Source organism: Gordionus sp. m RMFG-2023, chromosome 4 (assembly GCF_954871325.1).
Source record: "Gordionus sp. m RMFG-2023 chromosome 4, tfGorSpeb1-WG-v2, whole genome shotgun sequence".
In the NCBI taxonomy this organism is placed as follows: Eukaryota; Metazoa; Nematomorpha; class Gordioida; order Chordodea; family Parachordodidae; genus Gordionus; species Gordionus sp. m RMFG-2023.
The window spans coordinates 7,015,371-7,134,083 of record NC_088778.1 but is presented as its reverse complement, the minus strand read 5'-3'; the positions used below and the strand labels follow the sequence as shown (position 1 = coordinate 7,134,083).

Below are 118,713 nucleotides of genomic sequence, written 5' to 3'. Positions count from 1 at the left end.
CTATAAGATAGAACATATAATTTATAATGAATGTTCCTATTATTTCATATTTTAATATGATTTATTTGTCAGATTTATCCAATCATATAAATTTGACTTATATCTTTTAGTTTTTATAATTGTCTATAAAAAATTTGCGCATGAAGCAAGAACCCTATTAATTAGCAATCAATCTCATTGTATATTGAACAAATTTTAGAGCTATGGAGCAGAGTGAAACAGTCACAAGCATATGTTTTACTAACTATGCAGTTCAGTTAAACTCTAATAAAAACCAAAGAATCTTAAATTGTTGCTAGGCAAAAAAGACAATTAAATTTTTAAAAAATACATTAATATTCGAAATCAAGATTATATTTAAATATTAGTTGATAATTAAGTAAAAATTTTATTATTGCATTTTTTAAATACCGTTTTATAAGTAAAATATGAAATACATTTCGCTATATTTTTCCGCAATTTAAAAAATTCTCATAATATAAAGTCTTCCGAAGTTTTATAATTATAAAATTTAATTTCATAAATGTCTAAAATAACAGAGTTTAATATAAAAATTTGAGTGATATAACAATTTTAAAATATGACTAGTCTGTTCCAAAAATCTTTGCAAGCAGCGTTTACATCACAGAAAATTGTGCAAATTTCTCAAATATATCCTTGTTTTTATGTCCTCACATTTTACTATAGCAACCCCATGATATTAATAAACAAATCTTAAAATGAGACCATATATAATCTCCCAACCAATTTTTAATTAAAACTCACTTATCAAGTCTAGAAAGCCAAAAATGTAGATAGAGGAAGAAAATAAGGAAATTTTTACCAGTTTCCAAATAGTGACCGACGTGACACAATTTATATAAAGAAGAATAATTTGATATACACTTTGATACAACCTTTAATTTAATAAACATTTTTTTTTGAGACATATATCAAATTTATGAAATCTTAAATTCTTTTGTTTTCTTCAGTGGCCATATTTTTAAAATAAATTTAGACATGGCAATCAATTTAATTTTGAAGAAAACTTCTAGCTGCAATGTATATTTTTTTTAATCAAAAGTTGTTTTCTAAATTCAAACAAAGGAGTCTCTAAAATGGTTGATAAATAAAATTCGTGCGGTATTTTTAAATATTAAAAGCACAAAATAAATCACTTACGAATAATGGACGATATTTTATAATCAGATATTGCGAAATATACTATTTATTATATGCAATTCAGGCTTCATTTAATTTACGGATAAAAAAATATAATATTTTTATAAATAAAAATATTGGTTGTTTATAACATATCCTGTTTCTATAATTTTGTAATCTGAAATAAAATATGACATAAGGCAAGTTTGTATCGACATAGATATAATTGTGCACACATACATTCGTAGAGGAGTGAATGAATGCATAATTAAAACATCAAAAGAAGGGAAGGTTCTTTAAAATGTATAAAATTTAAATGACCATTTCCTGTTTTAATGAGGTGGGGGGAGGGGGGGGGCGAATTTATTTTTATAACGATTTATGGATCTCACTCTCCGCTAAATCAATGGTATTGCATTTTGTACAGTTATCAATTAACTTAGTCTGATTGTAATCGTCATGAGTACCATGAGGGTTGAGGCAAGCTAAATATTCCAATCTCGTCAATGATTTGAAAGACTTTAGGGATCCGACGCGATTTTCGATACGCCTGTATTCTTGGAAAAGAGGATTTTTGAAACTAAACTTGTTATCTCTCCAATCAAATGGTCTGAAACGCTGGAAACCTTTGAGTAAATGATAGGTATTGCGACCAGTCATATCTACATCATTTTCGTTATTGCAATTATGATAAACCTTGTAAGGTAGAGTGTCATCTTCAGTATAGGAAGAAGAACAGGAAGGATTAGTAAGCACTAGATTATCAAAGTTTCCTTCCCTACTTTCGATTGCATCTGAAAAAATTAGAAATCCGCTAAGATCATTATTATTCGGAATGATTTGATAGTTATGAGAAATTTTAGCGATGTTATTTGTATCAAATTTCGGGGTCTCATTACTCCTGGCAGAAATGGGCGAGAACAATGAATCTATGGAGATCGACTTCGAATGCTCAAAGCTTAGGGAAATTTCAAAATATAAGTGTAATTATTAAATTAAATATGATAAAAATAAAATTATAGTTGGGTGTGTTAACAAAAATGTATTTGATTTAAATCAATTCGAGTTCAATTATATTTTAAATAAATCAAATCTAATACATTTTTAAAGTTTATTCCAACAATTTTTTTTGTTTATTTCAATTATGTAATTAAAAGAAAATCAAGTTGATAAAATCGATTTTTTTGAAATTAGAAAAATATTAAATACACCCAGAGGTATTTTTAATTGTACTAGAACCTCCAACAACGCGAGGGCCGTTAATAATTGCACAATATTATGATCTACCATTATTAATCTAATTGTTTTTCAAAGAAAAACAATAACTTGAATTTAAATACAACTTTAAAAAAATTCCATTATGTAAATTTAATTTATAATTAAATATTTTTTAAAATATTATCCCTATGATTTTAGACCTTTTTTTTAAATGAAGGTTAGGACAGCGACAAAATTAATTTCAGAATTATTTCCAAGCATCTAGTATAAATTTGATTATCTTCACTTATCATTATAATTTCTTAAATATTTGATTATTAATATTTATATCTCTCCCCGGATATAAACAAGTATCAAAATACTGTTGATTTGAGATTGGAGTTTACTGAATCAAACAAAAGCATTTATTTATCTTTAATCAGATTATTGAATGGTTAAAACCAATATTTTCCCCAAGAATTCAAAAGTCTCTTACAAAGTCCAAGTTATTATTAATTGTTTTAATAATTTATAAAAAAATAATAAACCTTGAAGTTGATGGCGATGTATTTATATAGCCTTCATGGTCTATATTAGAGAATGAGGGAGAGAAGGAAGGGACAGATGTATCCTCGGGGATCAAAATATTTGCAATATTCTTATTAAAGTTTCCATATTTTTTATCCTGGAATTTATAATTATCCGCGAGATCGTAAAATTCCTTTCCCATATCCTGGTTGTAATAGACAAGGTGATTGTTATTGTTATTTAAATTTTGAGCATCTATAAATAGATATTGAAGAAATATAATTTAAAAAAAAGGAAAATTATTAAATTTCTTTCTCTGAATCCTTCCAAAATAAACTTGAATGCACCTTTAAAGTTAGAACATGGCATGAAACAACAAATATATTTATCCGAGATCGGCAAAGGTACCATTTGACGGCACGCCTGGTCTTTTCCAACTTGGAATTTCTTTTTCGGCCAGGCCCGGATTTTATATTTTCAGCTCGGCCCGGATTTTTCAAATTAAATTATATTTATTTTTAAGTTTTGATTTAAAATTTTTGGTTTTAAAAGCCCGGCCTGGATATATTGTAAAAATAGTTTTTAAGCCCGACCCAATTATTTAAAAAATATTTTTTAGGCCCAGTCCGGGAATATCCAAAAAAAATTAAAATACGGGCCTATCCCGTGTACCCAGGCCAGGCCTGTTGATCTCTGATGTCTATATAAACAAATATATTTAAATGTAAACAAAATAATTTAATATGTATGATTTTGTTTTACAATAATTTCCCTCCTTCACGATAGGATCATTTTGTTGCGGTTCTAAAACATTTACCGAGGGTTCGACACGTTCTAATCCAATCATTCGGCCACCTTGTTGTGAGGGTACGGTGATTCGTCGCCTAGGAGTCTGAATCAGCTGTTCATTTTGCTGTTGAGATCTGAGAACGCTAACAAGTGTTAATTTCCGAGCTGGTTTAAGGAATTCCTTAAAACCTTTTCTGTATAAGGAATATATAAGCGCAAAAGGAAAAATATTATAAAACATATCCTTAATTAGACTGTCAGTAATCAAAAAGTTAATAATATGCGAAAACAGGTCCTGTTTTTGAACTTAAGTTTAGAAATTTCAAGTAAATTATATATCTTTTTTCTAAATCTAAAATACGAAAACCAATTAAAGAATTTCTTTCTTTGTATGTGAAAAAGAAAAAGGATAGTAAATGTTTTAAAGAATCGAACACAGAGTAATAAATATTACCTATTCTTATTAATCTCGTTTTTTTGAGTTTTAGCGGGGACGTTCTCACTTGCCCTACCTAGTGAATCATCATATTCCGGACCGCTTATAATTTTTGCCTCCGAGTCTAACTCCTCTTCTTTATTGAAGTAATCCTTATCCTTGGTACTTGGAGCGTTATTATTATTTCCATTGGCGATTTTCTCAGGAAATATGTCAGCTTTCTTAGATAATGCTGCATTTACATCTTTGCTATAGCTATGTGCTTGGGAATATTTGGAGGGGGCAATTGCTATATGTTTTACCTGGGGATGGCTATAAAAATAAAGAATGATTGGTTATAATACATAGTTATATTTTGATGGGTTCATATTTTTAGTTTGCTCTTTAGGCTTAGTTTAGTTATCGTTTTCTTGTTTATAGTTATCATAACCTTTATATTTTAGGCCAAGGTTAATTAATGTGTAACATGATATCGAATTGTTACCATTATAGTGATCTTATTTTCTTTTAAATAACAAACACTTTAAGAAATAAAATATTGATTGCTATTTATTTATCATATAAACAAATCCGAATTTATTCAAGTGGGGTGGGGGGGGGGGGGGTGTATACATAATATAGGTTTACGATTAAAAGGCAACTAAAAATGTTTATCCTAAAAAATTTATAAATTTTTATGTCTTCAATTTGGTCGTCAATACCGCAAAAAATACTACTGTATACTACAGTAAAAAGGTTAAAAAAAATGACTAGGTTTTCCATCTTTATTATATCTAGGGATTAAAAGAGATTAGATTTTAAAAAAGATATTAAGGTTCAAATAAAACTATATAAATAATAATATAATTAACAGATTTCTCATGCATTGATTATAAACGATCTAGCCAGATCAGAGTTGTTAACGCTCCTTTTTAAAAGTAGCTAGCTCCCTCCCGCTACTACATTTTTAAAAGGAGCTAGCTCCCGCTCCAAGTAATGGAGTGCCGCTCCGTAACCGCTCCTTTGATTTTCATTTTTTTAGAGGGTATATGAAATAAAATCTCTTTTTTTTTATCAAAAAGCTTTATTTATATTAAATTATCTATCAAAATATTTATAACCTTTTATTAGCTTTTAAAAGTAATAAATTTTAAATTAGAATCTATCAAACATTCACGCCTCTCCCCTAAGACGTGTTTTGAAATACTAAATAGGCACTCCACAGGAGCACTGAGGGAAGCAGGGTATTGTATTTTATAAAGATATTTTTTAATTCAGGGAATTTATCAAAAATAGTAATTTTGGTATCATTATTTATATTTGTCCAATATATTATATTCCTGATGATCAATTTCATCGAATCCAAAAAAATCTTCCAAATTAATTTGTATTTAAAAGAAAGATTTTTTATTTTAGATGCTTTTTAGATTGAAGCTGCTCACTTTTGAAAATTAAATAGGTTTATTTAAACACAAAAGACATTTTGCCCGTAATTTCTTTGATCATTTGGATCAACATCTTTTAGAAGTTTAAACTATTGTTTGTATGATGGATATGGAATTTCAATTTCTTCATCTATGATATCTAAATCCATAATATCGAAAACTATTTTTTATTATATATCTATAAAACGAATATTAATATAACTTACAAGATTTTCCAAAAAAATTTTAATATAAAAAGGAAAACTTGATGTTTAATATTTAAAATGATTAGATGAAAAATCAATATAAAACTCGGCTAAACCTTTAATAATGGATAAATTTAAATTAAATTATTTTATTGAATGTTAATTAATAAATATTATTAATATTTAAAAAATAATTTAAATTATACATTAAATTTAAAGGAGCGGTGGAGGTGCGCTCCTCCACTCCAGCCCTAAAAGGAGCTACCCGCTTACCAATTTTAAAAAGGGGGGAGGGCACTCCAGGTGTTTTTGAAAAAATGTAGCGCTCCTTAACAACTCTGAGCCAGATAAATAAATTTTATGTATGTAAATAAAACATTATGTAAATAAATATTAATTTAAATTAGCTAACTTATGCAAAGCTTCTCTTCTGTAATAATGATGCAGTAAAACGCCTAAAATAAAGCATTCCATAACTAGAAGAAGATGGTTGAGTTCTGTATATATATATATATAAATACAAGGAATTTAAATGAAAAAAAAGTGATATTAAGATGAGTTTATGAGATTCACTTAACTTGCGGAATCAATTGATTACTATATTTTTAGATGGGGCCCTAACCGATATGTATAAAGGTTCATGGCTCGGTTACAGTTTTAAAAAAAATGAATGGTTCATTCGATTTTTGAAATTTCACGAAATTCGAAAAATATTATTCTCATATAAATGTTTAATGAATATTTATTTTATTGGTTTAAAAGCAGGAAAAAAAATGGGTAATTATAAACTTCTTATCAATTTACTAAACAACGACATATTTTAATAAACCATTTTTTAACTTATTTTAACCTTACTATATCACTCTAATTGATCTAATCCTATCCTCGTTCAAGAGGTTGGTTTTAGAAAGAACTGTTTCGTCAAGCATCGAACCAGGGTTAATGGAGTTTGATTCGCTTTTCTCCAAATGAACTTAATGGGAGGATTTTTGACACTCATTTTGACTTCTTAATCCAGATTTATAACCTTCTAAGAAAAAGGTCAAAAATTAAAATATACACTAAATTATAAACCTCCGCTCACTTTAAATCTATTCGCTCTCCGTTTATTCATTTGTTTTTTTATTTCTTCCATTTATAAACCCATATAAAAAAAAATGTTAAAAAACCTGATCCTCTACTCCGGCTATTGAAAGGTGCCACACATTTTATAACATTTTTGGTGGCGAGAAGGTCTAACAAGGACCCCTGAATGTTACTAAATATTAGAACTAGCTGGATACTTATAAATTTGGCCCCGATGTGGTCGTGCTTGAGATGTTGTTTTGAGACGCGATAAACCATAACCAAGCCGTACATTCCTGTCAACGTGCTAATGGTAGTCATGAATGACAGATATGGATAAGCGTCAGCCTGTGAAATCTTTACTTATACATGGAAATAATATTTTTTTAGCGTGGGGATGGAAGAAAATTGAAATAAGTCATCAAAAAAGATCTTTATACCGTAGCATTTAAAGTTATAGAAATGTAAGGTTCTATCTTCTCCTTTTTATTATACGGTTCGGTTACTAATGTAATTTTATAGAAATAGTAAAAAAAAACATTAGCTATGATATTCTATAGAGATGAATGTGTGCTCCGTTCACTACATAAAATTTAATATTTGGAAAAAGAACAAGTTTAATTTTTTTTTTATTATTTAATTTTTTGGAAATAGACTTATTGTTTTATAAATAATTTTTAAGACCTCATTTATAGTAAACGCGTTTTGTTCAAGCGTTGCGTTATTTAACGTTATCAAAATAGCAGCCGATTCTTCATATCGTTAATAATTTTTGAAATATACCTTTGTAGCATATGTTTTTCAAATTTTATCATAGCGCTATCGTTATAACGCTCCATATTTATAGATTATATATACATATTTATTGGCTTGATTTTATTTATAAAGCAGCATTAAATACCTCACGGCTTGAACAAAACGCGTCTCCCATAAATAAGGCCAAAGGGATAAACTAATTTATTTATTTTGACAGGCTAAGAAAAAATGTAATGTTTTTTTAGCGGGTTAAGGAGGTGCTATTCAAAATAAAGGATCAAGCGGCCATTGGCATAAGTCATAAAAAATACAAAACAGAACAACATAAAAAATAAAAAGTTATACTTATATTCTTTAATTAATTAATATTTATAAAATATAAACGAAAGCTGTATAATACCTGGCCTGGTGTATAATAACTACCGTCTGTCCACAAAACTGCAGATATAAATATTAAGACAGGTCGAACCAAGGCTGTTTGGAACACGGCAGCTTTGAGACGATAGAAATTTTTTCTGTCCCACGAATGGATAAAAAGGGAAAGAAAAGTACAAAATATATATTTTTTTTATTGTCTCTTTACTAATAATTTTATTATTTTTTTACAAATATGTATTCTTTTGAAAATTTCAGATAGAGCAATTATCGAAAATTTTTAGATTAAAAGGGTCATTCTATAATCAGGAATCTGAAATTGAAACTATTTATTCCTGTCTTTAAAAAACCTTTAAGATTTTCGCAAGATAACATCGCGTATCTTTGATTAAACTCAGATAGTTTTTAATTTCTTTCTAAAAAATATACATATCATTTTTTTTTAAACTTAACAAAAGGCACTCTTGGAAGGCACGGGCAACAACAAGCCAGGGGAGGACTACTGAGCTGCAAAGTAGAGTCGGATAATATTTCAAGCATATTGGATTTCCCGCCAAAATATTCGACTATGAGCTGAAAAAATTGGAAAAGCGCGATGGACAAATAACTAGGTGAAAATATGGTAAAGTAGAATGTGGGGTAGAGGCGGGGGGGGGGGGTGGTTATGAAGAATTGAAATATGAATAAATTTAAAATTAGTCTTTCTTCCTTTCCTTTATGATTTAAAAAAATCTTACTACAGTAAAATGTCATACGCCTGAAAGAATGATGGATATTTAAAAATACATTTCAAGAAATAGTTATATTTATTGTATACGTAGGATTAGGAACTATTAAATAAAATTAGTTTTTTTTCAGGAAACAAATACTAAATTGTTCGATTAAAATTCATCAATTAAGAATATTCAATTCGAATTTTTGGAGACCTATACTAGAGGTCTGCAATGGGTGGGGTTTTAGCCTGCCCCTTCCCCAATTTTTAAAGAATGGGCAGGCGGTTTAAAAAAAATTTACCCATGGGGGCGGGTTAAAAGATTAATTTTTAATTGTTACTTAAAATTATTTAAATAAACATTTTAAAAAATATATTTTCCATAAAATTTCAATGTTTATAATACCAAAGTTCCGGCATCTGAAGATGTTGTCTTTGGAAGAAATTATAGAAGTAAAAAAATATATAACAAAAACATGTAGGATTTGATTTGCATGGAAGAATATAACATCGACGTGGATAAAAATCTGATTTTACCCGTTTCCACAAAATCAGAGAATTCAATGAAAGGGTTTTAAATTATAAATGCAATGTTTGAAATAAACATCACCCCACGTCAAAATGAAATCACAACAGATGGAAGGATGAGGTTGTTACAGAGGAGATCACGGTACCTAATGACATAACAAAATATTTAAATCTTAAAGTAATTAGCTTGATCTATATAATTTAGCAATTAATTTAAATTTTAATTACCTTTTTAAAATTTATTATTAATTTATCTTTTATTTAAAGATCTCACTTATGTAAGAGGATATACTTCAACAAACGGATATCGTACTTTGGAGGAAACCACAAGAAAAATATCTACCAAAGCTATCAAGATTAGCTAGAAAAATATTAGCAATTCCAACTAGTGTTTCTTCTGAACGAGGATTTAGCAATGGTGGAAGATTTTTAGAGAAGAACGTGTTTGAATCCGGAAAATGTGGATTAATTATTATTTTTGCATTATCATTGCAAATATATCAATAAATATTAATTTTATATTTATATTTTTTTTCATAAATATGTTCTTAATATAAATTGTATATTTTTTTTATGCTCAATATAGTAATTTCCTAAATTTTAAAACTTTTTTAGTAAGGGTTTTTTTATAATTAGATGCTTAAAGAAATTTAAAGAATTGGCAAATTTAAATTTTATATGGGTAAGCGTGGGGGAAGGGGGTTAAATTATTTTTATAAATTATAGGCAGGCGGGTATATTTTTAAACCATGGACGGTCCTGATTGTGGGCTAAAACCCCACCCAATGCAGACCTCTAGCCTATATTCAAGGGGTAAAAGAAGTAGTGTTGTACAACGGATTTATAAAAACTGCTAACCCAATATTTTAACCAAAAAATATTACACAAATCTGGAAATTTTGCTGAAAGATAGAAAGGTCTAGCTATCTCTTAACGAAATTTCGTGGTTTACGAAATATTATTTTGGCAAAAAATATTAGTTTAAAAAAAGGCGAACTCGAACCGTTAAACAAGACTAAAAAGAAAGTTATAACTGTGTATATTAGATTAGAGGTATATTATATAGGTCGAAAACCATTCCAGAACTTGACATTGGGTCCAGTCCAGCTTGATACGAAAAATATAATAATATTTTTTATTTAGCACACATCTAGTGTCTATTTATACTTTGTTTATTATTATTTACTAATGATATAAAAATTATTTACACTGAAGCCACAAAATCTACCAAAACGCCAGACCGGGGCACGTATATGCCGAGTAAAGAGGTCATGGAAAATACCTAGAAAATTAAAAACATAAAATATTGAGATATACTTATCATTTAAAAAATAATCAGAGCTTCGAACTAGCGAAATATTTTCAAAGGGTTCGGAATAGGAACAAATAGTTTAACTCAGTTAGATTCACCCCCGACCCCCCCCCCCCTTAATGTAACCGGGTTCGGGTTCCAAAAATGTCAATCAAATTTCTTATATTTTTATAATTAAACACTATTTTATTGACTATCACATTTTATTTTATTTTTTTTTGCTTCATTAAGGATAATTAAATAATCATTTATACGAACATATTTTTGAAAAAATTAGAGTTAGAATTTATTTTGTCGTTAAAAATTTGTATTTTTAAATTACCCAAAAATGACTTGTTATATCAGAGACATGCAGGCCCGGTCCTAAGTCCGGTACCGCCCTTAAATATAACTGGGCCTGGCCGGATATTTTAAAACCAAATATTTTAAATCGCCATTATTAACTATAAAAATTAAAAATAAATAAAATATATTTTTAAGTTCGTGCAAATGGTACCTCTGCAGGTCTCTGAAATATATATATAACAAACTCTTGAGAGTTAGAGCTATGCCTTTTTAAAAAAATATTCGTTATTCATATACAAATATCTTATTATTCCATTCGATTGGTTCGAAGAGGAAGGTACAGCTAAGATCAATATTACTATGTTTATTATAGTAATTATAAAATATTAATTAAAAAATATTCTCAACTGCGAATATAAATTTAAATAAGTAAGTGGTTGTAACTGGCTAATTTGTGTTAATAAATATTAGTTCTTCCGTTGTCGCTTCAGGGTCCTGTAACACCTAGCTAGTACGGATCAATTGCTTCATTGGAATCTCAGAGATGATAGGCACCCATTTGATCAAAATACATAGTTGGTACCCATTTTATAATTGAATTGGTCAATATTTCCTCAATCAGGTAGAGGTAGCCTTCAGGGCCATTGGTTTATAAAGATCTAAAGGGACGTGTCCCTCCCGTAGTTTCAGCCTTGTAATAAGCCCAAACTAATTACCCTTCATCCTTACACCTTATATTCTATATTAGTATATAATAAAATTTATATAACCCCCTTCAGCAAAATTTAAATTATAATATTCATATTCATATTCTATTCTTAAATCACGATCTTTTATAATATATAATTTAAATATTTAAACAATATTATCTTCCTTTCTCTTACACTTTTTAAATTATAAAATTGATAAATAAAAGTAAAATAACAAAATAAGACAATGCCATCCAAAATGGTAAAAAACTAAATTTAAGATAAAATAAATTAAATATTTATAAAAAAAATTGATTTGATTTATATTTTCTTGTGATTAAAGAAAATATTTTCCCTGTTAAATGGAATATAGGAATATAATTCCATGATTAAGCGAAAATTTTACATCGGTACACTTTTCTCGCTAAACTTTTATCGTGAATCCAAATCGTCGCGAATACTATGTGTGTATTTTTAACACGAAATCTATATCGCGAACTTTCTAGAACTAATATAAAACAACAAAACTTTTATCGTTAATCAATAGTAACAAAAATTTTATAGCAAGATAATATAGCAAAACTATTTAATGTTGTCATATATCGCGAAAATATCTTCAGCGAGACAAAGGCTCAAAGAAAATACCGTGATAATTTTTAAAAGTGACTATTTTCTTTCTAAAGAACAAATTAATTAAATAAGATTTTAAAAAAATATTTCATTAAGTAAAATTGAAAATTTTATGTGTAACTGGTAACTAGCATTACTTTTCTACAATGACAAATTAAAAATATCTCATTATTCATATTTAAATTTTTGAAAGCATTTTATGTTTAAAAAACTCGCTATAATGGGTTCGCGATTAAAGTTTCTCCAAAAACATTCGCGATATCAAATTAACAATAAAATATCCGCGATAAAATTTTTGCCATAATACATTTACTTTAAAGTGTTTACAATTCAGGTTTCGCGGAAATAAATTCGCGATTCGCCTTCGTTGTTCAGTTTAACTGAAAAAATTTAGAGGGTCTGGTTTCGCGATAAAAGTTTCACTATTGACCTGTTATGGAGGAATAAACTCAATGAATTAATTCTCCTAAATAAATGGTTCATTGGGCAAAGGCAGGGTTCTGGACCGATCCCTCTTTGTATGCGGATTTGGGGAACGATTATCCTGAATCGAGACCTCTCTATGACTCTAAACCAGAACTTATTAAATCTAATAATTTTTTTAAATCATTATATAGATGGATTATATTCTGAAGCGCATGAAAGATATTATAATTAATTACGATATTTTATTTGATATCTTAAAAACAACTAACTTTACAAGGTGACCATTTCTATAAAATCCAGTTTTTAATAAAAAAAATGATATAATAACCACTTAATAAACATTCTTATTTGATTCTAGGATCATTATCATCGTCAACTATCCATAAAATGGGAAGATGTAGAAGGCTCCAAAGTGCCAAAATCATGTGTAAAAGTATAGCAATCGTACACTTCGCGGAGAATTCGCGCCAACTTAAATGCAGGTAACCCGTTCACAGTTAGCGCAAATTCATCACCGGGAAATACAAAATATACTCTCTCTAACTATGAATGATAGGTAAGATGCTTAAAAATAAGATTAAGTGGCATTAGAACCCCAACAAAAAAGTAAATAAAGATATAAACTGAATTATTTATACCGGAAAAATTCCTATGACCCAATAGAGGCGTTCTTTGTGGCTCTTGTAAGGCACTTTAACGTAAATATAGTATAACTCGTCCACGAAAATGAGGAAAGTGAGTATGGAGAGCAAAGTCGCGATTGACAGGAAACTAAATCCAAGAGGGGTCATGGCTGAATAAAAAAGAAATAGAGTGAAAAATGTATTTATTAATCTGCACTTGTTTTATTCCTTCTTTCCTTTTTCTCAATGTTTTTTATTTCCTTTCTTTCTCTCAACTATTAGATGGGGGCTGTAAATTTTATTGCAAGTCTTTAGCCAATTATAGTGGGCCTTTGGCTATTGTTACATTTTTTTAAATAAAAATAATTCATCTTACAGATTATTGGAGATCTGAAGGTATGGAACCGGAAAATTGTAAGATTATAAAAATCCGGGCCGGACGTCAATTTTTTAAAAAATATTAAAATTATAACAATTAATCAGTTGGAAAATCATATAAGGGAGCACTTTAATAATCGTATATTGCTTTTGAAACAATTTGCAAAATTTTTAGACATAACAAAATTAAAAATTTTATCGGCATTAAAAATTATAAATTAAATCAATTAATTAACTTAATTACTAACTAATTTAGTTGAGCTATGATGAGGTATCAAAATTAATGTTTTTTTTTTAAGTTTAAAAAATACAAAGAATTTTAAAATATTACAATGATAAATTTTATATAAAAAATATACATATATAAAAATTATATACTATATCTCAGAGAACTTCGGGGCAAGGCTTATGGTCAGGCCGTATTTTAATTTTTTTAAATATAGCCGACCGGGCCCTAGCCTAACTTTTTTTGCAAAAAAATACCCGGGGATGGCCGAATATTTTAAAACTGAATGTTTAAAATCGCCATTATTATCTATAAAAATTAGAAGTAAATAAAATATATTTTTAAAAAATCCGTGTCGGCCTGAAAATATAAAATCCCGGTCAGTACAGGACCTGCAAATGGTACCTCTGCAGGTCTCTGCCTTATCTATAAAAAATATTAAAAAGAATACAATATTTAAAAAGAATACAATATTTAAAAAGAAATCAATTTAAACAAAAAAAAACAAATTATTGAGGTTTAATTTAATGACCCATTGAGATTATATTTTAAAGTATATTGAAGATTGAATTATTTTTTGGTATTTCCTTTCTTTTTTTTTCTCGTTCCTTTAAACAACACAAATCTTAAAATAAAATTTTTTCTGGCATCCATCCACCCCCTCCCTTTATCGTTTTTTTTATAACCTTCATTTATAAAAATAAATAAAAAGTTTGAACCTTTAAAACTTTCGAAAACGGTAGGTACGTGATTAATGCAGGGTTCGTTGAAATTCATGCTGATCAACGACATTATTATTATCCTTTTTTTTTAACTTTCCAATTTAATAATAAATATTCCTAAAAATTAATATAATGGAGAATTTGGGATTTAGTCTAGAAGATTTTTTTTATTGATAAATATGCTCTCGAACGCTGCAACCACCGTTATCATTTTTGGGGGGAATGGAGGTGTTTTTAAAGTTTTCCATCCGTCAGTGAGAATTGTAGAATTAGATATATTATTTTTTTAAAAAATAGCGACAATTTATTTCTGAAATATATTTTTTTTTTATATTTGTGGATTTCATAAAAATGTCAAATAAAATAATTCTTTTTTAATTTTGAAAATTGGGGTTAGAAAGAAAATTCCAAAATAATACTTTGCATTGCAAAAATAAAATAATAAAAAAAACAAATTTTAAAATTAATAAATAATTTTAATAACCAAAAGATAAATAATAACAAATCAGATAATTAATTAATTGTATTATTTTAATGAATATTTTAGGTAAGCTTACTTTTAAAATGTGCCATTTATTTCTACATATCTTAGGTAAATTCACTTCCTCCCATCTAAATTTAAATAATAAATCCATATCTCATAAATTATTTATTTAGCAAGAATATGAATTTAAAAAATATTGATAAAATTTAATCATTTTGTTTTCTCTCTTTTTCGTATTCGATTCTCTATCAATTTTTTAAAAATATTTATCAAGAAAATTATAAGTTGGTATTAGTGCATGCCAGATATTAGACCCAGAACCAGTAATGGATTTTAAGTTCCTTAAGTAGTTCATATATCTACAATTTCAATAACTAGCAAGATAAATATCTGCAAATCTGATTATTTTAATTAACTTCGAAAGAAAAGAAAAATATACTTTACCAACTTTCTAATTTGGCGCTGAAAATTTGGCGCGGCGTTAGTGCTGCGTCAATTCAGCGTGGCGACAATTCGGCGCAGCGTTAATTCAGTGCCTAGCCAAAAGATCGTTAAATAGAAGCCATGTTGAGGGTTAAATTTTTTTAAAAAAAATTAATTTAACAAATATTAATACTGTGATTTCTTTGTACCATGTTATAAGATATGTTGATCCAAAAAAAACCAATTATCTTTTAGAAATAAGGAACTAACAATAGGATCTCATGCTTGAGGTTAAATTTTCCAATCCCAACGATTGTATTAATTTAATAAATAATTATTGACTTAAAAATAGTTTTTCCTTTAAGGCAACACTCATTTTTTAGATTATTACAAATCCTTAAAATAATTCTATTAATTATTTTAAAAAATAAATATTATGTTTAGGCTAATTTTTTCTATTATAAAATAATCAAAAGCGAACTAACGCACAGTTTTTTTATTTATTTATAAAAATGACTATAGAAAATATAAATATACTATATTCAAGATGCAAAAAATATGTTTAAAGTAAAGGGAACATTTAAAAAAAAAGATAACATCTAAAATAGTTTAATATGTTTGTAACTTAAAATTATATGCGATCCCACTTAAATAATCAGTAATCGGGCGATTTACATAATCAGATACAATTAATATAATATTTTCAGCTGTATCCCCATAAACCTTTCTTGATCTCGGGGGTTGCTTATCAGAAATATATTATTCTATTTTTGCCGGTTAAAGATATTCTAATCGTAGGAGAATCTAAAAATTTCCAAATAGAGAGATGGTGAGATGATAACAGTGAGAATACTCTGCGCCAACCTTAGGCAATAATTGCAAATGATTAAAAAGATAGCAATTTATTAAAATTACCTTTAACTGCATTATTTTTGGGGGATTCTCTTCAATATGGCAGCGTATTGATTCCAAAGAGGAAGTGGAAACCTTGGTTCTTGTCAGTGTCTACAAGAGCGGTGGGGGTAGGAACAGTTTGCATCCATTTTTTAGAAGAGGTAGGGAGTAAGCTTTTAAGGGGGGGTATACTAGGGTCAGGATAAATTTATTAGGAGAGTTATCTATTATATTTTTAGATGAAATAGGGCAAATTGTATTGCTGTAAAAATTAATACTTTTATTATATACTATTATAATACAATAGTAATGCTAAACATCGACCAAATCAATATATTGCACACAATCATAGACATATTTTCCAAAAAAACAATTTCTGGTTTATTTTCTACTAACCTTTTAAATGTAATTTAAAAAGGTTCGATTCTATTAGCAAACTCCTATTCATACCATAATATTGGAGGTTTTTAATTGAATTCATCTTCTAAAAAATAATTCTTTTACGTATTATTAATTTAAGTTATTATTTTTATAATTTATGAATGGAGTATCATTATAATTAAAATGTTGCGATTAATAATGTCTATCACCACCGAAAGTGATGGGAGGGGGGGGGGGGTATAAGTACTTGAGGGGGGTTTGCATCTAGTGATTATCCTGCCATGTAGACGCTGGTTATTGTTTATCTCCATTACGAAAAATCTTACTAATCCAATTCGCTTCATAATCAGAGTTGCCATGTCTCCCCCATCAGTGGGAGACTCCCGCAATTTTTTAGTTTACACGCAGACATCTCTCTCCCGCAAAATCTACCGCAATTTTTTAATTTCTCCCGCAATTTTTTTTTTAGTATTTTAACATTTTTAATATATAAATAATAATTTTGAGAGATATTAATTGATTATTTTTATATTTTTAAAATAATTTTAAATATTTATTCGAAAAACATGTCTAGTTTGTAAATTTCTTTTTATCCTGTTTTATTTTTTTCCTAAATCAACATTATTTCATTCATATAAGTCAGTACAAGGGAGTATATCAACATCGATTGCAATACAAAAATATTCTCAAATAATAAATAATACAGATACAACTACATTTGCAGAAATCATCTATCATGTAGTTCAACATTCACAGAGCTATATCATCACAATGTGGGTCGAATCTTTTTCTCATGATATTTAACGACTCCAATATAAATGCAAACCTTACTTGTGGCAGAACAAAAATGAGCAAGGCTATCACAAGTGTTTTAGTACCTGAATCCTAGAGGTCAATTCTAGACGATTTGAAAGATGGGCATCCATATGCAATTTTAAAAGATGCAACTAATATAGGAAATATTAAAACATTTCCCTAGATCCTTCGCTATTTCAACAAGAATAAGAACATTTCAATAAAACTGTTAAAATTTTTTCCACGGATAGTGAAAAATCCATCGTAAATATAACAGATTCAGGGTTATCAATGATTTGCATGTCAGCATTCTGCGCTGATAATACCTCTGTAAATTTTGGCAAAAACCAAAGTTACCGAATTGACGCAGCACAATAATGAATTAATAACAATTCATTATATGCCATATACTAGATAATTCTTACAAGGCAATAAATGTACTATCTATGGATGTCGAAATAATTGTGATGAAATGTTTTAACAAATTTAGTCATCAACTAAAAGATTTAATGAATTAAAATAGTTGGTGAAGTGGTTTGAATTGGAATGGTGTGAGTTATTGCGATATATATCTATCAGGTGGTTGTCATTAATACCTGCCATCGATAGAATTTTAAAATTTTACAAACCCTTAAAAAAATACTTCTTAAATAAAGATTTTAAAAGTTGTCCTAAAATTTTGAAAAATTTTTTGGAGTATGCAGAAGCATATTTGGGATTCGTTTCACATGTAGGAAATCTACTCCATGCAGTTAATATTCATTTGCAATCAGAATATTCTTTATAAAAAAGATTCACAAAATTATGCTATAGCTCTGTTCATCTCTACAGTTAAAAATTGATAATAAATTTTATGGCGCTATTGCTAAAAATATTATATTGAAATGTTAAAATAATACTTTAATTAATACATTTTTAAATAAAGCAGATATTTTTATTAAGACAATTTTAGAATATTTACAATCAAAATTTGATTTTAATAACTCTATTTACAAGTGTATAAATATTATGACATTGGAACATCAAAAACACCGAAAGACATTGATTTCTTGTTTGAGGAGATTGAATTCTCTCTATTTTTTATGATTCGCCAAAATACTTAAAGTTAGATGGTCTAAAAGCAGAGGAGAAATGGGTAGAATTTTTTCGTAATAACGATAAATCCCCATGCTTGGAAAAAATATGCGAGTATGTATTCTCCTTACCTAATTCTAATGCCTCATCCGAGCTCATTTTAGCCTGATGAGGACTGCCGGGAAAAAGGAGAGAAATCGGATTGCTTTAACAACATTAGAGGCCAAGCTAATGGTTACACAAATATATAATATGTCATGCCAGGAATTTTATAAATATCTCAATAACGACGGTAAACATTTAGTTCTATTATTTAAATCTCAAATAAAATATAATTAATTTTTAGCAATGGCGCCATAAAATTTATTTTCAATTTTTAACTGTAAAGATGAACACATCTGCAGCATAATTTTGTGAATCTTTGTTAAGATTATTCTGATTACAACTACACATTAACAGCATACATGTGAAATTATTTCTAAATATACCTCTGCCATTCATTGTTGAAAAAAATTTTCAAAATATTAGGACAACTTTTACTATCTTTATTTAAGAAATACATTTTTAAAGGTTTATAAAATTTTAAAATTCTATCGATGGCGGGTATTAGGAACATATCGCAAATAACAATGTGCTGACTCAATTCTGTAAATACACTCTGTTTTTACCAAATTCACGGAGGCATTATCAGATATGAAAGTTGACATGCAATTTATTGATAATCTCGAATCTGCTATATTTACCATTATATGGTTACCTATGTCTTTTGATTTTTCACTATTTGAGGGGAAAAATTTTTATAGTTTTATTGAAACGACCTTAATTTATGAAATAGCGGAGCTTATTAGATGCATCTGTTAGAATTGCATATGTATGCCCATTTTTCAAATCGTCAAGAATTGACCTCCTGGATTTAGGTCCTGAAACATTGATGATAGCCTTGCTCATTTTTGTTCTACAAGTATTTTTCATTAATATTAGAGTCGTTAAATATTATGGGGAAAATATTCTAACAACATTGTGATGATAAGTATCTCTGTGAATGTTGTACTACAAGATAAGTGATTACAATTGCCGCAACTGTAGTTTCATCTGTATTATTTCTTATTTTAGGAGTACCTTATTATGTATTTAATCGTGATAATTAAGCCACACACACGGTAGATTTCCAATTGCGATCGTTTTGCGGGACATTCGCATAAAATATATTTTTAATTGTAAAATTAAGCTCGTTTTTTTTATAAAATTTTAATCTTGCATACATATTTTAATAAATCAAGATGTTATTTTATTTTGAAAAATAGTTACCAACTTTGTATTTATATAAACTAAATAAAAAATAATAGGCGGATAATTAAGTCAATTCAAAATCCCGGGTCAATGGCCCGCATTTTTTTTTAGCAAATATTATATTTCTACCGCAATTTTTATATTTATCCCGCATAATACCAAATTTCTCCCGCAATTTGAAAATTTTCACCTGGACCCTGTTTATTATATGTAATAAGATTATCTGAAACTCTATCATTGTCTGATAAAATGGTGTTTGCAAAAGTTCATAGAAGGTACCAGTTACGTCATCCACGGGAATGAATGCAAGAGAGAGCATTTGCCTACCTGCATCTCTATCTAAATAATGAGCTAGTAACTCGCTATCATTTTGTATGTGCCTTCAAATTGCTTGAGTCATATGAAAAAAACACCCTCTTGTACTTATTGAGGGAAATGCTGGAGCGGAAAGGGAACTCTTCTTACTGGTATCGATATAGGAGATGCTGTGCGGATAGTTACTTCTTGGAGTATTAGTTTTCCTAATTTTAAAAAAACTTGAGGAAATATTGATATATTTATGTAAGAGCTATTTTATATTATTTATCCTAAATTCTTCCGGTAGCTTTATATAAATTCTACAAGAAAAGACATTCTAAAAATAAGGTTCTCTCCTTTAACTACTAAAAATTTTCATAATTTACAATGTAAATTGTTTATATGAGGAATTGGCGTGCTTAGCTGATTAACACATGTAAATGAATGAATCGACAGTCTATGCAATTTTATGTCATTACATTGATGTCTTTTGTAGTTGTTTAATATTACATAACTGTCATTCTAATTTTAGCAAAAAATAATTTTTAGTGTAACTAAACTGAGAATTAACAGGTAAACTGAGAATTAACAGGTAAACTGAGAATTAACAGGTAAATTGAGAATTATCAGGTAAACTGAGAATTAACAGGTAAAATTTATTTATGGCCTATCAATTATATTTTAAAAACTTTAAAAAAAAGGTTTTTATTATAAAAATCAAATTTATCCAAAATTAAAATTATCTAAATATATAAATTAGAATAGAAAAGATATTGTAGTCCATAAATTAAACTGAGAATCCACATCATAACTCCAAAAATAATGATGGAAACTTAAAAATTTTTTCATTTTATGTTTAAATAAGTTAGTTTACACCAAATGAGTCAAAAAAAATAAAATATTTTTAAAATCCCAAAAACTTTAAAAAAAATTAAAAAATTGACTAAACTGAGAATCCATATCATAACTCCAAAAATAATGATGGAAACTTAAAAATTTTTTCATTTTATGTTTATATATGTTAGTTTACACCAAATGAGTCAAAAAAAAATAAAATTTTTAAAATCATAAAAATCTTTAAAAAAAAAACTGACTAAACTGAGAATTCACATTATAACTCCAAAAATAATGATGGGATCTTAAATATTTTTTCATTTTATGTTTATATAAGTTGGTACAAATCAATTAATCCAGAGCGAAGAATTATGCTCCTATAATTGATATTATTTTTTAAAAACAAAAATTTTAATAATTTACGCCATCTAGCGGAATTTTATTTATGATATGCAAAATATATTATGGACGTTATATTTTCTATATAATAGATCTGTTCTATACATATTATAAATTTATGGACTACAATATCTTCTATATTCTTATTTATAAAATACTCAATTTTCACTACAAATAATTTAATTTCAATAACTTCACTTTAACTTTCATCTAAAAAATTCCAATAGTATAATCATAAAAATATTCCAATTCATACAATCCTTGTTCACATAAATAATCTGTTCTGGTGTCGTGTGTCTATTTTATAATTCATCACGATATATATTATTCCAATATATTTTTTTTTTACTTTTAAATAAATACTCTAATTTATTTTTTTTTTAAAAAAAAATTTTAATTTTGTTATCAAATATAATTAATGAATTTTCTCTTTTAGAATAAATTACTACTTATTAATTATTTTTTTTAAAATAATTTTTCTCTTTTTAAATATATCATAATTTGCAAATTACCCCTATGTAATTCAAATAAAATAAAAACAATTTTCACTAAAAACAACACTCATGTTATTTTCTTTTACAAAAATATATTACTTTTCACTTTTCTTAAATGAAGAAAATCTATTAATTATCTTTTTTAATAATCTCTCTCTATATTAACACATAACAATACACCTATGTAATTTATATATAACAATAATTTCTCCATTTTCTATAACATACATTATTTACATATTTCCCTTATGTAAATTATATAAAGAAAGAAACTTTCCATGAAAACACCACTCATGTTTTTATTTCAAAAAAATATTTTGTTTTTCACTTTTCTTTCCATACAAGAAAATCACTAACTATTAATTATCAATTTTAATAATCTTTCTCTTTATTAACACATAAAATATTTACCATTACCCTTATGCCATTCAAATTTAAAAAACATTTTCACAATAACACCATTCATGTTTTTATTTTAAAAAATATTTTACACTTCAATTTTTTTTTAAAAGAAACTCATAAAACATGTTATCTTATTTCATAAAAAAAATTATTATGATAATCTTCTCTATATCACAATAACATGATATTAAATAAAATTAAATCAAATATTAATATTTAAAAACTGATATAAATATCATATAAGATTTCTGTCCTAAGAATTAGCTCCCAAGCCTTATATTAATATTTAAAAACTGATACAAATATCATATAAGATTTCTGTCCTAAGAATTATGTCCTAAAAAATTATAAATTCCCCCTTTATCAGTTACCCTAATAAAATCATTTTGACGTACTCCCACAGTACCATCATCAAATCGTATTGTACATAATTTATTCCCAATATTATCTATAACACAACCTTTCTCCCATTTTTTTTTATGGTCAAAAAGTCTACCCTAATTTTTCCCACAGGAAATTTTATATTGGTTTTTTACAAGATAATATATTGTCAATTTCTTTTGACTTAAGAAAATCTAAGGGTAATTTGGTTCTTCTACCCAAAAATAATTCAACAGGAGTAACTCTCTCCTTATTCCTTAAATTATTATAATATAATTGGGCTAACCAGACATCATTTTTTTCTTGTTTCGCCTTTTTTATCCAATTTTTTACAATAGCAACCATCCTTTCAGCCTGGCCATTAGAGCTAGGATGATAAGGTGGAGTCAAAATATGTTTAATTTTAATTGAATTACAAAATTGCTTAAAATTTTCACTTATAAAAGCCGGACCTCCATCCGATACAATTATTTTAGGAATTCCAAATTTAGCCCACAATTTTTGTAATAATTAGGTTAACAACTTTAGTTGTTAACCTTTGAACCTCTTCAAATTCAATCCATTTGGAATATGAATCCACAACCAAAAAATATGATTTTTTATCCAATTCAAAAAAAATCAATGTGGAGACGATCCCATGGTTTCTTTGATTTGGGCCACACTTGTCCCATCTCTTTACGGGGCATAACGGCACAAGTATTACATGGAACACATTCCTTTGTAATTTTTCTATATCATTACCCATCCCAGGCCACCATACATATTCACGAGCCCAAGATTTCATTTTAACTTGGCACTGGTGTCCTGCATGTAACAAATTAATTATTCTAGCACGTAATTTCAAAGGAATTACTGCTCTATTTCCTCTCATTAAACAATCATCCACCACGGATAATTCTTTTTCGAATTTTTGATAAATTTTATAATTATATTTCCATGGTTTTTTCCTGTTAAAAATAATTTTATTTGTCTCAATACTTTATCTTCTAAAGTAAACGATTGAGATCTTCCTAAGTTGTAGGACCTCCCTTTAACATATATGATAGAATACGCACTAATGCATCTTCTCTATCAATAATCATGTTATCAATTATTTCAGGAGTAGCACAACCTGCCCCTAATCTCGATAATATATCTGGCAAATGATTTTATCTACCTCGCCGATATTTTATATCTACGTTAAAACTTCCCACAAGTAACAACCACCGTTGTAACCTCTGAGACATCATTAATTGTTTGTTATCTCTCTTGAACAAATGATTTAATGGCTTGTGATCTGTATAAATCACAAATCTTTTCCCTATTAAATACTCGCGACATTTGGTCAATCCAAAAATAATCGCTAAGGCCTCCTGTTCTATAACAGAGTACCTCGTTTCAACTTCATGAAATATTCTCGAAAAAAAAATAATTGGTCTCTCTAAACCATCAATGACATGTAATAATGCACCTCCTACACCTTTATTGGATGCATCAACCGCAAGAATTATCTCCAAATCATTGTTAAAACACATTAAAATTGGTTCCTTTCCAATTTTTCTCATTAAATTTTCAAAAGCATTTCTTTGTTCAATTTTCCATTCAAAATTAACACCTTTTTTTAATAAGTCATATAGTGGAGCTGCTATTTTTGCAAAATTATCCACAAATCTATGATAATAATTTATCATGCCCATAAAAGACTGCACTTCAGCTTTATTACTAGGCTGATTTATGTTTAAAATATTTATTAAATTTTTATCAAGCGGCTTCACTTCAATTCCATTAATTTGATGACCCAAATACAATATTTCGGTGACACCAAGAATACTTTTCTCTTTACTGGCTTTTAAACCTTTATCTTGTATTCTCTTGAAAACCTCTTCAAGACGTAGATTATGTTGTTCTGGCGTCACTCCAATCAACACATCATCCTTATAATAAAATACGCCTTTCAAACCCTGGAAAACTGATGCCATTGTTCTCTGAAAAATCGGTGCAGATACACTTAATCCAAAAGGTAATCTACAAAATGCAAATAATCCTTTAGGCGTTGTTATTGTTAACAATTTACGAATTTCTTCTTTCAAAGACAATTGTAAATATGCTGATGAAAAGTCAACTTTTGAAAAATATTTGGCTCCCTTTAAATTTGCCAAAATTTCTTCAATTCGAGATAATGAATATTTCACTTCCACAACCCATTTGTTATGTGTTACTCGAAAATCTGCCCATAATCTAAGTTTTCCATTAGATTTTTTAACAGGTACTAACGGTGTAGCACATTCATTATATTCCACAAGAATAAAATACCATCATTAACCCATTTATCTAATTCTTCGTTGATCTCCTTTTTCCACTCAAAAGAAACTCTACGACACGCTAAGAAAATAGGTGAAAATCCCTCTTTTAATTTTAAATCTACTTGATAATCATTTAGACATCCCAAAGTGTCTTCAAAAATTATATCATATTTTTCAACTAAAATAGGTATAGCGTTTTTAACTCTATTTAATTCATTAATTTCATTATTAATTTTTTTATCATTATCAATTTCACTATTGATCTTATATTGATTTGAATCTATCATGGATTTTGCAGGATATTCACAAATATTCTTATTAACGATAGATTCTTTCGCTTCCCTCATTAATTTATTCATTTCCCTTATTTAAGCTTTTCCTGACTTCACTAGCCATTATTTTTCTTTCGGCATTATCTCTAGCCAATTCGCTATCAATGATAAATAAATCCCAATAATTAATTCTAGGTCCATGTTTGCTAATCCAATCCCAACCCATAATTGTTTCAACATTTTTTTCCACTATCCATAAATCCAAAATTATACGAATATCATGGAAAATAACATTCCACTGAGTTCTACCCAAAACTTTGATTTCAGATCCATCAAATTGTTTTATACACATATTATGTCTCTCGACAATACCATTCGGCCAATATTTATAAAAATTTTCACTAGACATTATTGAAATACTTGCCCCGGTATCAAATAACATTTCAACCATTTGTCCACCAAATTTTAAATTAATATGAGGACATGATCTGTTCCTTTGCTTCCTCAGTTATTACATTTTTAGGCAATTTAATCGGTTGAATGGTATTTATTTTAACCTCTTTTTCAATACAATTAATATTCATACCTAAATTCATCTTAGAATTTAAAGATCTCTGAATCTCATTTATGTTTTTATTAAAAATCTCTCCTGGATATTTCTCACTTGTTTGATTACAATAATCCTTTTTATTCAGATTATTGGTTAATTTAAAATTTTTTATTTCATTAAAATGACAATAAAAATTTCCTACATTAAAACTCTTTTTATTCAAGTAAATTTCAATATATAATCATCATTCCCATGATGATTATCTATTTTATTATATATATCCACAAAATTTTTGATAAAACTATATATATCAAAATATTTATTATTCTCTAAATAAGATTTTTCTATTTTTATATGACTCTCTTTCAAATCATATAGTCACTGTGACCCACTCACACTTTGGATACAATGTATGGCAATGTGTCCCATTTCTTCACATTTGAAACACATTCTATCATGGTCTGTATCATAAGTTTTAATTTCATACACATTTATAATCTGAGGATTTTGTTGCGGAAATCCACTTTTGAAATTGGCATCTTTCACCATGCAATTTCTTTTTATATGTCCTACAAAACCACATCTATGACACACTATGTCATTTTTTTCACTTGGTTTTGCAGTTACATTCTCATTAGTTTTTCGGTCTCTTAAATAACAATTTTTACCAATATGTCCTTTTCTTCCACAAAGTTCACAACTTTCAATCACATTATTACTTTTGATTTTTAAGTTGGAAACTTCTCTGGACAAATTTTTCATATTTTCTCTCATTTCTCTAATTTCTCTTAAAATTAGAGATTCCTTGATACTTAGTCTCAAAGTATTATTTGTTTTATTATTTTTCGAAATTTCTACTGGTTTCTCGATTAAAACCTCAGAAATTTGTTTTTTAAATTCTATCACAATTGAATTTAATTTTTTATTTATATCCTCCGATATGTCAATATTTTGATGAAAATTAAATACTTCACCCGTATCTAATATTTTCTCATATTTTTCTTCAACATTTTTTTTACCATTTAAATTTTTTAATTCTAACAAAATTAAATGTAAACTATTTTTGATATCTTCAGAAATATCTGGAGATTTCACCAAAACTTTAGGAATTAAATTTTCAGTATTTGTATTTTTTATATCATTTTCTCTATTTTTAAGAGATCTTCTTTTATTTTCCTTATTCTTGTTTCATTATAATTAAGATTACATAAAACAAAAAAAAATTACTGCAGTAATGACATTTTTGGTCACATCCACTTTATTAAAGTTTGAATTAAAAATTTTATTAAAATTACTCTTAAAATTTGACATTTTATTAATATTATGCTTATTATAATTATCATTAAAATAAAAAGCCATTTTATCATTAATTACCCAAAATTTAAAATTTTATCTTATATATTTCTAATTTTAATCCAAAAAATCTTACTATTGCGTTGTGTAATTTATAAGACAACAAAAATTTCTTACCTTTATATTTCCGGAATCCACTATTATTTTGAGGAACCCGGTCCTAGAAAATCTTTTTCCTGATTACTAACGTCTGAAATTTATTTTTATAAAACACTCTTGTTTTATTTTTTCTCTAAAAATCTCAATTTTTATATTTTCTCTAACTTATTTTTTCCCTAATAAGTGTTCACGAATCTTGGTCAGTCGGTACCAATAAAATATTTCTCAATTTTCACTACAAATAATTTAATTTCAATAACTTCACTTTATTTTTCATCTAATAAATTCTAATAGTATAATCATAAAATCGATATCAAATAATTCAAATTCCAATTCATAAATATACAATTCATTTAATAAAATCTCTTTTTCAAAGTAAAATATCAATTTATAATTTTTTAAAAGTCAAAAGTTTTTTTATGTTTTCAAAATAAAAAATCAATTAATAATCTCATATCTTATAATATATTTTTTTATATATTATTTTTTTTTTAATACAAATTATTTTAATGATTGACATTATATTTATCAATAATTATTTAAATTTATCAATAATTATTTACAAAGAAAATTAAATATATATAAGATATACATCAATTTATATATTTAAATAATTTTAATTTTGGATAGATTTGATTTTTACTTTAAAAAAATTTTATTTATATATTTAAAAATAATTAATAGGCAATAAAATAAAAAAAATTTTACCTGTCAATTCTCAGTTTACCTGTCAATTCTCAGTTTACCTGTTAATTCTCAGTTTAGTTATACCGATTTTTACATTTTACTTTACATGTGTGAAATTTAAATGAAAGCTAAGAAATTTATTGGTTAAATTAAATATAAATAATTAAATAATGTGAATAATTATTATAGATATAGGCGCGAACCTCACAGGTATTATTTATTATAAGTAAGTTTAAAAATTTTTTATAGATAGTATGTTCAAAGGTGTATATAATGGTAAAAAATATCATGATATTGACTTGGACAGTGTTATAAAGAAGTCTTTTGAATTTGGTTTAACCAAAGTTTAATAAACTAATAATTTTATGAAAAAATAATAGATTTTTGTAACAGGTGGCTCATTGGATGAATGTAAAGAAAGTGTAGACTTAGTTAAAAATTATGGTTTGATATTAAAAGCATGTGAATTACTTATTTTAACTAGAAAATTTATATACAACTGTTGGCTGTCACCCCACAAGATGTCTAGAATTTGAACAAAAATATACTGATTCACAAAAATATTTTAATTATTTATCAGAGCTAATCAAAGATAACAAAGACAAAATAATTGCGATTGGTGAATATGGGTTAGGTTTAAATTATTTATACATAAATAATAAGTTGTTATAAACATAATAACATTCAGTTAAATACTAATTTATATCTAATTCTATCATTATTATTTTTAAATGTAAATCTTACAAATTATAATTTTGTTCTGAATAACAGATTATGATCGTCTCAATTTTTGTAGAAAGGACATTCAAATCAAGTATATTATTTAAGCATAGTCCAGGATTTTTCTGGAGGGAGGGGGGTGCATTATTAGTTGGATTTATTTTTTAATAAATTTTATTGGGCTTTTATTGTAAGGCTGTGCTACATTTTATAAAAAATAATCTGCTTATTACCTTTTTTTGAAAAATGTTTTTTTTGAAAATTTCTATTTGTAGTCATAAAAATAAATTATTATATATTTTTGTGGAAAAGGAGCAGGGTTAACCTTTGGTATGCCTATGATTCAATTAAAATTAAGACAATTTATGAGAAATAATGGCTAAATATAATCAAATTCACGGAAATTGGAATCTCTTGATTTATTATAAATTGTGGTATGATTGGATTTGATTGTAAATGTATTTAAAAATGTAGTATCCACAGCATGATTGCATTTTTTTATTTTTATGAAAGATCTCAAGAAAAAAATACAAAATTAGAATAGTTCTAAATTTCATTGCCAAATTTTATGAAATTCACATTTTGCATATTTGTCACATGCTGGAAATTTTTAATCAAATCTAATTGGTCCAATCCAATCAAAAAAAGGTAAGCACTAACCATGATCCGATATTGGCACAGCCTTATTATAAATTTAATCTCATTATATCTTTATATAATATGCAAAATTTTTTATTAAAACTCATTTATTAGTTCTTGTTGCATGCCAAACTATCCAATAAAATTTATTAAAATCAAGGTATTTTGAAATGCAGTTTGAACTCGCTAGGATACATCAATTGCCTTCATTTCTGCATAGTAGAAATTGCCATTCTGATTTTATAGAAATTCTCAAAAAAAACATAGATGTGATTGATAAATTTGGTGCTGTGGTAATAATATATTAAATATATATAAATGGGACTATGCCAATCTACACATTTTTCTTGACCTGATATTAATATAAAACTGATCCTTTATATACATTTTTATTTACCATCTATCTTTGAACCAATGTCATCAAATGATTTAGTTTATTTTAAATTTATTTATTCTTTAAAAGTTAGTCTCATTTAAATTAAAATATAAAGTTTATGGTTTCAAAATATTATACCATCTTTGGACAAAATCTCCAAGCTAGCTTGTGTACTTTTTATTTTGGCTAAAATTTCTATCAGTTTTAAAAAAAAATATTAGTTAAATCGAACTGTTTCCAGCTATGTGTGACTCAATTAGATATCTTTAAACCTTTTTCTTGTTTTAGATAATATAGCATCATATTATCTATCTATCTTTTAATAATTGGATGATTTTAAACATTGTAAATTCGATTTTTATTTTGATTATGAAATTATGTATACAATCGCTAAAAAAACAAGAAAAAATCGGATTGTAGTGGTTTTTTTGAAAATATCGGCCCCGGACTCAATGTCAGCACGGCCCTATTTATAAATTGATTTTTTTAAAGTAATTAATGATTAAGAACATTAGCATAAGTGGTATAAGTTTATAACTTTTAATTTGCCTTGCATTATGTCGAGTAGAAGCTTTTTAAGTAAAGTCATTTAAAAAAATAAGATAACAATCACCAAAATTTTTAATAGGTACATTCATTCACTGGAACTCCAGAGGAAGCGGAAGAATTGCTTAAGTTAAGTCCCAAAATATATATTGGAATTAATGGGTGTTCACTCAAAACGTCTGATAACCTTAAAACGGTGGCACAAATTCCACCGAATAGGATACTCATAGAAACTGGTATTTGAATAAATTTAATTTCTTATCCCTGTTTATGATTTACTTTTTATTTCGAATGCTATTTCTTAATTTTTTTATATCAAAATCAATTAATTTCAGGGAAAAAAAATCGCGCCAAAATTTAAGAATCAACTTTTTTACTATTCATTGGGTAGGATTAATTAAAAGCTGATTGGTTTTAACAAATTTTGTTGATTATAATGTTATTTTTATTAATTAAAAGTATCTGGTTGGAGTAGCTTATTTTTCAAAAATAGATTTGTAAATTTTTTTAAAAGTAAAATTTAAATTATTTCGTTTTTCCCAATTTATCTTTATGATTTTTAATTTTTAAAGATTCGCCCTGGTGTGAAATTAAATCAACCCACGCCAGTCATCAATATATTAAAACTCATTTCAAATCCAAGAAAAGGGACAAAATGAACCCTTGTAAAATGAATACAAAAGATAAAAACTCAAATGAAAACTCTTTGATTAAAGGTAGAAACGAGCCTTGTACTCTCGTCCAAGTTCTGGAGGTTTTAGAGGCCATTTTTTCCAGTTCTAGCCAACCCCCCGATGATTTAGCCGAAATTATCTATCAAAATACGCTAAAATTATTTTTCCCTTCTTGATAAATTTTTAATTCTTAAAAATGTATATCATAATTAAAGCTATTTTTTTGAAGAATAGATTCATTTTTTTTTGGGGGGGGGGGCCTCTAAAAAATATTAATAAATTAACTTGTTGAAAACAAACGAGTATTTCATTTATTTACGCAACTCAAAAAATAACCAGAAACCATGAGAATATAGACAATAGTGAAAATTATTGTCTTTTTAACCTGGATGGAATTTCAATAGGGTAGTATAGTCATTGTCAGAGTGGTTCAACTGGATTCGTCCCCTTAAAATATAGGGCATATATCATAGTTTATTTAAATATCGCTTTTAAAACTGAAGTTCAATTGATTATGAGGCCGGTGTTATGGTTTGGATACATAGAAGAATACCATCAGGGAGAAGTAATCTTAATGGTAACGGGAAATGAAGGATACCTGACCAGTGAAAATGAAGCGATTTGGGGATAGAGGGTATAGTTGTTAGCACGCAATAGATTTTACAAGATAGAGAAAGAATTAAAGTGAAAAGTTTTTATGATAAAGAGTGTCGTGACATCGCAATCCAGACAAAGAATTATCTTGATATAACCTTTAATTTAATAATAAATTTTAAAAAAATAATAAATCTAATTAGTGAAGTCTTAAATTCTTTTTTTAACTTTGATGAACATATCTAATAACAATATTGAATATATAAATATCCTGCTATTTCTACTTGATAAGAACATAATTTTGGAGACAACCTTGATCTGTAATACTTTCAATTTTTATATTAAAAATTTGTTTTATAAATTTATACAAAGCTAATCTCTTAAAACGCTTCAGTGTTTAAATAGACGCGGTATTTTTAAATATAGTTTTTAAAAAAAGCAAATTAAACATGAAATGAATTATTTGAAAAATCCCTCAACCTCAAACATTATAATTTGTAAGCATATAAATCATGTTCTATTTACATCGACTTAAATAAAATTATTTTCAGGATCGGTAATTTCAATGCCCATTAAGATAAGATTTAAAAAAATAATGAAAATGGAAAAATAGTATGGTATTGATATTTTAAGAAGTGAATTTTATTTTTTAAAAATCGATATTTGCTAGACTCCGACTTTTGGATGCGGAGTTTTAGGACCAAGACAAGACAGATGTGTTGTGGCTTTTATACAAACATAAACGTAGAAAATGATTGATTGAAATATTTCTTTAATATATGAAATCATTTTTCCATAAAATCGACATCTAAAAATTTACAATAGGGTCCACTTATTTATTAGCAATCGACACGATAAAATATAACGCAAAATTTTTAAAATCAGACATGTTAATTTTATAATATTATAAGTACTATATAAAATTTTGGTTTCTTTTGATTACGGATAAAAAATAAATATTTTCATAAATAAATAACTCGGTTATTTTATAATAGATTGTAAATATATTTTGAAATATTTATTATGTCGTAAGGCAAGTTTTAAGGTACTTTAACAAAATTGCATTTATAAACATAGGGCATAATACGCATATATTCATAGAAGAAGGAATGAATGTATAATTAAAAAAGCGTAAAAAAGGGATGGAAGATTTTTTTTAATAAAGAAATACAAATTACAAGCTACTGATCAAGTGGGGGGGGGGGGGCTTTTATAACTTTAACTAATAGGTTTATTACGCTTTCCTCATTGCAAATAAAATTCATTGTAGATTTGTTTTAAATGGTTTTTTAAGTGATGTATCTTGTAAGGATGATTATTCAATATCATTCCCTGAAAAATCAATATTACATTGGGTAGAGTTATCAACTAACTTGGTATGATTGTCATCATCTTTAGTGCAACGAGGGCGGAGGCAAGTAAAATATTTCATTCTCGGTAAAGATTTAAATGTCTTAAGGGATCTGGTGCGTTTTTCGATACGCCTGGAATCCCGCTGAATTTTTTTTTTGAATCGATATTTGCTATTTTCCAATCGACTGAAGCGATCGCAACCTTCGTATAAATGATAAGTATTGAAACCAGGATTTACTTCATCTTTGTCATTACAATTATGATATATTTTTAAAGGTGGAGTGTCATGTTCAGTGTAGGAAGAACAGGAAGAGTTAGTAAGCAATGGATTATCAAGGCTGCTTCCCCTATTTTTGATTACATCATCTGTCAAATTTGGAAATTGGTTAAGATCTTTGTTATTTGGATCGATTTGATTGTTTCGAAATATTTTGGAAAAGTTATTTGTATCGAATTTTGTCGCGGTCTCATTACTTTCGATAGAAATGGATGAGAACAATGAAGCAATGGAAATCGACTTCGGACGTTTGTGTTTGAGGCTTAGGAAGGATGAAATAAAAATAAAACTTCAAAATATTTTAATTATTAAATATGATTTAAAAAAAATAAAGTTCAATATAAGTTTTCCAGAGTGAAATCATTGATTTAATTAAATCCATTTTTGAGCTGAATTATATTCTAAATATTGAATCCGTTAAAAAAAATTTCAAAGTTCACCAACAATTTTTTGTTTATTTCAAAATTTGCAATAAAAGAAAATGAAGTTGATTAAATCGAATTTGAAATAAAGTAAGAACCTTCTACAACACTGAATGTCAAGATGAAGATAAATTATACTCAGGAATAATTATTATCGCCTGATTAATAATTACCTATTTATTTACCTTATATAAGTCATTGTTGCGATTTTAAATTGCATCCTTGGGTTGGGGATATTTATTATTATACTACAACACATGTACCAATTCAATTTTTTAATTATGAATACATATATCTGTCTTATATAAATAAGTTTCAACATATAATCACATTTGGGATGAGCTAAAGAAAATATTTTACAATTTTTTAATTATGAATACATATATCTGTTTTATATAAATAAGTTTCAACATAATCACATTTGGGATGAGCTAAAGAAAATATTTTACAAGGTTATTAATTAGGGACATGAAAAATCATGATTTTTTTTTAAATCGAAATTTTTTCTGATTTAAATCAAATTTATAAAAATAATTTTAAACAATGTGCCTCCGAGGAAAATATTTTATAAAATCTGCAGAAATAATTCTAGAGAAATTTAACAATATTTTGATTCTTATAAAAGTTTATTATACCAAAAAAAATTTTGAGAATTAACGCGATTTTAATCTGATAGTATTTTTTGAATGGGTATTAGTTACCAACTTACTAAGATTAAGGGGTTTATGTCTCAGCATTACTGGGTTACTAGAGTAGAGTAGAGGTAGATTCAATAGTGGTAATTTTTTGCTAAATTCATAAAATAATTTTGTAAAAGTTGTTTGGCCCATGAAGGAAAGGAAATAAATTTTCTTTTATAATTCCAAACCAGAAAATCTTTTTGCCGGATGTGGACCGTGCTAATCTATTTCGTAGGGAGTGTTGGATGGGATTATTTTAATAAATCCAATGAGTAATTTGTTATAAAAAGTAAGTAGTAGGCCTCTAACCCTTCAAAAGAATTAATAGAATCCTAAGTGTTAAAATTCATACCTAAAAACGTTAATTATTAAATAGATTGGAGTTTACTGAACTAATCAAGGGCATTTATGTAAATTTTATCAGCTTCCTCTCTTCTCAATTAAAAAATCTCTTAACAATGTTCAAATTATAAATTAAGTTTTTTTATAATGAAAAATACCTTTTGGGTGATGCATTTACATCGCATTCGTGATCTGAATAAGAAAATGTAGAATAACTATAAAGGGGAGGTAAGGAAGGGATAGATGTTTCCTCGGGTAATGAAATATTGGGAATATGCCTAATAAAGTTCCAATTGTTCGGGGTCATATCATTGTCAGCAAGTTCGTAAAATTCCTTTTCCATATCGTGGTTGTAATAATCAATATGGTTGTTATTGTTATTTAAATTTTGAGCATCTATATAAAGATATTGATGAAATTTTGTTTAAAAAAAATTATTTTTCTCTCTGAATCCTACAAAATAGCATAATACATTCTTTAAATCAGGATAATGTTGGTAAATAAACAAAATATATTTAAATGCAAGGAAAAATGAAATAATTAGATTCTTATATTTTTTACAATAATTTTCCTCCTCATTAAAGCCATTTTGTTGCGATGCTGAATTATTTACTGGGGGATCAACATATCGTGGCAATCCAATCATTTGGCCATTTTGGTGCGAGGGTTCGGTGATTCGTCGCCGAGCTGCTCGAATCAGCTGTTCCTTGTGCTGTTGAGACATCAGAACGCTTACAAGTGTTAATTTTCGGGCTGGCTTAAGGAGGCCCTTAAAAATGTTCCTTATTTATTTAACAAAAACTTTCTTGTATAAGGAATATAGCGAGCTAGAGAAAAACGTTATAAAACATATTTTAAATTAGAAGTTCTAATATCAGTTATATAAAAAGTAATTATAAGTGAGAACATGACGGGTTATATATTGTGAAACTTATCTAGCGTTTTTTTTAAATCAATTGAGTTTAAATTTGAATTTCTAATAAATAATTCATTTATTTAAAAATTATAAAATGAATGCTGTTACCTTTTGTAACATTATATATTTTTTATGTTTATTTTTGGGATTTGTCGAAAATATTAATTATTATGTAATGTTTTTACATTTTTACACATATTTTTTTATAATTAATAAAAAGATTCCGTAAATTGTATTTTTTTCCAATTTGAAATTATTACATATATTAAAATTTATAAAAAGTTTTGGATTTTATGATTATTATTTTTGTGAGAAAATTTTTAATAAAAGAATAAAAAAAAATGTTTTGCGTAATTATTTGTGTTTAGTTAACTGTTTCATCAGGTTCTCATATCAGTAGTCACAATAATTTTACTATTTCCTCAAATTCTCATATCATTAATCGTAATATTACCTTTTTTTAAATATAAAAGAAAATGAATTGAAGGTAAATAGATGGATTTACACAAAAGATTCATCAAAAAAATGAGTGTAAATATTTAAAAAAATCGTACTTATTAACTTGAGTTGTATCTGGGACATTCTCACTCGTCCTACGTAAAGAATCATTATATTCTGGGTTGCATATAATTTTTGCCTCCAAGTTAAACGGTTGTTCTTCATTGAGGTAATCCCTATCTTTGGTTTTAGGGGCGTGATGATTATTTCCAATGGCGATTTTATCCGGAAATATGAAAACATCTTTCTTCAATATTGCAGCATCGTCTTTTCTAAAGTTAGGCGTTTGCGAATATTTGGAAGGGGTAGGAGAGAAATTTTCAATTTGGGGATGGCTTTAAAAATAAAGAATTTGATTGGTTATAATATTTTTTTAAATTTTGATGGGTTCATATTTTTTAGTTCGTTCTTTAAGCTTAGCTAAATTTTCGCTTCTTGATTATTAGAGGGTTATCCTCCACGTCGATCAATTTAATATTACAATTTTTAAAACATAAAATTAGTTATCTGATGGCATTCTTAAATGTAGAGAATAATGTGGTGGTTAAAAATCTCCCGCATTTTTTATTAATAAGTCGAATATAGTAGCGTGGATTTTATGACGCTTACTATTTTAGGCTAAGGTTAATAACTAGTTACAGTTACCCAAATCTAATGGTTATGCTTAATAGCGAGCTTATTATTTTTTCAAAAGATTATAAAACCTACTCAATGCATAATAAAAGCTGGTTTAAGAGAAAAAAAAATTTATAACTGAAAATTTGATATTCTTCAACCAGTGTTTTAAATATATTTTTGTCGAATATGAATAAAATTATCATTAGGTTAAAAGGCTTTTTAAAAAAAGGAGTAAAGCTTAAACAAAATCATAAATAATAAAATTATAGTGAACATTTCTTTTAATGCATTAATTTAAACGATCTAGTCAGATATATATTATTTCACCGTTGTAAGAAAATAAAACATTAATTTTATTAAATTATATATTTTTTCAAATTAGCTAACTTATGTAAAGCTTCTTTTCTGTAATAATGATGCAAGAGAACGCCCAATATAAAGGATTCCATTACCAGTAGAAGATGGTGGAGTTCTGTAGATATATGAATGTAAAGAAATGTGAGAAATTTATTTGGCTAATATTGAAAGAAAAGAAAAGCTATTGTATAATTGGAAAACAATAAATTTGAATATCAATAGGTTAATTGAAAGGTTTAGATTGTAATCATACTAAATGACAATTATGATTATTATCGATAATATGTAAATTGTGTTTAAAGTTATTATAAATAGTAAGATCGAAAATGTAATAATAAAGAATAAGAAAAGTTTTGTAATTTTTACTTTATATTTTATTTACTTTCATAGCTTTCTTTATTTTATTTTATAATGATTATTAAATATAAATTAATTTGTTATCCTTAATACTTGATCTTAATAATTATTGATTAAATTTGGAGTGAGAATGAATTTCTATCTCATTTAAAACTTCAAATTTTACATGCTGGAAATAAAATTTAAATAGTCCCTTATAATTTGCGGAATCAACTGAATGGAATATTTTTAGCTGGGACCTTAACTAATATGTACAAAGGTTTATGGTTCGGTTATGGGTTCACAAATATTATTGCTCATGGAGTTTTTGAAACTTTTTCAAGAAAATTCGAAAAAATAATCACAAAAAGGTTCAATGAATATTTATTTGACTGGGTTATAAGAAAAAAACCTATAGAAATTTGTTAAACAATTCATCTTTTAAGATAAATATAATAACCCAAACCCTACCTCACATCTCTAATTTACCTTATTCTAACCACGTTCAAGAGAATGGTTTTTTTAAAATAGTTTGTTAAGCTTTTCTCTACATAATTTTTATATATGCCTTTTGACTCAGTCTAGGTCTCTAATCATTTTAGCCCCGACTGCCATTCAAAAAATGATTTTTTTTGTATATAGTAAATCGGGCATTAAAATAAATTTCAAAAATTCGTGTTTTCCATATTAACTTTCAAACGCATATCATCCAAAAATTAGCCTTTATTAACTCTCCAAGGAAAGGAGAAGCGCCTCAATTGGAAAGAAAAAGGTCATAAATTACCATTTATTTTTAAAAGCACGAGTTTAATTTAATTAAAAGGTTCGGTTAACTTTTCGGGCACTTGCTTTGTGATCATTTATTCATTTCATCCATTTTTTATTTATTCCATTTATTAACTCAATATAAAACAAAAAACCTAATCCTCTAGTCTTGCTACTGAAAGGTGCCACGCATTGTAGAATATTTTTGGTCGTTAGAAGTTCTAAAACGGACCCTTGAAGGTTGCTAAATATTAGCACTAGTTGGATACTGATAAATTTAGCCGCCAGATGGTGCTGCTTTAGGTGTTGTCTGGAGATACGAAATACAATGACCAAGCCATACATACCTATCAACGTGCTAATGGTGGTCATTATAGTCAGGTATAAGTAAGCGTTAGCCAGTGAAATCTTTACATATAAATATAAACAATATTTACTCATAATTTATTTAAAGGGCGAGGGTAGAGAAATTGAAATAAGAAATCTAAAAAAAAAATTACGGCAAAAGTTATTTTTTAAAGTTATAGGTTCTATTTTCTTCGTTTTATTATGTGTTTCGTTTACCAATGATAATAACAAAAATAAAATAAATTATAACTTTATAGAGTTGGCTAGTAACTATTCCATAACCCCAAGATTAAAAAATTTGAGAGGCCAAAATAGAAAAAAAAAAGTTTTATTTATTACCTAATTCAGAAATTGACAAAAAAAATCAAAATTTTTAGACCCAATTTTTTTTTTGTTAAGGGATAAACTTATTTATTTACTTTAGCAGGCTACCATATTTAGTTATATTTTATATATATATTTTTTTATATTATAAAATAATTCTTTAAAAAAATTAAAAATAAAAAAAATGCAGTTAAAAAGTTACTTTTGAAAAGTAACTTGTTTACTAAAGTTACTAGTTACATCTTTTCTAGAGAATTACAATAAAAATGAGATAAATTAAGAAAAATTTCTTTTAAAGGATGGATGAAGGTGCTAAAGGAATGGAGGAACAAATGATCATTGAAATGAGTCATAAGAATTATAGGGTAAAAAAATATATACAATTTAATTTAAAAAGTGTTTACTTATAAAATATAAACGAAAGCTTTATTATAAAATAAAACCTGTCCGGGAGTATAACTACCATCTGTCCACAAAACGGAAGCTATAAAAATGAGGATAGGACGAACCAGGGCTGTTTGGAACACGGCAGCTTTGAGGCGATTATAATTTTTTCTGTCCAACGAATTCGAATGGAGAGAAAAGTATAAAAATAAAATTTTTTTTAATAGGCTAAATAATTATTATAGTGTTCTTGTATCTACTTGATTTATTTATATATGAAAATTTGTAGATAGAGCAATAATTTATTATTGAAAATTTCTCAATTTTTTTCGTAATTTTTTAGATAAGAGGGTTATCGTTAATTGGGAATCTCAAATCGATAAATTTAAAATATATTTCTGATATTATATCTTTTTTTAAACTTAACTAAAGGCACTTTTGGAAGGCACGGACAACAACAAGCCAAAGGAGGGCTATTGAGCGGCAATGGAACGTCTGATAATATTTCAAGCATACAGGATTTCCCGCCAAAATATTCGACTATTAACTGAAAAAATTGGAAAAGAGCGATGGACAAATATCTAGTTGAAAATGGGGGGGGGGGGGGTATATGAAGAATTTAAATGTGAATGAATGATCTATTTAAAATACTTTCTTTCTTTCAAAGGAGAAAGCAAAAAAACGTTTTTTTATTTATTGATTAATCATATACTTCCAAAACTTATATAATATTTATAATATACTTTTATATATAAAATAATTTCCTAAATCAATTAAAATCATGACATTTATAATTGAGCATTATAGTAAAGGAAGTTAACTAACACTTATTTATAAAAAAAATTCCTACAAAATAAGGACAAATAATTCGAAATTATTTCGGTCATAAAAATACGGTTATTTGATACCAAAAAAAATGAAAAATATGAAAATTGTTAAAGGAAAAATTAAATTTCCAATATTCAGGAAATAATTATCTTCAAAAAAAATCCCCTCTCTAGTTTCCAATGAATTTTTAGAATAGGTAGTGAGGTTTTAAAAAAAATAATTGCGAAAAAGTTTAACTTTGATTAAGTCACCTATAATTTTGCCGATATTAAAATGACATGGTCATAAATTTATATCTCAGAATTGTCACCAGATTGGCAGCTAACATGCATAAAAATCTTGGAATTATTTTAAATAGGCTAGAATCGAACGATTTAAAATTTGTTCATAATCGAATCGGCAAAAATCGATACGAAAATAGACTGATTTTCGTATTATTCGATTCATCGTTAAATTCAATATTAATTTTAAAAAACCTACTGTAATCTAATATTATTATTTTATATTGTGATAGTGACAGCGACTTTTATTTAAAAATTTCCTAAAACTAAAATAAATTGTAAGATAGGGGAGATAAAATGAAACCTATATTTTTGTAAGCGTCTATTTTTCTAGGCACAAATATAATTTATAAAAAATCATATTAAAAAAAATCAGATATTTTTAAAAAATTTATTTTAAAAAAAAGTGATTTTTTTAGATAATGGAAATAATAAAAAAAATGAAGAAACAAAATCTTTTATAAGCGAATCTTTTGTTAATTTTCGTGCATAAAAAAATCTTTTCAGGATGCAAAGATTAGATTTTTTTTTCAAATTCTGATAAAGATGTAAGAGGCATGTTAAACAAGCCAAGCTAACCCACAAGATGTATCAAGCGCAGCCCGATGAGAAAAATAAAATATTATATTATTATACTAAAATATAAAATATTATATATAATTTATTTACACGGAAGCCACAAAATCTACCAAAACGCCCGATCGGGGTACGTATATGCCGAGTAAAGAAGTCAAGGAAAATACCTAAAGTAAATAAAAAATATTAGAAAAAAAAATCAGGGTTTCGTAACTAGAAATTTTTTCGCGGAATTAGAACAAAATTTTGAACTCGATTCGATTCAAAGCGGGACGAGCGAAATGTGCAGAAGGGTTCGGGTTACAAAATTCAATCAAATTTTTTTACATTTAAATTATTTACTATTTCGTTGATTATAACCGTGATAAAAGATCAAATTAAAATAATTGTCATAAACCCGAATCGGGCAAGTTTTTGAAAAATTTAGGTTTATTTTTGTTGTTGATAAAATCTGAATTATTACGCAAAATGAACTTACGCATATAACAAACTCTTAGGAGTTGGACCATATCTTTCAAAAATTATTCGTTATTCATATACGAATATCTTATTATTCAAATTAGATGGAGATTTAGTTACTTTAAGACTTTTATTAAAGTTTATTATCCTAATTAGAGATCTGCAAATTAAAATAATCGGGTTTGGGCCGGGTTGGGCCTAATATTTTTAAAAAATATTCGGGCCAGGTCGGGTCGGATTTTGGAATTTTTTTTTAAATATATCTAAATTTATCAATTTTATATTAAATTTTTTATGTAAAATAAAAATATTTGATTTTATTATTAAAACTAAACGACATATAACATATGTCTTTTATTTTAAGTAATTATAAAAATGAATTTCTATATTTAAATAAATTCGGACCGGGCCGGGTCGGTAAATTTTTTTTAAAAAAAATTCGGATTCGGGCCGGTCCGGCAAAAGTTTTCTAAAAAAAATTTCGGGCCGGGCTTGAAAAATTAGGCCCGACTGCAGATCACTAATCCTAATTATAAAATATTAAGAATATTCACATCATACAGCGCTCATATATTTAAATAAATGAATGGTTGCAAAAATGACTTCAATAATGTTAACAAATATTGATCAAGAAATTCCGTCGGACCCTAACACGTGGCTGGTACGAATCAATTCCGTCATTGAAATCTCAAAGAAAAATAAGGTACCCATGTATCCATTTTACAAATGAATTTTTTAATCATTTTGGTCATCAATTGGCCTTTAGAGTCATTTGCTTTAGAGGATTTAAAAAACTATGGCCCTCCCTCATTCAACACACATAGACTAACCACACTTCCTCCTCACAAATAAACTGTTTTAATAACAAAACAATAGATGCCAAATAAAAATGCATTTATTTACCCCTTTTCATACAAAAAAAAAGAATTGTTTTTTATAAATAATACTTTTACTATACGCATCTTCTTAATTGTCAAAAAAAAAGAAGAAGATACGATTTATCTAAACCACTATCGATATCTGGAAACTGTTAAACAATATTATCTTCCTTTCTCATTTTTTTTGAATTTTGAAGTACCCTTTATCTTTTTAAATTAGAAAATAGATAAATTTAAGTAAAGTAACAAAATAATTTTAACCTTGACCAGTGTTCAAAATTAAATTAAGTGCCATTATCTTCTATCGCCTTTATTTTAGTTATTTTTTTTTATATGAAAGCACCTTAAATAGAGTAAATAAATATACAATAATGATTATACCGGAAAAATTCCTATGAGCCAATAGAGGCGTTCTTTGTGGCTCTTGTAAGGCACTTTCGCGTGGATGTAATATAACTCATCCATGAAAATGAGGAAAGTGAGTATGGAGAGCAAAGTCGCGATTGACAGGAAAATGTATCCAAGAGGGGTCATGGCTGATAAGAAATAAATAGCGAAATAATTATTTTCCTGCTTTTACTTTTACTTTTCCTCTCCTTTCAATTTCTTTTTATCCTTTCCTTCTTCCTTAATTTTAAATTTTATAATACAATACTGAGTTTTCTTTTATCTATACATATATGAATTATTTATTATATATTAAATAGATTTGTAATCTGTATGAAGCCAAAAATAAATTTAAAATTTATTTGATAAACACCACATTGCCTACCATTAAGGAAATTTTAAATCTCATTTCCTATTTATATTTTTTTTTAAAAATATAATAAAATCAACATTTGGATATTACATTAGACACTAAATTCAATTTTCCTATTTTATATTTAAAAAAAAATATATAAATCAAAATAAATTTGAAATGTTTGGATATTACATTACACACATTACCGATTATATCTAATTGTGTCTTCATTATATTCCCAATTTCTCAATTACGAAAAAATATAGTTAATTTAATGAAAATAAGGGCTATCGGCATCTTTAGAAGTAGTTTTTGATTTACAAAGACGAGTTATTTGATGGGTTAGCGAGTGGAATGCTCTATTTGCCAGAAAGGAGTACTTTTCCCGTTATAATTCATGAGCAACAAACTTGAGAATCTTTTACGCATGCGTGGTTTATATAAAGTTTAAGATAAAAAAGGATTTATCACCTTTCATCAAAGTGAACCCGAATGTTCTAAGATTAGTGACAAGAAGACAGCTTTACGCTGCAGCATAATTAAAGGGGGAGGGTGCCAGTCGGCATAAGAAAATTGGCAAAAATGTCGGCTGACTTGGGTGAATAAGTTGATTGACTCAGTATTAAGCGTAAATATATCCGAGGTAGAGGCATCTTTAAAACAAAAATCAAAAAGATCCCTCCAAAGTTTGGTTATTTACCAGAAAAGATTCGGAATAGAGCAGTGAAGAATATGTATTTTCCGAAACGCGCCACATGCTGCGGAATAATGAAAAAAAAACGTCGGTACTGAGTACAATATTATTTTACGGGTGGGCAAAAATATTTACCATAAAAACAGGCCCAAATTTCCACAAATATACTAATAAAAAAAATATTTTAAAGAGTCTAATGGGAGAAAGTTAAATCATTATAATATAAAGTAACACTCCATTTTTCTATATTCGCGTTTTTTTTAAACATAAGTTAAACCAACCGTTTATAATACACCATTACATTTGATGCGGGGGATTAATTGGGAACAAGCCATTATAAAAATGGGAAAGAGCCAAGGCCGACTTCGACGAATCTCTTTATATAATAAAATATTAGGTGATTCGCAATCTGTATTTTTACCTCTTCTTCTTTCAAAGGACGAAAAAAAAACCAAAATATTTAAATTCATTAGATTCTTTGATATCACGGCATCGTGGAATAAATTACTTCTTTCATTCTTACTTTTTATCTATTGAATTGAAACGAAGAAATAAGTATAAAACATTAACCGATTTGTTAAGATTTTTTTAAAATATACTTTTAAACCAGGGATTCCATTAATTTATTCATTGAATAATTTTTTTTTTCTTATATTTTTAAAAGGAATAGTATTTCAAAATACTTTTACTTTTATATGATATTAAAAATTAAATTTGAATTTTTAGGAAGAGAGAGAAATAGCAGGAAAAAAAACCAGTATAAGAAAATAATGAAGAAACAGAGAAAAATAGTCCCTTCAAGTTCGCTGCTTTCTAAAATTCCTAAAAGATCTTTCGAACATTAGTGTGGAGGGGTTGGCCCTATTAAATCAAATTAAGTCCCTAGCATCTATTAATATTAATTTCAAATTTACAAAAATTTTTTTTAGGAGATATAAGAGAGATTTCCACATTTTTCGAGATTTAGAACCTATCCCTTTTAAATCAATCTTTTTTTGTTATAATAATTATTTATAGTTTCGTTTATAAATAAATAAAACAATTTACAAAATAGCTAAATTTATTTATTATAAATGGTTTTGTATGTTGCGCATGCGTTAATCCTGAAATTATATTTTTAGTATAAACTATTCTAATAAATAATTTTTAATATTGATAAATTAAAGGAGATACCTGCGTTCAAAAAATATTAACGATCAATATCATTTGTTAAAGCTTTGAAGAATTAGCTGTGATTTCGATTGTATTATATATTGAACATAATGCGTTTTACTATAAATTAAGCCTAAGCTAAGATTATTTCAAATACAGTTTATAAATATTAATTCAAGCTTATTTATGTAAAATATTAATTTAAAATTAAGAATAATCAAACATTGTCAAGATTATAAAAATAGTTTAAAATTAAATACACTCAGTATAGGTATGTCATAGACGTAGCCAGGGGGCTAAAAATGAGGGAAAGCACTATTAGGTGAGTCATCCCTTCATAAATTTTATTGTAGATCTTTAAGTTAGCTTGCAGGCCTTTGGCTGACACATTTTTTTTAAAAAAAATAAGTTTTAAATGCTTTATTTTCTGAAACTTTTAATATTAAAGTATCATTAATTTAAAAAATTACTTAAAAAGACCTGCAGACTCGGCCACAAACCTGGCCTAAAAAAAATCCAAGTAGGGGTTTAATAAATACCAAAAAATAAAAGTACAGGGCGGGGCCAAAATTTATTTGAAAAAATCTGTAGCCTTGTCTTTTTTATTAACTTAGAATGCGACCATTATTTATCCATAATTTGAGTTCAGTTACGAAAACAGACACCCTCACCCCTTCGCTACGCCTATGAAGAATTAATAATTATGATAAAATACTAGTAATAGTCAATTCAATATTGCTAATATCACAATGGTTTAATCACAAATTTTACAGGAAGAGAGATGCAGTGTAATAAAATGAATGCATGCTACATTTAATAACTTTGCATTATGAGATATTTTTCCCTATTCAATATTTTCCAATTTAATTTATTTATTTAATTATTTTTTTTGAACAAATAATATTTATTTTTATTACATTAATTTTAGTTTTACATAAAAAAAATTTATAATCAATAACTAGCATCAAAATATATAAATTTTCATTTTTCAATTAATTTGTTATAAAAAAGGGTGGGGGGAACGTGCACAAAAAATATTAGTGTTAAAACTAATCATCTTGTGGGATGAGGCTACCTATAAAGCTAATGTAATTAGCTCCGTGAATCGCTATGTGTCTTAAGAAGAAGAATTCGTGAGGTTCATCCGTAAGTTTGAGAATCGGCGAGGCAAGTTCCTTGAAAAAGGATAATGCACAATTCCCAACAGTTGTTAAGGTTGTGGAAATAATGGGAATGAATATGTATTCTTGTGATAATTCAGAATATTTTGCAACTTTAATTAACTCCCCTTTCTCCAGAATGTTAAGAGTTTGATTGGATGGAGCCAACGGATCAGTACAAGAATAATTCCAGACCAAGAATTGATCGCGCTTTTGAGAAATTCCATTAGGTCGTTTCCCATAGGATCTGAAATGACCAGAAGGTTCAAAAATAAAAGGAATTTGAATTGATCTCAAAGCTCTAAGGATAATCGAATTGCATAAATTATGTCTAACGATACGACCTTTATACGAACGACAAGACTATGTCTTCCATTACCCAAAACGGCAGTACTGCAACCTAAATAGGTGGAGTTAGGATATTAGGCAGTTTAAACGAATACCAGTAGCGTGAGTGAGCTTATTTTGGTTGTAACTGTAAATTAATTGAGGGAATGACTTCAGAGAACTCTGGCCAGAACCATTAAGGAGAGAGGAGAATGAAGAACAGTTAGATAATTGCATTCTGGAAAGGAGTGATTCAACGCAGCTTGCAATTATAGGCCCATCCCAGTCCTTTTGCTTATTCGTTTCTGGAGTGGGTGAGTGACAATTCGTGATTTCCATTCGATAATAGCACCATTAAAGGAAAGGTCGAGTTTTATCAAATGAGAATTTACTATATTTTTTGTTAAAAAACGATATGAGGGCAGTTAATGCAAGATCGGAAGGAGATCTGATACCAAGTGGTGGGTAAAGAAAATTGTGTCCAAGCTATTGCATCGAATTTAAGGTTTAGAATACTTTTGATTTTTTTATAGTAAAAAAACATGACCTTTGCCAACTCTACTAGTGTTAGACTTCTAGAATAAACCAATAAAGAAATTGGTGGTATGGGTTGTCATATGGCGACTAGCACATAGACTGATGGTAAGTATTTATTATTTTAAAATAGTGAAATATGGCCTCAAAAATCGATAAAAATGTTTACATTACTAGATGCCAAACAATGGTAACGAAAGCATTGATTATATGATTTATTTTTAAATGGGGCATACAAACCTCCAGATTATTATTCATCCTACATTTTAAAAAAGCAAATAAATTATTTAAAAACAAATTAATTTTTTGATTATAATTATTACAGCTGAATAAATAAATAATCCAATTAAGTCATTCATTTTGAGTTATAACTATAGTTGGGTAATTACTATATTTTTTAGCCGAATGTTTAGCCGGTAAATATTCTAAACAAGTTTTTAGCCGAAAACTATTGGCCTTAATGTTTTTTTAAAAAAAAGATAGCAGCTCGAATTTGGAGAAACTAATATAAATTAAAACGCCTTGATAGGGATTTTCTCCGCAGGCGCCTAAAGATTGAACCGAATTAACCGACATTTAGCCATTAACCAAATATAGTTATAACTATAACTACTACAAAAAAAATTATTATAAATTCAATATAAATAATATATACACCCCTTCCCCTCCCCCTAATATAAAAATTAGGAAATTTATTGTGGGTATTGGGTAACATATTTATTTATATATTTTTTTAAAACAGATTTTAGCAGTTTTCGAGTATAATTTTTATAAGGAGGTTTTATATTAAATTTAGATAAGAAGGGGCTATAATAGCTAATATTTCTAATCTAAGGCTTCTTCATTTCCCCAAAGAACAACCGAGCCAGGTCGGGCCTAACATTTTTTTAAAAATTTCAGGCCGGGTCAGGTTTAAATTTTTAAGATATGATATCATATTTTGTCAAATAAATTGATGTATTAAAATTCTTGCAAGAAAGAAGGTTCTAATATATTTTATTTGTAGAATATTTTTCTTTGACTATCAAAATTTTATAAATAAATTCGGGCCGTACCGGGCGTACAAATTATTATTTCGGGTCGGGCTTTACGGGACAAATAAAAAAGATTGGTATCGGGTATCAGACCTTGGCAAGACAATATTTTTTTTAAAAATTCGCCGGTGCAGATAAGGATTAATAAGAACGCAAAATTATAGATCGAGCTTTCATAGTTTTTTTTTTCAAACAAAGCTTTGCGCATATAAATAAAGTTGGTTTACAAAAGAATTTACATTTATTCAATGCCAAAGATAATATAAAAAATTTATAAAATATCGATAGTTCAGTCAATTTTTTGTAGTGAATTTTTTTTCCGACATAAAAAGTTTTAACGTTTAAACAGATGCGAAGCCAAAATTATTAAATAATGTTTAAAAAAAATCTGCTAAATATTTTTAAAAAAATACAAATCATATCAAATTACATTTAAATGGTTTAAATTTGAAGTTATATTTTAAAATATATTTGAAGATCTAATTTTTTTTTATATTTTCCTCGTTCCTTAGACAAACATTTTAATTTTCTGATCCAGTGCCCTTCCATCTTTTTTTTATATAAAAAAACCTCCATTTTATGCTAAAATTTATTGAATTCTCAAATAAATAAATAAAAAGTGCGAACCTTCGAAAACCTGTACCACGGTAGGTATATGATTGGTGCAGGGTTTGTCGAAATTCATGCTGATCAACGCCATTATTATTCTCCTTTTTTCGGACACTTAACGAAGAATTTGGGGTTTTATCGTCAAGATTTTTTTTGGAATAATATGTTCTATGATGTTACAACCACATATATCATTATCATTTATGATTGGAATGGCAGGTGCTTTTAAAAAGTTTTCGATCCGTCACTGAGAATAATAGAATTAAATTTAATTTTCTGTCTAAAAAGGCACATTTCTTTAAAAAAAATTTTTATAATTATTCCTGAAATAATTGTGTGTTTTTTTTGATAATTGTGAATTTAAGTTAAATAAAATTTATAAAGTATTTAATCCCCAATTAAAAAACTATTTTAAAATCAATAAATTATTTTAAAATATAAATAATAAAAAACGATATAATTGATTATTATATTATTTTGCGAATATTTTTAGGTTTACAGACAGATAAGTTAAAGGATGGAATTTTAATAAAAAGGCACATTCGGATTGAGAATTGATGAAAGGTTTTTTAAATATGCTACTATTTTTACATATTATTGGTAATTGCACTTCCTTTCATCTAAATTTAAAAAAAATATAAAAAAAATATACATTTTACAAATTATAGAAAGAATAAAGATATAATAAGTTTTGAAGAAACTTTTTGTAATCATTTTTTCGTATCCTTTTTTTCATATTTTCCCTTCAATTCCTTATTAATTTTCTGAATATTTGTCAAGAAATTCTATTTTAAGAAAAAATCTAAAAAGAGAGATATGGCAGAATCCAGCCATACCTGTACTGGATTTTAAGTACTCAAGCAGTTGTTCTTTATTATTTTAATTATCCTTGCAAAATGAATAAATACCCACCACTATACCAACCTTTTCTATACTGTAATGTTATGTAAAGGTCCTCTTTTTAAAGTATTCTCTCAAAATCTATATTTTTCGGGATTTATGAACCATTTGCTTCAGAGTATTAGAATTCAATCCTATATCTTTATATTTTTGATTTAATATTAAGTATGTCCTAGCTCAAAAAATAGCTATGAATTTTCTCATCGCTTATTATCAAATGTATATATTCAAGATACCTTATTAATATTCAAATTAGTAACCATTTTGGTTAATTAAATTTAGTGGTTAAAAAATATTTTTTTAAAGATTTTATTTAAAATGAAATTTCCTCTATTTGTATAATGTATAATATGAACATTGAATTAGAAAAAGACTATTTTATTGGACATAAAATCGTCAAATTAGTTTGGCATGCTTGGATATATAAATTAAATTGGCAAAAAGTGTTTAAAAAAAATTTAGCGAGCTTCCGCCAGAAATTTTAAAAAAAGTTGTGGACAAGGCGTACCTCTTACAAAATAAATTCGAATATTTTTCTATAATTATATTTTAGCCTATTATTAATATTTTTTATCATCATAAACATTTTTAATTTCAAAAACGAGCCGTTACCTATTTTAATTGGTCTTAAAAAAAATATATCAAATATTAAAAGAGAAGTATTATTGCATCAGATTTTAATAGGTGTGTTATAAAAATGAAAAATATTACAATAATATTGAGAACTGCATATTATCTAGCAAAATCATCACATGTTTGTAGATTTCGAATCATTAATAGATTCACAAAATCACAGCGGTTGAGATATGGGAACACAAATAAAAATTGTAAAATAATATTACAATTTACAATCGAAAATTACTATACCCGTGATGAATATACTACGTTGTCAAAAACCGGTCTTGGTTATTTACATAAAATTGGCATTAATGCTTTTTTATGATGATCCTATTTTTAAATTTCTAGACCTAATATTGTATTCGAAAGATGCAGAGGGGATAGTTCATACTTTACTGAATTTTCTTATATGTTATTTGGAATAAATGAGGCCATGTATACCAATTTAAAAAATTCAGTAAATTCTAGCAACATTGCAAAATTTAAAAGGCTGTCCAACCAGTTATGATGATGTTCCATGATTAATCCAATCTGTCTTTAAGGCTTCAGACAAGAACAATGAGTTTAATGTTGGTTCTAAATCTCTTTAATAATTTCTAAATTAATGTTTATTTATTAATTCTCCCCTGAGAATTAGGTTATTTCATATCCACTTTTTATCAAAAAATGACTTTTTTACATAAATCATTTTTTTATAATTATAATCATATCGAAGACACTTAATTTTTAAAATTGCACTCCTGTAAATTTACAAAAAAGTTGAAATAGAACAATAAGCCAATTATTTCAATGCTCTACTACAAATATATTCCGATTATGGGCCTTCAAAGTTCGATGAGAGCCTTTTCCTCTTTTAGCGAATCTCTAAATATTTTTTGTCTAGAGTAACAAATTATATATCTTTTTGTAGCCCTTAAAATTCTCCTTTATAAAATAAAAAAATATCTTTAAAATATCACCAGTCTTTGTTGTATTCCCAGTAAAAAAAATGATTATTTTGAAAAATGTTCCATTTAAAACGATGGATGAAATGTGTTTATTATTAATATATTATAAAGTAAAAATATTAATGAAAAAAAATAAGAATTTAAATTTTATTTAATTATTTTAGAAATAAATAAATAATAGAGGGCGCTATATTTAAAGGTAATTATAATGTATTTTTTAAATAAGAATATGCATTTTAAATTTTGAATAACCATTAATATTTCTATAAGATATGGCCACCTCCATCGAACTCAACGCCACATTTTTATTATTCGACGCGCAGATCATGTGATTTCTTACTGCGTATCCAGATTTTATAAAAATGGCTACCTCATTTGAACCCAAAATATGTCCTAATTGCCGGAAACTTATACATTTAACAAATGAAGGTGTTTTTTATGTTCATGGACCAATTTCCAACAGGTGTCCTCATTCTAGACTTACTTCTCTCTCTCATATGGCTTACTCACTTCCCAACTCATTCACGGAACCACCTTAAAACCGCTCCTCTAATACCACTTTCTCAATACTACAAAACCAAATATCATATCTAGAATACCCAAAGGAGCGAGATTACAAGTAGCCAAATCTCTCAGTGACTGCATATCCTCTCTCCTGCAAAATTTTGACAATGAAGAAGAATGGTTAAAATTCTTATAATTCGGTTACAATTTTAAAATACCTGACAAATATGTCTAGAAATTCATAACTCAACAAATAAAGGACGCCAGTTTAAATATCCTTAGCCGTCTTCAAGATATCCAAATCTATACCCAAAAAAAACAAAACAAAAAAAGTAACTCCACTCCAGCAAAAAGCTTCATTGATCTCGAAGAAAATCAAAAGTCTTAACATCAAAGGGGCTCTCAAACTCATTTCGACCAATGATACCCTTGCTGATTTCTCAGAAGAAACCTTAAGCAAGATACGCTCAAAACCTCCGACTTCGACTCTTAACCCAATAATAACACAGCCTTACACGCATTGTGCAGCAGACTTCACAAAAGAAGAAGTAAGGAAAGCAATCCTATTATTTCATCGCGACTCAGCGCATGGACTTGACGGAATTAGACCAATTTTCTTATAGGACATAACCACTCCCATGATTTGCACTCATGTTTCAATTCTCACCAAAATTACCAACTTATGCAATAAAATTTTAAAAGGAAATATACCAAGCTTTATAACCCCCTTGCTCTTTGGAGCAAGACTCATCGCACTCCAAAAACCCAACAAGGACATCCGACCCATCTCCATTGGTTCAACTTATCGAAGATTGGTAGCAAAATTAATTTCCACAAGAATCAAAAACGAAGCATCACACATCCTCAACCCTTTTCAATTGGGTGTTGGCGTACCCGGTGGATGTGAAGCTGCAGTACACTTTTCATCTTGAAAATAACCCAAATGACGAAGCTTTAGTGAAAATCGACTTTTCCAACGCATACAACACTCTTTTCCGCAACACCTTCTTACATTCCACTTGTTCCTATTTCCCCGCTTACACCAAATTTCTTTTCTATTGTTACCAATCCCCTACAATTCTACAATTCAACACGGAAAAAATACTTTCAGTTGTGGGTATTCAACAAGGAGATCCCCTTGGATCTCTTCTTCTTGTACTTTATCGCTTCATGGTTGGTACATAGATGACGGAATCTTAAGTGGCTCCCACAGTGAAATTGACAAAGCAGTCAACATAATTCATGAAATGTGAACTGCCATTGGACTCTCTCTTAACCCGAGCAAATCCGAATTCATCCAATTAAATTCAAACGCTCCAAACTCACATAATTACAAATTCACTGTTATTGATGAATTAACACATTTAAGATCTCCCGTAGGAGGACATAAGGCAATTTGTACCTTCCTTCATTCCACCCATCCTTAAACTTGAGGACATCTTTACTCATCTTCCCTCACACAAGTCTTTTTTCTTACTAAAAAATTTCTTTTTCATACCAAGGATTATTTATGCACTTCGCACAACACCCATATTTAAATATCCTCCATTAAAAACATAGGAAAACGGAATAAAAGACCTAACCGAAAAATAATAAATCTAAGATTCAACGAATTCGCTTGGGCGCAAGCTTCGCTCCCCACAAAATCCGGTGGACTTGGCATTAGATCTTCTTATGATCTAGCAATAACCTCTTTCATATCTAGTAGTCTCTTGTCAAAGCAAACAACAAACGCCCATCATTCCAAAGAAGATCTTTCCTTAATTGAGGCCATAAACACTTGGAAAACTCGAATCAATGTTGATTCTCATCCTCCCACAACCCATAGACAGAAGGACTGGGATGCTCCGGTAGTTGCTCGCAGCGTTGAAACTCTCTTATCTAGCATGCAATTAACTGACCGCACCCTATTCTCTTACCTGCTCAATGGTACTGGACACGAGTTTCTCGAGGCCATTCCTTCTATCAATCTTCAATTTCAACTTTCGAAGAACGAACTTACCCACGCCATCGGTATTAGTCTAAATTGCTCAACACCCCCTCACATCTGTTCAGGCTGTAACTCGCCCGTCGACACAAATGGAAGACATAATTTACATTGTCGCTCCTGCAATGGTGGATTCATTAGACACAAGCAATGTAATTCAATCATCCAACACGCCTTGAAATCAGCACAAATCCCATCGATACTTGAACCTCAGGGTCTTTTCAGATCTGATGGTAAATGTCCAGACGGCATCACTCAAATTCCGTGGAGGAGAGGCCAATTATTAGAATGGGACTTTTCTTGATTGACACCCTTGCCCCATCTAACCAGACACTCAGCATCATTGACCTGAAAGAACAGCTTAAAATCTCAAAATACACAGAAATTACTATGACCATTGTTTCATTCCAATTATTTCAACCATATTTGCCACCTTCGGCAAACTTGCTTTAGCTTTTTCCAAAAATTTAGGATCTCAAATCAGCAAACATTTGAATGAACCTCGAGAGGGTTTTTTTCTTCAACAAAGGCTTGCCATAGCAATCCTTAAAGCCAATTATATCAGCTTCAATGGTAGTCTAATATCCAAAGAGCCATCCTAAATCCTTTTTTTCCTCTCATTATAACATCCCTGTTCTTCATTGGTATTTTTAATTTTTTTTTATGAATATTCCTTTTGTCGCATTATAATATAGATTATACGTTCATATATTCATTATTTTTTATTATATACATTTGATTTTTAATTCAAATTTATGTGATTTGATTTTGGAATTTTCATATATATTTTTTTTAATCTAGTTTTTTATATACATTACAATATGTGTTTTCTTAATAAAGTAAAATAAAATTTAAATCATTTTTTCCATTAATATTTTCTGCTTAATTTTTTTAATATATTGGTTATAAGCATATTTGGTGAGTTTCTTCATTTCAAATTAGGTCCTTCTTAAAAAATTTTTGTTTTACCGAAAATACACTAACACTGAAAATATTTTTGAAATAATTCTTGCATTTTATTAAGGAGAAATTTGAGGGCTACAAAATGAAATATAATTTATTACTTTAGACAAAAAATATTTTGAGTATTCGTTAAAAGAGGAAAAGATTCATCGAACTTTGAAGATCCATAACTCGAGATATATATGAGCTAGAGCATTAAAATTTTGATTTGTATCAAATATAAAATCTATTTAACCTTCATGCCACTCATCCATTTTAAAAATGATTGTCCAAAAATCACGTTATTTCAATTGATTTGTCATTAAATTACCCATATTAAAATATCCCAAGCTACGCTAAAGGAAAACAAAAGACATTCTGGTGTCAACAAAAATCAATTCATCACTGCTTTAATAAAAGAATGTCCAAAATAGGTTGATGCTAATTCAGATATTTTTAGTAATTAAGATATTATATTAAATTATAGTTTTAGTTAGCTATCTTATTTGATATGGAATATTTAGAAAAATAACTGGCTAGTAATCTCACACATTTGTTATGAGTAGTGTTGTTAAATGGCTCAAATTAAGTCTATTTTCAAAAATGGTTAATTCAATATTTTAGCAAGAAAAATATTGACTAAGCCTCGAGATTTGGCTAATAGATGTCCAAGTCTTTGTGCCATGTGTGAGATCTCAGGCTTATGGAATATTTTATATTGAATTTCCCTCAAAAAATAGGCTAAAATCTTATGACTAAATGAATTTGTTTCTAATCAAATCTCAAAATAAATGAGATGATAGTATATATTGATGATAATAATGAAATTAACCCCATGATTTGAAAGAGTTTCAAACTGGTAATAACACTATTCCCTAGTACTGCTAAATCACCTTATGAATCTCATAAGATGAATTTGTTTGTAATTATGATAAAACATATTTCCATGATGATAAACATTAACATGCCTCCTCTCAGTCAGTGGTATTCATCTCCATATATTAAAAAATAGCTGACAAGTCACAGGTCTGCAAATAATAAACAATCAAGTGCAGTTAATATTTAAAAAAAGATTTGCTATGGCAAATATTGTAGTTTTTAATTTTTATCTATTTTGATTATGTATTACATTAAAATAATTATATTATTATGAAATGCCAAAAATATGTCATTTTTTTGCAATATATTTCAATTTTTAATTACTCTAAATAGAATGTATTTTATATGAAATGCTTCGATATAAGCTAGTTATAAAAAATTTAAAATCTTTCTCAGATTGTTGAAACCAACCAAAATTTGCCTTTATTTTTTGCCCATTTTAGCTTGCTCCCTATCATTTTTTTTAGAATAATATAATGCCCCCACCTAAAATTTTATGTTAACACAGATATTACAATGGCACATTTAGTGGGGGAGGGGAGGTCATAAAATTAAAAAAATAACTTATAAATGGGGTTTATTATTTATAATTTATTTAACTTAACCCCCTTCCAGAAACAAAACTCTATAAGGACACTGGTATGACATGTCAGATTAAAATTTTACATAGACATGAGATTTGGATCAGTATGTGATAAATATAGATTTGGTACATTTCATATAATTCAATATAATGGTGACATAAAGATATTGATTTACATCAAAATAAGAATATAATCAAATAATCCTTCAAGAACTCCGCAAGAATATTGAATGACCTCTATAGAAAATGATTCCAAAGTAAGTTTTTATCGGTTTTAAACTAATGGTTTAATAAAGATTAGATAAATTAAGGAATTTAACAGCAATGTTGCAATTTATGTAAATAAAATATTCAACTATTTGTACATTCATATTATAAATAAAAAATGTCAGAATTTAAAAAAATATGACTGACATCTTTGTATTTGCTAAATGTTATTTGATTTGAATCAATGATTTGAATATTACGTGATACGTGAAAAAGCGCATACGCCCTCTCAACTTTGTAGATACAACAGAGCTACGCTAGGTATTTCTCATTTCCATCTAATTAAATTTATATAAAATTTAGAGGGAAAAAGATGAGTAGCCCTTTACACGTTTGTGGGCAAGTCGTAAGTACGTACTTGTGCGAACAATAGTCCGAGAACTATTGTTTAAACTTCTGTAAGCTTATTCAGATAGGGAGGACCAGAATAAACAGCGCAAACCCATACCTGTAGCCCTATTGTATTTAAAGTAAAAGGGACAGGGAAAGGCTTTCTAGAAGTAGAAATTAACGTTTAAAAAGTATAAGTACAAATATATGATAAATAATTAAAAAGTGAAACCTATATTCTTGTTGAAGGTATTTGAGTAGTTGAAAAGGGGAGGTAGTAGAGTGGCAAAGAAGATTTCAGATAATTAATCTTAACCCTAAGAAGCTTATTTATGGATTTTTTATGGTTATTTAATTTGGTGAATTGTTTCCAATTTAAGTTCAGGTCTGCCACATCTTTTAGAATTCGTTGGAACCTGAGTCTGATATCTACTATATGATTTTCCTTTGCAGGTGAAGAGCCATGTTAGAGCACTGAAAGCTAAGTTGGAGTTGGGATCTTGGATACGTTTTTTCTTTGATTTTTTCCACAGTTTATCATTTGATATTAATTTGGGGTAGAACACACTATTTATAACCTGCATTTGTTGATAAATATCTGAATTTCTTATTAGCAGTTTTACTAATTTCCTATGTTTAGGCCGTATAACAGTATGGGGATTGCAGTAGAATTGAAGAGCCATAATCTTGTAAGGGCCGGTATCTCCCCAGTCTTCCAGAGCTTTAAATATTTGTAGAATGCTATTCTAGCTTTTTGTATTCTTATCTTTAGTTCTTCCTTACAACATCCTGTATTATTCCGGGTGATTCCAAGATATTTTATTTGCGTGACTACCTTAATCACTTCCGATCCAATTGTGGGAGAGTGTGTCTGAGGATCATGGTCTTCTTAAAATTTATATCTAGGCCATATTTTAGACTTATAGATTTCAATAAGTGGATGAGGTTATGAGTTTCTTCCAAGTAATGATCATTACATCATCCGCTTGTGATATAATCATATTCTCAATATGGCTTCTATAATCTGGGAATGAGTTAAGCTCTAGCAGATTCGCAGCATTTAAGGTATATTTTAGAAATTTGTTCATTACTATGTTGAAGAGGATGTGAAGAGAACACAGCCCTGATTGACTCCTTTCTTAAAAGGTGGAGAGGTTTTGTTGTTTATTCTACACGAGGTGAGCAAATTGTTATAGTGATTCCTTAAAACCTTATGTTAGTATCAATTCCAACTTCTAATAAATTTCTCAGAGAGCATTATGAATGACGTTATCAAACGCTCGTTTAAAATCAATAAAAGTGAAATAGTTTGTATCTATCACATTTTTGAATATTAATTTTAAGGGTGAGAAATGACTTCATAATATTTTTACCTGGACGATAGGCACAAATATATTTTGCAAAGAGATTTTGCAACGTTTGTAGAATACGTGTCTTGAGTATAATCATAAAAATCTTGGACGCAGTCGTAGTAAATGCGATTGCCCTGTAATCACGGAAATTAGTAGGGTTAGAAGTCTTTGGGAAGCTGCAAAGAGTGGATAGATTTCAGTCATTAGGATTCATCCCTTAAGACCATATATTATTGAGGATAATAAGGAGGAAGAGTAGTGTGGCATCCGATGTTGCTTTTAATTGTTCTCTTGTGATATTATTCGGACCAGGAGCTTTGTTATTTTTGAGTTTCTTTAAGCGGTGGAAATTTAATTCAGTGTAAATTGGGAGGTTTGGGAGGTGGTTTGTTGCTCATATGATATCCTCTAAATTTTTTTAGATTCAAAGATATTCATATAATAATCTTTCCAAAGTGGCATTTGATCATCCTGGTCAAATATAACTTTGTTGTTTTCCAATTGATCTAAAATAATATTTATATCCAACATATGATAATTATAAGCTTTTCATATAAATAAATACAATTTTTTTTAAAAAAAAAATTTTTCTTTAATTTTAGATCTATGATAAATATTAAAATTATTGTATAATTATATTGATCAAATTAAATTAATAATTTATATCATAACAAATTATTAAGTAAATTTATTTAAACTTGCCATTTTTGCGAATATTTAACATTAATTCATAGTTACGAACTATAATTTTACAGCTGCTGTGCACTATTTATTATGCAGAAAATATTAATGAAAATACGGAATGAATTTTTATACACTAAAAATAGCTTTTTTTCAAATTGTTTATGAAATAAAGAGATTATGAGCAATTATCACATAATAGCGGGAGACAATACGTCAGAGGGGGGGGGGGTCTCGATCTCCTGAAAATTTGAAGAGCCCCTATAAATTTTATTATTACACCCAAAAATTTTAATGTTAGTTATAAAAAAGTCATATTGAAAATGTTAGTTTAAAAATAAGGTTATTTTGAAAATGTTGGTTAAAAAAGGTCATTAGAATAATTTAAAAAATTTGATTTCCCTAAGATCTAGTTTTAAGTTAAGCTTGGTTGTTTCTTCTTCTGAACCCAATCTCTTAGGTGAGGTCAGCGTCTATATGAGCGGGAGAGATAGGAACAGTTTGCATCCCTATTTTTTTGAGAGGAGGTATTGGGGGTAGGATAAATTTTTTGGGGGGTTATCTATTAAATTTTGAGATGAAATAGGACAAAATTTATTGCTGTAAAAATTATACTTTTATTATAGTATTATTATAATACAATTCATCGACCAAATCTATATATTGCAAACAATCATACACATTGTTTTCCAGATAAACTATCCTTTTTAATATAATTTAAAAGGTTTAGATATTTTAGCAAGCTCATAATGCCATAATAACTAATTAATTGTAAATAATGGAGGTTTTAATTGAATTTATTATCTAAAAAATAAATTATTTATAATCACAAAATATAGATAGTTGGTAGTAGATATAGATTAATTTAGGTTATCCTTTATAAATTCTTTGAAAAGAGTATCAATAAATAAATAGGTAAAAATAATGATAAAGAGACACCGCCGCCGAAGGCGGCGATTTTTAAGGGGGGTGGGCAAAGGTTTTTGAAGAGGGTTTGCATTCAGTGAAAATCCTGTCATGTAGACGCTGGATGAGGTTTTCTCTATGTAATAAATAATATAATTCGATTGCCCACAAAAGAAGAAACTTATCTCGAATTATAGACATCATTTTGTAAACTTTACCATAATATTTACTGCACCTTCCTTCTGTATAAAGCTCAAAATCATGAGTCAAATTAGTATAATAGGCTAACTAATTACGAAGGTTTATAATTTTACTCAATAAGACATATAATATGTTCTTATTTTTCGACTTATGTTTATATACTATATTGACGTTTTTGTTAAATACATTTAAGTGTCCATACATAGAAATGACTTGTAGCACCATTTTGTTTCTGCATAATAATTAATAAATTAATGTGCTTTCATCTAATGATAAATAAATCCAGTTACAAGATTCGATATTAAAGCGAGTGTCAGGCCGGAGGTTTTGATCTGAAGGGACCTCAAAATTTACCATACTCAGAGAGAATAATTAACGGTAGACAGAGGAATAGTCTAGCTGAAAGGTATGATAATTCCAACTAAACTTAGGAATACAATATTGGAGAATATACATACGGTTCATCCTGTGGTAAACGCATGAAATCAATTTTTCTGATGTATTGTCGGTGGCCTAAATACGATGAGGATATTGTATTTTATATAAATAGGTGCATTGGATGTCAGAAAAATCTATTAATTGTAATGGAGTTACTCTTATATTCATGGGAAATATTGAAGGGACATGGGAGCGTATACATCTAGATTTTACAGCATCTGCTGACTCTCTATATTGATTGATAGGGGTAGATTCTGATGAGAGGCATATCTGCAAAGGAAACGATAACTGTTAAATGGGTCGTTTTTTATGTTAAATTGTGAAGTCATTCATTTTTGGTGACAAATATTTTTTTGATTATTTGCGGAATCAATATTAATTATATTATTAATAAATTTATATTTATTTTATAGTAGATATAAAAAGAGAAAAAAACGAAATATTATTTTAGAAATTATAATCAAAATTTATTATTTTTGGCTGCCAATTTTCAGAATAATGAAAAAACAAAATAAAGAAGAAAAAAAGGAAAAAGTAAAAGAAAAAGTGATTAAATGTAAGAACATTTAAATATATTTATATTAAGTAAATAAAAACTAAGAAAAAAGAACCCAAATTGAGTAGCTTTTATACTGGTAGCCAAGACAGATCTAATACTATCTTTTGTAAATAAGATTTGAAGTAGCGGATTTATATTAAGGCTAAAAGGGCAGATTTACATTAGCGCAAATATAAGGATTCATATAAAAGCTAAAAGGGCAAATTTGCATTAGCGCAAATAGAAGGATTCATATAAAGGCAAAGTCAGATTTGCATTAACGCAAATAGGATTCTTTTTAAGGCCTAACCAGAGTCATCTAATCGGTAAGATACCTTCACGTTAATTTTATATAACAAATGCCGAATTACACGGAAGTGCTGCCCATTTTCCACAGATTTACTATCCAAATTTTTGTCATATAGACCTGTTACACGGAAGTGCTGCCCCCCCCCCCACACAAATAGAGGTAATTGAAGAAACCGTTGTATACGTGAATTAGAATTTTTAAACACGTAATTTAACCACATCTAATCGAAAATAAGATTATTATGCTTTTTAAAAAGGGTTGGATTTATATGTGTATCATTTAACTATTTACGCTATTGATTTTATCTTATCTATTGACAATACAAATAACCAAAATATTAATTTAGAAGTTAATCATAAACATTTTGTAGCGTGGTGATGTGATGAAGAGTTTAAAATTTATAAAATACAATAGAATATTTTTGGGGTGTTGATGCAGTTTTATCCTGGGAAGAAGAATTAGGAGATATCGAAGCGTTAGGATAAAAGGGCAAACTTTGACGAATTAAGGACCATTAATGTATTAGATCTGGTCAATGTGAAAGTATAGTTTGAAGGCTCACAAACGCTGAAGGCCATGTGGTGGATTATGATAAGATCCCACTGCTAGGGCGTATGTGGCTCCATGACTTCAACAATATATTAAAAACTTTCTAAGTCGGTAACATTACGAATGATCTCGAGAAGGTAATCTCGACAACAAAAAAAGACCTCGATTCAACTTACTCCTACAAAACCAAAATGGTCAGACAAGAGAAAGTTCACTTGAAGTCCAATGCCGTCCCTAAGATCATACCTACAAGAAGAGTTCAGTGTGCCAAGATCGATGCATCGACTCAGAAATTGGATAGCTTCATAAAGGACAACGTAAACCTTGCTCGAGAGGAATCTAGATGCCCGATACCATGCACAAGCGATCCGATTGGGAAGTTAGCTATGGGCTGCCTTTACTTTACCAAGCCATCGTTCGGTTTGAAAAGAAGACTGCACCATGACATGGATGGCGTATTGCGTGGCGATCATGAATGTCAATGACGTTTATCATTCAACATATCCTAGGAAAAATAAGTCGAATTTCTTTGGAGGGTTGAATATAAAATAAGTAATCGAGATTATTTCATATTAACGTTTTATTTTCTCGTATTAACATATTTTAAAATCAATTTATTTTGACAATTGATATATTTTTTGATATCAAGTTAAATTCATTTAAACGAACATTTTCATTTTATATAATTGGTTATTTAATGATTTATTTATTGTTTAAAAAAGATATAAAAGGAACATTTTTTTTAGTTAAAGGAGACAAATAAAATATAATTCATTATAATAAAAAAAAGCAAAATGTAATTTATTTTAATATGAATAATTAAATTATAATTGTAATAATATATAGAACAAAAAAGTTATTATATCACACTACCTCAAAAAAAGAGAAATGTTTTGATATCAAAAGCATAAATAGAGAAATGTTTTGATATCAAAAGCATTAATTTATTTAAATAAAATATTTTTTTTAGTTAAATATAGAAAGAATTTAATACTCTTTGATAAAGTATGATTTAATATATTCATTGTTTATTCATAATTAAAAGATATATATATTTATATATATGATTAGATAACCTCGCGATTTTTACATTTTTAGTTTGTTTTATTACTAATTTTTATTAGATCATTCATTTATATAATTGTACAATAGGCGTAGCCTGGATTTTCCTAAAGGAGCGAAGCCCCAAGACCCCATTGTAAGGCTGCCTTTGGCCCGCATTTACCCGGCCTTCGGCCACCTTGTTTTTATATAGTCATTACATATTTTTACAAGATAGGAGGTTAATAAAAAAATAAGCCTGGAATAAATATGAAATATATTTTTATTCGTCTATATAAAATTTAATAAATTACTTGTTTATACGTTAATATAAAAGCATGGTAATAATTTATTCCAAACAAGTATAAGAAATTTATTTATAAAAAGTAAGTAGCCATATAGTTGATATTCTTCTATTATATAGAATTTGTTATAAAATACTAGGTAAAATTCTTCTTTTACGACATATTTGACAGTTAGACAAGATATTACAGTTATTACTTTAACAAACTTTACTAATCGATGCTCTTGATAATAAATATAGCAATAATTGCATTAAATTATTTAACGCTTTTAAATAAATAATGATATTAAAAATTAATCTCCATATTATTCATCCCACAATGTTTTTAAAAGATATTCTCTGATGTCCTTATCAATATTTTATAGTTTTCTATAAAATATATAATTCGCTATATTGGTATAAATTATTTGATTGTCATATGATGTAAAATTAGATATATACTGTAAATTTACGACATATAATATTCCACTGTATATATTTTGTTTTAATTTTTTTTATTCAATTTTATGATTTTATTTTATCAATAGTTTTATGATTGTATTTTAAATAAATTAAAATTACTAACTCTATAAAAAATTATATTTGATATATTATATTATTTAGCAATTTTATGGATCCATTATTAATAATTATAATACATTTCACTTTTGTCTAAGATATATCTTTGGCTTATATTCCATTTATTAAAAAACATTTTTAGTTCACTTTTTTTATACTTAGCGTAGCTCTGTTGTACCCACAACCAAAGGGCGACGCTTTTATCACGTATCACGTACAAAAATGTATAAATTTAAATTATGATGAATAGTTTTAGTTTAAAAAAATATCAACTTTTACATTATTTCCTTCAAATTATTGTTTAAGATATATGTATACATTGGGGGGGGGGGTCAGAGAGTAGGGAGGGGACTAAGGGGGATATTTTTTTAAAAGTGATAAATTTTTGAAGGAGGGAGGATTTCCCCAAGCTTCCTATCCTGGCTACGCTTATGTATTGTACACTTTGATTATAGATTAAAACATTATAAAGTAATATAGTATAAAATTTTTTTACATAATATAAGTAATATACCTAAAGCTATTGTTGTTAAACGAGTTTCAACTATTTTTGAATAATCTCAAATTTGATAAATTTTCAAGTATCTAGAGCACAGTATTTAGGTTAATATTCATCGGTGAAGACAGAATTTAGGAGTGAAATAAATATTATCACTGAAAATCCCTATATTAGCCTAGGCCTTTAATTGTTTTAATAATACGATAAGCAGCTATATATAATGTCACTACCTTTAAAGATAATCATCAGTCTGTCTATTTTGACAGATTAATGGAAATTATGTCAATATTTTGCTTTTAGGATCCTTTGGATTTATCTTTCTATATTTTTTCATTTGCATGTCGACGGTAACTCAAATTAAAGTTTTTAAACCTGTACCTCCCGATAATGGTAGCTTTCCGTTAGATCATAACAATCTTTGCAAAACTTACGTACTCGAATACATGTTATGTGTCAGCAAAAACGATCAAAATACATCCAAATGTCGAAAAGAAGCCAAAAATTACCTAGAATGCAGAATGAAAAAGAATTTAATGGCAAAAGAGGATTGGAAACAATTAGGATTTCCCGACGATATTCCATCCTAAAAATATTTTTTTTTTTTGCTACATTTTTTATTTCATTATATATATAAATATTTAATGTTTGCCTGTAAAGAGTGTGATGGTACCTCTTTTATTTGCATTGGTGGTAAATATTATTGTTCTGCATGTAATTTACAAATTTCTGATATACATGAACAATATTCAGAAGATGCTTATAATCTTGGACATTCACAAAAATTTTCAAATCAAACTTCATCCCTCAAAGATATTGCCCCAAAATTTTGTATATTATTAATTTTTTTATTACCTTTTAAATCATGAATTCATAATTTTATTATTAATATGGACACATGCTTATGAGTTATTAAATATTTTATTTAAAGTTAATAAAGGAATTCCTTGGACATATCCGGAAGCATTTGGCATGATCATTAATAAACAAGTCAAAGCTCTTATTCACATGAGTGCCCCTCCTATACTTAACACTATTGTTTTCAATATGTTAAAAATTTATTTCCAGAAATTAGGTTAATTTTTTTAAAATAAAATGTTCATCTTTATTATATTTATACTAATAATAACCTAAAATCAACAAATTGCATATGAATTTTTTGTGCCCTTAACTAACTATTTAAAAATTAAATTAGTAAAAAAAAAATCCTGTGTAAATAATCAGATGTGCCAGTATCACTTTTTTGTCACTACTGATAACAATTAGCTAATACCACTAATGAATATATTTTTTTAATAAAATATAATGAAAAATTAAGTTTATTTAAAAATTTGAAATAAATATAAGAATTTTCTAGTCTTTATTTACAAAAAATTATTTTTGATTTGTAATTTAGGCGATAACTTGTTATTTTTCATTCTAAAATTTAATTCTGCAACAAAATTTTTTAAGAAGAAATAGGGAGAGAATTGGCAAAGCTTTCTTTATTATTAATATTGGTTTTAATATGGTTATTATTTAAAAGTAGAATATCTGGCTTTATCATATTTATTGAGTGCCTAATATTTGTCTAATATTTTACTTTTAAACATTTTCTTTCCAAACTGTATAGAAATTTGTATGATTTTTTTTTTCTTAGAAATTTATGCCCATAATAGAATTAATTTTTTGTTATATGATTTGGGGTATAGTTACTGGTATTGGTTGGAATTAAAGGTATTGGCTAATAATGAATACTATAAGAATCAGTGCATCTCTGAACATAATTATATTAAACAGATGGTAATATATAATTAGAATATGTGTGAAAATTAATATATTATGATATTTTTAAGGTTAAAGATACACCCTTACTACTTCCTTTATGCTAGGTTATTAAGTATATGATGGGTTTCTTGCCAAATAAAGATATTTAATTATCATCTAGAAAACAAATTTCTGTCTTAGTTATCTTTTTTTTTTCTTTATAAATATTTGACATATTTTTATTTTATTGAACACTTAAGTGATTTAAAAAAACACTATTATTAATTTTTTATTATAATATCATTTTAGGCATATTTATTCAGTTATATTCATCAATGTAAAGTATATAAACATTGATAAAACATCTACTTTATTTAATAGTTGTAATTTTTTTTTGTTCCAAAAATCTTTCTATTACTGAGAAAACCATCTAGTCTATTTATAATCGATAGAAATTTTTAGAATTTCTTTTATATGTGCATTAAGTTTTAAAATCATAAACATTCTAAATTAATGCCATTTTATGGGATCTATTGCCAATAGCCAATATTTTAAAAAAGACAAAAAATTGGCCCAATGTAATAAAAAATATTTGTATATCTAAAAGTATTTCTTTAATTAGTTATTTTTAAAAAAGGATATAGCTAGTTTTAGAGTTTATCATTTTTAAAACTATCATCATTCTAAATTTTTTTGGAGAAGTATCACCATGAATAACTTTTACTTTTGTAACACGTTGTTTGAATGTGACTATCTTGATTATATTTTAAAGCTAATCAAAAAATATGTGGGAAATTAAAATTTTAAAATTCCGATGGATTTTTTAACCCTCTATTGCATACATCATATTTAAATACACATACCATAAAAAAGGTATAAAATTTTTACAGTTTTATACACATGATGTATAATAGATACACATACATATATTTTATTTATTTCTATAGTTAATTTTATCAAAAATGAAAGAAACAATTAATATGAAAATTCTAAAATACATAGATTACAACTTTCAAATAGTTGCATTTTCCATTTTATAAATTATGTCATTTCTCTTGTACAAATTTTTAAGGAACAGAAAGTTAAAAATCGTATTATAGTGTTTAAAATTTAAATTTTAAGGTACATGTACCCAGATACATAATGCACACAAATGCAATATGTGGGCTTTATTTTTTTTATATTATTAAATATTCTTTATTTGCTATCTATAGTCAAAATGTACTGTATTCCAAAAGATAGTTCTGATTCTAACCTTAGTAGTTCATCAGTTGAGGATATTCTTGATTCAAGATCACAGATGTTAATTCTAGTGAAAATGCGGTATTTCAACTATTAGTACCACTACATTCCAGTTTTAGATTGGTTTTATTAATTGGTTCTGTGGTATAGAACTTCAAGTATTATTTGCCCAAAAGGGAGTATTGTTATAGCGAGATTGCCATTTTCCAACTGAAAAAGAATTCTAAAAGATGGAGTGTGGATTCACATAAGATCACTTAAATGGTATCACTGTATAGTATTCCATATACTTGATATAATGCTCATAAATTATGGTTAATGTATGAGCGAGGTTTTTTAGCTTTAAAGGTATTGACAAAAGAACAGATGCCATTATTAACATTTAAAATTTCAATAGCAGTTACTCTGTAAATTTAATAAAAATGTGAACGCTAGCATAAAAAAACGAATATCAATTGACACCAAATATAAAGAAAAATCTAGCAAGGGGCCGACAAGTCTTATTACGCAGAAAGAAATAAGACATGATTTAATAACACATTGGCCAAAATAATGCAAAAACCCTGGGTGTAAATTGGTTACGAAAGTGATCCAAATATGGTGTATCAATATGTTTTACCACAAAAAACGATTGTTTTAAATTATTTCACGAAAATGAATATAAATTTGTTTTATTACATTATTTATCAAATAATAAAATTATATATCTTTATTTTAATATAGGTTTGAAATTGAAAAAATATGATACTTTTTACACGCATTGTGTATTACACACACTGAAATTTTTTTTACGTTAAAAATTTTTTTTCCAAAAAATTATTTTTAGTTTATTAAGAGCCCTTTAAAGACAAAAATAAGTTTTTTTAAAAAATTATATCATTTATTGATTTTCGCGCAATAGAGGGTTAAATTGTGCAATATAGGTTTTTTTAAAAAAAATTAATTATATATGATAGATTTAAAAGAAATTTTTTGAGAAAGGATCAGAGATAGAACACTCGATCACGATTATCCTTTTTTTTACAAAGAGAATTCATAATACAAGCAATCCTTTGATTAATTATTTATAACAAAAATACTTATATTATAAAGGCATAGGATTTACTTCTACCCCAAACATAGGACCTAACCCTAGATTCAGAGATATATTGCAGTGCGACCACTGGTCTACCAAGTCCATCTTTCGCCAATTGGCTGATTCTCTAAATAATCAGGATACGGCTGATAACTCAACGGATCAGGGATCAACTATCAAAATGACTGATTTTGGCCTCAACATCGAAAACACAGAGAAGACGTCCGAAAATGGTGAGTTAAAACTTGAAAATTTTGTTGGTAATGGATTGTCCGCCATTTTGGATAAGTATGTTGAAGAAATATCGTTTGAACCAAAGGATGAATGCTCTAATAAAAGAAAACCTTATTCGGAAGAAAATAAAAAGCAAACCCACAAGAAACACAAAAATGATCGGCACCAAAGTTTGGAAACCTTAATTAGACCAGGTCTAGATGCTAAGACTGTAGAGGCTTATTTGCTCAAAAATATTCCCAGAAGATACACCAATAAGTGCCTCAACAAGTATTCTATTAAAGAAAGGAATCAAAATTATGTCCACCGTTTTAAATCCAAACCGATTATTGAAGATAATAAACCTCCAAAGTCAAAAGATTCAAATAACTATGCAAAAGGGAGTCTTAGAACAGGTTGTCTCACACTTCTTTCCACTTTGGGTTTTACCTATCTAGGCGCATTTCTTTGCTCTTCTCCAAATTCTTCTAACGTTAATAGGCCGATTCTTCTATCAGATATAATTAGGTTAGGTTATTTTTTTTCTCTTTTTTAAAATATAGATAGATTAATTTTAGGGAGTTGTAATTTTTAATGTAAAAAGATTATGCATATTTTAAAAAATGTATACTAGAGCCCTTTTTCATATCCAATCTAAGAAATTTTTGTTTTGTTTAGCTTGGTTCACTTGAAATCAATTTTAAAAGTAAAATTCGATTAATTGGATGGATTAGATAGATACAGTGTCTTATATTACTTAATTTCCAGAATTTTATGCAAAGTGACCTGGCCATTATATGCTATATTTTTGGTTTATTATAGCTACAAAAATATATTTTTTAACTTATAATGATTTAAATTTGAATGAAAAATGTTTTTAAAAATAATTGAATAGATTAAATTAGGGACTAGGAAATAAAGCCGGTCTGGTTCAATACGACATTAGCTGAGGGGACTCGGGTAGATCTATGCAGGGCTCTGCCTAACGTTCTTATTATTTATATAAGATATATAAATCTCGTTTAAGCTCTTTTTTAAAAGGGAAGAAAAACGCTTCATATAACTATTTTTAAAATCATTTATTATTATATTTTTTATATAGTATAATAAATATAATTACTAAAATAAATACGATATATATATTTTCAAACAGATTGGTTAACTCTGGCTCCCTTCCATTTTTCGTTAATTCTTTCCAAGTTCTACCAGAAAATATGAGATTTTCAATGTTCGACACCTGTGTTTTAAACACTCGGACACTACCTTTATCCCGAAGCATCAGAATAAATTGTGCCAAACTCATCTCAGCCATGGGATGGCACCAAAATCTCCATTTTGATTCAAATTTCGAAGACTCTTCCAATCTATATTTGAGCGTACTAAGACCTATGATCGATAGAATACTAAGCAGACTTGAATTGCCTGGTGGGTTATTTATTTTAGTCAAATTTAGTTTACTTTTTAATGTTATACAATACAGGGGTGTTTCATATAGTCGAGAAATTTTAATAATAATAAGCTTCTTATATAATTTATATACGATTCAAATATTTTTATTGTTTTATTTATGTTTTATATATAAAATTTTTTAATAAGGATCAGTGAAGATCATAGCCCATACCTTGTTAGACAGTTTTAAGATGAGTAATGGTACAAAAACTTCTTTACATCTAAAAGGAGAAGATGCTGTACCAGTATTGGAGCTATTTACTCTAGAAGATCCTCCCTACAACAAATTTAAAGGTGCTAAATATTGGTTCAATTGGGAAGGTCAAGCTTGGGCACTTGTCTTGGTCTCCTTCAAAATTTTTCTAGCTACTTTTTACTCTTCCCATACCTCATCTCGTTCTCAAAATAATTATAATCCTAATTTTAACGATTCGTTGGAAGTAAATTTCAACCCAGAATTTAGGACTTGGTTGGATAAGTTTTATGAAGGGTGCGAACGAAAGTACGATCAACATTTTAGTATAGATTATACAAAACGACCTAATGAATTAAATCCCTCATTAATTACATCTCCCAAATCAAATGTAGTATTGGAGTCTCTCCTAGATAAATATGCAGTGGGTATCGTAGAAAATGCCGATCCTGATAAACTTGCTTCTATAATGACTTGTTCAAACACCATGCACCGGGCTAAAACTCGTCTGATGCTTCAGCCGGACCTGATAAATGCCTCTGATATAACCGAAAGAACAAACGAATGCTTAAATGCGGCTCGTTTCTCGGCTTACAGACCGAACCCTGATAACAATCCCTCCTCTCTAAAATCTCGTCTTGTTAAAACTTTTGAAGCACTTCTCGACAATAGAAATCTTGATGATTATAGCGAATCGAGGGAAACAAAAAATTTTAAAATAAAAAATGACCTCGAATCAAAGGCCACAAAAAAAATTGAAACAGACCCATTGTTAATATACATGAGTTCCCAATGGAAATACATCACCGTAAAAAGCGATTCTAACTTGTTGGAGGAGATAAGTATTCGGAATATTTTAGACTTCACCAATAAGAAATCCATAGGGGGTACCAAAACTGAATTTAAGAAATTGGTCAAGAAAATGCTTTCCAGCGGTGATACAAATGTGAATAAAAGAAATGAAAATGGTACACATTTAAAATTACCCCATTGGTGGCACGATTTCAACCAAATGCTTAGATTATCAATTAAATTAAGTTACCAAACACTCGAGGAGCTATTGCATCAAATTTGTTCTTTAGAGATTCGTTTAAAATATAATTTTGCTTGAAAATTGCACATGAATCTTGTGATAAATTTTTTACTTTTTTTTAAAATTGAGCTCTCACATTCACTTAATCTCAGGAATATTATATATAGTAATTACCTTCTTATTTTTTTAAAATGAATATATACTTTTTAAACATATTTTTTTGATTGACAATGTATATATAGTATGTTGTGTGTATATATCATAGAGTAAAATGGAATTTAGAATTAAAAGACTTTCTGCCCATGTAAATTCCAGCATGTGTATAATCAGTATCCATCCTTAATTTTATCACTAAATTTTGAATCAATTGAGATGTAGCAGTCAATCATCTTATTAAAAGATATAAAATCCGCATTTAAATTATTACGAGGTTGCAAACCCTAATGGATTTCAGGCGACCAATCATATTTTAAACGTAAAATAAATCATCAATGCAAATTTATTATATATGTTTAAAATTTTACGAGACTTAGCCAAAAGATAAATTTTTTTTTCTCATTTTCTTGCTTAAAATTGCACATATAATCAATTTAATGTAGTTCATGCAAACGATTTTCTCAGACATATATCTTAGAAGCGCGAAGAGATGGAAAAGGCTTTCGAAACCTTTTGAATTATCTACCCTCTTCTTCCTGATTTGATTTTTGCAAATTATCTTTTAATTTTAGATGACAGCAAAATCTTGACAAGCGATATAATAATATTAGTATAACTGGCTAATTAAACATATTTAACAAAGTAATTTCATATCATTTTTCCCAAAATTAAAACTGAAATACTCATTTTTTTTTTACTTAATTGCTCAGAATTAAAAAAAAATTCCTAGGTCGTATTATTACTAAATAACCAAAAAAGCAATACAATAGGAGAAAAAAAACAACCAAAAAAATTAGAAAAACTAATTCAAAAGCTCTTTAACCTATATTAAAAAGCAATTAAATTAAAAGTAGGCAGGAACTGCCTTAAAGTTAAGTATTTATACTTAATTCCACATATTTTCAATCAAAGACGATTTTGCTAAGTAAGAATTTTTTTTTTCAGAATTTGTTTTATTGAATTTCTTAGAAGAAATACTAAATCGCTTAGAAATTTTTGCTATTGAAGTATTTTATTTTCAAGTTAAATGAATTGTTGAGTAATCCATCGTTGACTTTATTAATCTATGCCCTCGAGTCTAAGTCATGGATGAGTGGGGGGGGGGTCTTTTGAACAATATCTTGACAAGGGCAGGTATCAAAATGAAAGCTTATAAAAAATTAATCGATTATATTTACTCAGCAATTTATGTCATCAAGATAGGTGGAGAAGGGTGGGAGTGAATTTTTAAAAAATATTATCTTATCATGGATATTAGATGAAAACTAATAAAAAGAGTAATTGATCACATCAACGCTCAACACTCTTATGTCATAAGGTAGGTGTTGGGGAAGTACACAATGTTAACATGTATATCAAACGTAAAAAAATAATAAATTGATTACATTGCTACTCAACAATATATGTCATCAGGGTAGGTGTGGATACATTTTTTTAAACATAATATCTTTTCAAAGCTAACAAATGAAAACGAATAAAAAGATAAATTGATTATATTCTCAATATCACCAAGAAATTAGTTGAGGAAGAGGGTGGGTAAGTAAAAAGTATATAGTAAAATATCTAACATGGGTATCAAATGGAAATTAATAAAAAGAATTGATTAAATAATGCGCATTTCTCCAGGGTGAGTTTGGGGGCGGGGGTGGTTGTTAAAATTTATTAACATTAAGTCTGGAACTATACCTGTGTCGATTTTGCCGCCAAGTTTAACCTCTCATTTTCTGCCATCGAAAAGGCCGAAATTCTAAAAAAACAAATATGCTTGCCTCACCAACACCATGTTTATCCCAATCGTTACCAATACCCTAGGCATGTTCGGAAGTGATGCTCTAAATTTCATCAAAACTATAGGAAAAAAATGAGGCAGATCTCAAGGGATCCCAATGAAGGATTTTACCTTCATCAGCAGATTTCCCTGGAAATCTGCAGGTCCAATTATTTAAGCATTCACTCTTCTCTAGGGTGATTTGTACCCTTTTTTTAAATTTTATTTTTTTTTATCTCATTTCTCTTTTTACATATATATTTTTTAATTCATTCTTAATATATTATTTGTTTTTTTGATATATATTTTTGGGTTAGGGTATAATTTATAAATGAAAAATTTGTGAAAAAAAATATATATTAATTGAAATTAAGATAATATTTTTTAAAAATATGCAATAAAATTCACAAAATTAAATTCTCAAGTATTTGTTAGATTCTACTATTTGTAAAAATGAAATAAAAAACGATATATTTTTCTCTAAATTAGAGGATGTTAAAAAGATTACTTGACATTTTATCATTGATCAAAGATGTGTGCAAGATTAAAGGTATGTAGATTATAGAAATATTTTCTTAACTATGACTAAACCGTTCTTCAGAATCATACAAGCTAGAATTGTTTACGATATTTAAATTAGTACCGTACATATCTGTTAGCTTATTTGTCTTAGGTCACGCTTATTCGTTTGTTTATATGAATTTCTTAAGATTCACATTAGCATCTTAGAGGTGTTTATTTCGGAGGCTTTTAATGTTAATTTAGGAGACAATATTATCATCTTTAATATTTTATATTGCTAAGATTATTAAAACGAAGCGTTAAATAGTTCTCCAGAATTAGGCTTAATTATATTTATTTCCTCTATTACCTAGAATAAATTTAATCATAAAAAATGATCGACTTTCCTAGTGATGCCATTTCGAAGCCACATACCTAATCACTCTAACAAGTTCATTTTAATATGATTCATCTTATTAATAGTGAAATAGATATCCTCTTGCGTAGTGCGATAAGCGTTAGAATTTCGGGTATCAAAACCTGGAGTAAAAATGACTCTAGTTTCGGTTCTAAATATTTTTTTGAAAAAATAGTTTTGGGTTCCTAAAATTTTGATAAATGGTTTCTAGGCTCCCTTTTAAAAATCTAAGATTATTCTACGAGTTCTCCTGATTCTCTATCCGGTTCCAAACTCTACCAAGTAATCAAAAATGTATAGATAATTTTTCGAAAATTATGCACTGATAAAATAAATATTCAATTCATTTCGAATTTGAATCAAATCGAATAACAAAACGAATATTAAATTATTCGTTTTATTCGAATTAAAATATAAAATTATTCGATTGGAACGAAAATAATAATATTAGAATATGAATATTTCTAATACAAATAAGTGATATTCGAATCTAAAAATTATAATATGCGATAAATATTTACTTTATTAGATTAATTTATATTAAGAATCGAAATATTCATTTTATTTGAATTATTCAGAATATTTTTTAATAATTAATCAGTTATCATTTAAACCTGTCAACACTTGATGAGATTAACAAGTTACACCATCTGTGCTTGTTAAAGACGTATTTCAGTTAACACTAAATTGAAGTCTAAAAATTACATAACTTACAAAGATAAATCAATAATAAAAACTTTTACGTAGAAATTTGATTAGCATTTTAAATCAAATTAGATACATTTCAAACTTCGTCAATCACATGTTTTTAACATCAGATTTTCATATTTTTATGCTTAAAATTTGACGCGCTATAAAAAATTTTGATTATACATATAGAAAATGTTTTCTATCCAAAATATAATCTAAAAAGGATTTGTTGGTCAAAATATAGAAAGTTTCGACAAAATAAATTTTTTTTACATAAAAATATTTGGCCAAAATATATAAAATGTAAATATAAATAGAAAATGTTAAAAAAATAATAGAGACTGAAGAAATAAGGTTAGAAAAAAAAAATAGTATTGATGAAAACTTTCAGTTTCTGAAAAAACTTTGTAATTGGATAATTGAGCATCTTTATTAATAAATAAATATATATCAGAGATATCCCGGATTTGTTTTATGGCCCCCGGCTATAATTTTTTTTCTAAAACTAAATATATTATATATCGATTGCTATTTTTACAGAAACTCCAAATAAACATGTTAGAGACGATGTATTTTTTTTTTAAAAATTTATATCGTTTTTAGAGCGCATTTTAAAAAATTTAAAATCTAATTTTATACGAGAATCCAGCATACTTAAAAAATTTAATATATATATTATAGACACTTTTGCCAAGCCATTTAAAGATCAAATGTTTATGGCAAAATTGTCTGAAATTCATAGGGTTATATTCCAACTTGATGGAAATACATTTCCGGTAAAATAGGATTATTTTTTATAAATTTAAAAAAACGCGCTCAAAAAATGATTATAAGTTGAAAAAATGAAAAATTCTCGGTAATATATATAATTGGAAAGAATTTTTATAATAAAAAAATAATTTTATTAAAATACACTCAAGTTATTTTACCTTTTTCAAAGCTATCCATGACTGCATGATGCTTTCTAGAGAAATTATAAATTGGTCTTCTGATATTTTTAAATAGAATTAGAATTTACGAAACAAGCGAATACTAACCTATATATATACAGATACATGATGGAGGAGGGTCTTTTGTCTCCAATTTTTTAAGTAAAAATAGACACTATATGGTTATATTTTGGCAAAATATTCTTATGTACAAAATAATTTTTTTAAATTCTCTGTTTTATTTATATTTTCTATCTTTTTTTCCAAACATTTTTTATATTTTTCCTACATTTTCTATATTTGGGCTAAAACGTTTAATGTTAATTCTAAATTTTGGGGCACATGAAAAAGGTATGCTATTTTATTCTACTATCTTACCCCTGTTTTCTTTTAAATATTATTATTTTGTTTAGACTTTAATTTAATGATTTGTGTGTGTCCCACATGATTCCATTACGACATATATATGATAATAGGTTTTTCATTTGTGTTAAATCATTTATTTTCCGATATTGGAACATATTAAATACAAATGTTATATTATTTATATAATACAATTTAGCCGACATTGGATTATAAAGATTATTAAATAGCATACATTTAATATGAGCAAGATAGCCATGTAAATCAAAGTAAAGAGGATGGAAATAAAAGGAAGGTTATGTAATAGATAATCTTAGGAGTCGGCGGTAATAATCTAAAGCAACCAAGGAAAAAGTAGGTTTGAATCTCCAGGAAATTTATTTAAAAAAATATATCACATTAGATATTATATATAATGTACATTTTAAGTTTAGAGTATTCATAATTGAAATAAAAACTTGCAAAGGATAAGACAATTTCGAAAGAAATGAGATACACCTTATTATTTACACAATAAATAAGAAAAATCGTTATAAAAAATCAAAATAGAGTCTTTTTACTTAACAAAAACAATCCCTCAGATAAATTAGCTTTCAGATTTTTTAAAAAAACCTTAGAAAGATTGGAAAAGATTCTATCTCAGAAGATTTATATTGCATAAACTATGATGAGAGCCCAATAAGTAATTGCCAAATTATTATTTTTTATTAAATTAGATAAAGGTCACATTTAAGCTAACTCTGTTAACATTAAAGGATTTGTGACAAATGTTTAGCTAAAAAATATATTAGCTTCAAGGGATCGAATTTAAAATTTAGAGGAAATTAATTTAGCGATTATAATCTTGGAAATAAAAGTTAACGAAAATCAATTTCACAGAATTTTTTCGGTAATGTTACTTCGCTTTAGAATTATTTATCGATAAACATTCGTGATAAGTTTGGATATAAAGTATAAAGGTTACTAAAAAAATACGAAGTTCGCAGTTAGAACTTACTCTGGAAAGAATTTCGGAAAATTATTAGATGGGCTTCTCTAATTTCTAAATTTGTCTCAGATTCTGGGGTTGCTGGTTCAAATTTCAAATTTTAGTTTAAGTATTGGATTTGTTCATAAGATGTTTCTCAACAATCAATTTTTTTTAGCAATATTGCGTTTCAGATCAATATATTTTCAACGTAAGCATTTATTAAAAAATTAATTTGTTAAAATGAAAAATTTACTAAAAACTTTATTTGGGAATTGTAGTAAAGATAAAGGGGAAGTTGACCATATAAACGAAGAAGGTAAATATTATAGATATATTTAATATGTATTTTATTAGTCAAAAAAAAAGGGGAAACAAAAAAGTTCTTTAGCAAACTTGTAAAAAAATCTATTGTAGAAGACGAGGAATGTGAAAGAGCTCAACATGAGGGTAAAATAATTATTAGAGAAACGTTCATGATTTGATTTTATTAGTTAAAAAAAAGGATAAAAAAGGTAATAAATTAGTGAATTGGTTTAGAAAAAAATTCAACAAGAGGAGAATGGAGAAGAAAACGGTTCCAATTGATAATTTGGATATTGGGAAGGATAGCGAAAGTAGTGAAAATCTAAGATATAGCCCTCTGGCTTCCAAGTAAATTTGGGTTATATTAACCATTGGGATAGTTTTTAATGGTGCCAAAAAAAGCGATAAAATATGTTGGGAACGAATAATAAAAACCATAATTTTATTCGTTTAATTTTGGAAAATTAAATAATTTAAAATATTTTTCAATGAGTGTAAAAATGAACTTTGAAATAATGGAAAAAGTATTATAAATTAAGGATATTTTGAATACTTAGGGATAATTTCTAGTAATATACTAATAATTCGATCCAATCTCTATTATTATTGGTATTCGATTGGAATATTCAAAAATAGGATATTCGTATATTAGTAATATCAATAATCGAATCGCATATGGGATAAGAAATAATTTATTAGAGGTATAATGTCAATTTAATCTTAATTTGATGGGCTAAAAAGAGGAAGAAAGATAAATTAAGAGAGAAAAAATAAAAAATGAAAACAATTCTGCTTAGAGAATGCTAATTTGGAATTTAGAATAAAATATTTAATGCTTTAAAAAATGATAATTATTTTATTTATTATTCGAAATATAGTGAACTTGCAAATACCAATGAGTCCAAAGTTAATTTTACCAGGACTCCTAATGATAAAGGTAATCTCCTAGAATATTTGATTCAATTACAATATATTTATCTCTTCTATTCTTTCATAAAATATATATCATATGTAGCTTGAATAAATTTTGTACCAGAAAGTTTACAAAAAGTATTAAACTTCCTATACTTTTTCTAAACGATTTAGATTTCGTAGATTATCATTGGGAATTTTATCAAAGTCTTATATTTCATTTAGAATCTATTAAAATTTCTGGATGAAAAAAAAAATTTACTTTCATAATTATTTCCTATATATAGTTCTAATAATTTTTGTACTTTTGAAGTTAAAGAATTTATTTCGTAGAATCATTTGTCAGTATTCCCCCTGCCTTTTTATACTAGATTTTTTGCAAATTAATAGCGAATTTTATCAAGGTCGATATTTCATTTATAATATATAAACATTATTATATTTTCCGCATATTAAAAGGGTCGATTAACAATAAACCGCGCAGTGAATTTAGCGGCCTCGAATTTTGGGAATTGGAAAAAAGTTTGATATACCATTTTATTTCTCCAATATTTTACCATCAAGATTTTGTAATTTAATATACGAGCTCTTTTTTATTTATAAAGTTCTAAGAAAACCTGAGTACCAATTGTCGGAATTTAGATGCCATGGCGTTTTAGGATGCGGCGCGTATGGGAAGGTATTCAAAGTCAAGCGTAAGAATACCTCCCAAAACTATGCTATGAAGTTTGTCAATAGACGATATGTAAATGGCACTGAGGTTCATATTTATTTATCTATTTTTGCAACAAATATTAAATGTGAATACACTATAGATTTTTTTTCTTTTGGATTGTAAATCAAATATTTGCTTTTAGGATATGGCCTCTATAAAGTGGATTCGAGCAGAATTACATGTTCTTGAGACTGTCAAGAACCATCCTTTCCTGGTTGGCCTTCATTCCTTTTACCAAACTCCCCACAAGTATTTTATTCCTTTTATATGATTATTGATTATAATGAGAAACAGTAAGAAAATATATATAGTTAAGATAAATAATAAAATTTGAATATTAAGAATTCGACATATCAATTGATTATGCCTCGCGCTATAGTCGCTTTTTAAAAAAGCGCTTTTAAAATGCTTGCAATGATATAAGAGATAATTTTATCTGCTATCTTTTAATGCTAATAGCGTTTTTTTTATATATCTTGAAATGGTGACATAGGGCGATTTGATAATCTCGGTTTGAAATCTCATATTAAATTTTTTTCGAAGGTATATATTGCTGATGGATTACATATCTGGTGGAAATCTTAGATGTATTCTGAATAGATATGGACGACTGGTGGAGGACCATGCCATATTCTACGGAGGAGAAATCGCAATTGCTTTAAATTTTCTACACGACAACGGTTTTAACAAATATTATATATCATTAAAGTATCTTTAATAACACTAATATCATATCTTTGCACAATTAATTAAATATAATGTATAGTTTTTCAAATACAATTGTATATTTCTATCTTTTAAGGGATCATTCATCGTGATCTAAAACCCGAAAATATACTCATAGACCGTGAGGGCCATACCAAACTAGCCGACTATGGAGCATGCATGGTATAAAAAAATCTTTTAAAAAAGCACCCAATAAACTGTCGGCGGCCAGGAGAGCGCCGCTTTCTAGCCGCCGTCATTATAGGTGGCCTAAATCGGTACACTGATTTAAAATGTTTATAAATTATTTTTAAAAAACCTAAATATAATTAGATATAAAATAAACACAACAGATTTAATTATTTAGTATATCTATTGAAATTAACTTATAAGATTTGTGTAAATATAACATATTATTACTTAAATTGGAGAAGAATATTCAAACCTAATTTCGTTGAGCTAGGATGAGCTAATAATGATTTTATATTAACGGTAATTAAATAGGAGGGTTTAGCGAAAGGAGAGAAAGTGAACACATTCTGTGGGACAATCCCATATATGGCGCCCGAAATTTGGCATGGTGAATACTATGGTAAGCCTTTTGGATTACTTTTTTATATTTTCCTATTTCGTAATACAGAAAAATATCAAATTATACTTTAAGGATTATAATAATTAGTACCAAAAATTTATTTTAAAATAATTTTTAGGGTTTAGCTAAAATAAAATTATTAGGTAAATGTATCCTCTTCCCTATAAAAAAATTTAATTTTAATTATGAAAGATTTTGGTGTGGATTGGTATTCGCTCGGTGTTCTTCTTTATGAATTTCTAGTGGGCCCTATAATTTTTCGAGGGTCTGATAAAGCGACGTACTACTACTATCAAGGTTCAATAATACACTTTTAGAGTGTCTTAAAAAAAAATTTTCTTATAATAAATGATCTAGATCACAAATAATCAGCTTATTTTGTATGTTTAATATTTTCTTAAAACTTTAACCAGAAAGGTTTTCCGGTCCATGGCGTGTGTCAGTCGAAGCTAATTCTATTATGAGTGGACTTCTCAATATAGTTTGATAATATAATTTGTGCATTAAATAAATATAATTTTATAGGATCCCATGGAAAGATTAGGAAGTAATCCGAAAACTGGTTTTAGCGAGATAATCTCCCATTCCTTTTTCGCTTCAATTCATTGGGATATGGTAAAAATTCTATAATTTAAAAAAAATATACATAGTTTATCATAGATTTAAAATTAATTTTTTTTTCTCTTTGCCTTTTAGCTCCTAAACCAGCAATTGTACCCACCCTTCAAACCGAAAAAAAAAATAAAATATGGATTTTTGACCTATTTCTTCGATTCTTTGCTCTATTTAGCGTATGTAAAAGAGTTAATGTGACTTAATTTATTTATTACCATAATCAATAAATATTAGAAAAATATTGTTATTTTCTCGTTGAATTTATGCGTATTTTTTTATAGGTTTTAAACAAAATATGGTAAATTTTTTATAAATCAAGGAAGGAATCATGATTCTATAGCTGTTTTTTTATTATAAAATAATATGCTCAAATTTGACTAGTATTTTTAAAAATGGCCCTATTTAGATTTTAGCCGAAATAACATTATGTAAGCTTGAGATTTTGTTCAAAAGTGGAAGAAGGAGTTGAATTTTTGTTTTCAAAATTTTAAGATACATAATATTATTTTAATCGACCGTCGGGCCCGTTTGACTATATTAATTTTGAGAATTTTGTAAAATCCGCAAAAAATATAAATTTATAAAATAAATTTACATACAAAAAAAATAAATTATTTTAATATTTTTTAAAACAAAAAAGTCTTAACCTCATCCCTTTGCATTCATTATATGCCTTAATTTTATACTATTTACTTTTTTTTAATTTTCTTTTTAAATCCCTAATTTTGGCCTTTTAATTATAGGGTGCCAGCCGCAAAAAAAGAGAAGAAAAAGTAATTAAATTATTTTATTTTTTTCATGGGGATTCGGAATATTTATTAAATATTTTTAAAAAAAATATTTAAAAAAAAAGATCCTGAATAAAACGTGGGGATTCAAGATCTTGAATCCCCACGTTGGGATTCCGAATCCCACATGATTCCATATCCCAATACGACACCTATCTCTTGGACAAGATCACGTTATGGTTAAAAGTGTCGTTAGAAGAGTTAATTTAGTATTATTTAAATGGCTTATAGCTTATTGTTTAGTCTTTAGATTTGCAAAAGTTAAATATTTAATATGAGCAAAATATATGTCTATAAGTTATTAAGTTTCAATATATTTATTTCAATCTAATAACATGCACATGTATCATAAGCGTAAAAATATAGATGGAATGTTATAATTATTTTCATTTTTTGAGATAGAACTCTTTCATCTACTAAAAAACAACCAACCTTATGATTGGGTAATGATATAACTTGCTAAACAAGGATAAAAATATAAAAAAATTTTATAATTTATTAACGGAATCATGTGGTTGAATATCTACAATATATCTTCCCCCCAATAAAGACCATCTAGTTGGCTTTAGGAAAAACATGATCCTTGCCGGATTCGAACCCAGAACTATCGGATTATAAATTATTATAATTCTAACAAATATTTAAATAAATACATAAAAAAATCATACTTAAAAACATTGTCATTACAATTTTTTACGTATATAAGAGCCTTTCCTGCATAATTTCATTAACATTGCGAGTCTTAAGCCTAAATGTCAGTTTCCTATCTTACCATTGAAAGCATTTCAAAGGCAGCGTTAAAGAGGTGGGCAGGTAAAGATTCAAAAATACTTTGAACATTCGTTTTGCAACAGAAATTTTAGAATTATTACAAGAATAAAGAACGGGACGTAATTGTATAAAATACTAACCACATTAAATTTAGTGTGATAAGAGTATTTCTAGCAGATTTATCTTAATTTTTTTTTATTTTTATAGTTAGTTGCTATTACATACTTTGATATGTTAGGAAATATTTATTTTACACTGGGCTCAGCTCAAATTAAAGAAAATGACTATAAATTAAAACACTTTGATGTTAACGTTCTCCGGCAAGAGCCGGTAACCGAATTAACCGACATATCGCCATTACCCAATCTAAAATCTATGTAATGTAATTTATAAATCATTCGAATAAAAAACATATGAATATATCTCTATAGCTCGGAGCTTGAATCATAAGAAAGAGTTTGTATTGATATTTATACTTTATAAAAAATAAACTGAATGATATAATTAAAAAAAATTATAAACTGAATTCAAATTATTTATCAATAAGAGGGATGGGCTGCATAATTACTCAAAAAATTTAAATAATTTTTAATTGTAATGCAAAAATTTATAATTATGAAATTCCATTTCTTAAATTATTTATTAATTAATAATTACATGTAATCGTGATTTTATAGAGAATTCTAATTATATAATTACAATTCTTTTTTATCTCAATTCGTAAAGTAAAAATTCAAGATAGGATTATATTATGGTAAAACTAATGAGAAACTTTATTAATTGGCATATAATAAAATAATATTTTATACTTTATTAAAATTTGCTTTTTATATTTGAAAAATATAAAGGTTGGTTTTACTCCTTAAATATACAATACAAAATGATAGGACGTTTGCAATAAAATTCTGTATTACAAAATGGAACATCATTTATGTCTAAATACTGATTATTTTTCTACCCTAATCAACAAACACTATTGAAAATACTTTTAACGGATATTTAAAAGAAAACGTATAATTTTTCCTATAAATTATCATTTTTTATTTTTCAAAGAGATCGTTAATTATAGGTATTTTATTATAATTATTTAACAACTTAAATAGTGTTACTATAGTTGATGAAGAAAACAATGTGTTATACTTTAAAAACACCTTTTAATTAAACCTAGAATATTAATTCGATTATCGTCTTTTATATATTCACAAATTTGAAATTACCATTATTGTTTTTGACAATCTCGGGACTTTTGTATTTAGAAATGTTTATTGAAAACAGCTTCATATACTATTAATTATTATAAATATTTTGTCTAGATATTTACTCAACAAATCTAAACGGGAAAGTTTTGCCATTCTAATAAAATTTCTATAGTGCGGAATAAAGACAATTGCTATGGGGGATAAAATTTACAGAATTATAAAAATTACATTACCATCTTTAAATTATCAAACTTTGGGTAATGCATAATTTGATTTAGTAATATTCAAAACAATTATTGTTATTTTTCAAACAGCTTATCATTCATTATTGAATAGCTTTTCTTCATAAGCTTATATTCTTCATGTATCATTTATATAAGAAATTTGTAAAATTGAACAGGAAAATTTTTTCGATAAATACTTTATTTGGTGATTGAAGTAAAAATAAAAAGCAAGTCAGCCAGCCTCTAAAAGTGGTAATATAAATATTATAGATAGGTTTAATTTGTATTTTGTTAATAAAAAAAGGAAAAATTAGGCAAATATGATGACATTAATATCAATGTAATAATCATACCCCAATGTAATGCTATGGATAAATATATAATTAAAAGGGCTCCAAAAGATGGTAGAATAACTGTTATAAACCTGTTTGTGATTTGTATTTTACTGGTAAAACAAAAAAGTAAGAAGCTAAAAAAATTCAATTCGCGTTGCTGGAACCTCTTCATAAAAGTAAGAGAGAAAAAATTTTATGGCGTTTATAGAATAAATTTCACTTGTTCTGATTTTCATTATAACGATGATAATAGGTTATATGATTATGTGATTGTCGCAGAGACGAATTTTGATTTTTTTAAATTTCTTTTTTTTGTTTTATTTATAAAATATTAATCATAAATAAGTCCATAGCATTCAATTTGCCTTCATATAGAGCGGCTTTTATGTTCTCTTCACCCAAATCGATAATATGAATTGATCATCGCATTGATCTCATGAATGTAATCTTAATCATTTTTTCGACATTTTTATATTCTACTACAAATATATTTTATATAAATGATATATGATGGAAAAATATTGATTATTGAAAGATAAGCTGATTTTTAAGTTAAAACTTAAGAAACAATTTTAATATCCAGAAAACCTTTTTGAAGCCGGTTCTTTAAAAGTGCCTATAATTAAGCCTTTCTTCGTTTTTTTCTATTATTGGGATAAATATAAAGGCAATCAATATTAATGATCAACGCAAATGTCCATTTTTATCGAGAAAGATTATATCTTTATTTTTGATAGATTAATTATAATTAGATAATTACAATTCATTTTTTATTAATTAATATAATAAAAAATTAAAGTAGGATTCTATTGAAAATTACAAATGGAGTTATAGTTTAGAAGAACCTTTTAAATTGCTGAAAAACTTCCTAGCATATTAATTCGATCTTTATCACCTAGAATAATTGACATATATTCTATATTAATATAATCCACTTCCACAACATAAAATTTTAATGTTCAGTCATATTAAACTAAATTTCGATTAAAAATATTATTTGTTAAGGTATGAATATATAGTAATTTTTGAACCATATTAACGTATGATTTTCATATTTTGGGTTTTTAGTGTGTGGGTGACTTCTCCCCTTGGCTACACCATTGAGAGAATCTATACATCTAGAAAAAAGAGATTCTATGAATGATACTATACCCTTTAATATAGGTAATGAATTTACCCGTTTTCATATCATTCCCATCAAAGCTTAACCAAAATTTGTAATTTAAAAAAATTACTTGCGTTATCTGAGCCAAGGTAATATAGTTAAAGTATTCACTCAATATATTCCCGCCAAAAATATGAATGAATGATTGCAATATTATTAATAGTTAACCAAAATAGAGGAGACCGGGGTAAAACGATTGACGGGTAACAATGATAACGAGAATAACCTTTTAACTCTTGAGCACAAAGATTTTAAATTTGGTGTGAAGATGTATTTTTATATCTAATTTGTTACCTATGTTCATCTTTTAAAAACTTACCTGGTTTTATATATTTTGTCAAAAAACTGTTTTTTACCCAAAAAATATAAAAATCATTCTCTAGTATATTTTGCTTTTAGTAAAATATTCATATCCTCAGGATTCAAAATTTGGCACACATGTTTCTTAATGTATTAGCTATAAAATAAAATTTTATCTGACATTTGTAGCTATACTAGAAGTCACGCAATAACGATATTTATAATATATGTCACCTTGGGCTAACGCTGTTATGGGTAAAACGGTTAAAATATATAATTATTCACATTAAATTTTTCATTCATTCATTTATTAAAATTGTATCAATCAAATAATGAGAAATTATAAAAGAAAAACCATATTCAAAGATGTAAGTATAATAGATGAAGTCATAAAATTAAAATAACAATAACACTTCATTGAATTTGTCTGTATATATACATTATACAACATTGAGAAGAAGATATTAAAATGGTATTTAAAGTTCAGATCATAAACAAATATTTACAAATGAAGAAGAATCGTGATTGCATATTAGAAGCAAGCAGGTCATTTATGATTAACGCCTATACATAATTAAATTATATTGTTTGTATTTGAATTGATTGAGCAATACTAATAAAGTTACCAAATTAATATTAAATTATTAATTCAGAGAAAAAAAAAGATATCAGAAAAGAATTGATTATGTGTTATTTGCAAGAAAAACTATATAAATAGTCGTGAGGGAGATGAATAGTTAAAATGTACAATGTGCCTTGAATGGGCGCATTCTAAATGTGCTAATTATGACTACTTTACATGTCCATATTACATTGATTAGTTTGTAAATAAAAATCATAAATATATCTTAAATTTGTAATATTTGATAAATAAAACGATAAATATATGTCAAATATTATTTTAACCACTTTAACGCATTGCTTATCACTATACCCTGTAAGGGTAAAATGGCGAAAATGAGTAGTTTGACATAAATAATCATAGCTCCTAAAATATTATAGGTAGAGGGCTACACTTTTTTATATCTTGTAGATGAGGGATGGGGCTATACATTGATTTATAATTTTTTGTGTTTGACTCTTGTTTAAAATTTTTATGGTAAATATGCAAAACGTTTACCTTATTGAAATATTTATAAAATTCCTGGCATGATATATTATAAATTTGTTTAACCATTAGCGCGGCCTCTAATGTTGTTAAAGCAATCCGATTTCTCTCCAGTCCTTATCAGGCTATAAATGTGCTCGGATGAGGCATTAGAAAGAGGTAAGGAGAAGACATACTCGCATATTTTTCCCAAGCATGAGAATAAATTGTTAATACGAAAAAATTCAACCCATTTCTCCTCTACTTATAGATCATCTAACTTTAAATATTCTGGCTAATAAAAAATTGTGGAAATTACAATCTCCTCAAACTAGACATCAATGTTATTCAGTATTTTTAATATATTTATTAATTTACAAAAACCATATATTGATGGTTTCTGTTACAAGGCTTAATATTTATCCATTTGTAAATAGAGTTATTAAAATCAAATTTTGATTTTAATTCTAAAATTGGTTTAATAAAAATATCTGCTTCATTTAAAAATGTATTATTTAGAGTATTATTTGGACATTTTAATATAATATTTTTAGCAATAGCGCCATAAAATTTATTATCAATTTTTAACTGTAGAGATGAACAGAGCTGTAGCATGATTTTATTTATAAAGAATATTCTGATTACAACTGAATATTAACTGCATGAAGTAGATTTTTTACATATCTCGAATATGCTTCTGCCATTTCATAATCCAAAAAATTTTTCAAAATTTTAGGATAGCTTTTAAATTCTTTATTTAAAAAGTATTTTTTTTAAGGGTTTGTAAAATTTTAAAATATCGATGGCAGGTATTAATGATAATCACCTGATAGGTACATATCGCAACAACTCATTCCAAGTAAGACCACTCCACCAACTCTTTTAGTTGATGAACAAAATTATTTAAAACATTTCATCACAATTATTTCGACATCCACAGATAGTACATTCATTGCCTTCTTTCAAGAATCATGTTGTATATGCCATATACAGCCAATTGGTATTAATTCATTATTGTGCTGCCTGAATTAGGTAAATACACTTTGGTTTTTGCCAAATACAGAGGCATTATCAGCGGAGATAGCTGACATGCAATTCATTGATAACCCTGAATCAGCTATATTTACATTATGTGGTTAGCTACATCGTTGTTTTCACTACCCGAAAAATTTTTTTTAACAGTTTTATTGAAATGTTATAATATTTCCATTATTAGATGAATCTGTTATAATTGCATATGAGATGCCCATCTTTCAAATCGTCTAGAATTGACCTCAGGATTCAGTTACCAAGTAAGGTTTGCACTTATATTGGAGTAATTAAATATCATAGGAAAAAGATTCTACCAACATTGTGATGATATAGCTCTGTGAATGTTGAACTACATGATAGGTTTATACGATTTCCGCAGCTGTAGTTGAATCTGTATTATTTATTATTTTTGGAGTATATTTTTGTATTGCAATAAAGTTGATATACGATATACTCACCTGTACTGACTTATATGAATGAAATTATGTTGATTTATTATTGGATAAAAATAAAACAGGATAAAAAATTTTTTACAAATTAGACATGTTTTTCGAAATATTTAAAATTTATTTTAAAAATATAAAAATAATTAATTACTATCTCTCAAAATTATTATTTATATATTAAAAACGTTAAAATACCTTTTTTAAAAATTGTGGGATAAATTAAAAAATTGCGGTAGATTTTTGGGGGAGATTTCCAATTGCGATAATTTTGCGGGAGAGAGATGATCTGCGTGTAAACTAAATAATTGCGGGAGTCTCCCGCTGATACGGGGAGACATGGCCACCCTGTTCACGACTCAAGTTGGAAGTCTAAAGTTAAAAATAAAAAAAATAGAAAAAATGTTTTTTTAATTAATAACTAATTTGAAATCTTCGTCCTATAGTCCCATCAAGTTAACGACTCAGCTCATAGAACTATTTGACCTCTAGTCGACATAAGTATATATTTAGTATTCACGACCTTAAATTGGAAGTCTAAAGTTAAAAATAAAAAAAATAGAACAAATGTTTTAGTAATTAATAGTAACTAATTTGAAATATTCGTCCTCTAGTCGACTCAAGTTTAAAGAACTATTCGACGATTAGCCGACTATATTATATATTTCGTATTCACGACTCAAGTTGGAAGTCTAAAGTTAAAAATAAAGAAAACAACAAATATTTTATTAATTAGTAATAAATAACTAATTTCAAATCTTCGTCCTCTAGTCGATTCAAGTTCATAGAACTCTTCGTCCTATAGTCGACTCAAGTTCATAGAACTATTCATCCTATAGTCGACTCAAGTTGGAAGTTTTAAATAAATAAAAATGAAAAAAACAGAACAAAATCTTAATTTAATAACTATAACTATTTGAAATATTCGTCCTCTAGTCAACTCAAGTTCATATAACTATTCGTCCTCTAGTCGACTCAAGTTCTTAAAACTATTCGTACTTGAGTTCACGATATGAGTTAGTCGACTTATTCAACTAACGACTAGAGACTCTTAGTTGGAGTCGGGTTAACTCGACGTTTTAACAACATTACTTTTATATCTAAAAGATGATCGAATTAATATGCTAGAAAGTTTTCAACATTGTTTTCTTCAACAACAGTAGAATAACTATTTAGCTTTAATGTCGCTAAATAATCATAATAGAATACTTTTATTGATAATCTCTTTGAAAAATAAAAAAATGATAATTTATAGAAAAAATATACATTTTCTTTTAAATGTACGTTAATTCAATAGTGTTTGTTGATTAGGGTAGAAAAACTGCATCAAATTTTTGACATAAAGGATTTTCCATTTTGTAATACAATTTGATTGCGAATGTCTCATCATTTTGTATAGTATATTTAAGGAGTAAAACCTTTATATTTTTCAAACATAAAAAACAAATTTTTTTAAAGAATAAAATTTTATTAAAATTATATTATATGAAAATTAATAAAGATTCTCATTTTTATTTACTATTTTTAATCAAATCTTATTTAAAATTTTAGAATTCTTTATTTGAAACATTCTAACAAATAGTGTTGGTTATAAAGGGTGCAAGATTTTGTGGTAAATATAAACATAACTTAATAGACCATGGATAATCTAGTAACAGTTTATGGTATTGAAAAGAATACCTTTGGTTAGAAATTTAATCAAAAGAATAACAGAAATAATATTTACTCTAAAATATAAAACGGCAAAGGTTAAAATATATGAAATCAAAAATAGCTGCTAGATCTTGATACCACTGACTTTTGTTATTCGTTTTCAAATTGATAACTTAATAATTACAAAATAAATATAGTTTTCTTTTCAATAAAGATCTTATAATTTAGTTAATTTTAATACATATACTAAAGAATATTTATATCTGTTGTGTTTATTTGATTTCTATTTATATTGCTTTTCTTAAAATAATTTTTAATATATTATAAAATTCTTATTCGGTGTACTTTACGCCATATATAATGACAACGATAGAAAGCGGCACCCGGTCTATGATAGTTTTATCGATGCTAAGTTCTTATTTCTTATCTTTTTTAAAATGATTTATTGCATATACCTTGCATGCTCCATAGTCGTAGGTATGGCAAGGCCCTTACGATCTAATAGTATATTTTCACGGTGAAGATAGCGATGAATGATCCCTTAAAAGATAGAAATATACGATTATATTTTAAAAACTATACATTTTGTTTAATTAAAGGTTGTGTTATTAAAAGTTAACTTTAATAATATGATAATTTTGTTAAAACCGTTGTCGTGTAAATAATTTAAAGCAATTGCGATTTCCCCTGCATAGAATATGGCGTGATCTTCCGCCAGTCACCCATATCTTTTCATAATAGATCTAAGATTTTCCCCTGAAATGAAATGCATAATATATTGCGAAAAAATTTAATATGCGACTGAGATTTTTAAAAGATTTTCTTGGGTCACCATTTTAAGGTAGCGTATTAAAAATGCTATTATTCTTAAAAGATAGAAGATAAACTTATAACATTGCAAGCATCTTAAAAGCGCCGTTTAAGAAGCGGCTCTAGCAAGCGGCATAATTAATTGAAATGAAGAATTCTTAATATTCAAATTTTATTATTTATCTATAACTGATGAGGAATTTGTAACAGCTCCAAACGAGGGTAGAATAATTATTATATAAACTGTTCATGATTTGATTTTATTAGTCAAAAATATAGGGAAAATAAAAAGGTTCTTTATGAAATTTGATAAAAAAATCTAATGAAAAGAAGGGAATGGACATTTGTGCAATGAACGAGATTACCATTCCAGACATTCATTGAAATGATGCTAATTTATTTAGTGATGTAGTAGATGGAGAATTTGTAACAGCTCCACAAGTGAGTAAAATAATTATTATAAAAATGTTCATGATTTCATTTTATTAGTCATAAAAAAGGGAAAATAAAAAGGTTTAAAAGATTTGATAAATTATCTATTGTCGGGAGTGGACATTTATGAGATCAACGAGATTACCATTCCAGGCATTCGTAATGCTAATATATTTTGTGCTTGTCTCGTGGAAAATGAGAAATAAAATGTTATATAAATTTAAACTTTTTTCGAATTCCCGTGATAGCCGCTAAATTCACATGTAGGAGAATATTGTTAGATGACTCTATATATATAAAATAAAATGAAGATAATTTATAGGTGGAAAATTTAATAATTTTTATATATTATAAATGAAATATTGATAAAATTCGCAACATTCATTTGTTAAAAACCCTAGTGTAAAATAGCGAAATTAAGATTATAAATTAAATTCTTCAACTTCAAAAAGCAAATATTTTATTTGTGCAGAAATTTCAATAATTTTTATAGATCATAAATTTGGGCTTTGTAGAAATTCGCTATAATAATTTCCACAAAAAGTAAATAGGGTAAAAGTTTACTGACAAATTAAGATTTTAGAAATTAAATTCATTAATTTCAAGTAGAAAAATTATTCGAACTATATATATATGGAAATAATTTTTTATGAAAGTATAGTTTTTTTATCCAGAAATTTTAATAATTTTAATAGTCTGAAGTTGATAAATTCTCAATGATAATTTACAATCTAAATCGGTTAAAAAAAGTTATAGGAAGATTAATACTTTTTTTAAACTTCTGATAGAAAATTTATTCTAGCTATATATGAAATATTATTTTTATGAAAGAATAGAAGGGAAAAATTACTATAATTGAGTCAAATATTCGAGAGGCAAAATAATATTTGTTTACCTTTATCATTTGTTAAGTCACTTCTGAATGGCTTCCAAGGTAAGTTAACTGTGGACTCAAGATTGCTATTAGGATCTATTTCACTATATTTTGAATGTTATTTAAAATAATTATTATTTTTCGTAGCACTAAATATTATATTCTAAATTTCAAATTGGCATCTGGTAATGCATTTCATTTCAGGGGAAAATCTTAAATCTATTACGAAAAGATATGGCGACTGGGGAAAATCACGCTATATTCTATGCAGAGGAAATCGCGATTGCCTTAAATTATTTACACGACAACGGTTTTAACAAAGTTATTGTATTATTAAAGTTAACTTTTAATAACACAACCTTTAATTAAACAAAATGTATAGTTATTTTCAAATATAATCGTATATTTATATCTTTTAAGGGATCATTCATCGCAATCTTAAACCTTAAAATATACTCTTAGATCGTAAGGGCCATGCCATATCTGCGACTATGGAGCATGTAAGGTATATGCAATAAATCATTTAAAAAAAGATAAGAAAAAATAACTTAGCATCGATATAACTATCGTAGACCGGGTGCCGCTTTCTATCGTTGTCATTATAGGTGGCGTAAAGTACACCGACTTAGAATTTTTATAATTTATTAAAAATTATTTTAAGTAAAGCTAAATATAAATAGAAATAAAATAAAATAAACACAACAGATATAAATTTTCTTTAGTATATGTATTAAAATTAACTAAATTATAAGATCTTTATTGAAAAGAAAACTATATTTATTTTGTAATTATTAAGTTATCAATTTGAAAACGAATAACAAAAGATGTGGTATCAAGATCTAGCAGCTATTTTTGATTTCATATATTTTAACCTTTGCCGTTTTATATTTTAGAGTAATTATTATTTCTGTTATTCTTTTGATTAAATTTCCAACCAAAGGTATTCAATATCATAAACTGTTACTAGATTATCCATGGTCTATTAAGTGATGTTTATATTTACCACAAAATCTTGCACCCTTTATAACCAACACTATTTGTTAGAATGTCAAATAAAGAATTCTAAAATTTTAAATAAGATTTGATTAAAAATAGTAAATAAATATGAGAATCTTTATTAATTTTCATATAATATAATTTTAATAAAATTTTATTCTTTAAAAAAATTTGTTTTTTATGTTTGAAAAATATAAAGGTTTTACTCCTTAAATATACTATACAAAATGATGAGACATTCGCAATTAAATTGTATTACAAAATGGAAAATCCTTTATGTCAAAAATTTGATGCAGTTTTTCTACCCTAATCAACAAACACTATTGAATTAACGTACATTTAAAAGAAAATGTATAATTTTTTCTAGAAATTATCATTTTTTTATTTTTCAAAGAGATTATCAATAAAAGTATTCTATTATGATTATTTAGAGACATTAAAGCTAAATAGTTATTCTACTGTTGTTGAAGAAAACAATGTTGAAAACTTTCTAGCATATTAATTCGATCATCTTTTAGATATAAAAATGTTGTTAAAACGTCGAGTTTACCCGACTCTAACTAAGAGTCTCTAGTCGTTAATTAAGTCGACTAACTCATATCGTGAACTCAAGTACGAATAGTTTTATGAACTTGAGTCGTCTAGAGGACGAATAGTTTTATGAACTTGAGTCGACTAGAGGACGAATATTTCAAATAGCTATAGTTATTAAATTAAGATATATGTTCTGTTTTTTTCATTTTTATTTACTTTAGACTTCCAACTTGAGTCTACTATAGGATAAATAGTTCTATGAACTTGAATCGACTACGAAAAGTTTTATGAACTTGAATCGACTAGAGGATGAAGATTTGAAATTAGTTTTTTATTACTAATTAATAAAATATTTGTTGTTTTCTTTATTTTTAACTTTAGACTTCCAACTTAAGTCGTGAATACGAAATATATATTATAGTCGGCTAATCGTCGAATAGTTCTTTAAACTTGAGTCGACTAGAGGACGAATATTTCAAATTAGTTACTATTAATTACTAAAACATTTGTTCTATTTTTTTTATTTTTAACTTTAGACTTCCGATTTAAGGTCGTGAATACTAAATATATACTTATGTCGACTAGAGGTCGAATAGTTCTATGAGCTGAGTCGTTAACTTGATGGGACTATAGGACGAAGATTTCAAATTAGTTATTAATTAAAAAAACATTTTTTCTATTTTTTTTATTTTTAACTTTAGACTTCCAACTTGAGTCGTGAACAGGGTGGCCATGTCTCCCCGTATCAGCGGGAGACTCCCGCAATTATTTAGTTTACACGCAGATCATCTCTCTCCCGCAAAACTACCGCAATTGGAAATCTCCCGCAAAAATCTACCGCAATTTTTTAATTTCTCCCACAATTTTTAAAAAAGATATTTTAACGTTTTTAATATATAAATAATAATTTTGAGAGATAGTAATTAATTATTTTTTTATTTTTAAAATAAATTTTAAATAATTCGAAAAACATGTCTAATTTGTAAATTTCTTTTAATCCTGTTTTATTTTTATCCAATCATAATTTCATTCATATAAGTCAGTACAGGTGAGTATATCGTATATCAACATGATTGCAATAAAAAAATATACTCCAAAAATAATAAATAATACAGATTCAACTACAGCTGCGGAAATCGTATAAACCTATCATGTAGTTCAACATTCACAGAGCTATATCATCACAATGTTGGTAGAATCTTTTTCCTATGATATTTAATTACTCCAATATAAGTGCAAACCTTACTTGGTTTTAGTAACTGAATCCTGAGGTCTATTCTAGACGATTTGAAAGATGGGCATCCCATATGCAATTATAACAGATTCATCTAATAATGGAAATATAATAACATTTCAATAAAACTGTTAAAAAAAATTTTTCGGGTAGTGAAAAATCCAACGATGTAGCTAACCACATAATGTAAATATAGCTGATTCAGGGTTATCAATGAATTGCATGTCAGCTATCTGCGCTGATAATGCCTCTGTATTTGGCAAAAACCAAAGTGTATTTACCTAATTCAGGCAGCACAATAATGAATTAATACCAATTGGCTGTATATGGCATATACAACATGATTCTTGAAAGAAGGCAATGAATGTACTATCTGTGGATGTCGAAATAATTGTGATGAAATGTTTTAAATAATTTTGTTCATCAACTAAAAGAGTTGGTGGAGTGGTCTTACTTGGAATGAGTTGTTGCGATATGTACCTAACAGGTGGTTATCATTAATATCTGCCATCGATATTTTAAAATTTTACAAACCCTTAAAAAAAATACTTTTTAAATAAAGAATTTAAAAGCTATCCTAAAATTTTGAAAAATTTTTTATATTATGAAATGGCAGAAGCATATTCGAGATATGTAAAAAATCTACTTCATGCAGTTAATATTCAGTTGTAATCAGAATATTCTTTATAAATAAAATCATGCTACAGCTCTGTTCATCTCTACAGTTAAAAATTGATAATAAATTTTATGGCGCTTTTGCTAAAAATATTATATTAAAATGTCCAAATAATACTCTAAATAATACATTTTTAAATGAAGCAGATATTTTTATTAAACCAATTTTAGAATTAAAATCAAAATTTGATTTTAATAACTCTATTTACAAATGGATAAATATTAAGCCTTGTAACAAAAACCATCAATATATGGTTTTTGTAATTTAATAAATATATTAAAAATACTGAAAAACATTGATGTCTTGTTTGAGGAGATTGTAATTTCCTCAAATTTTTATGATTAGCCAGAATACTTAAAGTTAGATGGTCTATAAGTAGAGGAGAAATAGGTTGAATTTTTTCGTAATAACAATAAATCCTCATGCTTGGGAAAAATATGCGAGTATGTCTTCTCCTTACCTCATTCTAATGCCTCACCCGAACGCATTTTTAGCCTGATAAGGACTGCCTGGAAAAAGGAAAGAAATCGGATTGCTTTAACAACATTAGAGGCCGAGCTAATGGAATCAAATTTATAATATGTCATATCTCAATAACGACGGTAAACGTTGAGTTCCATTATTTAAATCTCAAATAAAATATAATTAAAATAATGAATTTGTATTCACATGTAAGAAATCTACTACATTTTGTTAATGTGCAGTTGCAATCAGAAGAATATTAACAAAGATTTACTCACAAAATTATGCTGCAGATGTGTTTATCTTTACAGTTAAAAATTGACTATGGCGCCGTTGATAAAACTATTTAAAAATGTTCAAATATAAAAATACCGATAGACATTGATGTCTTGTTAGAGGAGATTGTAATGCTCTCTAGTTTTGATTTACAATGTAAAAAATTTATTTATTTTATGCGAATATATAAATATGATTTTATAAAATATAAAAAAAGTATGGAAAATTAAATAGATTACAATGTGCCTAGAATCTTTCCCCATAATATTTAACGACTCCAAGATAAATGAAAACTTTACTTGTAGAACAAAAATGAGCAAGGATATCATCTATGTTTTAGAACCTAAATTCAGGAGGTCAATTCTTGACGATTTGAAAGATGGGCATACATTTGCAGTTCTAACAGATGCATCTACTAGGGGAACTTGATCCTCCGCTATTTCAACAAAATTAAGGACGTTTCAAGAAAACTATTAAATTTTTTCCCCTTAAATAGTTAAAAATCCAAATACATAGTTAACCATATAATGGTAAATATAGCAGATTCGGTATTATCAATAAATTGCATGTCAGCTTTCTGATCTGATAATGCCTCAGTGAATTTAGAAAAAACCACAATAATAAATAAAATAATTATCATTGAAATGAGTAAAATATTACCTTATTATGTATTTAAACGTGATACGTAATAATGATGCGCCTATCCTTATAATGTTATAAACACACGCAAGGTATATTTCTAATTGAGTATGTTTTGCGGGACGCAAGGAAATAAATTGATTAACTGGTTCCGAATTAAACTTTACAACATAAGAATAGATTTGGAACCGTTCCCGTTATTCATTTGGATATTGACAAGGAGGGTGAAAGGAACCAACATAGAGCAATATGAATGTATTGGATATTTCATGAAATTAAATTATGTATAAAGATAAAATTATGGTTATGAAATCTGTCATCGAATCAATTATTATATAAAACAATTATATCTGATTTAACATGAATTTTTATTTGACAAAGAAAAATATTGATGCAAAATTTTACTGAATATGGGAAAACATGGATTATTAATGACAAAGTGAAATTACATGGAGATCGAGTTTATAGATGATGATTATTGAACTATGGTTTGATAGACATTTGTATATAGATATTGATAAAGAAACTTGGCTAATTTAGATATAGATATAGGCTCTCAAATCGCATGACCTTTGCAAAAATTAATAGGGTTTCTATGTGTTGAACATGGATTATTATTTTATTATAATGGTTATTATATAGAGCAAATTTCGATATGTTACATTCATTTAACACCATTTATATTAACTTAACTTAATAGTTTCATTTAACTTAACTTGATAGTTTCTAACTTAACTTAATAGTTTCATTTAATTATTTAATAGTTTTGCTTATATATATAAAGGATAAAATTATTATAGTTTTTTTAGTGATATATTGTAGTTAAACATTTTAAAATATATTTATTAAATAAAAAATTTGTCTTATCTTCCTTACTCCCTGCCAACCCTAACATGGTGGCAGTGGTGGGATTTACAATTTTAAAATCTTTTAAAGTTATTTATTTACAAAATAGAATTTAGATCAAATGGATAAATCAACAACGAGGACAATTGTTAAACTAGATATCAAACTAGACGAACTTATTAAAATTGGGCTATGATGACTCAAAAAATATTCTAAATCCATATACAATATAATTTTAGCTACTGGTACATAATCAAATTGATGTGATTTCATTCTAAAAAAAACATGTAAGAAACAATTAATTTGAAAAAGTAAAAAAAAAATTTATTAAAATTTTAATTATAAAATCTCTAAAATATTTATAAAATAAACATATTATAAAAATAAACATTATGATATTATCTTTTCCGGAGTAAAGCGGCAACATGCAGTCTTATATTGCTGAGGCTGAGAATTTTTTTTAAAGATAGTAAGCTCAACAGTAGTTGTGAAGCTATGCTATTAACTGTTAATTTACCAGATAATATCTTTAGCTTAATTAGAGCCATGTCGACAGACGAGGAGTTTGAATCTCCAGATGCTTTACTGAAAAGGCTCAAATGGATATGTAAAATTAATGAAATAAATCTTATAAATAAAAATATTGATAAACGTATAATTAATACTTATAAATTAAAGGAAATTTTTGTTGATATAATATCATTTGAAATAATTTTAGAATCTAAATATAAAAATGATGAAAATATAAATATACCCATAAGATCACATGGTGAAATTTTAAAAGAGTATTATGACTGTAAAAATAATGATATAAATCTTAGTATTGAAAAAATTAATGAAAATGAAATAGATGAAATTCCCATACACAAAAATTTAAAAAAAATAGAATCCAAATCATTAAAGCTTGACGCTTACAAATATAAAAAAATCAAGAGAATAGACAATACAAATAAACATTTACCTTATATAATCAATGATAAAGTGGACGAATTTTCCAAATTTAAAATTTTAAATACAATGAAATCTAAATTATGTTTAAAGGACAAAACATGTGTAAGTAATAATGACTACTTTAAAACATTATTTTTATTGAAGATAAAAGAAAACAGTAATTTTGAGTTATTATTTGATTTAAAAAATGGGAAGTAAAATTTAAAATAAAAATAATTGAAATATGATATTTATAAAAAAAAAATTATTATATAAAACGCTAAAATTCAAAATATTCAATGATTCTATATCCCAAATGATAATTCTTATTCCATAAATGATTCCTATAAATTAATTCCATTATTTCTATTATTCCGAAATTATTTCATTCGAGTTAAATTAATCATGATTATAATATCAAGTGATATATAAATACAAATGATAATACACAATGAGATGATGGTCAAGCAAACGATTAGACAATCAGAATAACAAGCTGCAAATAAGCCAAAATGATGAAGAAACTAAATAACTACTGAACCAAACAAACAATACATCACTATCGAAAATTTTTTGCAACAGCATGGATAATTCATAATTTACCAGATGACAATTTAAAGATAAACAAAGAATTAGACGAAACTGACATCGAAACATATATACATAAGATTGTTATCAAAGAAAATACACACTCTGATCTAAAACGTTTGGAGGGAACAAGACAAGATAAGATACCATATTTTTCAAGACAAAACTTTGACAGATTTTATGATCAAAATAGATGGGAAACTCCTTGAACACAAAAGATTTACATTTAAAGAGAACCTAGGCGGGGTTCCTGTAGAGGGTGGAATGTTGAACATGGATTATTATTTTATTATGATGGTTATTATATAGCGCAAATTTTGATATGTTATATTCATTTAACACCATTTATATTAACTTAACTTGATAGTTTCATTTAACTTAACTTCCAAAAGCCCACCCACTCAATGTTTTATAGTTTTCAAAAAACTAAAAATCTTTACCCGCCAGCCCATTATTTATAAGAAATTTTAACACAAGTCCACTTATAAAATTTAATAATAGCCATTCTTTCAATTTTTTAAGCGTCTAATAAAAATATTTCAGCATTACACCGCTACAAAAAGTTTATAATTTAAGAAATTAAAAGCATAAAAAATATATTCAATTTAAATTATGAACAATATATTTGATCAAATAGAATATTTATGAAATAAATATAAATATAAAATTGATATTATATGTAATTATAATGCAAAAATAATAATAAATCGACATTTTCTGGATTCAAACATTTTCTTCTTTGTTCTAAAACAACAATGCTAAATCCTGGTTCAGAAGAAGCACTAGTTGCAGGAATCGCCAATATTTTTCTTGCTAATCTTGATATCTTTGGCTCTCTTGTCTTTTCCACCAAATTAGGATATCGGTCTGTAGTATATCCTCTTCATCGAGTGAGATTCGGATGTCCCGTATGAAATATATGTAAAACTCTTTTTTAAAGTGAGTACGAAGAATCTGCCATTCTAAAATAAAATCCTGTGCTATTTTCGTAATCGTTTCATGCTATATGGAATAGTAAGAGAACAAAATACCATATAGTTTTATAAACCATACCTCGAGTTAATATTAGAAACAGATGCATCTAACCAAGGATTTGGAGCTTTATTCATGCAAAAATTGATCATGGTAACGAATTTCCAATAGCTTACACCTCAAGAACTTACAAGAAGAATAATTCTACAATAAACAAAGAAGCAAAAGCATAATAAACGGCGTAGAAAAATCTCATAACAGAGATTTAAGCTCATTAAAAGATTATTACATTGGGCTTATAAATTATCAGCATATGAATATAATATATTTTACAAGAATGGGGCTAATAATATAATTGCAGATGCTTTATCGCGAAACCCAATCGAGAAAAATGATGATAGAATGACAAATGAAAATAAAACAGTGAAATATATAAGAAATCTTACTTATGACACATTAACTCTATCAAGAAAAGAAATGATGCAAATATACAAAATCAAGCACCAGAATTACAAGCTTTTAGAACAAGAATAGATGAAATAGAAAATGATGACCATATTTTATTTTGGAATGGCAGATTAATTACTTCATACTCACTTTAAAAAAGAGTTTTACATATATTGCATACGAGACATCCGGGTATTACATCAATAAAATTAATTACGAGACATTATATATGGTGGGAACAATTAGATAAAGATGTAGAAAAACTAGTAAAGTGTTCATCACTTAAAAAAAACGATTGGTACTATAAAAAAAATTTATTGATCATTTAATTAATTATGATTTTTCTTTAGTTTGTTTTTGAACAAAAATTTTAAATTTCCTTAACCCGCCCACTCACCCGCAGGACCATAGTTTCAAAAAAATTTTAACACGCACCTGCCAACCCATTCTCAAAAATTTTTTTACCCACTCAATGCAGACCTTTATTTTAGATTAGTACCATTCATATCTGTTAGCTTATTTGTCTTATTACATGCTTATTCGTGCGCTCATATGAATTTTTAAGATTTTTAATAGCATTTTAGAGGTATTTATATCTGAGGTTCTTAATGTTAAGTTAGGAGACAATATTCTCGTCTTTAATATTTTATATTGCTAAGATCATTAAAACGAAGCGTTAAATAATAGTTGACCAGAATTAGACTTAATTATATTTATTTCTTCTATTGCCTAGAATAAATTAATCATATAACGTGATCAACTTTCCTAGTGAGGCATTTCGACTCGAACAAGGATATATCCACGATCATTTTAAAATGATTGTACTTGTTAATAGTGAAATGATATTTTCTTGCGTAGCGCGATAAGAGTTAGAATCACGGGTATCGAAACCTGGAGTAAAAATAACTGTAGTTTCGGTTCTAAATATTTTTAAAAAACAATAGTTTTGGGTTCCTAAAATTTTGATAAATGGTTTCTAGGCTCTTTTCCCAAAATATGAGATTTTTCCAGGAGTTCTCCTGATTCTCTATCGGGTTCCAAGCTCTACCAGGTAATCAAAAATGTATAGACAATTTTTCGAAAATTATGCACTAATAAAATAAATATAAATATTCAATTCATTTCGAATAATTAGAATTAAATCGAATAATAAAACGAATATTAAATTATTCGTTTTATTCGAATTCGAATATAAAATTATTCGATTGGAACGAAAATAATAATATTAGAATATGAACAATTCTAATATTCAAATAAGTGATATTCGAATCTAAAAATTCTAATATTCGATAAATATTTACTTTATTAGATTAATTTATATTAATCGAATCGAAATATTCATTATTTGAATTATTCAGACTATTTTTTAATAATTAATCAGTTGTCATTTATATTGCCTGTCAACACTTGATGAGATTAAGAAGTTACACCATCTGTGCTTGTTAAAAACCTTTTTCAGTTAATACTAAATTGAAATCTAAAAATTGCATAACTTACAAAGATAAATCAATAAAAACTTTTACTTAGAAATTTGATTAGCATTTTAAATCAAATTAGATACATTTCAAACATGGTCAATCACATGTTTTTAACATCAGATTTTAATTTATTTGACGCACTATAAAAAAATTTGATTATACATATAGAAAATGTTTTCTATCCAAAATATAATCTAAAAAGGATTTGTTGGTCAAAATATAGAAAATGTAAATATAAATAGAAAATGTTAAAAAAAATAATAGAGACTGAAAAAATAAGATTAGAAAATAAATACTATTGAGGAAAACTTTCAGTTTCTGAAAAAACTTTGTAATTGGATAATTGAGCATCTTTATTAATAAAAAAATATATATCAGAGACCTGCGGTGCCATTGGCAGGGACCATCCCGGATTTGTTTTATGACTAGGCTATAATTCTTTTTCTAAAACTAAATATATTATATATCGATTGCTATTTTTACGGAAACTCCAAATATACATGTTAGCGACGATGTGTTTTTTCTGGCATTGTGTTATTTTATTTTTTAAAAATTTATATCGTTTTTAGAGCGCATTTTAAAAAATTTAAAATCTAATTTTATACAAAATCCAGCATACTTAAAAAATTTATTTTATATATTATAGACACTTTTGCCAAGCCATTTAAAGATTAAATGTTTATGGTAAAATTGTATATTCCAAACTTGATGGAAATACATTTCCGGTAAAATAGAAGTATTTTTTTAAATTAAAAAAAAACGCGCTCAAAAAATGATTATAAGTTGAAAAAATGAAAAATTCTCGGTAATATATATAATTGGAAAGAATTTTTAAAATAAAAAAATAATTTTATTAAAATACACTCAAGTTATTTTACCTTAAAGCTATCCATGACTGCATGATGCTTTCTAGAGAAATTATAAATTGGTCTTCTAAATAAGATATTTTTAAATAGAAGTAGAATTTACGAACCATATTTGTAAATACTTACCTATATATAAACAGATACAAGATGGAGGAGGGCCTTTTGTCTCCAATTTTTTAAGTAAAAATTGACACTATATGTTTATATTTTGGCCAAATATTCTTATGAACAAAATCATTTTTTTAAATTTTCTATGTTTTATTTATATTTTCTATCTTTTTTTGCCAAACATTTCTTATATTTTTCCTACATTTTCTATATTTGGGGCTAAAATATTTAATGTCCATTTTAAATTTTGGGGCACATGAAAAAGATATGCTAATTTTATTCTACTATACTTACCCCTGTTTTCTTTTAAATATTTTTATTTTGTTTAGACTTTAATTTAATGATTTGTGTGTATATATATGTCGTATTGGGATATGGAATCTTGAATCCCCACGTTTTCATGAAAAAATAAAATAAAATATAATTACTTTTTCTTCTCTTTGTTGCGGCTGGCACCATATAAATAAAAGGCCAAAATAAGGGATTTAAAAAGAGAATTTAAAAAAAAGTAAATAGTATAAAATTAAGGCATATAATAAATGAAAAGGGATGATAAGACTTTTTTGTTTTAAAAAATATATTTATAAAAAATCCGAATTATTGCAATATTTAAGCAGGGACCCTAACCGTTAATTATAACGGTTCAGTTTGGTTACGGTACGGTTCAGTGTATAAAAAATTATAATGGTTACGTTTTGGTTACGGTTCTTGAGAAGAAATTTATATTAAGGTTCCATTCGGTTCAGCTAATTATAAAGGTTCATTACGGTTAGAAATTTTTTTTTTATTGAAGCAACACCATCTTCTAATTTATTTTTATTATATGCATCTATGAATTATATATCAAAAAAATATATAAGATTCAAAATAACTCATTCTTAGATATTTTATTTGAACTTATAAGTAATATATTTTCAAGTATAAATGGATTCCTTTTTGTTCGTTGTGACGATAACGCAAAAAGCCCTTTCTACAGAAACTTGTGTTGCGGGAACCGCCAGTACTATAAGAGCACGTTTATATAATTCTGGATATCAAATAATTTCCATTTCTAAAATATAAAAACTGAAACGGTCTAACCGTTTTTTATAAAGGTTCTTTTTGCTCCTTCAAAAAATAATTATATCGATTCGGTTACGGTTATGGTTCAGATATTTATAACAAAAATAAATTTTTAAAAAAAAAATATTTAAGGGGATTCGGAATCTTTTTTTTAAAAAAAACAATTAAATTATATTTTTTGCTTCCTGGCTGGCACCAGAAAATTTTATTTTTTAGAGATAATTAATATGTACTTTTATGCTTTAAATCATTATATACTCAAAGGCAATATTTTGTTTCACGCCAGAAAATTCACAGTGTTTTTAAATTTATCAAAACTTTAATGCTATAAATTTTTACACTTTTTTGAATTTATTCATTTATTTCTTTATTTCTTTAATTCCATAATCCATAATAACAAAAAATAAATACATATAAAACCAAATTTTACTTAGAAAAAGAAGAATGTCTATTTTTTTATTTCAATTGTGTACGCCTTTCCTCTAATAGGAGATTGGCTACAGAAAATAACCTTTCACTAGATGCCGAATTTGCCAGGGCTGACAAAATTTTATTCTCTAATTTTCTCAAAAAAGGAAATAAAGTTTCCTGCTTCCAAAACTTGAAAATATTGCCATTGTTATTTGTTTTATTTTTTAAAATTTTATTTTGATAATATTGATATTGGTATAATTTAAAAAAAAAGATAAAACACTAAAATATTAAAACTATATAAAAATATGTAAAAATATATGAAATTACTAAATAAAAATAAACATTTTGATAATCTCAACATAAAATTTGATCGTTGTTATAAATAATTTAGTTTTACAATCTCTAAATGAGTCTGACCTTATTTGGCTCAACCTAAAGATACATAGTATTTTTCCATATTCATAATTGATTTTTAAAAACGGCTAACTCAATATTACATCCAGAAGAAATAAACCATTATAATTTTTTATATACTGAACCGTAACCAAACTGAACCGTTATAAATGTTCGGTCGCTGCTTAAATGTTTAATGAAATGCCATATTGCATTGAATAATTGTTGCAATAATTTGGATTTTTTATAAATATATTTTTTTAAACAAAAAAGTCTTAACCTCTATGCTTAAATTTTATACTTTTTATTTTTTTTTAAATTCTCTTTTTAAATCCCTTATTTTGGCCTTTTAATTATATGGTAGCCAGCCGCAAAAAAGAGAAGAAAAAGTAATTATATATTTTTTTTTCATGAGGATTCGAAAAAAGATCCCGAATAAAACGTGGGGATTCAAGATCTTGAACCCCTCCTTGGCATTCCGAATCCCACATGATTCCATATCCCAATACGACATATATATATATATGATAATAGGTTTTTCATTTGTGTTAAATAATTTATTTTCCGATATTGGAACATATATAATATAAATGTTATATTATTTATATAACACAATTTAGCCGACATTGGATAATAAAGATTATTAAATAGCATTCATTTACTATGAGCAAGATAGCCATTTAAATCAAAGTAAAGAGGATGGAAACAAAAAGGAAGGTTATGTAATAGATGATCTTAGGAGTCGGCAGTAATAATCTAAGGCAACCAAGGATAAAATAGGTTTGAATCTCCAGGAATTTTGTTTTGAAATATATCACATTAGATGTTATATATAATGTACAATTCATAATTGACAATTAAAACTTGCAAAGGATAAGACAATTTCTAAAGAAATGAGATACACCTTATTATTTACACAATAAATAAGAAAAATCAAAATTAAATACAAAAAAATGAACTCGGAAAATTCTATTAAAGAATGAGAGAGTCTTTTTACTTAAAAAAATCTATCCCTTAAATATATTAGCTTTCAGTTTTTTTAAAAAACCTTAGAAAGCTCAGAAAAGATTCTATCTCAGAAGATTTGTCAAGATTAAATTTATTTTCATAAACTATGTATGAGAGCCCAATAAGAAATTGCTAAATTATTTTTTTTTATTAAATTAGATAAAGGTCACATTTAAGCTAATTTTGTTAACATTAAATGATTTGTGACAAATGTTTGGCTAAAAAATATATTAGCTTCAAGGGATCGAATTTAAAATTTAGAGGAAATTAATTTAGCGATTATTGTCTTGGAAATAAATGTTTCACGAAAATCATTTTCACAGAAGTTTTTCTGTAATGTTACTTCGCTTTAGAATTATTTATCGATAAACATTCGTGCTAAATTTGGATATAAAGTATAAAGGTTACTAAAAAAATATGAAGTTCGCAATTAGAATCTACTCTGGAAAGAATTCGGGAAATTATTAGATGGGCATCTTTAATTTCTAAATTTGTCTCAGATTCCTTGGTTGCTGGTTCAAATTTCAAATTTTGGTTTATGTATTGGATTTGTTCATAAGATTTTTCTCAACAATCAATTTTTTTTAGCAATATTGCGTTTCAGATATCTTTTCATCGTAAGCATTTATTAAAAAATTTATTTGTTAAAATGAAAAATTTACTAAAAACTTTATTTGGGAATTGTAGTAAAGATAAAGGGGAAGTTGACCATATAAACGAAGAAGGTAATATAAATATTATAGATATATTTAATATGTATTTTATTAGTCAAAAAAAAAGGGGAAACAAAAAAGTTCTTTAGCAAATTTGTAAAAAAATCTATTGTAGAAGATGAGGAATGTGAAAGAGCTCAACATGAGGGTAAAATAATTATTAGAGAAACGTTCATGATTGATTTTATTAGTTAAAAAAAAGGATAAAAAAGGTAATAAATTAGTGAATTGGTTTAGAAAAAAATTCAACAAGAGGAGAATGGAGAAGAAAACGGTTCCAATTGATAATTTGGATATTGGGAAGGATAGCGAAAGTAGTGAAAATCTAAGATATAGCCCTCTGGCTTCCAAGTAAATTTGGGTTATATTAACCATTGGGATAGTTTTTAATGGTGCCAAAAAAAGCGATAAAATATGTTGGGAACGAATAATAAAAACCATAATTTTATTCGTTTAATTTTGGAAAATTAAATAATTTAAAATATTTTTCAATGAGTGTAAAAATGAACTTTGAAATAATGGAAAAAGTATTATAAATTAAGGATATTTTGAATACTTAGGGATAATTTCTAGTAATATACTAATAATTCGATCCAATCTCTATTATTATTGGTATTCGATTGGAATATTCAAAAATAGGATATTCGTATATTAGTAATATCAATAATCGAATCGCATATGGGATAAGAAATAATTTATTAGAGGTATAATGTCAATTTAATCTTAATTTGATGGGCTAAAAAGAGGAAGAAAGATAAATTAAGAGAGAAAAAATAAAAAATGAAAACAATTCTGCTTAGAGAATGCTAATTTGGAATTTAGAATAAAATATTTAATGCTTTATAAAATGATAATTATTTTAATTATTATTCGAAATATAGTGAACTTGCAAATACCAATGAGTCCAAAGTTAATTTATCCAGGACTCCTAATGATAAAGGTAATCTCCTAGAATATTTGATTCAATTACAATATATTTATCTCTTCTATTCTTTCATAAAATATATATCATATGTAGCTTGAATAAATTTTGTACCAGAAAGTTTAAAAAAAGTATTAAACTTCCTATACCTTTTTTAAACGATTTAGATTTCGTAGATTATCATTGGGAATTTTATCAAAGTCTTATATTTCATTTAGAATCTATTAAAATTTCTGGATGAAAAAAAAAATTTACTTTCATAATTATTTCCTATATATAGTTCTAATAATTTTTGTACTTTTGAAGTTAAAGAATTTATTTCGTAGAATCATTTGTCAGTATTCCCCCTGCCTTTTTATACTAGATTTTTTGCAAATTAATAGCGAATTTTATCAAGGTCGATATTTCATTTATAATATATAAACATTATTATATTTTCCGCATTAAAAATTTCCATTTTTATTCTATATCCAAAGGGTCGATTAACAATAAACCGCGCAGTGAATTTAGCGGCCTCGAATTTTGGGAATTGGAAAAAAGTTTGATATACCATTTTATTTCTCCAATATTTTACCATCAAGGTTTTGTAATTTAATATACGAGCACTTTTTTATTTATAAAGTTCTAAGAAAACCTGAGTACCAATTGTCGGAATTTAGATGCCATGGCGTTTTAGGATGCGGCGCGTATGGGAAGGTATTCAAAGTCAAGCGTAAGAATACCTCCCAAAACTATGCTATGAAGTTTGTCAATAGACGATATGTAAATGGCACTGAGGTTCATATTTATTTATCTATTTTTGCAACAAATATTAAATGTGAATACACTATAGATTTTTTTTCTTTTGGATTGTAAATCAAATATTTGCTTTTAGGATATGGCCTCTATAAAGTGGATTCGAGCAGAATTACATGTTCTTGAGACTGTCAAGAACCATCCTTTCCTGGTTGGCCTTCATTCCTTTTACCAAACTCCCCACAAGTATTTTATTCCTTTTATATGATTATTGATTATAATGAGAAACAGTAAGAAAATATATATAGTTAAGATAAATAATAAAATTTGAATATTAAGAATTCGACATATCAATTGATTATGCCTCGCGCTATAGTCGCTTTTTAAAAAAGCGCTTTTAAAATGCTTGCAATGATATAAGAGATAATTTTATCTGCTATCTTTTAATGCTAATAGCGTTTTTTTTATATATCTTGAAATGGTGACATAGGGCGATTTGATAATCTCGGTTTGAAATCTCATATTAAATTTTTTTCGAAGGTATATATTGCTGATGGATTACATATCTGGTGGAAATCTTAGATGTATTCTGAATAGATATGGACGACTGGTGGAGGACCATGCCATGTTCTACGGAGGAGAAATTGCAATTGCTTTAAAATTTCTACACGACAACGGTTTTAACAAATATTATATATCATTAAAGTATCTTTAATAACACTAATATCATATCTTTGCACAATTAATTAAATATAATGTATAGTTTTTCAAATACAATTGTATATTTCTATCTTTTAAGGGATCATTCATCGTGATCTAAAACCCGAAAATATACTCATAGACCGTGAGGGCCATACCAAACTAGCCGACTATGGAGCATGCATGGTATAAAAAAATCTTTTAAAAAAGCACCCAATAAACTGTCGGCGGCCAGGAGAGCGCCGCTTTCTAGCCGCCGTCATTATAGGTGGCCTAAATCGGTACACTGACTTAAAATGTTTATAAATTATTTTTAAAAAACCTAAATATAATTAGATATAAAATAAACACAACAGATTTAATTATTTAGTATATCTATTGAAATTAACTTATAAGATTTGTGTAAATATAACATATTATTACTTAAATTGGAGAAGAATATTCAAACCTAATTTCGTTGAGCTAGGATGAGCTAATAATGATTTTATATTAACGGTAATTAAATAGGAGGGTTTAGCGAAAGGAGAGAAAGTGAACACATTCTGTGGGACAATCCCATATATGGCGCCCGAAATTTGGCATGGTGAATACTATGGTAAGCCTTTTGGATTACTTTTTTATATTTTCCTATTTCGTAATACAGAAAAATATCAAATTATACTTTAAGGATTATAATAATTAGTACCAAAAATTTATTTTAAAATAATTTTTAGGGTTTAGCTAAAATAAAAATTATTAGGTAAATGTATCCTCTTCCCTACAAAAAAATTTAATTTTAATTATGAAAGATTTTGGTGTGGATTGGTATTCGCTCGGTGTTCTTCTTTATGAATTTCTAGTGGGCCCTATAATTTTTCGAGGGTCTGATAAAGCGACGTACTACTACTATCAAGGTTCAATAATACACTTTTAGAGTGTCTTAAAAAAAAATTTTCTTATAATAAATGATCTAGATCACAAATAATCAGCTTATTTTGTATGTTTAATATTTTCTTAAAACTTTAACCAGAAAGGTTTTCCGGTCCATGGCGTGTGTCAGTCGAAGCTAATTCTATTATGAGTGGACTTCTCAATATAGTTTGATAATATAATTTGTGCATTAAATAAATATAATTTTATAGGATCCCATGGAAAGATTAGGAAGTAATCCGAAAACTGGTTTTAGCGAGATAATCTCCCATTCCTTTTTCGCTTCAATTCATTGGGATATGGTAAAAATTCTATAATTTAAAAAAAATATACATAGTTTATCATAGATTTAAAATTAATTTTTTTTTCTCTTTGCCTTTTAGCTCCTAAACCAGCAATTGTACCCACCCTTCAAACCGAAAAAAAAAATAAAATATGGATTTTTGACCTATTTCTTCGATTCTTTGCTCTATTTAGCGTATGTAAAAGAGTTAATGTGACTTAATTTATTTATTACCATAATCAATAAATATTAGAAAAATATTGTTATTTTCTCGTTGAATTTATGCGTATTTTTTTATAGGTTTTAAACAAAATATGGTAAATTTTTTATAAATCAAGGAAGGAATCATGATTCTATAGCTGTTTTTTTATTATAAAATAATATGCTCAAATTTGACTAGTATTTTTAAAAATGGCCCTATTTAGATTTTAGCCGAAATAACATTATGTAAGCTTGAGATTTTGTTCAAAAGTGGAAGAAGGAGTTGAATTTTTGTTTTCAAAATTTTAAGATACATAATATTATTTTAATCGACCGTCGGGCCCGTTTGACTATATTAATTTTGAGAATTTTGTAAAATCCGCAAAAAATATAAATTTATAAAATAAATTTACATACAAAAAAAATAAATTATTTTAATATTTTTTAAAACAAAAAAGTCTTAACCTCATCCCTTTGCATTCATTATATGCCTTAATTTTATACTATTTACTTTTTTTTAATTTTCTTTTTAAATCCCTAATTTTGGCCTTTTAATTATAGGGTGCCAGCCGCAAAAAAAGAGAAGAAAAAGTAATTAAATTATTTTATTTTTTTCATGGGGATTCGGAATATTTATTAAATATTTTTAAAAAAAATATTTAAAAAAAAAGATCCTGAATAAAACGTGGGGATTCAAGATCTTGAATCCCCACGTTGGGATTCCGAATCCCACATGATTCCATATCCCAATACGACACCTATCTCTTGGACAAGATCACGTTATGGTTAAAAGTGTCGTTAGAAGAGTTAATTTAGTATTATTTAAATGGCTTATAGCTTATTGTTTAGTCTTTAGATTTGCAAAAGTTAAATATTTAATATGAGCAAAATATATGTCTATAAGTTATTAAGTTTCAATATATTTATTTCAATCTAATAACATGCACATGTATCATAAGCGTAAAAATATAGATGGAATGTTATAATTATTTTCATTTTTTGAGATAGAACTCTTTCATCTACTAAAAAACAACCAACCTTATGATTGGGTAATGATATAACTTGCTAAACAAGGATAAAAATATAAAAAAATTTTATAATTTATTAACGGAATCATGTGGTTGAATATCTACAATATATCTTCCCCCCAATAAAGACCATCTAGTTGGCTTTAGGAAAAACATGATCCTTGCCGGATTCGAACCCAGAACTATCGGATTATAAATTATTATAATTCTAACAAATATTTAAATAAATACATAAAAAAATCATACTTAAAAACATTGTCATTACAATTTTTTACGTATATAAGAGCCTTTCCTGCATAATTTCATTAACATTGCGAGTCTTAAGCCTAAATGTCAGTTTCCTATCTTACCATTGAAAGCATTTCAAAGGCAGCGTTAAAGAGGTGGGCAGGTAAAGATTCAAAAATACTTTGAACATTCGTTTTGCAACAGAAATTTTAGAATTATTACAAGAATAAAGAACGGGACGTAATTGTATAAAATACTAACCACATTAAATTTAGTGTGATAAGAGTATTTCTAGCAGATTTATCTTAATTTTTTTTTATTTTTATAGTTAGTTGCTATTACATACTTTGATATGTTAGGAAATATTTATTTTACACTGGGCTCAGCTCAAATTAAAGAAAATGACTATAAATTAAAACACTTTGATGTTAACGTTCTCCGGCAAGAGCCGGTAACCGAATTAACCGACATATCGCCATTACCCAATCTAAAATCTATGTAATGTAATTTATAAATCACTCGAATAAAAAACATATGAATATATCTCTATAGCTCGGAGCTTGAATCATAAGAAAGAGTTTGTATTGATATTTATACTTTATAAAAAATAAACTGAATGATATAATTAAAAAAAATTATAAACTGAATTCAAATTATTTATCAATAAGAGGGATGGGCTGCATAATTACTCAAAAAATTTAAATAATTTTTAATTGTAATGCAAAAATTTATAATTATGAAATTCCATTTCTTAAATTATTTATTAATTAATAATTACATGTAATCGTGATTTTATAGAGAATTCTAATTATATAATTACAATTCTTTTTTATCTCAATTCGTAAAGTAAAAATTCAAGATAGGATTATATTATGGTAAAACTAATGAGAAACTTTATTAATTGGCATATAATAAAATAATATTTTATACTTTATTAAAATTTGCTTTTTATATTTGAAAAATATAAAGGTTGGTTTTACTCCTTAAATATACAATACAAAATGATAGGACGTTTGCAATAAAATTCTGTATTACAAAATGGAACATCATTTATGTCTAAATACTGATTATTTTTCTACCCTAATCAACAAACACTATTGAAAATACTTTTAACGGATATTTAAAAGAAAACGTATAATTTTTCCTATAAATTATCATTTTTTATTTTTCAAAGAGATCGTTAATTATAGGTATTTTATTATAATTATTTAACAACTTAAATAGTGTTACTATAGTTGATGAAGAAAACAATGTGTTATACTTTAAAAACACCTTTTAATTAAACCTAGAATATTAATTCGATTATCGTCTTTTATATATTCACAAATTTGAAATTACCATTATTGTTTTTGACAATCTCGGGACTTTTGTATTTAGAAATGTTTATTGAAAACAGCTTCATATACTATTAATTATTATAAATATTTTGTCTAGATATTTACTCAACAAATCTAAACGGGAAAGTTTTGCCATTCTAATAAAATTTCTATAGTGCGGAATAAAGACAATTGCTATGGGGGATAAAATTTACAGAATTATAAAAATTACATTACCATCTTTAAATTATCAAACTTTGGGTAATGCATAATTTGATTTAGTAATATTCAAAACAATTATTGTTATTTTTCAAACAGCTTATCATTCATTATTGAATAGCTTTTCTTCATAAGCTTATATTCTTCATGTATCATTTATATAAGAAATTTGTAAAATTGAACAGGAAAATTTTTTCGATAAATACTTTATTTGGTGATTGAAGTAAAAATAAAAAGCAAGTCAGCCAGCCTCTAAAAGTGGTAATATAAATATTATAGATAGGTTTAATTTGTATTTTGTTAATAAAAAAAGGAAAAATTAGGCAAATATGATGACATTAATATCAATGTAATAATCATACCCCAATGTAATGCTATGGATAAATATATAATTAAAAGGGCTCCAAAAGATGGTAGAATAACTGTTATAAACCTGTTTGTGATTTGTATTTTACTGGTAAAACAAAAAAGTAAGAAGCTAAAAAAATTCAATTCGCGTTGCTGGAACCTCTTCATAAAAGGTAAGAGAGAAAAATTTTTATGGCGTTTATAGAATAAATTTCACTTGTTCTGATTTTCATTATAACGATGATAATAGGTTATATGATTATGTGATTGTCGCAGAGACGAATTTTGATTTTTTTAAATTTCTTTTTTTTGTTTTATTTATAAAATATTAATCATAAATAAGTCCATAGCATTCAATTTGCCTTCATATAGAGCGGCTTTTATGTTCTCTTCACCCAAATCGATAATATGAATTGATCATCGCAATGATCTCATGAATGTAATCTTTATCATTTTTTCGACATTTTTATATTCTACTACAAATATATTTTATATAAATGATATATGATGAATATATGTATCAATGAAAAAATATTGATTATTGAAAGATAAGCTGATTTTTAAGTTAAAACTTAAGAAACAATTTTACAATATCCAGAAAACCTTTTTGAAGCCGGTTCTTTAAAAGTGCCTATAATTAAGCCTTTCTTCGTTTTTTTCTATTATTGGGATAAATATAAAGGCAATCAATATTAATGATCAACGCAAATGTCCATTTTTATCGAGAAAGATTATATCTTTATTTTTGATAGATTAATTATAATTAGATAATTACAATTCATTTTTTATTAATTAATATAATAAAAAATTAAAGTAGGATTCTATTGAAAATTATCAAATGGAGTTATAGTTTAGAAGAACCTTTTAAATTGCTGAAAAACTTCCTAGCATATTAATTCGATCTTTATCACCTAGAATAATTGACATATATTCTATATTAATATAATCCACTTCCACAACATAAAATTTTAATGTTCAAAATCATATTAAACTAAATTTCGATTAAAAATATTATTTGTTAAGGTATGAATATATAGTAATTTTTGAACCATATTAACGTATGATTTTCATATTTTGCGGTTTTTAGTGTGTGGGTGACTTCTCCCCTTGGCTACACCATTGAGAGAATCTATACATCTAGAAAAATTAGAGATTCTATGAATGATACTATACCCTTTAATATAGGTAATGAATTTACCCGTTTTCATATCATTCCCATCAAAGCTTAACCAAAATTTGTAATTTAAAAAAATTACTTGCGTTATCTGAGCCAAGGTAATATAGTTAAAGTATTCACTCAATATATTCCCGCCAAAAATATGAATGAATGATTGCAATATTATTAATAGTTAACCAAAATAGAGGAGACCGGGGTAAAACGATTGACGGGGTAACAATGATAACGAGAATAACCTTTTAACTCTTGAGCACAAAGATTTTAAATTTGGTGTGAAGATGTATTTTTATATCTAATTTGTTACCTATGTTCATCTTTTAAAAACTTACCTGGTTTTATATATTTTGTCAAAAAACTGTTTTTTACCCAAAAAATATAAAAATCATTCTCTAGTATATTTTGCTTTTAGTAAAATATTCATATCCTCAGGATTCAAAATTTGGCACACATGTTTCTTAATGTATTAGCTATAAAATAAAATTTTATCTGACATTTGTAGCTATACTAGAAGTCACGCAATAACGATATTTATAATATATGTCACCTTGGGCTAACGCTGTTATGGGTAAAACGGTTAAAATATATAATTATTCACATTAAATTTTTCATTCATTCATTTATTAAAATTGTATCAATCAAATAATGAGAAATTATAAAAGAAAAACCATATTCAAAGATGTAAGTATAATAGATGAAGTCATAAAATTAAAATAACAATAACACTTCATTGAATTTGTCTGTATATATACATTATACAACATTGAGAAGAAGATATTAAAATGGTATTTAAAGTTCAGATCATAAACAAATATTTACAAATGAAGAAGAATCGTGATTGCATATTAGAAGCAAGCAGGTCATTTATGATTAACGCCTATACATAATTAAATTATATTGTTTGTATTTGAATTGATTGAGCAATACTAATAAAGTTACCAAATTAATATTAAATTATTAATTCAGAGAAAAAAAAAGATATCAGAAAAGAATTGATTATGTGTTATTTGCAAGAAAAACTATATAAATAGTCGTGAGGGAGATGAATAGTTAAAATGTACAATGTGCCTTGAATGGGCGCATTCTAAATGTGCTAATTATGACTACTTTACATGTCCATATTACATTGATTAGTTTGTAAATAAAAATCATAAATATATCTTAAATTTGTAATATTTGATAAATAAAACGATAAATATATGTCAAATATTATTTTAACCACTTTAACGCATTGCTTATCACTATACCCTGTAAGGGTAAAATGGCGAAAATGAGTAGTTTGACATAAATAATCATAGCTCCTAAAATATTATAGGTAGAGGGCTACACTTTTTTATATCTTGTAGATGAGGGATGGGGCTATACATTGATTTATAATTTTTTGTGTTTGACTCTTGTTTAAAATTTTTATGGTAAATATGCAAAACGTTTACCTTATTGAAATATTTATAAAATTCCTGGCATGATATATTATAAATTTGTTTAACCATTAGCGCGGCCTCTAATGTTGTTAAAGCAATCCGATTTCTCTCCAGTCCTTATCAGGCTATAAATGTGCTCGGATGAGGCATTAGAAAGAGGTAAGGAGAAGACATACTCGCATATTTTTCCCAAGCATGAGAATAAATTGTTAATACGAAAAAATTCAACCCATTTCTCCTCTACTTATAGATCATCTAACTTTAAATATTCTGGCTAATAAAAAATTGTGGAAATTACAATCTCCTCAAACTAGACATCAATGTTATTCAGTATTTTTAATATATTTATTAATTTACAAAAACCATATATTGATGGTTTCTGTTACAAGGCTTAATATTTATCCATTTGTAAATAGAGTTATTAAAATCAAATTTTGATTTTAATTCTAAAATTGGTTTAATAAAAATATCTGCTTCATTTAAAAATGTATTATTTAGAGTATTATTTGGACATTTTAATATAATATTTTTAGCAATAGCGCCATAAAATTTATTATCAATTTTTAACTGTAGAGATGAACAGAGCTGTAGCATGATTTTATTTATAAAGAATATTCTGATTACAACTGAATATTAACTGCATGAAGTAGATTTTTTACATATCTCGAATATGCTTCTGCCATTTCATAATCCAAAAAATTTTTCAAAATTTTAGGATAGCTTTTAAATTCTTTATTTAAAAAGTATTTTTTTTAAGGGTTTGTAAAATTTTAAAATATCGATGGCAGGTATTAATGATAATCACCTGATAGGTACATATCGCAACAACTCATTCCAAGTAAGACCACTCCACCAACTCTTTTAGTTGATGAACAAAATTATTTAAAACATTTCATCACAATTATTTCGACATCCACAGATAGTACATTCATTGCCTTCTTTCAAGAATCATGTTGTATATGCCATATACAGCCAATTGGTATTAATTCATTATTGTGCTGCCTGAATTAGGTAAATACACTTTGGTTTTTGCCAAATACAGAGGCATTATCAGCGGAGATAGCTGACATGCAATTCATTGATAACCCTGAATCAGCTATATTTACATTATGTGGTTAGCTACATCGTTGTTTTCACTACCCGAAAAATTTTTTTTAACAGTTTTATTGAAATGTTATAATATTTCCATTATTAGATGAATCTGTTATAATTGCATATGAGATGCCCATCTTTCAAATCGTCTAGAATTGACCTCAGGATTCAGTTACCAAGTAAGGTTTGCACTTATATTGGAGTAATTAAATATCATAGGAAAAAGATTCTACCAACATTGTGATGATATAGCTCTGTGAATGTTGAACTACATGATAGGTTTATACGATTTCCGCAGCTGTAGTTGAATCTGTATTATTTATTATTTTTGGAGTATATTTTTGTATTGCAATAAAGTTGATATACGATATACTCACCTGTACTGACTTATATGAATGAAATTATGTTGATTTATTATTGGATAAAAATAAAACAGGATAAAAAATTTTTTACAAATTAGACATGTTTTTCGAAATATTTAAAATTTATTTTAAAAATATAAAAATAATTAATTACTATCTCTCAAAATTATTATTTATATATTAAAAACGTTAAAATACCTTTTTTAAAAATTGTGGGATAAATTAAAAAATTGCGGTAGATTTTTGGGGGAGATTTCCAATTGCGATAATTTTGCGGGAGAGAGATGATCTGCGTGTAAACTAAATAATTGCGGGAGTCTCCCGCTGATACGGGGAGACATGGCCACCCTGTTCACGACTCAAGTTGGAAGTCTAAAGTTAAAAATAAAAAAAATAGAAAAAATGTTTTTTTAATTAATAACTAATTTGAAATCTTCGTCCTATAGTCCCATCAAGTTAACGACTCAGCTCATAGAACTATTTGACCTCTAGTCGACATAAGTATATATTTAGTATTCACGACCTTAAATTGGAAGTCTAAAGTTAAAAATAAAAAAAATAGAACAAATGTTTTAGTAATTAATAGTAACTAATTTGAAATATTCGTCCTCTAGTCGACTCAAGTTTAAAGAACTATTCGACGATTAGCCGACTATATTATATATTTCGTATTCACGACTCAAGTTGGAAGTCTAAAGTTAAAAATAAAGAAAACAACAAATATTTTATTAATTAGTAATAAATAACTAATTTCAAATCTTCGTCCTCTAGTCGATTCAAGTTCATAGAACTCTTCGTCCTATAGTCGACTCAAGTTCATAGAACTATTCATCCTATAGTCGACTCAAGTTGGAAGTTTTAAATAAATAAAAATGAAAAAAACAGAACAAAATCTTAATTTAATAACTATAACTATTTGAAATATTCGTCCTCTAGTCAACTCAAGTTCATATAACTATTCGTCCTCTAGTCGACTCAAGTTCTTAAAACTATTCGTACTTGAGTTCACGATATGAGTTAGTCGACTTATTCAACTAACGACTAGAGACTCTTAGTTGGAGTCGGGTTAACTCGACGTTTTAACAACATTACTTTTATATCTAAAAGATGATCGAATTAATATGCTAGAAAGTTTTCAACATTGTTTTCTTCAACAACAGTAGAATAACTATTTAGCTTTAATGTCGCTAAATAATCATAATAGAATACTTTTATTGATAATCTCTTTGAAAAATAAAAAAATGATAATTTATAGAAAAAATATACATTTTCTTTTAAATGTACGTTAATTCAATAGTGTTTGTTGATTAGGGTAGAAAAACTGCATCAAATTTTTGACATAAAGGATTTTCCATTTTGTAATACAATTTGATTGCGAATGTCTCATCATTTTGTATAGTATATTTAAGGAGTAAAACCTTTATATTTTTCAAACATAAAAAACAAATTTTTTTAAAGAATAAAATTTTATTAAAATTATATTATATGAAAATTAATAAAGATTCTCATTTTTATTTACTATTTTTAATCAAATCTTATTTAAAATTTTAGAATTCTTTATTTGAAACATTCTAACAAATAGTGTTGGTTATAAAGGGTGCAAGATTTTGTGGTAAATATAAACATAACTTAATAGACCATGGATAATCTAGTAACAGTTTATGGTATTGAAAAGAATACCTTTGGTTAGAAATTTAATCAAAAGAATAACAGAAATAATAATTACTCTAAAATATAAAACGGCAAAGGTTAAAATATATGAAATCAAAAATAGCTGCTAGATCTTGATACCACTGACTTTTGTTATTCGTTTTCAAATTGATAACTTAATAATTACAAAAT

At 26.9% G+C, this 118,713-nt stretch overlaps 6 protein-coding genes and 3 long non-coding RNA genes across 10 annotated transcripts; 6 read left to right on the top strand and 3 right to left on the bottom strand.

Moving 5' to 3' along the window:
• Positions 1–26,056: 26,056 nt before the first annotated feature.
• LOC135928578 (uncharacterized) lies at positions 26,057–26,989 on the bottom strand. The gene is made up of 2 exons (XM_065465033.1): positions 26,906–26,989; positions 26,057–26,860 (listed from the first exon to the last, which is right to left on the bottom strand). Exons 1-2 carry the CDS (start codon positions 26,987–26,989, stop codon positions 26,057–26,059), a joined length of 888 nt encoding a protein of 295 aa, XP_065321105.1.
• A 911-nt stretch (positions 26,990–27,900) lies between these two features.
• Positions 27,901–31,501, top strand: LOC135928206 (deoxyribonuclease TATDN1-like). Its single transcript, XM_065464595.1, has 9 exons — positions 27,901–27,960; positions 28,007–28,027; positions 28,067–28,161; positions 28,198–28,261; positions 28,302–28,451; positions 28,589–28,631; positions 29,337–29,469; positions 30,181–30,334; positions 30,671–31,501. Exons 1-9 carry the CDS (start codon positions 27,939–27,941, stop codon positions 30,946–30,948), a joined length of 960 nt encoding a protein of 319 aa, XP_065320667.1. The 5' UTR covers positions 27,901–27,938; the 3' UTR covers positions 30,949–31,501.
• Positions 31,502–32,216: 715 nt separating this feature from the next.
• On the bottom strand, positions 32,217–40,857 carry LOC135929171 (uncharacterized). The gene is made up of 9 exons (XM_065465696.1): positions 40,765–40,857; positions 39,409–39,567; positions 39,046–39,157; positions 38,086–38,338; positions 36,860–36,944; positions 35,911–36,189; positions 35,002–35,222; positions 34,599–34,836; positions 32,217–33,258 (listed from the first exon to the last, which is right to left on the bottom strand). Exons 2-9 carry the CDS (start codon positions 39,498–39,500, stop codon positions 32,682–32,684), a joined length of 1,857 nt encoding a protein of 618 aa, XP_065321768.1. The 5' UTR covers positions 39,501–39,567; positions 40,765–40,857; the 3' UTR covers positions 32,217–32,681.
• A 1,502-nt stretch (positions 40,858–42,359) lies between these two features.
• LOC135928407 (uncharacterized) lies at positions 42,360–55,999 on the bottom strand. The gene is made up of 3 exons (XR_010572320.1): positions 55,797–55,999; positions 48,279–48,880; positions 42,360–42,544 (listed from the first exon to the last, which is right to left on the bottom strand). It is a non-coding gene; the product is annotated as an uncharacterized LOC135928407 (long non-coding RNA).
• Positions 56,000–64,106: 8,107 nt separating this feature from the next.
• LOC135929185 (uncharacterized) lies at positions 64,107–70,801 on the top strand. Of its 2 annotated transcripts, XM_065465732.1 has the most exons (5): positions 64,107–64,422; positions 64,523–64,666; positions 67,672–68,395; positions 69,021–69,292; positions 69,464–70,801. In XM_065465732.1, the coding sequence occupies exons 1-5, from the start codon at positions 64,236–64,238 to the stop codon at positions 70,618–70,620; spliced, it is 2,484 nt and encodes an 827-aa protein (XP_065321804.1). In that variant the 5' UTR covers positions 64,107–64,235; the 3' UTR covers positions 70,621–70,801. The 2 variants fall into 2 exon arrangements, with proteins under 2 accessions (XP_065321804.1, XP_065321805.1); XM_065465733.1 differs by lacking the exon at positions 64,523–64,666.
• A 7,226-nt stretch (positions 70,802–78,027) lies between these two features.
• Positions 78,028–79,161, top strand: LOC135928577 (atypical protein kinase C-like). Its single transcript, XM_065465032.1, has 5 exons — positions 78,028–78,074; positions 78,158–78,312; positions 78,410–78,516; positions 78,811–78,947; positions 79,070–79,161. The coding sequence occupies exons 2-5, from the start codon at positions 78,274–78,276 to the stop codon at positions 79,159–79,161; spliced, it is 375 nt and encodes a 124-aa protein (XP_065321104.1). The 5' UTR covers positions 78,028–78,074; positions 78,158–78,273.
• Positions 79,162–79,755: 594 nt separating this feature from the next.
• Positions 79,756–80,373, top strand: LOC135929139 (uncharacterized). Its single transcript, XR_010572490.1, has 4 exons — positions 79,756–79,861; positions 79,978–80,045; positions 80,090–80,179; positions 80,261–80,373. It is a non-coding gene; the product is annotated as an uncharacterized LOC135929139 (long non-coding RNA).
• A 25,497-nt stretch (positions 80,374–105,870) lies between these two features.
• Positions 105,871–108,956, top strand: LOC135928576 (atypical protein kinase C-like). The gene is made up of 11 exons (XM_065465031.1): positions 105,871–105,946; positions 105,990–106,082; positions 106,126–106,285; positions 106,816–106,874; positions 107,333–107,395; positions 107,479–107,633; positions 107,731–107,837; positions 108,132–108,268; positions 108,391–108,476; positions 108,798–108,885; positions 108,934–108,956. The coding sequence occupies exons 1-11, from the start codon at positions 105,871–105,873 to the stop codon at positions 108,954–108,956; spliced, it is 1,047 nt and encodes a 348-aa protein (XP_065321103.1).
• Positions 108,957–109,077: 121 nt separating this feature from the next.
• On the top strand, positions 109,078–109,695 carry LOC135929141 (uncharacterized). Its single transcript, XR_010572491.1, has 4 exons — positions 109,078–109,183; positions 109,300–109,367; positions 109,412–109,501; positions 109,583–109,695. It is a non-coding gene; the product is annotated as an uncharacterized LOC135929141 (long non-coding RNA).
• The last annotated feature ends 9,018 nt before the right edge of the window (positions 109,696–118,713 follow it).

Bases quoted from the DNA above. Each gene is read 5' to 3' on its own strand.
- LOC135928578 (XM_065465033.1), bottom strand. From the start codon at position 26,989: ATGTCAAATTTTAAGAGTAATTTTAATAAAATTTTTAATTCAAACTTT. The intron at 26,861-26,905 runs GTAATTTTTTTT...TAATGAAACAAG, and splicing joins CCAAAAATGTCATTACTGCA to AATAAGGAAAATAAAAGAAG.
- LOC135928206 (XM_065464595.1), top strand. From the start codon at position 27,939: ATGAAAGCTAAGAAATTTATTG. The intron at 28,162-28,197 runs GTTTAATAAACT...AAAAAATAATAG, and splicing joins TTGAATTTGGTTTAACCAAA to ATTTTTGTAACAGGTGGCTC. The intron at 29,470-30,180 runs GTAATAATATAT...AATTTTTAATAG, and splicing joins TTGATAAATTTGGTGCTGTG to GTACATTCATTCACTGGAAC.
- LOC135929171 (XM_065465696.1), bottom strand. From the start codon at position 39,500: ATGCTTGAAATATTATCAGACGTTCCATTGCCGCTCAATAGCCCTCCT. The intron at 36,945-38,085 runs GTTTTTTGTTTT...ATATATCTACAG, and splicing joins TAGCAAGACTAGAGGATTAG to AACTCCACCATCTTCTACTG. The intron at 35,223-35,910 runs GTACGATTTTTT...TAAATAAATAAG, and splicing joins GATACAACTCAAGTTAATAA to GAACATTTTTAAGGGCCTCC.
- LOC135929185 (XM_065465732.1), top strand. From the start codon at position 64,236: ATGTTTGCCTGTAAAGAGTGTGATGGTACCTCTTTTATTTGCATTGGT. The intron at 64,667-67,671 runs GTTAATTTTTTT...TATATTATAAAG, and splicing joins AATTTATTTCCAGAAATTAG to GCATAGGATTTACTTCTACC. The intron at 69,293-69,463 runs GTGGGTTATTTA...TTTTTTAATAAG, and splicing joins AAGCAGACTTGAATTGCCTG to GATCAGTGAAGATCATAGCC.
- LOC135928577 (XM_065465032.1), top strand. From the start codon at position 78,274: ATGAAGTTTGTCAATAGACGATATGTAAATGGCACTGAG. The intron at 78,313-78,409 runs GTTCATATTTAT...ATTTGCTTTTAG, and splicing joins GATATGTAAATGGCACTGAG to GATATGGCCTCTATAAAGTG. The intron at 78,948-79,069 runs GTTTTAACAAAT...CTATCTTTTAAG, and splicing joins AAATTTTCTACACGACAACG to GGATCATTCATCGTGATCTA.
- LOC135928576 (XM_065465031.1), top strand. From the start codon at position 105,871: ATGAAAAATTTACTAAAAACTTTATTTGGGAATTGTAGTAAAGATAAA. The intron at 106,286-106,815 runs GTAAATTTGGGT...TTCGAAATATAG, and splicing joins TATAGCCCTCTGGCTTCCAA to TGAACTTGCAAATACCAATG. The intron at 108,886-108,933 runs GTAAGCCTTTTG...TTCGTAATACAG, and splicing joins TTGGCATGGTGAATACTATG to AAAAATATCAAATTATACTT.